The 144179-nt window shown below is 45.9% G+C and overlaps 3 protein-coding genes and 1 long non-coding RNA gene across 6 annotated transcripts in view; 2 read left to right on the plus strand and 2 right to left on the minus strand.

The window, feature by feature from the left end:
- The first annotated feature begins 47404 nt into the window (after nt 1–47404).
- Nucleotides 47405–67025, plus strand: LOC126522505 (procathepsin L-like). Its single transcript, XM_050171260.3, has 8 exons — nt 47405–47511; nt 48379–48492; nt 50419–50561; nt 52716–52913; nt 55239–55430; nt 58430–58595; nt 60876–60981; nt 66837–67025. The coding sequence occupies exons 2-8, from the start codon at nt 48390–48392 to the stop codon at nt 66934–66936; spliced, it is 1008 nt and encodes a 335-aa protein (XP_050027217.1). The 5' UTR covers nt 47405–47511; nt 48379–48389; the 3' UTR covers nt 66937–67025.
- A 3696-nt stretch (nt 67026–70721) lies between these two features.
- Nucleotides 70722–81026, plus strand: LOC140218983 (uncharacterized). Its single transcript, XR_011895214.1, has 2 exons — nt 70722–70990; nt 77707–81026. It is a non-coding gene; the product is annotated as an uncharacterized lncRNA (long non-coding RNA).
- A 14410-nt stretch (nt 81027–95436) lies between these two features.
- LOC126522493 (probable phosphorylase b kinase regulatory subunit alpha) lies at nt 95437–115024 on the minus strand. Of its 2 annotated transcripts, none has more exons than XM_050171246.3 (3): nt 114841–115024; nt 106379–109300; nt 95437–98689 (listed from the first exon to the last, which is right to left on the minus strand). In XM_050171246.3, exons 2-3 carry the CDS (start codon nt 109277–109279, stop codon nt 98126–98128), a joined length of 3465 nt encoding a protein of 1154 aa, XP_050027203.2. In that variant the 5' UTR covers nt 109280–109300; nt 114841–115024; the 3' UTR covers nt 95437–98125. The 2 variants fall into 2 exon arrangements, with proteins under 2 accessions (XP_050027203.2, XP_072144898.1); XM_072288797.1 differs by lacking the exon at nt 95437–98689 and adding an exon at nt 100600–100957.
- Nucleotides 115025–142642: 27618 nt separating this feature from the next.
- LOC126522492 (probable phosphorylase b kinase regulatory subunit alpha) overlaps nt 142643–144179 on the minus strand; it is an 18298-nt gene continuing 16761 nt past the window's right edge. For both annotated transcript variants that reach the window (XM_050171245.3, XM_055066454.2), the window contains one exon: nt 142643–143324. In XM_050171245.3, coding sequence (XP_050027202.2) covers nt 142977–143324 — 348 coding nt within the window. In that variant the 3' untranslated portion in view covers nt 142643–142976. The remainder of the gene's footprint in view (nt 143325–144179) is intronic.

The raw sequence follows: 144179 nt of genomic DNA on the forward strand, positions 1-144179 counted from the left end.
GGTAAGAACTCGAATTAGCCTTGACTTGAGGAGGGAACGGAAGAAAGTGGTACATAAGAAGCCAATCAATGAGTTAGCGGTAAGAGGGAAACTAGAGGAATTCCGGATCAAGCTACAGAACAGGTATTCGGCTTTAACCCAGGAAGAGGAACATAGTGTTGAAGCAATGAAAGACAATCTTATGGGCATCATTAAGGAGTGCGCAATAGAAGTCGGTGGTAACGCCGTTAAACAGGAAACCAGTAAGCTATCGCAGGAGACGAAAGATCTGATCAAGAAACGCCAATGTATGAAAGTCTCTAACCCTACAGCTAGAATAGAACTGGCAGAACTATCTAAGTTAATCAACAAGTGTAAGACAGCGGACATAAGGAACTATAATATGGATAGAATTGAACAGGCTCTCAGTAACGGAGGAAGCCTAAAAGCAGTGAAGAAGAAACTAGGAATAGGCAAGAATCAGATGTGTGCGTTAAGAGACAAAGCCGGCAATATCGTTACTAATATGGATGAGATAGTTCAAGTGGCTGAAGAGTTTTATAGAGATTTATACAGCAGCAGTAACACCCACGACGATAAGGTGAGAGAGAATAGGCTAGAGGAACTTGAAATACCACAAGTAACACCGGAAGAGGTAAAGAACGCCTTGGGAGCTATGCAAAGGGGGAAGGCAGCTGGGGAGGATCAGGTAACAGCAGATTTGTTGAAGGATGGTGGGAACACTGTCCTACAAAGATTGGCCGCCCTATATACACAATGCCTCATGACCTCGAACGTACCGGAATCTTGGAAAAACGCTAACATAATCCTAATCCATAAGAAAGGGGACGCCAAAGATTTGAAAAATTATAGACCGATCAGCTTACTGTCCGTTGCCTACAAAGTATTTACTAAGGTAATCGCAAATAGAATCAGGAATACCTTAGATTTCTGTCAACCAAAGGACCAGGCAGGATTCCGTAAAGGCTACTCAACAATAGACCATATTCACACTATCAATCAGGTGATAGAGAAATGTGCGGAATATAACCAACCCTTATATATAGCCTTCATTGATTACGAAAAAGCATTTGATTCAGTCGAGACCTCAGCAGTCATGGATGTATTAAGGAATCAGGGTGTAGAAGAGCCATATGTAAAAATACTGAAAGATATCTATAGCGGTTCCACAGCCACCGTAATCCTCCACAAAAAAAGCAACAAAATCCCAATAAAGAAAGGCGTCAGACAGGGAGATACGATATCTCCAATGCTATTCACAGCATGCTTACAGGAGGTATTCAGAGACCTGGAGTGGGAAGAATTGGGGATAAAAGTTGATGGAGAATACCTTAGCAACTTGCGATTCGCTGATGATATTGCCTTGCTTAGTAACTCAGGAGACCAATTGCAATGCGTGCTGACTGACCTGGAGAGGCAAAGCAGAAGGGTGGGTCTGAAAATTAATCTGCAGAAAACTATAGTAATGTTTAACAGTCTCGGAAGAGAACAGCAGTTTACGATAGGTAGCGAGGCACTAGAAGTGGTAAGGGAATACATCTACTTAGGGCAGGTAGTGACCACGGATCCGGATCATGAGATTGAAATAACCAGAAGAATAAGAATGGGCTGGGGTGCGTTTGGCAGGCATTCTCAAATCATGAACAGCAGGTTGCCACTATCCCTCAAGAGGAAAGTGTATAACAGCTGTGTCTTACCAGTAGTCACCTACGGGGCAGAAACCTGGAGGCTTACGAAAAGGGTTCTGCTGAAATTGAGGACGACGCAACGAGCTATGGAAAGAAGAATGATAGGTGTAACGTTAAGGGATAAGAAAAGAGCAGATTGGGTGAGGGAACAAACGCGGGTAAATGACATCTTAGTTGAAATCAAGAAAAAAAAATTGGGCATGGGCCGGACATGTAATGAGGAGGGAAGATAACCGATGGTCATTAAGGGTTACGGACTGGATTCCAAGGGAAGGGAAGCGTAGTAGGGGGCGGCAGAAAGTTAAGTGGGCGGATGACATTAAGACGTTTGCAGGGACAACATGGCCACAATTAGTACATGACCGGGATAGTTGGAGAAGTATGGGAGAGGCCTTTGCCCAGCAGTGGGCGTAACTAGGCTGATGATGATGATGATAGAGTATATATCAGCTACAACTGTTTACTATATAACACCTACAGTTATTTTCCCATCTCTTAACGTTACGCTCATCACTTTTCATTCTATCACTCGTCACCTGATTCTTAGCTTATGTCCCACTTTCTTTGATATCCTCCGAATTTCAATTCCTTATACGGGTACTGTCAGTCCTTGAAGTTTTTCAGCCCTTGTCACAGCCCTCGCAGCTGTTCTTGTTGCTGTGTGGTGACGCATTCCGGTCGAAATAGTACTTTTCAACAATGGTCGCCTTCCGATGACTGCCAGCGTAGAATACAGGATCATTCGCTGAGGCGCGGACTCAGAGCAGTACCAAAACAGGTGTTGCAGAGTCTCAGGCACTTGGAAGTGTTCACAGTTACAGGACGGTCACTTGTTGCGGCGAGGGAACTTTTCCTTGACTGCATACAGTACATTCTGACTTGGCTAAAGTTCCGAAGTTCACGCCGCAGGACTTCTTTGCCTCCCGGATTCAATGATAGCGCTGCACAACATGTACCCGCAGGCGAATAATGGGCTAATTAGTGAAACTTGGGTTGTTAACTAAAAGAATCTCGCAACTTGTAGGAAAAATAATGTACCCCTCTCGTAAAAAAAAAAAAATGAACCTACCCGAAGACGCGGGAACTGCTGTTCCGGAGCCGAAATTGCGGTAGCGTGGTAAAGCATCCACCTCGTGTTCGGGAGGTACTGGGTCCGAATCCCGGTGCCGCCAAAATGTCGCCGGTTTTTCTAACAGGTAGACGTCGCCTGGTCTGGTGCTGGGCTACTTGAAGTGGTTAGCACCTCGAAAGAGTTTCAACACTACGGAGATTTCTGAACACGGTTTCTCGCAGTCCCTTGTCCAACCACAGACGGCCTCGTTGCAGAGTCTAAGAGCTGCCACGAGGTACCTATACCGGCGAAATAGGCACCAAGCGTGCTTCCGGGCTGATTCCGGGCCATAACGGTAAATCAACGCTTGGAAAGGAGTCTTTGTTCCCCAACCCGAGGGGGGAACATAATAGATGATTTGGTATCCGCTTCATGGGAAATGGACGCCGTGAGAGCGGCCCAGACTCCATTCCCAGAGCTTCGCTGTGCCCAATGAATTTGATGGGATTTGCACGGTGCGGTCTCTTTTCCGAATTACCGTACAATTTGCCCACAAAGAAAGCCGAGTGTCGGGCCGAAGGACGCCTGCGCTTATTTGCATAAGCGGAGGGTAACCGGCGGCGGCCTGGTTTGGAACCCCTGACCTCCCGCTGCCGAGGCGGGACATTCAACCACGAGGGAACGGCATGGTTGTTATCCCTGTGTACAAAACTGGTGATCCGAACCATCCGAGTAGTTATAGACCTATTTCAATTCTTAGTGTAGTTAACACACTATTCGAAAAGCTCATTGTGCTGCAGTTAAATGCATATATTGTAAGCAATAACGTTATCTGCCCGCAGCAGCATGGCTTTGTTGCAGGTAGATCTACATCAACGGCAGTTTTAACACTTTCGCAATCGCTTAACTCTGCTCTTAACAAGAATAACATTGCTGTGTCAATCTTTCTTAATATGAGAAAGGCGTTAGATACGATGTGTCACTCCATACTGTTAGTAAAACTGGAATCTTATGGTATCGTTGGAAACGCGCTTCAATTCATCCACAGCTACTTTAAGGCACGAAGGCAACAAGTGGTAATTAACAAACATCATTCTGCTTTCACCGATATCGTATGCGGTGTACCGCAAGGCTCGGTTTTAGGCCCTATTCAGTTTTCATTATACATAAATGATTTACCGGGCGCACTTAACCTGTCAAAAGCTTTAATGTACGCTGACGATACCGCCTTAGTTTACTCAGGGGACTCCCTCTCGTCATTACAAGACACTATATCTGGTGAACTGCTAAAAGTAGCTAAATGGTTTTCAGAAAATAGACTAGCCATAAATACTGATAAAACTAAGTATATCATATTTCACTCTAACAGGAAAATACTAGACTACAGTGAGTTAAATTTGACTCTAGCGAACCGAACTCTGGATTGTGTTGATTCATTTAAATAAACAGGTGTTACTTTATACAGTCACTTGCACTGGAGAGAACAAATTAGCGTTGTTTGTAGAAAACTCGCTTTCAGCTGTTACACACTGGCCCGTGCCCGGCAATATTTTCCTCGTGCTTTGCTTTGTTGCATATACTTTTCTTTGTTTCATACCCACATGAGCTATGGTTGTGAAATATGGGGCCTAACATATAAAACTTACTTAACACCTATAGTGCAGTTGCAAAAACGCGCCGTAAGAATAATAACATTTTCCTCTGTTCATCCCCCAAGTAGCGTTCTGTTTACTGACCTTCGTATTCTTTCTTTCACGGCGTTAAGAAATTATAAGATCACTTGTTTAGTTCACAAAATACCTAACACCAACTTTCCCTTACCCAACACCATATTTAACTTCCCACGTGCAAACACCAGGCAAGCAACTAACTTTAACTTAAACCTTCCTTATTGCAGCAATGTATACGGTCAACGATTAATAGAGTTCTTTGGCGCTATAACTTGGAACACTGTGCCTGTGGAAATAAAAGTAACCAGAAATTTTGATCTTGTATCTAAACGCTTCTTCTTGTCTAGCCAAACGTAATAGCTCTTCCTTTAAAAAAAATGTGCTTGTTCATGTAAAAAATGTTCTTACTCATTGAGCAGATATGTATTTGGTTGACCTGTATATGTACTTTTGTGTATTGGACCAGCTACTAGCCACATAGGCTATTGGACCAACTATTTTTGTACACATTACTTGACTTGTTTAAATAAAGCTCACTTCTTTATTTTGATTGATTGATAGTCAATAAATCAGTCAATCACGATGATTTAATAAGCGAACCCAGGCAATTGAAACAACCTCGAAGGTATTCGTATTGGCACCACTCGATGCACCACTCAAAACAAACACAATGAAAACAATGTAATCGCAAGAAAAGACAAGCACAATTATAGCGCATAGACAATTAAGATTAAGACCTTTTAGTTGCGAGCGGTGTTGATGTGAGAATGACGGTATACTTGCGTGACTTTACATTTCGCTATATTTTGCTTCATATGCCACTTTTAACATCCCTTCGATACATGCATAGTGAAGATCCTGTTGGAGCTAACTTTTTTTTTGGGGGGGGGGGGGGAGGGGGGTTGACACCAACTAGCTTCCAGAACTTATGTAAGCTTGTGCGAGTAATTGAGGACAGAGTGACATCGAGAAAATGTTGTTCTCGGCTTAAACATGCCGTAACATATTTTGACCAAGCAGCGGCAGTGTTAATGTAATCGACAGTAACGAGTTCCATTTCGGCAATAATAAAAGTAACGTATGTCTTGTTGTAGTCACGATTAACGTGGATACTTTTTGACAGAGGGATCATGCGCACGCAACGAAAAATTAAGCGCGACTTGATCGCTCGATCCTCTCGGGTAAGTAAGTTGGAAAACTTTATCAGGGTGAGTCGCGGGAATAAAATTCAGGATGTTAGAAGACAAGGCAGACACGCGCATGGGTTCGAGCACAAGTCGGCCTATAATAAAATCAGAATGCGCATTAACAAACCGGGAGAATTCAGAAGGACATCGGCTATAGGAAACCGAATCACTGTATGCTGTATAATATAGAGTGCTTTACAGTTGAGCGTTCATTGTATACGTTGAGCTGAGATGTGCTAGCGATCTAAACGTTTAAAAAGAAGTGTAGGTTTTTACGTGCCAAAACTGCGATCCGATCTTAGGGGACGCCGTAGTATGGAACTTCGGATTAAATTTGACCATCAGGGTTTCTTTTGCTTTTGCCACCCTATGCCACGGGTGTCCTTTGCATTTTCCCCGCATCGAAATGCGGGGCCACGACGGCGGTTTGATCCCACGTCCTCGCGAGCTGTACATAGAACCGGCACGCCACAGTCACTGGGCCACCACGGCGGGTGTTAGCCATTTCGAGGCAACCGCTAGAGGGACCGCTAGAGCGCATGCGCGCGACGCTCATGGCGGCAGTGGAACGAAGACTGCTTCTTTCGCTCAGCTTACGAAACCTATACAGGGGAGCGTGAGTGCGCGTCCAGAGATCTGGCTCCTTGGTCGTTTTTCTTCAGCCGTGCTGATAGCGCGTCGTTCGCGTCTCGGTGAGACTCGCTTATCGAATGCGCAAACTACGCAGTTTCCTGCATTGCCTCAGCGCGCGAAATCTTAGCGCAGCGGAGTGCGGGCGGCGCTTCACCGCAGCTGCCTAATATCGGGAAAGTCGAAGCCCCCAGCGATAAACATCGGAGACTTGGGTAACGAACTACTACTCTTTCAACTTTATTCTTTCTTTGACTCTTCTGTTCCTAGAACAAATGTCGCATGGAACCACCTTCCCTCCACAATCGCCAGCATAACTGATGACCACGAGTTCAAGATCGCTTTACAAGATGCCTTGTAATATATCTTTTTTTGTTATCTGCAAGTCTTGCCATTTTTTCCCACTCCTTTCTGTAGTGCCCTTGGGCCCTGAAAGTATCTTTAATAACTAAATAAGTAAATAAATAAATAAATAAATAAATAAATTCAATTGAAGACAGCGTGCAAATCATTGCAAAGTGAAGCAGGGGCAGTCGGTGGCCAGCAGCATGCGCATTAAATGTGGTCCTGGTTGTCGAACACAACTCGTATACAAAAACACAGTGCATTTACATTCTGTGAAGAAGGATGAGCAGCGAAGCTGCGTATATGGGCCCCTTAAGGCCTGCTTCAGCTCCGCCGCGGGTCGGCACGGCATTGCACTATCTTCGGGATCGGCCCACGTATATATGGGGAGTGTTTAACGCCTGCTTCACCTCCGCCGCGGGTCAGCACGGCATTGCACTATCTTCGGGATCGGCCCACGTATGGGGAGTGCTTAACGCCTGCTCGCGGGTCGGCACAGCATCGCACTATCTTCGGGATTGTGTATCTACAGACGGACACGATCCTGGGTGAACTAGCCCTTAACAGCTTCGCTGTAAAACAGGTTCTAACACCGATACTACGGCAACCGTACTAGTGCTTCACTGGCGCTGACTAAAACACCATCGCCTGATTGGACGTCATGGTCGCATCTGTAGCAGAAATATTGTTTATCGCAGTCGAATATCTCGTCGCTTTTTATCTTAGCGGACTGTCCCAAGCTTCTGTGAGTAATGATGTCTGCGGCACATGAGTCAGCAGGAGAAGATGACACTGCACGTTTATTTAGCACGCTTCGCACGTTAGCAAATAAAGCTGATATGTCGATGGCATTATTTGGCTGGACACGTGTTATCTACGCATTGAAATAGAAGATGCCGTAGCAACAAGGCCCCTATAGCTACCCTTATCTGCCAGTCACGAGCCATTGCCAGTGCTACTGTTGTCACGTGCTCTTGTCTCTGGTGCGCGATCAAGAACACAATCGGAATCAGTGGCTGCGCAGTACACATGAGATTTCTTGTTTACGATAATTTTGTCGAAACGCAGCCAATCTAGTAGCTATAACTCAGCTATTGTCTGCGCAAGGACTTGATGTTTTTTTCCTAAGCTCAGCAAATTTCGACATCAACTTGGCATGACGTGTGTCGATTTTTAAAGAAAGGTTAGCAATTGCAGTGAAAACTTCATTATGCCACGCCGCGATCAAGTTCATGGCGACGTGTCCAGGATGTTGTTCCAAGTCACCACACAGAACCAAATGTTTTCTGGCAAAGACGCATTCGCAAAATGATGTTAGTTAAGGTGAAAGTTACATTTTTAAAGTAAACGCTGTTTTGTACATTGAAGCACAACAGTAACTGGAACACCAATGCATTTCGTAAGACACTTTGAAAAATGCAGCATTTTCGCCCGAAATGTGAAGCATCGATTGCGATAGCAAATTAGTGGACAGCTAGCCATACGAAGTAAGGATAGTAGCTTTCTCGGCCATATAAATTTGTAAACATAGGCTGTGGCGATGCGCGACTCACACGCATTCCCTAATGGTGTTTTCCCCGCATGGTTTCCGTCTTCCGTAATCAGGCTTCGCCGCATGACTTTTTTGCATCGGTCGATGTAGTTTCAGAGTAGTACGAGAGATGGCGCGAGTGTTGCGCTGCTAACGCCACCTAACGGAGGGGTTATTTGGGCGCGAAAGGGCTTTCGGGCTTTCGGGCTTAGCGACGCGGACGCTCTGCGCGTGCGCCGACCCGCTTCACGGGACAGTCCTGCGGAAGCCTAGCAACAGCTGACCAAAATGGACAAACACGATCGTTTGAACGCACCACGGTTCGCATGACCGTACACGCGAACAACCAAGAGTTGGGCTGCAGCAGGGGGAGAACATATTAGCTCCATATTCAGTCGCGGTGAGTCGGACTTCCTAGATTTGTCGCGCGTCCATCGGCGTGTTCTGTGGACAGCAATTCGACTAGCAGGCACTAGTGTACGAAAGGTGCAATAAATGCCCATGTGATTGTTTGCACTACTGTGCTGTCGTTCCTTCGCATAAAGAGTACTGGTGAGACCACCAGAGTGCACACCAGTTAAATTAATAAGCATGATGTCACGCGCGCACAAACAAACATGAACACCTCTCACTCGATGACCGCTCGGGAACTCGCTGTCAAAACGCGGGAGGGAGGAAGCACGGCAGCAGCAGCGAGCGAATTGACCTTCGTGCTCCGTCTCGCATCAACACGAACTAAGCCGCGACAACACAGCGCGCGGCCAGATTCTATCCCCGTCGCAGATGGCTTTCAAGATACAGAAGCCCGGGCGGGCGCGCGCGGCCACCTCCCTCCCCTATCCCGGATCCTTGCGCGCGGCGGAAGACGGCGTGCTTCCTCCCCGCTGAAGCGGGGAGGAAGCTCGCCTGCGTGCGCCTGATTGAGCCGCGATCTCGCCCTTGCGAGCTTTCATCCGCACATACAGCGCGCGGCGATTTTATCGCCCTTGGACTTTATACGGAACCATTTGTACGCATTCAGAAGAAAATTCAGCGTCGCATAAACAAACTAGGTAGTGAACGATGCAAGAGATTCTGTGAGTCACTGGACCCTCGGAAGCCGCTTTCACGTATCTGGAGTACAGTCCGTGGTCTTAGTTAATCCCTGCAACAACGACACCTATTCGCAGGTTTGGCCCTTTATCTTGGCAAAACTGAGCTTGGTGTGGCGGAGGAATTCTGTGCGAGAGTCACTGGCGAGCCTGTCAACACCAACATCGATGCGAGTGACCTACCTGCGGCTCGGGTACCAGAAATGGACGTCTCCTTTACCATGGAAGTACTCGACGCTGCCCTGGCTATTTCGAAACGATCATCCTCTCCAGGCCCTGACGGCGTCACCTATGCTGCCCTGGGACACCTTGGACAAGAGGCAATAAGAGCCCTTCTGAGCCGTTTCAACAACTCATTGCATAGAGGTACAGTTTCCCGGCAATGGAAGTTAAGTCGGCTGGTATACCTCTGCTAAAACCGGGAAAATCCCCATCGGATTTGTTGGCTTATCGCCCTACTGCTCTGGGCATCCGCATCGGAAAGGTGATGGAAAGGATGGTCCTTGCACGTCTAGAATGGTACCTCGAGCGTTACAATATCTACCCAGCTTCCATCGCAGGCTTTAGTCGGGGTCGTTCCTCAATCGATAGCCTCATTGACCTGACAATGTTTGTGCAAGAGGAGAAAAGCCGTAAGCGCATATCAGTTGCGCTCGTTCTCGATATGAAAGGCGCATATGACAATGTTCATGACGCCGTCATCAACTCCCTGGAGACTATTGAAATTGGCGGCCGCATGCTTCGCTGGTTATCCGACTATATATCTCGCCGGTCGTTTTTTGTACAAACAGAAGATGACCGCACAGCTGAATATTACACCTACACTGCGGCACGCCCCAAGGAGGAGTATTGAGTCCCACGTTGTCCAATGTGACACTCATTGGACTCGCTGAAGTTTTACCTAAAACAATCTACCTCTCGATATACGCAGATGAGATCTGCCTTTGGACGTCTGCAGTAACTCGCCTTCAGGTTCGCGCGCGATTGCAGAGGGCTGCAACTTTGACATCAGCATACCTTCAAACACAAGGCTTGACTGTATCGACCGAGAAATGTCCATTGATTGCATTCACACGTAAACTTATGGCACCATACCCAGTCTCCATTAATGGGCACACTATCACCTATGGAAAGACCCATCGATTCTTGGGTGTAATAATCGATCGAAGTCGTTCCTGGAGCCCTCATTGCACGTACCCGAAGAAAAAAACTGTTGTCAATTGCTCAGGTACTGAGATTCATGTGCGGGAAAACATGGGGCACATCTGTACGCTCCATGCTTCAGTTGTACAGAGCTCTATTCCTACGCTATTTACACTACAGCCTTCCAGTGTTGTCCAGTAGCTGCAAGTCAAATATTCGCTCATTGGAGAGCTTACAGGGCCAATCATTGCGCATGTGTTTAGGACTTCCTCGCTGTGCATCGACAGCTGCAACAATCGTGCTTGCCAAATATCATTCCATCCAAACATACGTTGCTGTGGATTGTCTCAGGACGCATATCCGTCATCTTTCCCTCGTCCCCGATCATCACTTGGTGTTCTTGCCATCGTAGAGACGGCGTGCAACGTTTTCTGAAGTTATAATCACCCATAAAGATTGTCTTCCATTAGGATACATACCAGCAGCAAGGCCTTCATTATCCTTGTGGTGTCTCCAACAGCCTCAGGTGCGCCTGAGTATTGCGGGTGTAAAAAAGAAGGCCAAGCACCCAACAACAGCTACAAAAAAGATGACGCTGCCTTCTGCCCTCCTATACTCGTAGCACAAGGTGCTCCAAGCTGGCGTAGCCAGCTTACTTGGTAGAGAAACTTCTCTTCAGCTGCCGTCGTCGTCGCTTTTCCTCTTCCATCAGAGATGGGACGCCATAGACGTTTGCACTTGGAGAATAGGCTTTATGTGCACAATATTTACATAGATAGCTATTTACAATGAGTCTGACGTATGAACTCGACATAGCCGATAGTGCATAACACCGTTCGTACGTCAAGACCCTTCGGTTACACTGGGACCGACGCCTTAACTCGGCAGGGCCGTAAATGCAGAGCACCTTTCCTGCGCCCGCAACCTCCGTGAGAGGTCGGGAGCCAGGTTTTAACCTTTCAGTTGCTCTTCCCGAATCCCCTCACGGCAAATCGCGACACCCGAGTAACCCGATTGGGTCAACTGGGCTAGTACTCACTGGTCACTCTCTCTCACCCTCTCCCTGCGTTCCTTGGAACATTCAGAGAGATAGAGGGAGAGAAAGGAACTGCCAAACAACAAATAAGCAAATAACATCCCAACCGTCCTGCTCTGCGACATGTATGGGAAAGTCTCCCGACATTTTGAAGAACACTTACGGGGACGAACATCTGCGTCGCCCCGTCCTCGTTCCTTAATTAAAACCATCGCGCACTGCGTGCCGCAAAGGGCACCCCTGCCGAAGCGCACCCCCCGATTCACCATGCCGTCTTGTGCGTAGTTCGTCTCCTCCGGCGGGACCATAAAACTGTAAGTGCAGAGATGGATTGTGTCTCCGGTGCCAGCCTGTCTTTCGAGAGACCGCGCATCGGGTCACCGACCCCTCTGGCTTTGAAGTTGCCCCTCTGTCCCCCAGGCATGCCCATTGACGCCCTAATGATGCTTTGCCCGTGGTCCGTCCCAGGCCTCCGTCCGCGCTCCCGGGCCAAAGGGCCCCCAACGTCACACCCTTCCCACGTTTCCAGACCGCACGTGCGACAGGTTATGATGCCCCGAAGTGGCGACGCGGGCTCTCTGCCCCCAAAGAGCGCCTCCTGACTCACTAAACAAGCGCCCAGCTGGTTTTGCTCTCGACAAAGCCCGAAAACGGCGATCTTCCACAGTTTTGTGGCGAAATTACTTCTCAGCCCCCATGCCGTTTGTCAACATCCTTTACAGCTGCTATTAACCAATGAGACATACGGGGACGGAATACACATCTATACTGATGGTTCTGTCTCACCTACCAGCTCTTCAGGTGCCGTTGTCATTCCGGCTACGGAAACCACAATCAAATTCAATGTGTCCCACATGACAACATCAACGGCGGCAGAGCTTGCTGCCATACGTGCTGCTGTCAAATATCTCCTGCAAGAGACACCTCAGAAATGGGTCATTTTTTGCGACTCTAAGGCAGCACTTCTGAGTCTGCATTTTTCCATATATCATATGACTCATGAGCAGCTGACGTATGAAATAAGAGAAGATCACCATCAAGCTATCGCTAAAGGGCATGAAATCATATTCCTGTGGCGACCTGGACATACCGGTATTGCTGGCCTCGCCGACGAAGCCGCCCGGTCTGCCCATCTGGATGCCCGAGCAGTTCCAATCCCCTTATCTAGAATCGACGCTGCAATACAGCTTCATACTGTGGCTAAAGCTATGACCCACAAATACTAGTCTTCTCCCAACATCCCGAAGTGTCATCTTCATAGGCTGAATCCATCCTTAAAGCTACAAGCGCCATCAAGAATTTCCCGCTCTGAGGCGACAGTTTTGTGCCGCCTCTGGCTCGGGGTGGCATTTACGAAGGCCTAGTCGTTCCGCATTGGAATGGGGGATACGTGCAAGTGCGACTCTTGCGGGACCACAGAAACGATTGAACACATCCCATGTGTCTGTCCCCAATACGACGTCGAGCGCGAAGTTTTCCGGACAGCACTGAACCAATTGGACTCTAGACCATTTTCCGTAATGAAGATCCTTGCACCCTGACCATTCGCGTAGATGGCACAGAAGGCCACGAAAGCGCACTTGAAATACCTCAAGTCGACTGGTCTTGGGAACCGTGTGTAGACTCGGTGCGAACCTTCCACTGTGCGCGAAACTGTGCGCTCTCTCTCTCCTCTCTCTCTCTTCATCCCCATATCCCCTTCCCCAAGTGTAGGATAGCAAACCGGACGTGCGTCTGGTTAACCTCAGTGCCTTTCCTGTCTTATATTTCTCTCTCTCACGGCGACGCCGACAGCGACGGCAGAAATGCGCCCGGAATGTCCATATAGTTGCTATCGCAATAAAACATAACTCGAAACACGTGCAGTCCAGAGAATTCGTTCCGAATAGAAACGCCTTGCGAACTCAATAACTGCGATTCATACAACATGTGTACTAACTGATTAATTGAAATGTTAATCAGCGTAATTATGTCAACAGCGTAATTAAGTATTTTTATTTCTCGTAGCGGTAATTGGCTCCTCCTCGATTAACGTAGATCAAAGGGTGGAATTGCGCTGTCTACCACAGGCAATCTTTAAAAATTTGGTGCAGCTTAAAAAAAAGCAAACCCACGTGTGGGGCGAGAAGGTGAGCTTGTAATGAAAGATGATTGCGAGGTCAGTAACTTCGCACTCCGGGAGAGTGTGGCTATAATAATAATAATAATAATAATAATAATAATAATAATAATAATAATAATAATAATAATAATAATAATAATAATAATAATAATAATAATAATAATAATAACCAATCAATCATTTATTTACCGTGCCTAGGAGCACACCTAAAGTCTGAGTGCTGGCACACGTATAAATTAAAGTAATAACAATAATAACTCAAATGTTTATTATAGTGCCTAGGAGCAGCTACGATGCCTTCGTATTGGTGCACTTAGAAGTAATACGCGAGACAAAATGTACAAAGAAGACATATCTGGTAGGCAAAATATTGCGAATGGAGAAACAAATAAGCTAACAGAAAACAAGTAGGCTAGCTAAAAGGGAGGTAATCATACAATCTAATTACCTGCATTGATAGGAAACACAGTAAATCCACTTTGAAATATGTAAATACAGGCAGAATACTTATTACATGTTTGCTTGTTTTTTAGTTAAGCCATAGGACAGTCATTAATGCAGCAAGGCCGTGTAGAATATGTGGAATGTTGCTTGGTATACTTTTGGGGCACAGGAAATTCCACATCATCAAGAAATTTTGGGCAATGTGCAATGTCATGGATCACCCTATAGAAGAAATAAAGGTCTGATTTAATACGTCTTGATATTAGAGGTGTGAGATGAGGTATATATTAGAGGGCTGACCTATGATCGCCAGAACGGCAAGAAAGGTGCTTGAAAATAGATTCATTATTTCAAAACTTTTTGTGCGCAAACAGACAGGGACAAAGAAAAGGGCAACACAAGGACGAGCGCTTGTGTTTCCCTTTTCCTTGTCCCTGTCTGTTTGCGCAGAAAAAGTTTTTAAATAATGAATCTGTTCCAACTAGGCCGACTCACAATTATGCTTGAAAATAGGTATCAATTTATTTTCGACGTGCCCAATGAGGTCAGGATTAGATTTGCACGTTGCGCCCCAAACTACAGAGGTGTACTCCAGTGGTGGAAGGCGCACAGTAGAATACAATTTCCAGAAAGGCAATAGGTGAGTGAAAGTCATGCGACATGCGACACACAATTACAAGAGCGCCAAGTGCACGTTGTTTCGCATATTGAGCGCATAGCGAGAAGCTTAGCGTTTTGTCCAAGTACACACCAAGATCTTTCATTTGATCGACCCTTGGCAGCGGGACATGCCGAGAGGCGTGGGGAAATTGCACATGGTGAGTTTTTCGGGTACAACTTAATAGCATCGTTTCGAAAACATTTAAGAGTAGCTTATTGTTTGCCAGCTCATTGAGAGTGAAAAAAAGATGTTTTTTTAGCTCATTTCAGTCGTGAATACGGTTGACAGTCTTCAATAGCTTTAAGTCGTCACCATATAGAAGGACTGAAGAGTGTCGAATGACTGTACAAATGTCATCTATGAACAGCAGGATGAGAAGAGGCCCAAGAACAGATCGTTGAGGAACTCTGCTATACGGACCCCCTCCAAATAGAGTTCAGTCCATTAATATAACAATAATAATATTCAGCCAATTTTAATCGAAACTATACCAACGGAAAGCTCGCACCCGCTCTGCATCTACTTGACGCAAGACAAGCGAGAGCGCATGGTTAGACGTGCCATTGAGATAGATAGATAGATAGATAGATAGATAGATAGATAGATAGATAGATAGATAGATAGATAGATAGATAGATAGATAGATAGATAGATAGATAGATAGATAGATAGATAGATAGATAGATAGATAGATAGATAGATAGATAGATAGATAGATAGATAGATAGATAGATAGATAGATAGATAGATAGATAGATAGATAGATAGATAGATAGATAGATAGATAGATAGATAGATAGATAGATAGATAGATAGATAGATAGATAGATAGGGAGAGAGAGAGAGAGAGAGACCCCTTTAATGAAAGGCAGAGGTTTTAGAGATAGAGAGAGAAAGCTTTGTCCAATGTTAGCCGGTGTCTCTGCGAAACAGCCACGCGCGCCAGCAAGCTTCAGCCAACACGTGTCGGAGATAAATCTTCTGCTGCCTCGGGCGGTGGTGTGGCGCATTCCACGGTGCCCTGCAGGCCGTATACTGACACACCACAAAAGCCCATTAACTATATGCTCCTCCACCTTCCACACAGAGCAAGGGCGGCGTGGCCTGCCATTCGCGAGACCGAAACCCCATACGCAGCGGGTCGGGGCGTACGTGCGACTGCAAGGTGGCGTTATTCTGAAACGCGAGCCGCTCGCACTCACCGTTTGTTGACAGCATTTTCGTTTATTTATCTGTTGTTGTTTTTTCTTCCTCTTCACTTCGCGAGCCGCTGCGGTCACTGTTCTCGTTGTTGCTTTTGTTTATCTGTGTGCGTCTCTAGGACTCCGCCGTATGCCGTCCCTGCGAAGCTGGCCAAAAGAAGCCGGACAGCTCCCCTTATCGACTGACCTCTGTAACGAGAAGTCGGGCGGCTCGGGATCACCGTCGCGTCTTTGCAAGTCGAGAAAGGGCACTCTCCCTGATAGATCTCACGCGGACGCCGCGGGCTGGGGCGACGATAAAATGAGAGGCTTCTTTTCAGGCATGTCATCACTGAGGCGACGTGGGAGAAGTTGGACGTAAAAACCTAGTGAAACTAGGCACAGTGCTTCTACAGGAAAAATTGAGAAAACATATACCGTATTTGCAAGCGCCAGACTCGAACTTCTTTCTCTCGAAATGTTGAGAGGGCGCGGGCGTTACAGGTTCATCGTATTAACGGCTCTCTGCTCCCACCATGCATTGTGCCGCGGCTGCTACACAGACTACGGATATAGTGTTTAAGCACGATAGGAAAAAATGAAACTGGGAAATTTTCCAACAATTTACGTTTACAACACCACCAAAGACCAAGAGAACGGAAAGAGACAGGTACCGCAAGACCAAGCAGTTCTGTCGTACCTGCTTGAGCACATGCGTTGATGCAATTGTCCTTTTCACTCTATTTCAACATCCTGACTTGAGGGATGTGAGAAACCGTGCAAGAAGCCCGGCCTTACATAAGCAAATAAATGTATGGTCGTGAAGTTTCGCATGCTAGCGGTAACCTATAGCAGCGTTCTGCTGCTAACCACACCTTTACAGAAGAGGACGAGGTACGTGAAATGTTGAAACCGGAAATTTCTGCATGTATAATCGTCTGCATGTATAATCGTCTGGATGTCATTTTTTTCCCCAAATGAAACGAATGCTGGCTGCCCAACGAATACAGAAGCTGCGTATGCAGGGACCGTGTGAGAATTGCTTGCTAAAGCATCGCTCAAAGCTGAAGTTCTGCCGTGTAAGGCACCATCGAAGAATCAACTGGTCGCTCAGTCCATAGTTAGGCACAATTTTGCGACCTTTACTTGTCGTCTCTGAATGCGAGCCGACGAGCCCAAATATTTATCCAAGAGACCAAGCAAACGTAAACATGCGAACTGGCTCACGTCTGCAAAGATCCCGCCGACACCAACACGACTTACAGCCTAAATGTTGAAGGCTAGTGTTACAGGGTTCCTTTGCCAAACGAAGAGCACGTACTTCAGAATAACTTGTTAATGATTTCCAAGATCAAGAAAGGGGTTGACAGATGGAATAGCACACTGTGGTATAAAGGTTATAAAAAGGGATAAGGTGCCTCAGAAAGGCTGGCCAACGTTTCGATCGGAAGACCTATCTTCGTCAAAGACGGCCTCGTCATCCTTGGCATGTTAGTTTTAAAGGGTTACTACAGTGACGTCACGTGCGGTTGTTGCCGGTGGCGGCTGGCTGTAAAGGGAGAGACTTCAAAGCGAATGAGCGCTGCATGCAGCCTGACGTCTGTGTGCGTGGTTCCTAAGACGAAGGGACAAGAGCGGGAGAGTGGGAAGGCGGGGAGAAAAGAAAAGAAATAAAGAGAGAGAGAAAAAGAAGGAAGACACAAAGAGGGAGAAAAAAAGAAAAAGAAAAGAAAAAGAAGGGCATGGGAGGGCGTTGGGGAAGCGAGCGGTTAGGGAGCATTCAGGGGTGTTGTTGGCGGCATGTTTTTGTGGCTTTAGAAGAGCCTGTCAGGCGGTCAGTGCGCGAGTAACAAAAAAAAAACCCATAAAGGCATCAGTTGAAAGAATGACTTTAGTAGCGTAGCAGCAATGCGTCGAGTAATCTTGAAGGAGTTAAGATGGTGACAAGGAGTCTGTGGTGCAATGCATGAGGTAACTGGGAGGCAGCGGTATAGTCTTTTAAGGGACGTTGGCCCCAGTAGCTCAACGTAGGTGTCAACGGCAGTATACAGAAATGGCAATACCCTGCGTGGCTGAGGCGCCGAAAAGGGTATTCTGGCGTCTGGGACTTTGAAATGTGTTGGTAAGGGTGTTTAAAAAAATATATATAATAAGAAAGAGACAAGAAATGGGGGGGGGGGGGGGGGAACCGAAACCTGAATAACAAATAGGAAGGTGACGTGAGCAGAAGCGGGCGGGGGCAGGTGTACTTGGGAAAAAGGGGTCGTACAGTTGATATAAAGGTAAAAACATCTAAGAGTATATTAAATTGATTAGTAGGCAGGAAAAAAATTGTCGAAATGGAGGGATAGGTGAAGTTAAGAATTAAGGTTAGCCAGTGGCATAGTGTGTTTTGTGCCTTGGTTGATGATATGAGAATTTTAGATTTAAATTCCCGCTTTTAAAGATTTTAAGTTGCCACGTGCCAAATTAATTCCCGTCGGGTGTAGGCAATTAAACTTGCGTATGAGGTATAATTCTGTATATTTCCTTTCCGGAGGTGAACGGAAATTTGTTTGTAGTATATAGAGTCTTGCTTTGTCGAATATGTGAGCATGTTCATGATTTGTAGTTGACGTTTACCTAAAGTCACATTTACTGCAGACCTCCACACTAATAGGCACAGATCCAAACAAGACAAACAAGGGTTTCCACGGAGATAAAGACGGAGTGATGACCCGCTGCGGTGTCTATCTCAGTGCCGTTGTGCTACTGATCTCGAGGTTCCGGGTTCGATGCCGGTTGCGGCGGCCGCGTTCCGATCATGGCCGAGTGTAGAGAAGCTCGCATACTTAGACTCAGGAACATGTTAAGGGACCCCAGCTGGTCAAAATTGATTCCGAGTCCCCCACTACGGCGTTCCTCATAATCAGTTCGTTGTTTTGGCAAAGTATAAAACCCCATAATTAATTAATTAACTTGAAGTGATCAAAAGTACGCGAACGAGAGAAGGCTGGATCCATCCAACGTTTCGACTACTGAACTCGTATTCCTCTGACGAAGACAAGCCTCCATGTCGAAACGTTGGCTCCGGAGTGCTAACTTAGACTGGTTCGTACATGCTATAACTGAATATAGTGTGCCAGTGCACAGGGCAGCAATAGCGTTCCTTCTGTTTGTCCTGTAGTATGAACTGTTACTCTGTTAAGTTGGCTCCAGCCTGACGCTTCACTTGTTCGAGATAGTAGAAGTGTACCATCTATTTTACTGTGGTCGTTTAGAATATTGAGCGCTACCAAATACAATCACCGGCACAGCTCAGACTCCGAGCTTCTTAGTTATACAGGAAACGTCCTTGACCCTTCCGTGCTCTCTGTAGATGTCTCAAACAGCTCACAATGCCGCTGATATACCGTTCGCGCTATGGTTGCTTGAGGAAACTTGAAACGATAAAGCAAGTGCGCGTGGTCAGGGCCCGTTTGTCAAAACAAAGATAACGCTGGAGACTTGTGATACGTTCTATCGAGATCTGGCATACCAGCTCGCGAGGTTCCTCATGTGCTCTCCCTGCGTGGTCTATTCCATCAGTCAACGCCAAAATAATGAAATACATGAAACAATGAAACAGCACGAAAATGGTCAGCTTACTTTCACGTTCTCGCATTCGCATACTGCAAATACCAACCTCTTTGTGGCACTGAACAAAAAAAACATATAAAGGCTTACAACCACTGCAGTTTGTCTGAACCCACATCCCTATCAGACGTGCTTGCCAATCACTCGGTTTCAGGCACATGCGTCGACAAGATTGTATATTCAGTGCACCTGAGCAGTGTGATAAGCGCAAAGGGAGGCGTTATGGAGAGGCTTCGGCCACCACGTGTATAACGCGTGATGCACTTAGTTCAGTGAAAGGTGCTCCATCTGAAAGCTTTGAAAATTTCATCAGACAGGTTTCAAACGTAAACGAATCGCAACGGGAGCGCCGCTACATGTTCGCTATAATAAATGTCATGCAGGGCGTCACTTAGTATTTTGTCCGGGCAGCACTACGCCAGCACTTCGTTAGTTTGGAGCTCTAGAATGTCTGCAGATATTAAAATGCTTAGCATATCGGAGATACTAACAATTATTACGCTACCATTGATGACCCCCAACGGACATATAGACGCCATATCGCGGCGCGTTCTCATGCGAAATCACGGAGTCTTGAAAACACGTACACACAATGACACGTTTTTTTTTTGTGCAGATATATACCATGAAATGTTAGGTCTCCACACGGGCTCGCTCTTACCTCGAGAAAGATACTACACAGAGCAGGCAACGCAACGGTCATAATCCTTGTCCTTTCCCACGCTTCTAGTAATCTTTAGTGGCTAAGGCTATGACACACAAATACTGGTCTTATCTCAACCTCCCGAAGTGTCATCTTCATAGGCTTGATCCATCTCTAAATCTACGAGTGTCATCAAAAGTTTCCCGCTCTCAGGCGACAGTATTGTGCCGCCTCTGGCTCGGGCTGGCATTTATACGAAGGCCTATACTCGTCCTGCATTGGAAGTGGGGATGTGCGGCTCTTGTGGAACTGTAGAAACGATTCAACACATCTTACGTCTCTGTCTCCAGTACGACGTCGAACTTGAAGCTCTACGGACAGCATTGAACCGGCTGGACTGTAGGCAATTTTCGGGAATGAAGATCCTTGAACAATGGCCGTATATACGCGTCGATGGCCCAGAAAGCCACGAATGCGTTGTTGCAGTACCTCAAGTCGACAGGTCTTGGCGATCGTGTTTAGACTTGGTGCGAACCCTCAAATACGCGCGAAACTGTGTTCTATCTGATCTCTCTCTTTTTATCTCTATGCCTCTTCCCCCAGCGCAGGGTAGCAAACCAGACGTTCGTCTGGTTAACCTCCCTGTCTTTGCTCTCTTCTTTCTTTTTCTCTCCCTCTCTCTTAGTAGTCATTAAAATGTACAAATACTTCACAGCAAGTACGTCACGTCTCGATGGCTTCATTTTTAGAAGATGAGGTGAAATATTTAATAAATTAAATTAAATTCTATGGTTTTACGTGCCGAAACCACAACCTGATTATGTGGCATGCCGTATAGTGGGGTATTCTGGATTAATTTTGACCACCTGGATTTCATTAACATGGGCGGCTTTGTTTTTTCTTCTTCTTTTTTTTTTTTTGCATACCGCCCTCATCTGAATGTGGCCGCCGCGGCCGTCATTTGAACCCGCGATGTCAACAGCGCGAAGCCATAGTCTCTTGGCTACCGCGGCACCTGACAAAATAGGTATAGAGTCAGACGCGAAGTACACATTTCGGAACGCCTGCCCAACACTGTAGAATTTGCCCAACAACGCGCTTTCTTATACTATGGTTACAAATTAAATTCACCTAAAGCTCACAGAAATCCTACGATGTTTAACAGCAATTCTTACGCGGACATTACAGGGAAACAATAGATCAATCTAAACTGATAAAGTGCTCGTTCAAAACTACTTGTTCTTTTTTTTAATTTTGCGGTAATAGGCTGAACAATTAGAACCGAAAACGAAGGTCAATATTTCATTTTTGTAAAAATAAATTTTGTGTTGGAATCGCAGCTCCGGTATACGTCACCGTGACGTCAAGAATTTCAAAACAATATTTCACGTGTGGGCCCTATAGTGGCTCAGTATGGGTTCATAAAATGTGCTAACTGTTCGGCTCCTTTAGAATGCAAGGTAGTTCATCCTAAACGACAAATATTTAACTACGCCCAAGCAGACGCCGTCTAAATTCGTGACGTCACGGCAATCGGGTGCGGCAACTTCACGGCGGCGTCACCACCATCAATTTTAGTTTCTTTCGTCTTTTTCCAGCCTGCTAAGCCACTTCTTAAGGCAAGAGAAGCTTCCTTTCGCTATTGTAGGAGGCTAATTTATTGAAACTGCTCAAATTATTTTTCAATTTAGTTGTCCCTTTAAAGCATTTACTAGCATAATGCTTGTGCATCACACCAAGCGGAATGCACCAGCGCCCAACTCTACAACTAAAAGGCGCGTGGGTGGTGTGCGTTTTGTAATTTTAGAAATCGTGTGTCTAATCGTATCAGTTCGATATAAATAGTGTGTACTTCTGTTTGACATAAAAATAACTAATCCCTGCGATTTGCGCGATATTACTCGTTTATTATGTTGCATTTTTCTTTCCACGCTTGAAAGACCCATACAGCCAGCTCTGCTATATTGGATGGTATACGGGTGCGCTAACACCTGAAAATTTCCAGTAACAGACCGAATATATGTCTACTCGACTCGATGCTCGAATCGAGTAGGTAATATTCCGAAACATGGAATATTCGAAAGGAAACATATTCGAAAGGAAAAAAGAAAAAAAAAGCTCAGTGCCCTCCCACTCTGTGAAGAAGGATGACCAGCGAAGCTGTGTATGCGGGTCCCTTAATGGCGAACTGCACCTCCGCCGCGGTTCGGCCCGGCATTGCACTATCTTCGGGATCGGCCAACGTATGGGTTGTGCTTAGCGCCTGCTTCACCTCCGCCGCGGGTAGGCCCGGCGTTGCACTATCTTCGGGATTTTTTCCCTACATGCGGACACGATAGTGAGGAAAGTAACCCTTAACAACATCGCTGTAAAAAAAAAAGGAAAAAAAAAGCGACAGACAGACAGACAGACAGACAGACAGACAGACAGACAGACAGACAGACAGACAGACAGACAGACAGACAGACAGACACAGACAGACAGACACAGACAGACAGACAGACACAGACAGACAGACAGACACAGACAGACAGACACAGACAGACAGACACAGACAGACACAGACAGACACAGACAGACAGACAGACAGACAGACAGACAGACAGACAGACAGACAGACAGACAGACAGACAGACAGACAGACAGACAGACAGAAAACGAACTTTATTTGATCCTGAGGAGCTACTGTCAGGACCCCCTAACTGGAGGCCGTTGCAGCAGGGAGAGGTTCATTTTTCTCGTTTCCATTCTTGGAATGCCCGTATCTAACACAAAGCCGTAGCTTTAACACCACTGTGGGCATGGCACTGATTCCGAGGCGATGTTCCTTCTCAGTGCTCGTGTGACACCACTGCTCAGTTGTCACGAGTCTGATATTATCATATCTGTTGGTGCTTCGTTTATCTATCGCATTATAGAGCGGAGCTTTCTATTGGCTATGCTCCCCCCTACCCCTCTCGGCGGTACTCTGATACTCTCGCTTCACTCTTAGAGCTTCCATATTGGTAAACGTGCTTTAACTTTAATGTTTGAATTTTGTTTATGAGATGGTGACAAAACGGCACCTTGAATAGTATTGTAAATGCTATATAGAACGTTATTTTAGTGCATAGTGTTCGTGTGTTCCTTTGTTGTTGCTTGAAATTTATGAATTCCTCATGTAATATTTTGTGGAACTCGAGCAGTGCCTGGAAAGACGCTGTCTTAATATTCGAAAACTATTCCATTCGCATTCGTTTCGGCTTCAATAATTGCCATTCGCACAGCCCTGTTCGATAGAGAAAACAAATTGGTTCTTTCCAACGCCTGCAGCATAAGACCATAATCAGTGTTAGTAGGCACTGTGCTCCGCTGGTTTCTCTTTCTTCGAACGATTATTGTTTTCAACAATTCCTGTCCCCATATACCAAGGGTATTTTTTTTTAACTTAACAAAAGTTTTGAGATTGCATGTGGTGTATAGTGCCATTCTACTGCTGAAGGCAGATGTATAGACGAATTACTAGCTTCTTTCAAAAAAAAATTTTCTTCACAGATCTGTGATTATAACAGCTTTGCATACGATAAAGGGATCATCGCGTTCTCAGACATTATTACGAGAGGATGCGGAGTGATACGAAGAGGTTGGCGTTATTAGCACGAGAAATCAAAACACATATTCAGCTAATTAACAAAGATATCACTGATTAACTTCCTACGTAATTGAATATTTTACAGCATAATTGGAATTTACGAATTGTAGCCGGTGAGCTTGCAAGACGTATCCACTTGAAATGAAATTCCAGCATGACAGCAGTTTCTAGGTATTATTTCCTAAAGTGTGGCAAGAAATGCATGAGCGCTCCTGTTACCTTTGTGCTTCAATGCACAAAAGAGCGTTTTGCCCAAAAATAAAGTGGCCCAACAGTTCATTCTTAAGCCAAGCTTGATGGCGCATATCATCCTGGAAATTCATTTCAAGTGGATACGCCTTGCAAGCTCCCCGGCTACAATTCGTAAATTGCGTTATGTACCGTAAAGTAAGTAACTGAAAAGATCAATAGTGGATTTTTGTTAATTAGCTGAATATGGGTTTCCATTTCTCGAGCAAGTAATATCCGCATATCTGAATAATCAAGCTGGAGGACTAGAATAGTGTTATATGCAACAGGCTATCTTTAAAAATTCCATAAAACTTAAAGATGATCACCCTGCAAAAATTATGATAGCTGCGAAACACTGCAAAATTGAGTCACTGAGACAGCGCGTAGCGCCGCATGACTGACTTGCCGGGAGCGCACTTATTTGGTTCTATCCCGGGAAGAAAATAATGTGGGCAACATTAAAAAATGGGAAGTAAACACAACAAAGAAAGCTTTGCCATGTGGGAATTTAGTTTTTCGACGGCTTCACATGCGAAGACCGCGGCCTCCTGTCACGCAGACTTCGGCAGTGTGCTGAGTCAGCACCACCTAGACTCACCTAGACGAAACTTAGGCTAGAACTCTAGGTGGTGTTGGCGGAGTCCGGCATGGCTGCCGACGTGTTTAGGCGCTGTATCCTATACCGCAGGCGTCGGCTTGCCATCGGACTCTCGCAGTTAACTCCGTCCCCCAGAGGGACAAATACTGTGCTCCGAAATGAGACCCCAACTTCTGTGGAGAGCGACAGAGAGAGAGAGAGAGACAGACAGACAGATAATGTAACGAGTGAAATCAGACACGACAGATGCTGAGAGGTCGTAATCTGCTCTCATTCTCGGCTGGTTGAGAGGATATCTACACATCCGCTGGCCTTGGCAGGAGATGCATCTTCGCATAGTTTCGGATTCGGTCGCCCCACTCCGGCCTCAGTTCCGTGTTGCATCTTAGCAATTTGTGCCGCTAGATTTAGCGACTTTCTTGTCTGTTTAGTGACAACTTTGTTTATTCAGTCACCGGCGGCCTTTTGTGGTGACATGACGGAACAATCGGTGATGTTTTAGCGACTTGAAGTTAGAAATGTTTCGAAAATGGCTTTCTATGACGCATTTTATGGTTCAAAAACTACAAGTAAGCGGCCCAAATTGCCTGTACGGTAAAACAACGGTTGTCTAGACAGCCTACACATTGTGCTCCCAAAATGCTCGTTTTTATTTTTTATTTTTACAAGACCGATTTGACTGGGTCTTAAGGTTAGCAAGTTCTGCCGTTTCACTAAATACGTTGGATTGGTGAACGTTAGCAACCGTAGCGGTAAACAAACTTACTAAAGCTAATTGGAATAAAATGTATGGTGAGATTTAATTAGAACACAGCTGGTGCATGATAAGAGAGGTCTAATGTAGAAGGGCCTACATATTGCAACGGCTGGGCTCGTTTCCGCGAATGTAAACGCACCGCTTGCGCTTTTTGGTGCATGGCTTTCGGACAAATCAATACGCACTAAGTTTTCAGGTGTGTCAAATGGTGGAAGCAAACCTACATAAACATAATGCATTTGTAATCGCCGTGTTAACAACATAGTACCATGCGCGTGTCGAAAAATATTGTTTTCATTTCGTGAGCGCCGAGAACTAGAAAGTTTCGAGTTAGCCGTGTTTCTTTTATTCGTAAGTATCTGGAATGTGCAATACGACGGTAAACGCAAAACTTAATTAGTTTTGTCTCATCCGTTGTTCTGTAGATATATTGTTATATTAAAACCCTGTACACCGTGCTTGTAAACTTACTGTTAACTCGTCACCTGCACAAGCTAGACAAATGTTAAAAGGTTCGGTATATGATTTAGACTCAATTAGCCTAAGTTTTCAAGACGCTTACGTTGTTTAAAATTCGCTAGACAGCTTTCACGACAATTTTAGCAACTTCGGAGCAAAATTTAGCAGAAATTTAGCGATATTTTGGCTCAGTTTAGCGGCATTCGTCAAAGAAATGTGGCAACACTGATGCCAATCTAAGCTCCAAATGGGTGCTTGTGCAAGCAGGTTCCATTACGCCCTTCTCGACCTCCTTGAGCTACTGAAAGTGGAAGGGTTGGAGCTAAAATTGACCTCATACCGCCTAGCCTCTCGCTTTAGACATGCTGGCTGAAAAATGCACGTAATTTCTGGAATTGCAGTGTGTAGCGATACCCCCTGAATACAAGAGTGTATGATAACTGTGCCAGGGGCATATTCAGGGCGCTGAGACTTTGGTGCCGATACACTCAGCCAAGAGAGAGAGAAAGAGGTTTGAGACTAGTGGCTGAGAGGTTCGCCTGAGGTGGACTCCTCTAGCCTTCTTGCTTGCTCCGAGCATGCGCGTGAACGGAAGACGCCGGTTTATTCTTTATTCTAAATCGGCATTAGACCGCTTGCTGGAAATACATCACTAGAACCTTGGCCGGACTGCAGGTCTAACGAAATAACAATGCGTGAATTACTATCTGCATTCCTGCACAGCACGGGGCTTGACTCACGGCTGTGAAAATCCACAAGACAGTCTATTTATTCACGCCCTCAGTCGTCCTAGTCAGCACTCATAATCGTCTTTCTCTCCCCTTCCTGTTCTATACTAGCACTTTCCCGAGATACTGCAAATCATCTATAGGAAAACCTCGTCAACACGCTAGAAACATTTCTAAAATCTATGTCGAGATCGAAAGTGTAACAGGGCGTCTCCTTGGAAGAGAAAATAAAAACGCAGAACAGAAAAGAACAGCGGTTGTCCTAGTCTGTTCTCGGGTTCTGTTCTTGATCAATATGTCGCGCTGTCATAGACCAACTAGCCCAATCTTTGACGTTTTGCGTGAAGACTGAGAACACTACAGAATATGAGTCCCGACTTTACGCTACTGCACCGTACTCTGTCAGTGCAAGCGTACGGTGCGGAAACTTGAAGGTCATCAAAGAAGCTTGAGCGGATATATGGGAAGTCTAGTATACCGCGCAACGACGGATGGAAATTTATGTTATAGGCGTAAGGCTAAGAAATAAAAATATGGCAGCGGTGGACTCGGAGATGAAACGCGCTAAAGGAGACATACGAATTGAGAATAAGCGGAACAGGTGTAGGCATGCAGGTTACGTAATGCATGGAATAGACAAAAGATGTTGTATTAGAGTAACGGAACGGGTGCCAAGGAAAGGAAAACGTAGCCCAAGTGGGGCGAGTAATTAGAGTGACAGCGCCTCGAACCAAACGCATTTAGGCTTGGCCCGGCTTTTGTTTTTACGCTTGCCGCTTAAGGTGCAGCTTTGGAGCGTAGATCGGCGGTTCGAATTACACTGGTAGACAGAACGGTACGTTGCGTAAATATAAAGGTTGTATGAGATTAAACATGCGGCCTTTGCCATGCATAAAGATAAACATTGCCTGCGATTACACATCGCACGGGATGAAAGCAAGCCCGATGGTACGCATCGCCGTTAGTTGTACAGCGTTAATTTTAATAAGGCGCTTATATGACTCGCTTCGTGTAGATTGCAACTTGCGCGTTGAACCAGCACAACGTATTGCGTCTTTTTTTTTTCCGCCTGCTTTGATGGCGGCGACGAAACCGACGTTTTCTGGCTGGAATCGGGGATACGGAAATGTAATAATGAGCGCAATAAATGAAATCATTCGCTCGCAAACTAATATATACGAAATTTACAACCACAGAACGACAGCTCCCCTCGGCGCCTCCATAATTCAAGTTGGCCTGTTGTGAGAACCTCTACGCACTTCGTAAGCTGCAAAACGTGACTTCTGCCTGCTCGAAGCAGTACGAAAAAACCCGTGTTAGCTCTCCGCAATGTAAGCAGTCTGGGAAGATGAATATGTTGTTTACGCTAGCGACGTCTGTCAACGTAAAGTTAGCGAGAGCTGCACGTTCAGCCACTGAAGCAGCCCAACTCTATTATACAGCATGCGCGCGTACTGCGAAAAAAGAAAGAAATGTTTTATCATAGTTGCATCACCAACCTCGTCGCATCTGTCGACGACCCCGTTTAGGTATGCGCTTTTGGAATTTGATATCTACGGCCACTACACTATAGACATCTGCGTGAGAACGTGCTGAATTGGGCTGCACGAGAAACTTCTATCCTTTCTTCAAACTTTCTATCCCCCAAAAGACGCGTGACATTTTGCTCGAGCCAGGAGAGAAGTGGTAGCTGGAAAATGGAGCCTTGTCCAGGAAACATCTGAAAGAGAGGGGGAGAGAGAGAGAGATAATTAACTTTACGCAGAACAGCACGCGATCGAAGCGAACGTGGGTATAGCTCATCCGCTGTGCGGTGGCTGGTCCACGAAGTCCAAGAATCCAGTGGCCTCTGCTGCCCTGCTCGCTCGATTGACCAGTTCGAGCTGGTCCGTCGAGTCGGAGCTGGACAGCGCTGCCTGCCATTGCCGTGTGGTGGGACGTGGTACGGGTGTGAGCTCGGGTGCGCTTGCGCATGCCCGTACCACGTGGTAGAACGTTACGAATTCATCGCGGTAAGTTCAGGGTGTATAGCGTAGTACACGGGCGCAAATGTGGGATATGTGTTTGTTTGTATAGTTCCCGCCGTATATACTACGGCTTCCTTTAGCGTACGAGCGCTGTGCTGCGGTGGGTATAGTGTTCTTCGTTAACATGGGTGTGCAAAAAACGTCTCGGTCCGACGACTAATCGGGCTGAAGCATCGTCTCTCTCCCTCTCTCTCTCTCTCGAGCGCGCGCGCCCTTATCTTCTTGCTTCCTGATATTTTGTTGTCACTTTGTGCAGAGTTGTCAAGAGTCTCAAAGATAATTTGTCGCCACTTGTTGCAATCTGGTTCACTAGTGTCCGCTGCAGAGGATGCACTTCGTACCTTGCAACGATAGCACGGTTGCTACTTCTTATGGCGCGATTCCTCAAATGCTTTTTACGAACAACTTATAAAGTACTCTCAGTCGGGCTGCAAAGGTGATTTAAACGCCTTGGCTTTGGCCCAGGCCGTCCAGAAAAGGGGCCATAATATGTGCACAAATTCCCGCACTATAACGGGAGGGGAAAAGCACGTCGTACTTTCAACAAATCGGCACAGAATTGTTAATTATGCCGTTTCAAATGTAATGCTGCCTGTGAACTGAAAATACAGCGCAACGAAAACACCTGCGATCTGCTTCAACTAAACGTGAAAGTAGGGATGTACCCCAAGATGTACCAACTTTCGGAGCATGGAATGCGACAAAGAAAATAAAAATAAATTTTGTCGCAGTCAGTAATAATAATAATAATAATAATAATAATAATAATAATAAAGAAGCTTCGGGGGTTCTACGTGCTAAAACCCCGATATGATTATGAGCCACGTCATAGTGGGGGACTCCGGAATAGTTATGACCACCCGGGGTTCTTTACCGCGCACTCAACGCACGGTAGACGGGTGTTTCCTTTTCATTTCGTCCCCATCGAAATGCGGCACCAACGGCCAGGATTTGATTTCCCGCCCTCGGACTGAACAGTATGGCGGGAACTGACGCAGCCAATGTAGCGAGCCCTCGAATGGAAATATATATATATATATATATATATATATATATATAATAAGAGATATATAGCCCCCCTACCATACATTCCTGCAATTGCAAATAGGTCAGTGTCATACCATGCGGACGCCTATTATACGCGAGAACCTGCGCAGTGTTACGACTCGCCATTTTGTAAGCGCCGATTAAGTGTGGTGCATGACTCACGCCTTGCATATATGGGAGTGACCTGGCGCTTGCCTACCAATCTAGTTGTGATACGTGTTTCTACAAGGTGAGCGTGCATTATGGTTTATGCGGCGTGGTGCGTGGTTGTAGGCTGAATACAACGCCTCACCCATCTGCGAAACATATGCCGAGTGTCGCGTCGCCCGGAAGAAAGAACTTCCTGTCGACAAGCTTATCTTTGGGGCTAACAATTATTTGACGGTGATAGAGAGCACGCCTTTCGGCCCACACACACACACAAACAAAAATGCACAAATGTTTGGGCTCTGTGGAAGACGGAAGATTGCGCCGCTCCTTGCAGCGGCCACGTGAAGAGCTGCTGACGTCAATTGCATAGTCAACTATACAAAGTAGATACGGTTTTAACCCTTTGAGAGAAAGATAGAAAACACTAAGGCGACGGACAAAAAGCTGGACTGGTAAATATCTCTAGATTACTTGATTAGCTAAAGCAAACAATATAGATGACTATTTGTATAGCCACCCCGTTTCGAAGGGGATGCCAATAAGCCATCATGATCACCAAGTCTGTGCGGAGAAGGGAAGTACTGCGCTGAACAACGCTTTGCCCAGCTGGGGCAAGGGAATGAAATTCTTGCAGGAAAGAGCCCCGTCACGTCCTCGCAGGAAAGAGAAGCGCCTTGCCACATGTCGCTACGGTGCTTCTTTTCGTAAAAACCCATCCGTCCGAGAGTCTATGACCGCTTCTATCGTGCCGTCGAGGCAATTTAAGCAGCATCCCTCTCTCTCTCATCTCAATCCTTCACCATGTTCTAAACAAATTAATCGTTGAGGTTTTTGCAGCGCAACGAAACGTCGTCGTCGTCCCTGCCCGGTCGGCTGGTTTCCTGATGCCCATGGCACCTCGAGCTCAGTCAACTAGCGTTTACAGTCGAACGCCTGTATAACGAAATAACCTGTATGACGAAGGAATTATTATCGCCCGTTTATATATATAGTGGTGCGGGGCGCGACCTTTTCACTGAAATGACCGGCGTAACGAATAACTTCTGAGGCCCCAAACACTTCGTTATAAAGGCGTTCGACTGCAGTAACGCGTATGCAGCAAGCTACGAGTAACGAGAATCCGCCGTTGCAACAACAGGAACGAAAGGTTGCAGAAATCACTATAGCTTAGCTCCCCGTGACGTAACAAATTTCAGCCGTGTGTGTGCCTCCAGATATTGAACTGTTCCCGGACTAAACAAAAATGCACATTCTATGGGAACAAAAACCGCAAAATGTTGTACGTTCTGTGGTCTTCTTTAGCACAACAAATCGACTTAAATACGCAAAAGCACTCCGCGATATTTTGTGAATTACGGTGCCACAGTGACGCCGCGCGTGTGCGGTGGTTTGGATTCACGAAGCGGAAGCATGGGATTCCCTAGTTCACCTTTAATTATACAACAGCGTTTTTTTTTTCCTCCTCTGACGAAGTGCAGAGTTTTGAATGAGTACCGCAAGGTCCGGCATATAATAGTTGACGTTTTCACTAAAAAGGAGACATATATTTGTTGGCCGGACACCGCGTTTATTCTTCAATCAATCATGTCTTTAAGAAGGTCGTAGGCACTTGCGTTTTTATTTTTCTTCCCGATTTCGGCAAGCGAATTTCGCCTCCGGTATTATTGAGTAACAAAAACTTTTAGTGGTTGACGGGCTTCTCGGCCTTGTGTACCAGAAACCGAGTGTTTTTTAGTCGTACTATGCTGCGATAAAGGTTTTTTTTTTTTTCATTATATATATTCCGCTGCCTTGAAATTGCGCCTCTATATGTTCGAGTTTGTATAGTACATGCGAGATTTAATGGTATTCTGCCGCCACTACAGTTTCAGTGACTTCTTCCAGCGTCCCTCTAAATACTACTACTACTACTACTACTACTACTACTACTACTACTACTACTACTACTACTACTACTACTACTACTAATATTAATAATAATAATAATAATAATATTATTATTATTATTATTATTAATAATAAAAGGCGTAAAGAAAGTAAATCACGAATTAAGTGGATCAAATGTGCGTGTGGATGAATAAACATCGAGAAAGCTCAGGCAGGATGTAGATGACACTCGACACAGCGGCCGAACGAGAAGCCAGTGCTTCCGCGAACTGTCTGCGTCATTTCATCACGCTCACTGCGAGGCATCGGCGCAGAGTTTGATAGGCGGAAGGCGCCTAGTACAGTGCTGTAAAGGCAAATTTCATTATATGTTGCATAATGTGCTCTGTATTACTATATATTAAGGATTCTTTACAGGCCAGAGTCTTGGCGCATGGCCTCGCCTATCATCAACACAGAGAGCTAGGCGCACTCCTCATGACTTTTCTAAAATCAAAGGATCTGAGTAGACGCTCATAGTTACCATGCGCCTGCTACTGTGCGCAGGCACGCAGGCAGCAAGCCTTTCGCATTTTAATCTCCCCTTGGCAGCTCTTGTTATGCCCAATTACTTCTCGGATCTCCGTGCTCTACCTCGTCCACTCGGGGCTGAAGGGAACCACAGCCTATCAGAGTATGCACCATTTCAACAGCACCTCTATGGGTAGCGAAGGGAGGGAGGGGAGAGAGAGTCAAAGTAAAGCGCCAGAAAACACAATAACAATGAAAAGAAAGCAACCTGTGGTTATTCAGAGTTGCGCCACAGTCCTCTTTGTTGCAGCTTCACGTTTTCGACTGCAGTGGCAGCAAGGTCTGACGACACGGATGCTCGTCGGGTCCGTAGTCGTGACATAACAACAGGAAGAAGCGCATTTTGGGCTCGTGTCCTTGGCCTCGAGCCACGTTAAGCCCCTGCGGCGAGCTCGGAAAAACAAGAAATTCCGGCCCCACTTGGCGCTAACGATGTGCTCGTGCGCCGAGCGCGTGCTATGGGTGCCGTTTTCTTCTCTTCTCATTTAACGCTAGAAAACGAGAAGACCGACGCCTATTCGTATCCACTTTCCTAGTCTGGCACCAAGGCGACATTGGGTTATTTGCATGCTTTAGCGCGCACGCTCGCAGAGGGCAAAGATTTGTCGAGTCACTGCAGCATATAACTGCGCAAATTATGTTGATAGTTGGCAGTTCGGATAATGAACAGCTTAATGTTACTATAGAAAACAACTCATGGTTGCGCAAGCAACCATGACTCAGGACACTTAAGCGTGAAGCATCTTCCTTTGATTGCATTTATTTATTTATTTATTTATTTATTAGAACGCAGAGCCAATGAAGTAGCCGAGGTAAACTCTATTTCAATCTCGCACCAGCAACCACCACCGAATTTACGTTCATTCACTGTGAACAAGACCCTCCGCGTACATGCGTGGGAACTAAAACGTCTTGTGCTTTTTTTCTTATGTACGCGGGAGGTCTTGTTCACAGTGAATGAACATATTTTCGGCGGCTGATTATGTACAGAGCTAACAGGTACCTCGTGCAATGACCGTGAATCAGCCGTAAAGGAAAACGAGGCTACTGTCGTAGCGGCTTGGAGCAACTTAAGCGAAGCGTCTAATTGACCCTTCACTGACGCTGTTGATTCCTGGTACTATATAAGGCTTGGCACACGACTCGTATCGCGAATGACAGAATTCGCGGTGAGCCCTCCACGGTATAGTGACGGGCTCCGGATTACATATGTAGCTCTCCTCTGTTTATCAAACTGGCACCTACTAAATATCGCACCATCAGAACGTGGCAGCAGCGGCACGAAACCGTGATGTTATGCTGCAGAGGCACCACGCCATAAGCCACCGAAACGCGGGTGCTCAATGTCATGCTTTGTTATCGGATTTCCCGGCTGGTAGTCGATAGTACACAACCTTTCCACGTCACATATAATTGCAACGTGTACTTGTTGCGTCGTGTGCACTATGCGGTATAGTTTCCAGCAGTAGTGGTTTGATCACCTGCGCAAGAGTCGGCGTGCGAGTTTGGTACATCTTTCAAGAGACGTATATACGTGCTCCCGAAATGTCCTCGGAGTTTATTTTCACGAAAGACCGAAGTAATCGGCGATACAATTTACAACGCGTGGCAAACTTCCTATCTGTTCAGGCAACCGCTCCAACAATCGGCCCGTCCGTTAGAAGGAATTTTATTTTCGGTTTCTTATCGAAGTACTAAAGTGCTCTGGCAAAGTGACTGAAAGGCAGAACATCTTATCACCCCACATGTGCCTCTTGCAATTTGCCGCACTGTGCCTCTGTTTACGACGTCGTCAAACAGCTTGTGTCGCGCGAGGCGAAGATAGCAGTACTGTAAATTGGGGCGGTTTCCTGAAATGAGCTTGTATCATGTCGCCACACAAAGAACTCATCGGCGATGTCACTGTTTCCGGTGCGAGATATATGGCACTATGAAAGTTATTGAACACTAAGTTAGCGGGATAATTATAGACAGACACCGTCTTCTTGTATACCGCTGGATCAGCGGTCATGACAATGTGTGGAGGAGATGTAAAGGCAGAAAAGGAAAGAAACCAGGAAAAATATTGAAGAAAAAACAACAACACACTATTCCTTTGTTTATTAATATTGAGAAGGCACAAAAGGGAGAAATACAAATTTTTATGTCTTAGCTTTTCAGTAGTGGAACAGATTATGTGCAATTTTCACCTGCAGATCGAATAATGGAAGCCGGTGGCACATACCTTGTAAATGTCAAAAAGAAAAAACATTTGTGCATGCTTTCAGTTTAGCTTCGGTATTCCAGTCCTGAACCAAATTCACAGCCAATTGGTTTAGGACTGGGATATGGGAATCGGTAAAGAACGTGGATCAATAGGGAAAGGCCTTCGCACCCATTTACTGTTCGCACGACAGAAAAGTCATGGCAATACTACCGTCATGTACCAGCTGTGAACGGAATCGCTGTCAGTGCAATGTGCATGCAAAGCTTCGCAACGGGCTCTGAGGTGAACCTCTGAGGTGCGGTATGTGACGTCAATGCAGAAACAGTTTCGACCAATGCCACGGCACGTACTGCCGCATCCAGCAACAGTGACTCCGACACAGACTTGTTGGTGAAAGATTTCAGATTTATTATTATTAATAATATTTTTTGCACTATACCGACCAGTTCATCCCCCTATTTCGGCACATTGTCCTCAGGCGCAGAAGCGTTATGATTCTTTCTTTGTGCCATAGAAAACAAGTGTACGGATGTGCATGCATTTTCTTATACACCAAGTCATCAACCTTTCTTTTAAATATAAATTTCTTTTTTCGTTTTTCTTTCAACCCACTCAAAATTTCCGGAAGGTTTTGCAGCCCGCTCCTGTACCATCGATTGTGCTTTTGATATCCCGTTCTGCTGTCACGCGACCTTCGAAAGAAGGTCGCGTGACAGCAATTATCTGATAGCAATGATCTGCTACCACGCGACCTTTTTTCGAAGGTGGCGTGATAGCAGATCAACATGAGCAATGTTGAAGACTGCATATTGGCATTGTAATTTAGAACAATATTTAACATTACTTATAAGAGCTGTGACCGACATGTGGCGGTTGCAGACGCAACGAAGGCTGTCTGATACGTGTTCATTTAACATCTCAAAATTGCACCCAGCCCACCTAGGGTTCGATGCGCACCGAAACCTTATCTCACGGGCGTCGTGGGCATGCGTGTCTTTCGTCAGGCAGGAGGCGCGCAGAATCACAACGCGGACGTAAGGAACACCGTTAAGATTGAACACATAGACAAACACATCGTTTGCTTCTTTAATGCTACGTCGGGATCACATAGCATCACGTGTGAAAAATGCGATGGCATCGGCAGTATGAGGAGGGGAGAGAGAAGAAAAGTAAAGCACATAAGGCGAACCACAGATTTTTCTAAAACAAACAAAGGCCAATGGTAGTGACCAGCCACGTTCGCATCTGCAACGCACGCCCACTGGTACACACCTGCACATTCGCACACCTGCGTGGGGTGATCCAATGTCGCACCGACAAGACAAACACGTGCACCTGCGTATCGTCATCGTCGTCGACAGCGCGAAGCCGACGCGCTGGTAAACGTGAGAGCAATACTGGGATGTCCGCAGGGAAGTATCGCCAACTGAGTCAGCGCATTCGCCTGCAGCGAACGCGTTGCCTTTGCGTCAGTCGTTTTCTGCGCTGCACCTAACACGTCTTTTCCCCCGCCGCGGTGTTGCCGGGTCGCGGCGGCCGCATTCCGATGGGGGCGGAATACAGGAACCCTCGTGTACTGTGCACTGTGTGCTCGCGTTCAAGAAACCCAGGCGGTCAAAAATTATTCGTGTCCCCCCGACTACGGCGTGTCTCATAATCGTATCGTGCTTTCTTTATTTTGTATTTTTGACACGTAAGCCCGCAGAGTTGTTTTAACATGTCGTTTGCCGGGGCGAGGCATTCGGCGCGCACCCCCAACACTCTTCTGCCCGCGTTGTCATTGCTGGTTATGTAACAATACAATGGGAAGATGGATATACTTGAGAGTTGTTGAAGCAATCGACGCTGTATGCAAACGAATAAACTTTTCGAAACAAGGAACACGAAAAGTAAATACAAGAGAGAGAGAGAGAGAGCAAGAACAAAGTACGATAGGCTTCTGCTTTAGGAAGCGCGATCGAATACATGCAAATCGAGAGGGGCTTGAAAAAGCAACGCCAAGAAAACAGTTATCAATAACGCAACATTCACTCTCACACAAGACGTATAAGCCTGAAGAAGGACAGAGCAATCGGCACAAGCATAGAACGGCCGGAGCTTAAAGGCTTAAAGATTAAAAAGCATTCCATTTCAGCATGCAGCGTCACCCTTGATGCAGCATGAGCCACGCTGAGTCAGCGTTTATGACGCATTGCTGCCAAGCACTTGATCAAAAGTTTCGTTCCTGACAGCCTCGACGGCTATAACTCGTGCGGGGGCGAATAGGCGTCCAATACGTGCCACTACATGCGTAATACGATCTGGCGCGTTGTTAGTTGGAGTATATGCCGGCTGTCGTCGCCCGGATTGCCCTGGAGTATACTTATCCTCTGCAATACGCCTTCCCTTAGAGCGGATAAGGTTTCACAGTGACACAGAGGCTGAATGATTCAGCGCATCACCGAAACAAACAGAACTGGATCACGTGTAGCTATAGTATAGCTTACCCGCCGCTATGTGAAGGCTATGGGCGTTCCGCTGCTGGTCACGATGTCGAGGGTTGGAGTCCCTGCCGCGGTCAATACGGAAACACTCTGGCATGGATTTAGGCGCACGAAGACGCCCAAGTAGCTGAAGTTGACTTTTCCTAGGCGTTCGAGTCGCAATTTCACGACATATCAGTTCCGAGTTCCTGAATCCAAACCGAGCGGTTAAGCGGAAGCCGCCCTCTGACGTCATGCGCAGGCACCCATCAAAAAGAGTTTCAGACGACGCTCTGCGCAAGGAGTTTCCAGTGAAGATTGTGCACTTGCGTGGCTGCATTCCATCAAACACAGAGGTTTCAGCCGTCGTCTACGCGATAACGAATGTTTTTAAAGGCTGCCGTAAAATGCGAGACGTTAATTGGCCTTTTGACATCTTTGAACAGAACGTGTTCAACGTACTAAAGCAACAAGATGCTATGAAATGCGCCGCAGTGAAGGGCTTTGGACTGATATTTGCCACCTGTTGTTTTTCTCGCGTGCGCTTAATATATATACGAGTGCAGGAGCATTCTTGCATATGCGTTCCCACCGGTCTAGGAATGCGGCCGCCGCGGTCGGGTGTTGAACCGAGGACCTCGTGTGCCCAGAGGCAGAACGCTATATTCATTGAGCTACTGCAAGTTACGATGGTCCCATAGGCGGAGAGTTTTCATTTTTCCGGCGGGGGGTGGGGGGGTGCTGGGGTATATATATATATATATATATATATATATATATATATATATATATATATATATATATATATATATATATATATTGCACTTGAAGAAATCTTGTGTGACCTCGACGGATTGAGCGCTGAAGTGACGGCGCTATATGATTATACGCAAGGCCTCACAGTAGGAGACAGTTCAATTTCACAGCCTGAGTCCTCTCCCACCACCAAGAATCTGGCTTCTCTCGGTGGTGCAATCTACCTTCGTGTAATTGTCCCATGCTTGGCTATCACTGATACTGTTTCACCTTTCCGGCGAAGCTGCAGAATCTCTTTTATTTTTTATTTTTCTCTGAGTCCAAGTGTAAGCGTTGCTGCGCATTGCTGCTGTTGATTCTTATTTCGAATGAATCCGGCGTGGCCTCATTTCGGTTACTGAGTGAACTGTTCCCCAATTACCTTGCGCCAAGACTTAAATTAAGGGCAGTTGCGTCACTCGAAGAAAACCTGGTGCATATTGTTTCCAGTACAGTGGAGTAGCAGCCAGTAATGCTTTCGTTACTGAGAGTCAATGCGGTAATTGCAATTAATTGTATAACTCGAGAAGTGCTGTCCTAATTTTCAAGGTGTCAAGGAGGCATTTGTAGGCACCCCAAAATGACATCTAGCTACGGTGTTTTCAGTGACGTACTAATTGCGTACAACTTTTTCGACTTGCAAAAAAAAAAAAAAAAAACCTCACGGGGTATGAAAGATATCACGTGAGTGCGCTCCCACCCGCATCATACTGATTGAGAGCAAACTCATTGCCTGTCGCAAGCCCGAACAGACAGCGCATCCCATTCATAATGTTACGGAAGGAGCACCAACAGCAGGTCTTGCGGCTTCGCAGCTAATCCTTCCTCTCATTTTCGCGTTATACTTATTATCCGTCTCTCAAGGCCGACTGATCACATTGATAACAAAAGCCCCTTGATAACGTGGCCGAAGTGCCACTCTGACGACGCACAAAATGCGAAAAGCAAAGTAACAGGCACAGAATGTTTCAAAACCCCGGCTTTGTTTGCACCGCATCGAAATAGTGCGCGCGAAGCTATATTTCGCGCCAGAAACCTGCTTCAGACCCAAGCCAAATTAAAGTGACCGTTTTATTTTTCATGAAACTGTATACGCGCTGCAAAAACAGGTTCGTGTCAAAAAATAAAAGCGAAATAAACGGACCGAGAAGCCGCCCACGTATATAGAAAAGGAGAAACCGATGCATTCAAGATAGTAAACATACCTCTTCTAAACCCGCCGTGGTTGCTCAGTGGCTATGGTGTTGGGCTGCTGAGCACGAGGTCGCGGGATTGAATCCAGGTCACGGCGGCCGCAATTCGATGGGGGCGAAAAAACCCGTGTACTTAGATTCATGAGCCCGTTTAAGAACACCAGGTGGTCGAAGTTTCCGGAGTCCTACACTACGGCGTGCCTCATAATCAGAAAGTGGTTTTGGCACGTAAAACCCCATGTTTAATTTTTAATTAAGCTCTTCTAAATGAGCCAAATTGGCAATCAGGATGGCTGCACACACACAAACACACACACACACACACACACACACACACACACACACACACACAAAAAAGAAACATCGGAATTCGTAAGCTCCGTTAAACACCAGCCTATAGGGCATGTTCGAATAGATCTTCAGTGGCTTTCTTGATGACCAACGCCGGAATTCTACGGCAGATATCCATTATCCTTGCCTTGAACTAATTTGACACCCGTCTCAATCATGTAAGCCCGATCTTTCACATAACCCCAAAGAAAGATATCGAGTGGAGAGAGAGAGAGGTCAGGTGACCTAGCCGGCCAATTTACAGACGCGTGCCTTCCAATGAATTGCGCATGAAAAGTCGCATCCAGCCAGTTTTGTACCCGGCTGCTGCTGTGTGCGAGTGCCCCATCTTGCTGATACCACCTAAGTGGAAGACGTGACAGCGGGACTTCGTTGAGAAACTCATCCACCACTCCTTCAAGGATTTCGTTCACGTGGAGTTCAGTGTGCGATCGAAGAAGATTGTACCGATTATAGCACCGGCGTAAATTCCACGCCTCACATCGAACGACCACTGGTGCTAGTGCCGATTGCGCTTTACCCAGTGTGGATTGCAGTCCCTCCAAAAGTGTGCATTATGCAAATTTGCCTAGGCGTTTCTGTAAAAATTGGCTTCATCTGCGCACATGTTGCCCAATTCGAGAAATCTAGACGATTCTACAGGTCCCTATCTTCCAAGCATTGGTGCTGGTTAAAGCGATACGGATGAAAAGCCGTCACTTAGAATTCTCTCAACTAATGACTTGGAAAGTGATACCTGGGCGGCCACATCCCGCACGCTAGCATGAGGGTTTGAGGCCATAAATGCTAGAACATTCGCGCGTAGGCTAGAACTCAAAGATGCAGTCCTCCGCCGCTGCTTCTCGAAGCTGCCGGTTTGTCTCATGTTTTCATAATTTCTGATCATAGTCGATGCGTTTCGTCTGCCGCCACACTTCCATGACTGATACATAAATGCGGCTTTCCTCCTGTTGACATTTGCACATCCCAAGGCAAGGATCATGCTTACCTTCTGCTAATTAGAGAAAGACATGGCGACTGAGACCAGACAAAAGGCACCTTTAAAGCTTTGCACTGACAATGTCAATTCCATTTTGTGGTGATAAGTTTTGTGCCGCAAAAGAACAAACAACATCCGTGCACTTTATCTACGCTAAGGCAACAGCTATCACAGCTCGTTTCCAACTAACACCAAGCGCGACGTATATGCGTATTACTCCGGCCGGGGCGCGGCAGATAAGGCACGACGAGCTCAATTACGATGTTTTTCTTTATCTCCTTTATTTTGTTCTGGATAACTGATAGAGAGCCTGTTCGAGGGCGCTGCTTGATGATCCGGGTGGGAGCGCAGTCACGTGGTATTCTCCATATTTCGCGGGGTTCATCTAACAGTGGGAAAAAAATTAGTACGCAATTAGTACGTCACTGAAAATACCGCAGTTAGATGTCCCTTGGCTGTGCCTTCAAATGCCTTCTGGACACTTTGATAATTAGGATAGCACGCCTCGAGTTAGATAATGAATTACAATCACCTTATTAAATATCAGTAACAAAAAATTACTGGCACCTACTCCACTGTACTGTAAACAATATGCACATAGTTATGCACATAGGGTGATAATATGCACATATGGTACATGATAGTTAATTGGTATACCCTGCATATACTTATGACCTTTGCATGCAACTGACAATGTTTCCATCCATAATAAATGTTGTAAATTATTAGAAATGTTATTTTTTTCTTGAGTCTAGCATGTCTTACTGGAAAGAGAAGTAATACTGAGACACAGAACATCTACGTGCATTTCACACGCCATTGATAAAAGACTCTGCCAAGATATATATATATATATATATATATATATAAACGGGATGGGAAAGCCAGGGAAGGGGTCACTGAAGCCTAGAAGTCTACAGTTTTCTTTTCATGGTCGAAAACGCACGCAATGCAATTTGAAACGTGGTGAACACACAGCAACATATTTATTCTCTAGGCATAGGCTATCCACAACTTCAGAAATCATTGTTTATTGGTTACTTCCATCTCATCGAAAGATATATTCAACTTTGTCCTGTGTATATCTTTAAATATATTGTGTATGTGCATGGTGTTTACAGTGGAAATTTAAAACAATGTTGAAGTGAGAAAACACCGATGAGGCAGCCGCCGCTAGTGCTTCTAATGCGCGTTTCCTCCTATTGTGAGCATTTGTAGAAATAAAGAGAAAGTAGGAATTAAAAGCCGTGCACGTCCGCGCCAACAATGATGCAGTAAGCTATTAGCCCCAGTACCCAGCAAAATTTCAAGTGAAAAGGTTGAGGAAAGTTAAAAGAAACTTCAAATAGTGTGGGTGACAAAGCTCTAGTACTGGCACTTTAAGTATGTGCGGTGGGGGGGGGGGGGGCTCGAGCCCCGTAGCCCCTCCGTAGTCGGCGCCTATGTATGTATGTATGTATGTATGTATGTATGTATGTATGTATGTATGTATGTATGTATGTATGTATGTATGTGTGTGTGTGTGTGTGTGTGTGTGTGTGTGTGTATGTATGTATGTATGTATGTGTGTATGTATGTATGTATGTATGTATGTATGTATGTATGTATGTATGTATGTATGTATGTATGTATGTATGTATGTACACACACTATATATACAACCGCTCGAGTACCATGCATTGGATACATGTTACTTTTAGCCCCAGGTGTAAAAGTTATTGTGGAATCTTCTCTTATAGCGGCGTGCGCGACGGACAGCAGAGGCCAGCGGAGCCCTGGACTGAGGGCGCCGCCGACCATTGCGATAGAGGACGGACGAAGCAGCGGGTGAAGACCTCCGGGAAAGACACAAGGAGGACGACCACCCTGAAGAATCCGCCCCAGCCGCAGAAGAACACAATTACTAGAGCTCAGTAAAGTTTTCACTCACTCACTCACTCACTCACTCACTCACTCACTCACTCACTCACTCACTCACTCACTCACTCACTCACTCACTCACTCACTCACTCACTCACTCACTCACTCACTCACTCACTCACTCACTCACTCACTCACTCCACAATGGCATGCCTCATAACCAGATAGTGGTCTTGCACGCAAAACATCAGAATTTAAATTTATCAGAAACATCATTTGAAGCTCAATGTGTCGCTGTTTTTCTCGTGAGGCTGGTCGATAAATTGTCCAGACGCACTGAATAGGTTAACGTTTAGATATCGAAAATAGTTTCGTGCCCCAACGTGTCTCCATGCAATATTGTCTACAAGCAGGCTGGTGAATACGCGTTCATTTGTTGATCAGAATTATTCAAAAGCCTAAGAATCTAAGAAATGTTCTTCCGTGAAGAATTCCTAAAACATTTGGAAGTCGCGGTTACCACGAAAACTCCATTCGAGCCCGGACCTGCCGTCCACAGACCAATTCAAAGAAGCTCTTTTCAACAGAGGAAGGAGGGTGGCATCCGGCTTCAATGCCTCTAAAGATTTCAGGTCCCTGCCTGCCAGGGAGAGTATGTAGGAAGGAATAAAAATAATTAACGATTAGGACACAGTGGAAATGTATAAAGGAACGAGCACGATGGCATGAATCATCACCTCAGTTTCAAAGGAAATATTCATATAGTCGTCATCGGAAAGGGGGAAGGGAGAAATGAAGTTATAGGAAATTACTGTGCGAACGCAAAGAAAGTGACGCCGGGGAAAAATACATAGAAATAGGTAAGCGCTTACACTATTTCTGTGTGTGTCTTATTGGGTGGCGTCCTTTACGTTCGCGCATGCAGTCATTTCCTATCGTAATTGTGAACCACACATGTGTAGTCGCTCAAGGTGTTGTTCTCAGGAGAGAAGGAAATTTGCATCGAGGACTTGAGGAATATGAAGGACAGCTCTTTCCTTGAAAGACAACTACGAAACAGGTAGGTGGGACCCACTGTTGGAATATTGCTGTGAGAAGAGAAGCGTAGTTCCGCGCAAGACGGGCTTTGCGGCGACGATGGCTACGAGATGGCGCCAGAGTAGCGCGCGTCGTCTGTATGGAAACAAAGTGCTGCATGAGCGGAGCTCTGTCTGCGGTGTCGGCTGTTGAGTCTGTTGAGTAGCATTTTTCGTTACAACGAGACCCTTGGCCGTGCAGCCGACATAATTTTTGCAAATCGTCCATTGATCCGACGCAACACATATATGCTGACATAGTAGTCAAGGCCCCTCAAGGTGCAGATATGCCGGCGGGGAAAATGTCCAGCCTCTACATACAAAATTGCAACTGCCACAACCAGGCCCCTGTCCGCGAAAAACCCTCATACCAGAAATGTAGAAATTACTTAGAAAAAGTAACATAAGTTATTGACTACCTGGTAAAAACTTAACTAAGCAGAGTGCTAAGTACTCTATTTCTGAAAATGCTTGAGTAGGAATATAATACTAATCACTGAAGAGTAACTAGTTACTTTCGAGTTAGTTACTATTCATGTATTTCTACAGGGCAATAACAAAGTACAGCATTATCAAAATTGTATTCTTGTCCTCAAAAACTGTTGTTTATCGAAATATGGCATCTTGCTGCTCTTCACTGAAAACTGCTTGCTGTTGTTCACAAACTGCCGCCGAAAAACTGCGCCAAAAAAAAAAAAAAATGAGCGCTAGCTTTCGGGAATGAAAATTAAATGCTGCTGGGGTTTCGCGCACTAAAACTTTGATCGGATTGGATATTGAGGCACGCCACAGTGGCGGACTCCGGATTAATTTAGAACCCTTAGGTTCTTTGACGTGTGTCCAATGCACGGCGCACAAAAGTTTTTGCAATCCGCCCGTGTCGAAATGCGGCCGCCGCCGCTGGGATCGAACCAGCAACCTCGTGCTCAACGACGCGCTGCGGGTAGCTAGCTTTTCCGAATGCAGGTAATCAAATTACTTTATTTCAAATTACCTTGGTTATTGTTACGGTTGCGCAGAAGTTTATAAGGAGCTCTGAACGTAAGCTTTTAAGAAAAATTTTCGTTCCAGCAAATGTGTTTTCCCGTAGAGAGAGCTATGTAAACTTCAGCGGGATACAGTTAAAATATATTTTAAACACTCTTCAAATGCAGTCTTTTGAATTATCGGCTATTGATAGCACAAAGTTTCACGATTTCTTTGTCTTCTCACGGGCTCTTGGTGATCGACTGATATTACGATGTTACCTCTGAGCTAGAAAGTTATGACGTGGTACTCGTGCACCCTTAATGTTTGCCTTCGTGTTTAATAAACCTTTATCGGTGCTTGTTCATCACAAAGTCTAAGGCAGTGATAATGAGACTTAAGCCCGCTTTGTAGAATTTCAGTATTTGCGACCATTCAGCAGCTTAACAGATTACGTTGTTGTTGGAAGCAATGTGGCCAGCGACACAGTATATATACTGCATTTCACGGTGTGCAGGAGCACGCACACGTATACCTGCAAAATGACTCAAAGAAGGCAGTTGAGTCGTGACCTCAGCCAATCAGATCAATCCAGACGTAAAGCTTCTCTGCATTAAAATTACTTACATCGCGCATTAGAAACACGGACGAAGAAGAGAGACGGAACATGAGCGCTGCATGGTAGCGTTTAGCCGCGCAATACGTGTATATACGTGTATGATACGTGTATAATACGTGTATAATACGTGTATAATACGTGTATATACGTGTATAATACGTGTATATACGTATATACGTATATACTTGTGCGTTAAGGCCGAAATTCGATGGCTAAAGGTGTGAAGCACACGCCGAGTGCAGCAGTTCTACAAAAGAAGCGTGTCTGTAATTGTGGTCCCGTCCAACTTGACAAAAAATAATTTAAAAAGATAGAACTAAATTCTGGAGTTTTACGCACCAGAACCTCGATTTGAATATGAGGGAAGTCGTAGAGGGGGACTGCGGATTAATTTTGACCACCTGGGGTTCTTGAACGTGCACCTAAATCTAAGCCAATCAGCATCTTTTTTTTTTCTTTTAGCCCCCATCGAAATGCGGACGCCGCGGGCGGTGTCGAACCTGCAACATCGAGCTCAGCGGTGGTATACGGCGTAGTAAATGAGCTACCGTGGCAAGTAAAGAAAGAAAACGATAGGAAAAAGAAAGATTTGTGTTTTACTGTAAATTAATTGTATTGTTTGAATCGTATACCTGGAATTTGCGTGTCATTCACAAGGATAAATATTCTAGTGAAGAAATTCAGTTTCTATATATCCTTTTGAATGGCTTGAGCAGCACTCATGCGATCTCGCTTAACATGGCTAGTGGTAATAATAGAGCTTAGAGGTAAAACTGTCAGTGCATGATATCAAAGGGTATCACATTTGGCAAGTGACAATTCAGGCATAACGTACATAAGCACAAAGCATTAGCTATGATTTTGGGATAGCGGGCTCGTCAGTAGCCAAACTTCCCATATTTGCACAGTTACTAAAGAACAAGACAATAGGGAACGAGAAAGATCAGCAACTGTGTGTCATGGTGGTGGTGCTGAAGATTGAGAAAATACAGAATATTTAGATTTATGGGCTTTCTTTTGTTACAATAAGTGTGCTAGTGAAATAACGTACACTTTGTTTATTTCTTGCCACTCTTGTTTTTCTTTTAAATGTAATCTCATCCCAAATATTTATTGGGCATTTGAAGCCCACAACAGTGCACTAGATAGTCCTTAATTCCTTATAATATACATGAAGAGTTCAGGTGGAAGTTCACCATTACTTCTTCCTGGACATCTGATTGAGTATGTGTGCGTTGTTATGACTCCTGATATGTTGTTTTTTATCCGGAGTTACTTTAATGGTAGTCGTCTAAGCTTGACGTGCCTGGACATCCGGAGACCAGGCGACCGGGCACAGACGACGACACATCGTTGTGTAAGAACTTCAACGATTTATTTAGAACATTGTGAAGTATTGATATGAGAAGACAGATTGATACCTGGCGGGGGTAGTTAAATAGCCTCGATGTGACAATGCAAGCAGTCATAAGACTTGGGAGGCTGAGGGATTTTGCGAAAAGGTGTGCTGTCTGCCCTCTTATTGGCCGCCGAGTCACGTGGAATCCGCAACTGTTTTCTGATTGGCCGTCATGTTAATGGCCATGTTCTCGCCTTTTTCGGCCAGGAAGTTATTCCCTTGTCCACAGGTGCGTAGAAATCTTTCTCCGCGGTGATGGTTCCAGGCGGAAATACACTCAAAGTCCTCACGAAGAACTACTGACGTCAGCAGTGCGTCACGTGGCCGCTGCATTTCACGGTGCTTGAAAAAGGGGCGCATTCATACGTCTTCCCGAAGCCGATTCGGGTGCATTCTGTGGGCCGAAAGGTACGACCCCGTCGCCGTCCAGTAATTGTCACGCCAAAAAATAAACTTGTCGACTGTTCCTTTCTTCTCGATGACACGACCCCAGTAGGTGTCTCGCGGAAGGGCGATCCCATCGACTTCAGCATTCAACCACGCCTTACGCTACACAAACACAAAGGTCAAACCAATTCTATATGGCAGGCCAGCAAGTGGCATGCCGTTCCCAAATATGCAAGGCATGATTGAGAGTCGTAACAGTGTCTCCAAGCCTTCCTCGACGGAGAAATCAGATGAAAGCGCTGGTCGTGCTGCAAACACAGCACATTGCATGCACTTGCAAATAACTTACAAATAACCTAAGTAATGAGCACAAGTTACCGTTATGAATGAAGTTATAGTACTATAGTTACTTATTCACAGACCCATAATAAGTTACCAAGTTACAACAGTAATTATAGGTTACAGTAATTTGATTACAGCATTCAAGTTACGCGACTGTAAATCCACTGCTGGATAATCATTGGGTTATTTAAACGCAGCGGTTGTATTTGTCAAGTCCTTTCCCCTGTCTTGCGTCCCATCTGTAGCCCGACGCGACGCGCTGTGCATGTCAGTGCAGCCCCACTGGCCCTGCACGTTGCTGCAAGTGCAGATATGGGGAAGCAGCGCTCGACGACGCTTAACGAGAAAGCCAAGAAGGACGTCGGCCTTCCGCAAGCCCGCGCTTCTGCACGCGTACGCGCTGTGGGAGGAAATGGAGAAAATTATCAACAACGCACCACAACAGCGAGTCAAGACACGGGCGACGACGACAACGAAAACGATCCGATGCGCGTGGAGAGGGTGACTAGAGGAGAAAGAGATTATCCTCACCGCCACCCTCCATCCTCTCTTGACCGCCCTGACTCATAGACCTCCAGGCAGCTCACGTGACGCCACGGAGAGGGGAAAGAGAAGGCGACAGCCGTATCACGTGGTTCTGAACGCCACTGAACAGAAATCGCTGCGGTCGCCTCTCCTGATAAGAAGGGTTCAGCAGCAGTCGCATTAGGAACGTTGTTGGGGTTAGTTCACTTGCTTGTCCGGCATCCACACGTAAGTACACGGCGTGCCTTTCTCTCTCGTTGCCTTTGGCTTAACCCTTCCAGGCGCTTAACGTGGTACACAACTCTAGGACGAGGCTGACATCGCCAGCCCTTTTGTTGCAAACAACACGCGCTGTCAGAAGAAAAGCGCTTTCCAAGCACATTTAATGCGTAGCTTGATTAAAAATGTCTTTTTCATTATTTCATGCTTGGGGGTGACGGCTTTAGAACTAGCTATAGCAACACGCAAACAACGAAGCAAAGCCCTTGTGTAACCCCACTCGAATCCCGGGCGAACATGTTACGTCCACGCTGGCTTGCTCTTGACAATAACTCGTCTCTTTCCGACCTTGGATGCGGCGATGAGAATCAAGGAACACTGAAGCCCAAAACTTGAAATATTTTCAGACTTCAAAGCCTGGCGCTGCAGCAAAGCCGTACGTTACGTCATCCGTCCGCACAGCTGTTTTGTCACATGACATTTCTCTTTGTCTTACGATTCGCACACTCGCACTTGCAGGAAGGGCGGCATTTTTCAAACTCCCTAGATCAATGAGGTCTCTGGAAGAAATGGGCAGAGCGCTTACCCGGGCAGCGGCAGGCCGATAAAAAAATACGTCGCAACACATGGTTGCAACGTTTGCATCAGGGCACTGCATGCGTGCCGATGTATACTAGCTGCTTTGTGTTGTTACATGTGATTACATAATTTACTACTCTATCACTTCAATCAGTAATGACAACTCAGTCTTCTGTCGCAAATTATGCATGAACCCGATTTATGGTGAAATTGCGTTATTATAGTTACGATACATTCGTGCACGCATGTGCCTACGGGCCTCGCGAAGTTCCACTTTTGTGTGCAAATATTTTCCAGGTGCCTTAAAAATGAGGGGGTACATCGTTTTGTGCTCCTTGTTCGTCACTGCTGCCGCACTTTCGCATCAAGAACTTGTTGGCGCAGAATGGTCAGCATTCAAGGCATTGCACGGTAAGAAGGCTGTATGTTTTGCTGCAGGTTAAACGAACTAGTGGCTACGTTCCTTACGCAGTAAAGACCTTAAGGCATAGCCAGACCAGTGAAGCGGACGTGAATGTAAAAGTTGGTGAAAGGGTAAAGTGCCTTTCTATTGCGAGATAGCCGAGTAGAACCAAGAAATGGAGCCTGCGTATGAGACGTCCAGCCATATTTTTTTCTGACAGATATGTGATCTAGCTCTTGTGCAATATGTACTGCCATTGGCGCATTAATGTGATGCTGCTAATCTCAATTCCATGTGGAAATGTAGGTACTTGCACAACGTGGCTGTACTCCAGAGCTTCTGATGCTTGCAAGCTTGAACTGGCTGCAAGATAAGACACGAACTTGAGACTGCCCAAGCTGCAGTTTATCTTATATTCTGGTGTGTTTGCGTGTGGTGTAGGATTTCCTTGACCCTTCTGCCCAGCGCATGCTAAGGGGACCCTTAAGTTGTGTCACTGGAACACACAACTTTTTCTTTCTTTTAATTTTAATTCAAGAGCATGGTGCTATTCATTATGTGCCTTTGACCAACTTTGCAGTATTCTGAAGGGTGAAAGTGTGGCTTGTTTTGTTGAGGAAAATCAAATTTGGGCTCAGTAACAAGCTGCTCCTAGAATTGCACTCCAGCACTTCTGCAAATTTGTAATTCTTCGACTTGCTGAAAATATATAGCACAGTACGCAACTGTTACCCCTACTCCATTTTTGTACACAATCGTTTCAAGTTCAGTGAATAAACAGATGTGAGAAGGTAAGGAATCATGGGGTTTAGATTTTGGCTGGAACTTTATGCTTAGGGCGAAGGCACTTCTGGGAACCACTGAAAATAAAGTGTGCCATCAAAGACATCTTTTATTAACAGCTAGAGTAAACACATCGAGGCTGCCACATGGCGCAGGTGCTGTTTCAGTAGTTTTCGAAGCTGCTGCTTTTGCTGATGCAAACATTCTTGCAGTTTGTGCAAGGTATTCTGTATAGTATGCATAGAAACATTTCCATCTTCAGCCTGTCCAGAATAAAACCTGAATTACAACAATGGCAATCTTCATCTGCACATATAAAGTGCCTAGGTCAGGTGCTAAAACAGACTTAATCTCGCCATTTTGAGCTGTTACTGTTTAGGAATGAGGCTTCTGTATGGAAGCCAACGTGTCTCCATACATATTAGCAACACCTTTTTGGATGCTGTCCCCATTTTCTTTTTCTTCTGACATGAATCGTTAAGGAAGGATTTAATTTCATTCAGCAGAAGCCAAACACTTTATCAAGCAAGCTCCGAGAACTTCTTTCTTTAGATTGATAGTCCAAGTACAGGAAAACAAACAGCGTCATACTGGTGCACATTCATAGTGTTTTGTGCACAACGTTCGAAAAAGAAAAGTTTGGCTTTCAGTTTGGCTGCTAAATGTCAACCTTTCCCCCGAAAATGATTGCAAATAGCACATTGAAAGTACTCCTGCAAGTGTCTTGTGTAGTTAGCTTTGCTCGTTAGCATTCATTCAAAAACATTGTTCATGGTAAATGATCTGCCTGTTCCAGTGCTTCATTTTTTTCCTTACGAGCCACACCGCTTTTGAGGCTTCCTTTGAGGCAACTTCCTGGTCCTTCATTTGCCTTGATATATTGTTATGTTGTAGTGGCAGTGAACAATGGCACAGTGTCAAAACTATCCATACTATTTCTGTATCACACATTGTTGCCATGGTATGTCGCCATTGCCAATGTTTTGACATGGTAATAATGCCACGAGATGGGCATTTAGGGCCTCGGTAAAGCCGAAGCATGGCTTTGAGACCTAGCCCCCTTCTTTCCTGGAAGGGGAGAAAATAAACTTGGATTAAGATTGCATTGAAATCGACATCATTTTGCAAGTGCATACCATGATTCTGTGCAGGGAAGGACTATGATTCTGACACAGAAGAATACTACAGGCTGAAGATCTACATGGAAAACAGGTTGAAGATTGCGCGCCATAATGAGAAGTATGCCAAAAACCAGGTCTCGTACAAGCTTGCGATGAACGAATTCGGAGACTTGGTAAGCTCGCACTGCTGTTTGGATGGGACCTTGGGAACTCAGTGCTGCTGTCTAGGTCTAGTTAGTTGCACAATACAGCCCAACCTTAATGGTAACACCTAAGCAGTATTCAAACCAGTATAGCACGGACGTGTCATCAACTTCACGGGGAAAAAATGCTTGATGAAATGCATTAGGTAGACCTGTATTAGTAAAAATTAATTGCTGATGCCTTCAAAACTCAGCTGCAATCAATTCCAAATGCTAATTTAGTGTGCCGCTTAAAGGGACCCGGAAGCACTTTTTGAATATAGTAAAAAAACATTGCCAATCTGTCGTAGAGGCTGCTTTAAACGTGCAAGCGAAATATTTTTGCATGCAGCAGGGAACTTAAAATCTCCTGTGAAACACATAGAAAAATCGCTTGCTCTTGCTTCCACAATGCTATCATGCGGTGTCATCGAAAGCAGCTCGGCCCGCCAACACTATTGGCTGATTTCATGATCGTGAGAGCATTCTCAGTAATACATAATTGCTATTCTTTAGTTAAATAAGTGGAAGACATATATCTATGTAATATAAGATATACATAGATATATAACAAATATATATATATACAAAGGTATATAACATATGTCTGCGATATCAAAAAGACAGACTTCGAGATGGCAGCGGTGTGCTGTGTAGCATAGTCTACCCCGGCCACCACGGGGGCCACGACAAGCCCTTTCATCGCTGCGACACTAAACTTTTGGCCGCGGCTTTGCCCTCTTGGCTTCTCCGCTGAAAAGCTTCCAGCAAGGTAGTGAAGATGAAAAGAAAGAGAAAGACAGGCATTGGTGTGATTACTGTCGAAGGATTCGAAAAATTCGTGTGGCTTGAAATTCGTAAGAAGACGTTTAACAGTGAGGCCATTCTATGATTAGTTAGAAAACTATTTCAGGGCCCCTTTATCATTGCACCATGATGCTGTATATTTGAAATGTTTAGCTTTATCTCAGGAATTTCTTAGTGAAGTACTTATGAAATACAGAAATGCTCTCTACTGAGGCAACCGCTGAACTGGCTTCAATGAGATTTGTAGCATTTGAAGTGAAGCTTCAGTTTTTTATTAGGCCCTCAAAACTATTTGCAACTGACCTGATGTGTACTCAGTACACTTTAAGGGAATGACTCTGTGGCATTTCTTACTTTTGTATTCCTTGTGCTGAATGAAGGTCCTCGATCTCGAAACCCTAGAATACTGCCAAACTTGAGACCACGCTAAATAATTCACGATTAATATCCTTTCTACGAACCAGTTTCAAGTATGTTTCCCAGAAAGTGACTTGTTTGTGGTGTCACTATTTAGAAGGAGGTTGTCACATGGGAGCAGAGCATTGAAACCTTTTGGAACTCATTCTGGCTCGCTCGATCCTCTGCGCAGCCTGATGTAGCGACTGCACAGACAGCCTCTCAGGCTTATCTGTATTTTTTCTAGGGGTTCAAAGTCTAGAACCTTTATATAACACAAAAAATAAAAAGCAGAAATTGTCACATCAGTACTCTAATGTCTAGAGCTCAGTGTCTCTTCTTCCAGTAGAGACCAACACTGCCTTGTTTCTTCTGCTTATTTCAAATCAAATGTTTCCTGAATGGAATACAAAAGTTGCTTGCATTTTTTTTTGTGTGGAAAATTCTACTGGTTGTTTCGGAGGAGCTAACCGAATCCATGAGCAAGCCCTTGGATCATACTTGGATTTCTGATATTCAAATCTGCCAGAGAAAACATACCTGTCCATGTAGGATCACCGTGCTAGTTATCACACACAGCTTGTGGAATATTCAAGAATCTATGATGCAAAACTAGACACGGAACAGAGAACACATACAAAAGGATGTGCACAGCCTGTCCTGCCATGTGTTCTCTGTTTGCTCCATTGATTTCCTTGAATATGACACACCGGCTAGTTTAAAACAAGATTCTGCTTGAGCTTGCAGAAGCGGTTCTACGAGCTGTGTATCTTCTGGCCAAATCGATGCCTTGATGACAGAGAGAGAGATTTGTTGGCCATGTAGCAAGCGTATCCTCAGTTTGCGTTCTAAAATCGGGACCCACTCTAGATACACAACTGGTATTTACCCTTATGTTTTCAAACTTTGGTTCTCAGCACTCTTGCGCTTGTTTTTTTCCAGCTGCACCATGAGTTTGTCAGCACACGCAACGGCTTCAAGCGCAACTACCGGGACACTCCACGTGAGGGCAGCTTCTATGTTGAGCCCGAGGGGGTTGAGGACGTCCACCTGCCCAAGGCAATTGACTGGAGGAAGAAAGGTGCTGTGACCCCCATCAAGAACCAGGGACAGTGTGGGTCTTGCTGGGCCTTCAGCACTGTGAGTTTCTGCTGTGCGCTGTGCATGGCATACCCCCTTAGATGCGCCGCACTGTAAACTGCATGATGGTACTGGTACTACTTGTCAAACCTCGATATAATGAACACGGGTATAGCAAAGCCAATATTGGTTACAGCAAAGCGAATACAGTTAAACCTCGATAGAAATTTTACCTTTTATGCAAATAAGTACAGTCCCCAATAGATTTTCCATGCACGGAGAGGGGCTGCAGAATTTTCTGAACTATTAGGCAATCGAAAAAGCAAATTTTAATGATAGAACAACTGATTTTGATAAATTTGGTCGTCGGTGATGAATGACAGTTTCATGCCACATACGTCGACGATGTCTTCACATTGGCAGTACGAATTGAGCGAAGCCAGCCACAATTTTGCATGCATTCTGCCACGACGACTAATAGCGTCACTGGCATTGGATTGGACAGTGCTATCGGGAAAAGCGCTGGCAGCAGGGTCTGCCTTTGGTTCCAACCGGTCACTGAAACACGAGATTACGCAACCCCCAATACAAAACACATGGAAGAAAGCTTACGTGGTGCCATGCCATCTGGGCATGCCCGCTCTTTGCATATTACTTCGAAAGCAGGGTGCCCAGCTGTGTATGCACTCAGCCGTGCTTACAGCCATGGGCAGCCACCGCCAGAAACCGAGAGGGGTGCCAACTTAATGCCCCTCCGCCCCCTTGAATGTGCTTGATCACGTTACGGTGAGCTTGCTCCCCTACCTCTCTTTCCCTTTGCTGGGGCGAGTTATGTGGAATATAATGCGGCTCCGCTTCAGTGGTCCCTCTTGTCGCAGGGTGCCCTATATTGAGGTGCGTTTGTAAGCAGCTGCTTGTAGTTCAAGCATTTGACCATAAGCATCCATGGAAGTTTCCATTTATTATTTTGGCATTCCTTTGTGGTGGCAGTGAAATTTTGTTATATTGAATATGTGTACAAGCACACTTCGTTATATTGAGGTTATAAATACATGGTGTTCTATGGAAAAGAGGTTATGAAAGGTGAAATACTTTGTTACATCAAGAATTTCATTATATTGAAGGTCGTTATATCCTGGTTTAACTGTATATCTGTTCACTAGGCAGCTCAAAATATTGTATTTACTCCATTCTAAGATGCCCTCGATTGTAATGCACACCCGTTTTCCGTGACCAATAAGAAAGGAAGAAAAAAAAAAACCACCGTAGATTGTAATGTACACCCGTTTGCCGCGACCTAAAGAAAAAGTACTTTACAGTACTGCACATCTCATTATTTCATACAGGAATACAACTTTCTCTCATTTGGAAAAACAAAGATTTACTCCCAATACACTAAAGTTGACACAAATAACAAAAGTCGCAGTTCGCCCAAAAGGCAAAGCATCGATCATGATAGCAAATTAGTAGATAGCTATACGATAAGTAAGGATAGTAGTTTTATCGGCCGTATAAACTTTGAAACATTCGCTTACTAACTAAATTAACAAGCATGGTGTCACGTGCGCACAAGGAAACGTGAGCATGTCTCACGCAATGACCGCGGAAACTCTTTATCAGCGGTAGCAGAAGCGAGCGAATCATGGAGCGAATTGACCTTTGTGCGGCCTCTCACTTCAACGCAAACTAAGGGATGAGAGCAGATCGCTTTCAAGACGGGTGCTGCACCGTAAGTGGCAGCTGCCATAATAGAACGCATCTCCTGTTTGCGCCAGTCCCAGACGCAAGTTTCGGGAACTCCAAACGCCCGTGATGCAGCTCGAGTTCCGTCCGTCTCCGCACATATGATCGCTTTCCTTTTAATTACGGCATCGTGATTAAGTCTGCATGTCTTTGCAGTTGGCACTTCCATGCTGATAGCACAAATGCGAAAAAAGGGAAGGCGGACAGTGCAACACATACTACAGCACATGGAGGAAGCTATGGCAGCTAGGCTCAAAGCGCGTATGAGGCGGCCATTTTGAAATGCCGATGGCGATATGGTAACGCTGATTTAGGGTCGTAATCGATTCTAACGCGCACGCAACTTTCAGAGTTGTTTTATCGGAAGAAAGTGCGCGTTAGGTTTGAGTAAATACGGTAGTTTCTACCCTGTAGACCCAATTGCTAAAAAATAATAAAGATTCACCAGTATGAATGTATGCTTATAACGAATACCAAATGTGTAGCGGAAGTATCTTTGTATCACATGTGACTTTGTTATGACACGGTTTGGCTGTAATTGTAGATCAGTGGGGAGAAATTTGTTTTGCATTGTGCATAGGCTGATTGATGGTTGTGTCTTGCTCAGTATTGTTCTTCCTCACTTCTTTCATGTTCAACCAGACGGGATCCCTGGAGGGCCAGCACTTCCGCAAGACTGGCAAGCTTGTGTCGCTCAGCGAGCAGAACCTGGTTGACTGCTCCACAAAGTTTGGCAACAATGGCTGCGAGGGTGGTCTCATGGACAATGCGTTCAAATACATCAAGGCCAACAAGGGTATCGACACAGAGCTGGTCTACCCATACAATGGCACGGTAAGCACACGATGGACATGGATGTTTGTGGGCAGGGTGAGACTGCAACTGAGTGGTGACGGTTAAGCCCCAGACCCGACACTTCTCTCTCAACAGTTGTATTCACTTGAAAAGGAAGACTACCATGTACAACATAGAGAGAGCTGGTTTCACAGTAGAAATTCATAAATGCTTTCATACAACTTTTGTCACTGACACAAAAATTGCCGACCAATTTTCAGACCTAAAGGGGGCCGTGATAACACTGAGTAATTGTGCGCTTCCATGGCTGTCAGTGTGAAAAACTCGGTTCAGTATTTTGCTTGTTAAGTTTGCCCTCACCGCAATGTCTACTTCAAATGCCACGACAGTCACGTACTGCGCTCAGCCAACGTGCATACGGATGTGCGACACAGATCATTACGACGCTGTGAAGTGCAGATTATGCATATTACAAATTTAGCTGTGCACTGGAGCCATGAATTCACTCTGGAACTTCCTGCCTGCGCATGAGATTTCACTGTTCCAACGAGTGTTCCAAATTGTGAGTATATTAGTAAATAACTTGACAAATTGCAAGCACTAGTTGCAGTTGCCAGTTGGTTGCCCACTGACCTGCACAGCACTTTCAGTTCAGTTGACGAGCGCAATGTGGCCCAGTTGTCAATAACAACTATTTGTACAAACACAGGTGTGGCAACGCTTTCTACAATGTCTTGCCAGCCAGCAGACAGAGTTATTTTCATTAAATCTTTGACTAGCAGTTCTCCACTGCCTGGTACAAGTGGCTTGGCACAGGTTGTGTTGCTATACACGAAAGGCAAAAATAAGCTAAGCTGTAAGAACTGTTCACGACAAGAAGGCTATAATCTCCACACAGCAGACGACGAATGGACGACTGGAGGAAAAAAATAAAAGTGGGGTCAAGAAGAAAGAATGGCAGAATAGGCATCAATTCATGTTTGTCTTTTTGAAGCTATATTAGTAAATTATGCTTCTACAATAACAAAAGAAGTGATTTTATCCATGAGAAGAAACTTGGTGAGACACAAAAATGAAAGACAGGTGGCCGACACTGCCTTGGAAGTTTTCTTACCAGCTTGCCGAGATGTGAATTTTGACATCGTCTGCTCAGGCCTAGTTAATTTTTTATCGGGAAAGATGGCCTACATTGTATTCTAAAGGAGGCGAAAACTGAGCTTGGCTTGTTTTGGGAATATTTGCTGTTCTCCCATACACAAGAAGATACCTTGAAATCTGTGATGAAACAGCGCTATGGTTCCAGTGCGTAGTTAAAGAAATTCAGGTTTGGCCCCGTTTTTTTTTTTCTTGTAGTCGTCAACCTCTTTATCACTACAAACTGATTTAGCGTTTCTCTTTAATGTTCGTTTAAGTCGCTTCTTCATTGTATGATAAGACTATCTACAAATTTCTTTGTCACTGTGCCAATTCAACCTCACTGCCTTCTTTTAAGAGCAGCTTTATTAGGAAATGAAAGCTGCTACCGTCTAGTGGTAGTACTAGAAGACCAGTTTCATGTGAGTCATTCAAGAGCGCATGTGTTGCAACCCTGTCGGCTTTCCCGCTGTGCTTAGGTTCAAGTAACGGTGAGGGGTACAATGCCTGTGCAAATTTTTTCAGTGAATGTTAGCGGGCAGTGGGGGAGGCTCAACTTCACTACTAATTGTAGAATCTTTTTATTCTTACCTTCTGGCCTTTTCTCCTCTAGGGGTAAGCAGTTTTGTCGTGGCACAAAAACAACACGCTTCTTACCATGGTTGTCCTCTAGCCTGCTAATGACTACTTTTACTGGCATGCTGTCCGGCAGCAATGGCATAGTGAAACTCATTGCAAAAGCAATAAATTGGCAGCCAAGAGTTAGGATTTGATTCGAAGCCAACCAACATATTTATTTCAAAGTTAATAAACTGCATCTGGTAAATAGAAAATACCATCTCAATACAAGCAGTGACATAGGCGATTATATCTGAATGGCAAGCACAATATTGTATCTGTGACATCGTTGACATTGCGGATTGTAGGGGTGTGTGAATATTCAAAACTTTCGAATAATGAATTGAACAGGAAGCTGTTTGATTTGGTCTTTGAATCGAATAGTCAATATTCGTAATTGCGAATCTTTTTCGAGTACTTTTAGAATATTTCATAATGTCAACTGTGCCCAATTAAACATAAAATTGGAGCAAGTGTACGGTAAATTTTCACCCCTGTCGACATAGTATAGATATAAAACATTAAAACTTATGTAGTGGAGCATGCTAAGTCACTTAGGTAGCCATACTTTAAAGGCTATGTATACAGCAATCGTTTGTACTCTCTGAAGAGCCCTGTGCTTGCAAAGAAAGTACTTGTTTGCTCCAATTGCTCCATTTGTGCTTTTAATTAACGCTTTATAACATACTATGTAATGACAGAAAATTGCTAACTTTAAGAAGAGTAGGATGTGACCATCGCTTTGTATCAATTATGAAAACAGCTGTTCATTATTCGAATGCTATTCGAGAACTATTTGATTCACGCCTGGCACTATTTGCACACCCCTAGTGGATTGTCACATTAGTGGCATAGTTGCATACGCTGAGGCAATGTTGGTTGAGCTGCTCTTCAAGAGCCCTTAGTGGAAAAACATTGGAGACTGCCTCGAACAATAATAAATATTTGAATTCGTTCATTTTGCCGCCATTTGTTAATTCGTCCTTTTGCTTAGTTAGAGTGAAACTTCCCACAAGGATCGAATTAATGGGAGTTGATTGTACTAATTTCTGTTTTAGTGAAGTGCTTGAATAGATCTGGGTGTAGCAAAGAAATTTCATTGGCTGCAGTGAACTGTTTGCAAAGTCATGGTTAAATGTGTTTGCAAAGTCATGGTCAGATATTGGGTGGTGGCCAACCAGAGGACTGACTTCTGAAGGATGTATGAACTTGCCTGTACAGCTTTTTGCCATCCTTGATGTGCGAGTTGCTTGGATGTTCACACATGTGCGAATTTGCCCATGCAGGATGGTGTCTGTCACTTTGTAAAGAGTGGTGTGGGCGCCACCGACAGTGGCTTCGTTGACATTCCGGAGGGTAGGGAGGACAAGCTAAAGAAGGCCGTGGCTACTGTTGGGCCCGTCTCGGTTGCCATCGATGCCAGCCACGAGTCGTTCCAGTTCTACTCGGAAGGTGAGATCCGTCTCTCGAGGCCTCATTCGCCGTGTTCTAGGGCTGCTTTCACTGGTGTCCGAGGGAAGGCTGCAGAAATCATGGCCGGAAGTCGTAGCCATCACAACATATTAAAGGGACACTTAAGAGAGAGAGAGAAGGAACTATAATAACAAGGATGGCCTAAGCGGTCTGTCCAGAGCTGAGGGCCAGCGGCGTGGATCATAAAATAAGGTAACAAAGAAGAAAGAAAGACCTAAAAAGGAATGTCAACACTATATGGGTCAACTTTCTTTATCGCAGATTTAAAATATTCAGAACGGCTTGATTTCAAGAAAAGTTTGGAAAACACAGTTGCCAGCCGATAACCTTCACTGCAACGAAGACTGCCTAGATGTTCGCATTATTGAGATTCTGAGACACGCTAACTGGAAATAAAAAAAAAAAATCACTTTCTTATGTAAATAAAGTTGTTAGAAGCGCACAAAATGTATTTTTAAGCAATGCTTCAATGTATCTGAGCAAAATAACTGTCCCTGTGTGGGATTTAGGCCACGCGACAGTACACAGTTTGGTAAATTCTGTTTAACCGTCAAGTGACGCAACATGTCATTTTTGCACCAGTTTAAGATCCAAATTAAAGATACAATTCCCTTATTTTTTTTTATGGAATGTAAGTATGCTTGCTTCTGTGATCCTCAAGTGACCCTACACATGATCTTCTCATTCTCACCACAATGCAAAGACAGATTCTCAGCAGTGGACAGTGCCTGTCACACGTAAGGGAACCAATGCTGGATGTGCAGAACACGCACAACGAACATACAAATGCAGCCTTGACAACTTGGTGGCTTGGCCTGTCCAAAGGCTTGGGCACTCTCGGTAGCATCCTTTGATATCTGTGTTTCAGGGAGTTGCCAGCAATGAATCAAAACAAAAATAATCACTCTTACATCCATGGCTGAATTAGCATGCAGTCTTGCAGGCGGATTCTGAGACACTCAACAGCGTGTTGCAAGGAGCCCGAATTTTCAGTAATCCTTACATACATTAAATGTACTAATATGGAGTGTGCTGTAATGCTGTCCGAATAAATGAACATGTTAAAATTATTGGTTCGCGACTCTAGTAGGTTGAGGCAACATTCGAACAACAAAATTCTTTGTGTGGAGTACACATTGTTTATTTTCAATTGTATGAGTACACTGCAATAAGTATATTATTTTTATTTACAAAGATAGGGAAATTTGTTCAATTTATCTTTATCTCATCTCGGAATTGACTTTGAAAACGGCCAGTGCTTGTGGCCACAGCTAAAGTGAGGCATGCATGTGAGTTTCCACCAGAACGCTGCGCTTAAGCACCTGTCAGAAAAACCAAACAAGTCGGCAAAATGCGGTAATTATTTATCAGATCGCTTGAGATGCAGTCATTGCTCGCACGTCTAGTGGAAAGAGACAAATGTGCAGCAGCGTATTGCCATTTTGTGAGTTACTGGTACAGTAAATAAAGTAAACGTAGACTTGCGAGAGTGTCACCCAAGCAAGGGCATCACATGGCTCCAGTAGTGCCTACTGTAACGAATAGTGCCACCAGTGCCTTGTTCAGGATAAGTGTTTACTACAGCATCAGTAGCTTGGGAGTTATGAACAGCCTTTCTCAAGCATGTTTTTTAAGGAATAAGTGTTTACTTGAGCTTAGAACCCTGAAAAAGGACTCTGGACACTGGGAATGACTTCAAATTATGATGTTCTCCTAGGAAAATCACCAGGTGCTCATTTAACCAACATTATGCATGCGTGCATAAGGCAGTGGCATTAAGAGCGCAGGCACTACTTTTTTTTTAAGCAAGAACTTTTTTATGGAGCAGGATGGCTTTTGAGGCTGTGGTGGTTGGACTGTGAAGGGGAGGAGGGTATGTGTAAGGCATAGCACTGATTGATTGCTTACGTCGCTGATGATTTTATCCTATCCTGCATATGTACACTTGCAGTTGATCACGGCAGAAGGGATGCACCTCAGTAGCATGTGTTTCACGGTGCTCTGTATTCGTGCGCTGTGCAACACCACAAAGACGACTCCAAATGAAGTGGTCCGTTGGCCAGTGAACGATGATGCAGTGCGTGAAAGTGCTTTAGCCATAAGTTAAGAAACTCTACGGTGGAAATGCGCAGCCGAGACAATTGAACAGCGAGAAGCCTCGCTTACTTCGACAATCATCTTTTATGGTTGCTGCACAGTTCTTAGTATCAGATGCGGTGGCTTTCATTACATCTTTCTGTATCTGTTCACCCTGCACAGGTGTCTACGATGAACCAGAGTGCAGCAGTGAGCAGCTTGACCACGGTGTCCTTGTCGTTGGCTATGGTACAAAGGATGGCCAGGACTACTGGCTTGTGAAGAACAGGTGAGTGGCTACACCAGATGTGATGTGTTATGTGTATCTCATGAAGCCTGCAGGAGTGTGGCAGTGCACATTGTGTTGTGAAATATGTATTGGAGCGAAAGCTCTCAAGGGCAGGAATCTGGGTCCGAGATCCAAAAAGCATCAATGAAGTTCCTCAAGGTAGCGAAAAACTACATAGGATACCATGCTCTTTCCTATCTTCCTTTCGACTCTTCTTTGTACAGTAAAACCTTGTTAATATGTACCCACTGAATAACTACAGTAGAACCTTGTTAATACGTTTTGGAAAAAAGGTGCAAGAAAAAACGTACTGTCTGGGAAAACGTACGATCCAAATTAAATAAAAAAATTTGACAGACTCAACTATTGTTGACATCTATGTAATGCGAAGTGTCGCACGGATCGTTGCGACAAGACATGCCAGTGCGTGTCGAGCTGGTGCTGCTCCAGCATTGAGTTTGAGGATGCAGTCGTTATTCCAAGGCTGCCATGGTGGCAAGTGGAAATCGCAGTTTTGGTGCCTGGTCGCAAATAAAACTTGCCTGCATGTGTGCATGTGTGAGAACTGACATGTTTTTTTTTGTTTTGTTAAGTCTATAGTCGCTCATCTGCCATTGTCTGTTAATTAGTACATCGCTTAGTGCATACCTGATACGCATTCCCTGCCAACTACATATTAAAGAGTCTTTACTGTATATTGCATCATACATTACTTCACTAGCCAGCCTGGACCACAGGGGAGAGAAGAAGCCAAGAGTGGCCAAAAAAGAAACCCACACTCTTCACCACTCAATACGGATATGAGAGATGCAAATACCGAGGGCAGTAGAAGCGACAGCAGTAGTCATCAGTGGCAATTTTATTATCATGGCTCTGTATAAAATGCTTGTGCTGTTCAAACACGCCAAGCGTGAAGCAATGGTAGCTGAAAATGTGCATAAAAGCAGATATAAAATGCATGTACTGACCTATCTCCATGTCTGTTTGTAAAAAAGTCTTAAGGTTGCACAATATATACAAATTGAGTGCTCAGACTAGTATGCTATTACAAATGGTACTATTGTATTCCATCGTTGTTTATGGAAGTGTCTTTTGAAACCTGCACGTAAGCTTGAGTGATCGGGTCGTGGTAAACAGTCGGGAATTGGATGCCTCCAAATTCAGCGTATCACACTCGAACTGCACCTGCAATACTCTGCAGAGAAAATGCGTTGGGATCATGCACACGTGCTATACAGTGAAACCTCATTAAACCGTAGTTGGCCAGAGCTCAGAAAAACTACGTACTAAACGGCAGTACTACTTAAGGGGGGACACGGCTCTTCGCGGCGAAAAAAATCGCGAAAAAAAACTATTTTTTTAAAACCAAATTTTCGATATCTACAGCTAATATTCCTTTTATTCACCAAGTTTCGAATCTCAGGGAAGAGTATTTCGTCCGCAATATCAATTTATAACATCACTGTGAGCTGAATTCCGCGCAAAAACAGCCCTTTTTATCGCGGCGCGTAGCTCTCTTTCTATGCGCACGATCGCAGCCATCTTGGTCTCGTTGGAAAGAGGAGCTTTCCTCCTTGAATTTCCCGCCAAAATTGACTCCGTCGGTGCGCCAGTGACGTTGAAATCCGGGGAGGAAAAAAAGCCCGAACGCGCAATTCGATTCGTTGACTAGCGCACGTGACCAAAAGCGCGTGCTGTGGTTGGCTGCGCGAGGTTCCCATCGTCTGCTCCACTCCGCAGGCGACGCGACGGTGCGTCTCGTAGGTTTGTTGGCACATGCCGAACGATGTCCGATCCACCGAGGAAGTTCGCCACGAGGCACAAGTTCGGCAAAACGATGAAGCGATCAGCTTATAACTTTCAAAAGCGCTCCATTCCTTCTGAAAGCATCGAGAGTAGCTCGCCGCCAACCGCAAATGATGCCGAAGCCGCGGATGATGCCGAAGTAGGCCTAGCCAGCTCACAAATTAGTGAAATCGTTACGGACAGCGGCCGCGTTCCGCGTGACACTGCAATGTTGCAGCGTGCGGATTTGTTGCAGAGGGAGATGAATGCTCAAAAAAACTTCAAGTTCTTGCGTCAACGCCAGCAACAAAGCGGGTGTTGGACTTGCTCACTCGCGCCGACGGCGTTGCAGCCGCGCCAGTCGACGCCGAGGCAGGCTTCGCCTTCCTCAGTAGGACTCAGTGAACGCACTGATGTCGTTTGTCAAGTGCAAGGTGTGCGGCGGCAGCGTCGCAGGAGGCAAAAGCGATCGGTAATCTGGCCTTGCCATTAGGATCGTTATCATGTGCGCGTGTTACGGCGATATCGCGTCGGCGTGAAGCTCGACCCGCGTGAACGACAACCTTGCCGCGCGCGCGGTGCAAGCCACCGGGAATCGGCGAAAGGTGCTAAACAATGTTTTTGCCGCATTTGGGTGGCCGTGGTCAAAGCGACTACATTCCTGGTAGCTTTTAGCCACTTTCACTGCAAAATAATGCAAAATTATTTCTGTACTTTTGATTAAAAGTGAATGTATTCCTTTTTTTCTCGTTTTGTCAAAACACCGACTTTTGACTTGTTGCTGATTTGCAGCGGCGATATCTCTGCCTTCAAAGCAGATAGAGCCATAATTTTTGTTGTGGCTTGTAGCTGAGTGTGCAAAGTACACAGTGGTAGGGTCAGATTTTCGAATTTATGCTTTAAAAATTTTCAATTCTGCTTTAGATCAGACAGTAGGGTAGCCACAATTCGAACAGTAAAGATTGAATTGCTATAAAATTAGTAATATTTGATGTATCAAAATAGTATTCCTACCATTGTGTTCCTTATGTTTTCTAGTACCCAGGCATGTGCCAATATGAATTTCGTAGCGCATTTTTTTTCCCTATTTCTGCAAATTATGAACAGTGAATTTCATTTATCTTCAGAACTAAATGGCCTATTGTAAAAATAATTACATATTTGAAATCAGCACAAAAGTCTTAACAAGAATGGAAAGTTTCATGAATATTGATAGAAAACATTATGCACATTATTTGAAAAACAGTGTCCCCCCTTAAGCGAAATAGCATGAGATTGCCCACTTACCTGTCAAAAACGAAACTCGGAGAGAGTGCGATGAAAGGGGGGGAAAACATGCAGTATTTATTCACTTCGTGCGACAAAAGTGTTATTTTCGTTTGATGCTGTGGCGGCTAGCAACGACAACAGCGGCCTGTCGTCGGCTCAGTCATAATTGGCTCATTTGCTTAAGATGCGCGAGGCAGCCAATCGCAGTCGAGAATTCCGATCAAGATCGGGCTTGGTCGTGATCAAAAGTGTTCACTGGTATTACTGAAGCTGCGAGCCAGCTTGCATACTTTTCGAAGTATGCATCTGAAATAAATGAATATAGTGCATATATTTACTGCGCATAAGCCGCGCCGAACCCTGGAAAGAAAAAAAAAAAGATCACCCGTATAACCTGCGGAAATAACTGCATACAATGGACAATTCTTTGTACAGTCAGACGCACTTTTGACACCGGTTTTAACAATATATTGATTATATCAATGAGAAGCTGGTGTACTGTCGACTTTTGTATGTTTTCCATGGTGACATAACCCGCTTACTACAATGCCCCAATGCCGCATTATCGATTATAACGATGAAGTCTGGCTGCTGGGTGCCCGAGCCGAAAGGTAGTGAAATGTGAAATCCTTGGAAAAGAAAAAGAAAATGAGAAATTCGAGCCGCTGCGCAATCATTTTCCAGCTATCCCTGCACAGCTCTCTCTCGTTGCCCTTCCACCCCTTCGAACACCAAGAGGCTTACCCCATAGCTCTACGCCGCCCCACCCTCCTAAACATGAATGGACCGTGCCAACTTCACTGCAAGCAGATTGCTCGCATGTTGCTCGCTGGCTCTTCATTCAGCACTGTTCTGCAAACAGCTTAATTGCTCGTGTTCATCATTGTTGGTCATGTCGAAGTCATGTCAAGTAATGGTGCTACCATTCTGGAGCATGTGCAGATGAGTTTTGTGTCTTCTTTCTTTTCTCGCCTCAGTGCTTCCTTCAGCTGATAGTCGGCGTTTGTGTTGTCCACTGCTTTTGTCTTGTGTCCATGTCTGCGCGCCTTAACCCTTTTTTGCATTATGAGGGTCACGTGCCTTGTCGACCAATTACAGCATGATTGAGTCTTCTTTTTGAAGCGGAATTTCTTCACTGCCAATGTGCAGACGGAGCCGGTGGTGACGGGAAAATGAAGACGAGAGACTGCTCTTTCAAACGATATATAGGTTGGCGCGACCGAACTGGGGGGAGGGGGGGGGCATCACGTGCTATGAAAAAAAACTTTTTTTATGGAAACCTTGGCTCATGTTTAGGTGACACTGGTGCGAAAAATTTATATTACGGCTAAAATATTGATTTAGAATGTGCAAAATTTGCACTGTGGTAGTATAATAGTTGGAAATTCCGAAAATACCATTTTCAAAATGATTTTGTCGCGATTTTTCAGTCTCTAAAACCCGTGTCCCCCTTAAAAAGCCACCTTTTGGGGCCACCAAAGCAATGTCTTGGCGGTGCTCGCATATTGTTTGCCACGCATGACACCTCTTTGCATTTGTTATAGCAGTGCCATTCTTTAACGCCGACAGCCGCGGCTTATTACATGCGATCGGAGCGCCCAGGAAGCACTTCAGTGAGTGAACACAATCAGCAGCCATGCAGAGCAAGGTGGTGGGGAGGGACACTGGCTTCCCCGCCATTATAGTTTTCTCACATCAGCTCTGCCATCCCCCTATTTTGATTTTTTTCATGCCACCCTGTTATAACAAGTATAACAATGGAATTTTCGTGGCACTTGAATATTGTTATAAGTGAGTTCGACTGTACAAAAAGTCTCCCATCACAAATGCACGAATCGTCCATGCTGTTATCTTCGTCCAGCTTTCGGCGACGGAAGGGGTGAATTTTGCCCCCAAGGTGCTTTCATGGCAATGAGGGTCTCACTGCCGTGAAGCCACCACCTCAAGACGAAATTCACGTAAATCTTGCACCCCGGTTTTAGGGTTGCATTTTAAACATTGTCTCATGTGTGGGCTTGCAGAACGGACAGCGTTAAGCTCGTGTGTAGACTGAAAGCATGAATCTGAGTTTGCGAAGCACAGCATAAACTGCCGGTGTCATGCAGTCAAGGTCGCACTTCACAGCATCACGATAATGCCCAACAGGCAAACACTCCTGCAGCCTCGACCACGAGAAAATTTTAAGTAGGCTAAAGTATGAAAGTGAACAAGAGCCTGTAAACAATTCTTTTTGTGTGTTGCCGCAGTTCTAAGAAATGTAGAAATCTCTTTTTTGGATGAAAATACTGAATAACAGCCCTTTAATGATAAGCTGACTCTAGAGATGAACCTGTTTCCTTTTTTGGCAAGTACAAAACCAACTTCTGCTTAGGCTTGTCAACATCTGGCTCTTATGTCAAGGTTTTGCGTAAGTTCCACAGCTACTCACGCTGTTTGCTTCAGAATTATTCAACACTACTTGTTATTCCCTTCGCCTTCACTTCGACCCAAAAATTTATATTCGCACAAGCTTGCTAAAATGTCATAAGCAGCCTGTTTTTCCCTGTCAAAATCTGTTGAATCTTAACACTATGGAAGGTTACTGCTAGAATGAAGGAGTCTGATGGTCCACTGCCAGTGGGAAACCTTTCAACATGTGCGCATGCTCCATACCTGTTTTGTGCACTGAAAGTGTGTAAACTTGTTCGTGACCTTATAAAATATGCGTAAAGTCTTGAGTGCCCTAACGTAGCATTCGTCTCGAGCAGATAGGTTGCAGTTGTTGAAGCGTCCATCGTACTGATGTACACTTTGCTTTCCAGTTGGGGCACAAGCTGGGGAGATGAAGGCTACATCTACATGACCAGGAACAAGGACAACCAGTGTGGCATTGCCAGCAGTGCCAGCTATCCTCTTGTCTAGCTGTGCATAGCTTTATATACATGCTCTTCGTTCCTTCACATTGCATCTCCTCTCACTCCGCACAAATAAACTCTCTTTTGTACAGTGAATGCTAGTTGTGTTCATAATTGCTTTGCCAATGAAAGCAGAATTCTGAATACTGGTGGGTGCAGTGCCGCTGTTGTTAGAACTACAGTATGTGACGGTGGCTGATGTGGCATGCCGTTGGCCCTACTATTAACGGGGAACCCCGAAGCGGCGAGCAGAGCGATGGCTTCCAGCCCGGCCAAGAGCGACATTCATGCCAAGACTCGCAATTTAGGATGAGAACACATTCTCCTTGCCCTCGTGGCTTGCGAGCTGAGCGACTGAGATCCGTGGTGGTGATTATCACTCATAATTGCAGTGATGGCGCTACGTGGTGTCTTGTAGTTCTTTCCAGAAAGTGAGCCACCCTAAATAAATCTGGGCTAAAATAATGCAATTTTACTCAACATCTCGTGCTCAACATGGACCAAAGCAGTGCAGCTCCTAAAATTGCTACCAGGATGGTACAATCCGAGAAAATACGATGCACAGTCATGCGAGCTTGCTGTTCTGTGCGATTAATTTAAACCACTTCCCCACCTTAGTTGTCTTTAGCACTCGGAGGTTATGAATGTCTATTCATGGTACTTTCCAGCAACTAGCAGAGGTTAGATTAAAATTAGGTGTGACTGGGTAGTTGTAGACAAAAAAAGATTCACAATTGTGGATAAGGAAAGCACGACAATAAACTAGGAAACAACACGATTGTGCTGTTATCCATTGATGTGCACTTTTGTGGTCCCCGTGCTTGTGTACTGCATCCTGATTATTTGCTGACAAGACTTCCCTGCTCAACTTGACATACACTATTGAATGTAACTGAAATCGGCTATGGCCTACTGATTGAACACGCTAATCAATGAACTACGTTGCCTTAGTAACTCTCGAAACAAGTGCTTTGGATCAAAATCGGATGGTGCCACATTGTATGAGGAAGTGCGTAGGTCTGCTGATTTCGTCCGCAGTTTCTATGAATACACAAGATGCCTGTTAAGTGGCTGTTTACGGAAATGCCACATTTACTTGATTTTAACCCTTTTGGGGTTGATTTTTTTCGCCATATGCGACCGCCCAGGGTCAATTTCTTTTATTGCAGATTTAGGTTCTTCAGTATTTTGGAAAAAATTTTCTGTAATTTTTCTAAGGTGACCATAAAATGAGAAAAAATATTTTGCCTTGGTATACATGTACTGTTTATTCATGAATAACAACAATAAAGAAAGGAAATAAACTTGTAAAAATTAAAAATTTGATGCATTGTTATACACATAGTTGAAGGCTTAGAAAATGCGCGCACGAGAATATTTCGCAAGCCTCAAATGTTCCTGCTCTTACAGTAATATTTACGTCCATGGCGTAATCGAACTGCGTAGGTGAGCGCACTCAAGAAAACTGGATGTGTGGGGCCCGTCAGAAAAGCAAAACGTGTGACAAACTTCCGCTAATCTTCATCTTATCACCAATCAGAGGCAATTAGTTTTTGCGAGTCTCCAAAAAAAGAAAAGCAAAGGCATGCACGGCGGCATCCTTTGTATGCGCACCCCTGTGAGCAATAAATGAGCGAGTAACAGGTGGTCGCCCGTTCAGCGATTAGTAACAAGATAGCCACCAGTTTTGCGAGCGCAAGAAGCCGAAACCGCCCGTGGAACAAAACTCAAACTAACTGCCGCTCGCCCGCACGCGTGGTAGTTTTAGTTTTGTTCCACGGGTAGACATGCCAGAGCAAACAAACAAGCTCTAAAACAAACCATGCAACGGAAACCGAGGGAGGGAGATGCGAGAAAAAAATTCCGTCTATTTCCACATAGTGGCAGCACATGCCAGGAAAGAAAAAGTTAGGAAATTGGCATGCCTTTTAAACGTACAGATGTCACCGTAAATATACGGTATCGACCATTTGGGACTCGTTCGCGGCGCCGTTTATTTACGTTGTTGACCTGGAAATTGTTAATGCACTTTTTTTCCAGAAAAATTTACTAACAAAATTATGTGCTTTAGATTCGAGTGTAAACACACTGCATTAGCATTAAAGCTTTCTGTGATCCAATACAATCCACATGTCACTGCAGCTCTAAAGGCTGTGCTAGCTCTGTGCCCACCACGTTGTTCTTGTGTGGCCTGTGGGGAGGTTGCTACTTTGCCTCATATGCTCTGGGAGTGCGGGTCGCTGGGCCCGAAGTTCACCAAGGAAGAGTGGGACGTGCTCCTGCGAAGTCCCGTCTTTGAGGACCAAATCCTGGCCGTCCAGCGTGCCCACGATCGGGCCGGCAGACTAGATCTGTCAGTCCCGTCGTGGGATTAGCCGGGTGCGCGTTTTATCGCGTTTTGCTGGACCAAATAAAAGTTTATTCACTCACTCGACTCACTCAGCTCTGTGCCCACTCCCTAAATTCGTTAGGCTACAATGGACTGCAAGGCGTTATAAGAAATGTGGCTCCTGAACTGCCACAGATGGCACAGAGTACGATGTGCTTTGGCTGTTGATTGTGATAAGCACGGCAGTGACATTGAGAGCTACATGGTCCAGTGTAGCCGAGATGCAATAAGCTTCCTTTTTTTTTTTCAAGTCTGAACAAATCGCCATTACTCTCTCTCGCTATGAAAAACTAGTGAGTGAACAATTAAGGGCATTACATTTGTCGTTTCTGGCTGTAAAAATCAGGTGCACCTTACATTTGGGCAAATGCAGTAATTGTGCATGAGCAGAGCTTGTCTGCATTTATCCGAAGGCTACAGGAATGCTAAAGGCAAATGTTCAGTTGATATATGTTGTTAAGCAAGTGTTAACGGCGGCAGAAAGTTAGGTGGGCGGATGAGATTAAGAAGTTGGCAGGGACAACATGGCCACTATTAGCACATGACCGGGGTAGTTGGAGAAGTATGGGAGAGGCCTTTGCCCTGCAGTGGGCGTATCCAGGCTGATGTTGATGATATTAAGCAACTGTTCTAGTAACTATGGCGATGTGAATATTCAACATTTTTAAATATCAAAGTACATATTGTTCGATTGGATCCTGAAATCAAATGGTCATTATTCGCAAATTTGAAATTGTTTTGAATATACTGAAACTGAAAGGAAAATGCGATGCCTTTCATACCGGCTGTATAAACATAAATCATAAGAAGTTTAAACCGCACTATGCAGTTTGGAGAACAAGACATTTTGGGTTAAATCTCACTGATCTGTACTCAAATTTTGCTTAGGAATGGGATTCAGCAGTGGATATTCTTTGGTACTACTAATGGATGTTGCATCTGTATGCTTTTCTTGAAATAAATATAGTTGCACTTCATTGCAACACTATTTGAGATACTGGCACTCAATACACTTAGACCATTCCAACTAGAAAAAAAGGCCAAGTTTCTCATTTCGCAGTCGTTGCAGGTGCCATTCATTAATAATTTAGTTCTGATGTTACACACACATGCTCACTGTTTCGCTCCCAAGACGCTCTTTCTAAATTCAGTTGGTTAAATTTGTTTTTTTGGTACAAAAGGGACTAAGGCTATGCTATGCTAGACACAGGCTGATAAAATTTCCTTTGTAAATACATTAAACAATGCAGTAATTAAAGCTTACTTAAAAAATCAGTTTCATCAAGTGATCATGCCAGTCAGAGGTACCAGTGAATTTTCTCCTAACATCGACATCAGGTGGAGTGTCTGACTTATACAATATGCGGCAGTATTTTTGTCTATGCATTTTGAGATTTGCACATGTGATCAATATGTGTATTACTGTTAACAGTTCATGTTAACAGTTTATCACATGTTGGTTGTCCCTCCTCTATCAATAAGTAATTATAAGTGATGCGTGTGTGGCCTATCCGAAGTCGACAAAGAATTACTTCGATGAGACATGCTTGATGATAGCATGTTTTCCACTCCCCACGGACAGGTTTAGTGAGTTTGTTGTCTTTCAATTTCCATTCGCGTTGCCAGTTAGAGAGTAGTGCTCTGAGAACAGCTTGGATCCCATCCCTAACAGGTATGTTAACTTTTGAAATATTCAGATTTCTTGCCGTTGTTTCATTTTCATCCACCTTTTTCATTACCGGGGATCCAAACCTGGCTTGGAACCCAGCAGAAATGCATGGTCTGCCTTTTACTTAGGTGTGTTAGTATGTTTAGGATGTTGCCTATGATGGTTTCCTACTGTGAATGTAAATCGAGAGTCTTAAGTGCACTTAAAGAATCTGTATAAAGCTTACTGATTACTGATTTTTCATTTTTGGCACTTTTAATTTCTTTGACTACCGTCCACATGACATAACAATTGGCAGTGAAAACTGGTACAAATTGTGGTAGTCTAACTGTGTGTTCCCGCGTACCTTCAACCACGCTGCTTCTGACATAAATGGGCCTCTTTGGGCCTCTTTGAGCCAGTGTAAAATTCCATGTAAGTGTCATACATGTCTTGCATTGTGCGAAATTCTCGTACAGTGAACTCTCACTTGAGTGAACTTCAAGGGACCCAAGGAAATTGTTCACTAAAATGAATATTCACTAGAATATGGAAGAGCATAGGGCACAGCAGTCATTGAGTCAAAAGTGTGAAATGTGATTTATGGAGTTGTGTACATCAATATATACGAAGTGCGCAACAGTTACATTGCTGTCTATCTCATTTTGAAAGAAAAATAATTTTCATTTGCACTGGTACTCTTAAAATGCAAGAAGTAGCAAAGTTGTCCAGAGAGTCTATGTTTTTGGGCACTTCCTCTACAACAGCTTGCTGCTGAGACACAAAGTCTTGCAACTTTCCAAGGCATCCTACAGCCTCGGCTAGAATTACAGGATTTGAATATGCCTCTGCCATTGCATCTTCCTCGTCGCACTCTTCTTCGGGACGAACACTGGAAACAATTTGCAGATCTGATAGTTCAGCACAGGTAACCAGCTCACTGTCACACTGCACACAGCTGCCGCTGGAGGGGCAATTTGGGGGTGGCAGGCATCGGCTATGCCAGCAAAACTTTGTTGAACCTATATTGTAAAAATGAGCCCGGGTCCACTCATCAAGTTCGCTAAACTGAAATGTTCGCTATTCAGAAATTCATTTAACTGACAGAATTTTGCATTGAATGCATAGATAAACTGCCCGAGATTTTCTAAGAGTTCATTATTCTGAAACATTCATTAAACCGACATTCAGTGTGACCTTTGGCTAATGGAACTAAACCCTAACAAATGTAAGACTGTCTCCTCCCACCGCTGCAGAAATCCACTTGTTTTCTCGTACCAAATTGCTGACGCCAACCTTGAATTATTTCCTTCCTACAAATATCTCGGTGCAACCCTTTGTAGTGATTGAACCTGGGAAACGCGCATTATGAACATCATTTCATCTGCTAATAAAACACTCGAGTCTTTAAAACGCCATTTGCGCCACACCCCAAAATATGTAAAATTACCAGCCTATCAGTCTCTCGTCAGGGCAAAATTAGAATATGCATCCCCCATTTGGAACCCTCATCAAGTATATCTCATCAATCAACTCGAATCGCTTCAAAATCGAGCTGCAACATTTATTCATTCTAAGTACTCTTACGACGTCAGTATATCGGCATTGAAAACAGAATCCGGCTTATCATTGCTTGCACCTCGCCGCCGCATTGCTAGTCTTTGTCTTTTTGACAAGTTCTTTTACGGCTCACTTGGCGAGGCACCATACATTCTCCCCCTGGCACACATCTCTAGTCGCACCGGTCACCCACAACAAGTCGCGCGCCCGCGTACTTGCACCGTCACTTTTACATCTTCATTCTTTTTTCGTGCAGCAACAGAATGGAATGGCCTTTCTAACAAAATCACAGTCATAACAGTCAGTGTTCCCCAAGGGTCCAGTATTGGGCCCATTACTATTTTTGATCTTTATTAACGACATTGCTGCTAACATTGAATGTGACATTAAGCTCTTTGCGGATGATTGTATTATTCATAAATAAATTGTCAGTTACGCAGACCACTTATTATTAAACAGAGCACTCGATTTGGTGTCCAATTGGTGTAAAGAATGGCAAATGTCAATTAACACCACTAAATCTGTATGCATGTCCTTTACAACAAAAAAGAAGCCTTCAGAATTTTCTTACGCCCTCGGTGGCACTTGCCTGAATAAAGTAAATAACCACAAATACCTAGGTTTGACATTCTCTTCTGGCCTTTCATCGAACTTGCATATTGATAATATTACCTCAGTCGCATTACGCAAGCTTTTTTTCCTTAGACGATGTTTACGCCTTGCACCGAAACACACCAGACTACTAGCCTATACAACTTTTGTTCGCCCCGTCTTAGAATACGCTAACATCACCTGGTTTCCACACACATCAACTAATATATCAAAACTAGAAAATGTGCAAAGAAAAGCTGTGAGGTTCATTTTTAACAAATACAGTCCCTATGACTCTCCTACAAACCTCTTAGCTGATGCAGGTCTTAAAACACTATCTGTTAGGGCCAGACACGCCCGCTTAAAATTAATCTACCAACTAATGCACGACAGTTATAAGATAGACTGAACTAAGTACGTTACTTTGTCTACATCACGTCTGTCACGAAAAAATCACCCATTTACACTAAACCAGTGCAGTGTTCGCAATGACGCGTTCAAGTTTTCACTTTTCCCACGTGCGATCAGAGAATGGAATCTCCTCTACTCAGACATAGTTTCCTCTCCGTCAGTTTCATCGTTCATCAATCTACTAGAGACATCAAACAGAGAAGACGCCACTTAACACACCCACATATCTTAAACTGTAATACTTATTTCTGTGCGTGGAATTTCTGCATTTCAACCCCCAAACTCGCCGCTTCTGCGCGGTTATCTGTTAGCTGTATAAGTTCTCTACTCTTACAGGGGCCATTCATTCGCTATTTTTTATATAAATTCTAGTAAAACAATATTGTTATATTGTTATACCGACTACATTGTTATACTGTTATTGCCATATTGTTATACCAACCAATAGTATTGTATCATAGGTGATTTCTGCAGTAGTTAAGGAGGCCTTTTCCCTTTTTTCTTTCTTTTAATGTACCATGTAACATGACCTGTTTGTTTCTTTCTGTAAAATCGTGCCCACCTGCTTTGGTCTCAACTGAGACTGGCAGTATTGCAAATAAAATAACCTGTCCTAGTGTATGTTTAAACACTGTAACAAGTTACCTTACCCTGTAATATAAATATGGCCTTCAATTTTTCATATATGTACCCACCCCTTATGTAATACCCCTTCAATGGATTCTTTAAGGAAATTAAATGAAATGAAATTCGTACAACTGAGAGTTTACTGCATATGTTCAGGAGGTGTATCTTGTTCTTTTTAGCTGTGTCAATGAAAAATCGTGAAATATTGTGAAATTGTTCCGAGGAGCTAATCTAGTTGGTCTTTGGATGACAGAAACTGCTTCAGTAGGGACATTGTAGTCATGGCTTTTTTTCTCCATATCTAAGTACGAGTGGTCTTTTAGCATTTGGCTTGTTCGTATAGTGTAGTCTGTTGTCGCAGTGTATGATAATGCTATGGAAAATATGGTCTGGCGATGACTGAACTCTTTAAACGTATGCTAACATGAATAGGGTTTTCCTGTGATCTAAAAATGGCTTGTTAATCTCGGAATACAAACTGGGACTAGGCGAGGTCCTGTAGGCACCATTTGCTAGGTGTAGCCCTTTATTATGCATGGGATCTAACGGCCTAAGGTACGATTGTCTGGTTGAGCCATATGTTATGCAACTGTGATCCTATTTGCTAAGTACCAAAGAACAATAAATATGTAGGAGGCATTTACAGTCAGAACTCCAGCGCTTCCGGGAAAGGACATTTAGGACATTGAGTGCCTTATTTGTTTTAACCTTTAGATAACAATTCATGTAAGAAAATTTAGCGTTTTGATGAATATAACCTTTAAAAACTCCCATTCTTGTTTAACTGGTAGTATTATTTCATTTATTTTCAGGAAAGGTTCTGGTTGTAAGCCCCTCTTCTGAGAAGATATCACGGCAGCAGTTCTTTCCGCGGAAAAATGGAAGCCGTTTTTGCTGCTTTGTGTTTTTGCTGCCATTGTGTCAATTTGTTTAGAATGACTTAAATCTGCTCTTCACACATTGTTGTGTCAGATGCGCGGAAAGCAATTGGGGAGATCATGCTTAAGGGTAGATGGTACGACTTTGTTAAAAGAGTTCATTTTAAAGACAAACAGTGCTGTACTTAAAACACAGCCCTGAGACACATAGTTTTCTGGGGTGAATACATGTGACAGCAGCTTGCCAAGACACACCTGAAATGTTTGATTGGGCATAAAATCAGAGTGGCACTGTAGCATCTTGCCCCAAATCCCTAAGTCTGCGAAGTCCCTCAATATGCTGAATCTCCATGTAGTGCCAAATGCCTTCTCCAAGTAAAAAAATATAGCTAGGCAGCGTTGTTTGGGTAAAAAGGCACTGCATATTTCATGTTCTAATTGGACCAGGTGATCTGTTGTAGAACAACCTTTTTTTATAGCCACATTGATGTATGTTCAAGGACTTTTCTGTTTCAAGGGTAAAAGTTAACCTGGTGTTCACAACACATTCGTATGACTTTGCCAGACAGCTGGTGAGAGCACTGGGGTGGTAACTGCTGGGGGACGTTGGGGGTTTTCCAGATTTTAGAACACGTGTAATTACGAAGTTTTTTTCATGATTTTGGCATTTCATCAGTTTCCCAGATCTTGTTAAAGAATTTTAGTAATGCTTTTATAGAGGCTTCTGACAAGTGGGCAATGGGCGCATGGTGCAGCGAATGTGGTTCATACGAACTGCAGTTTTCTTTCCAGCAGAAAGTACAATAATTCTGGGAGTGTGAGGGGAGCATCGTACAGTTGATCGGGGATGCACCTGTTGTTGGTTATCTTTGCTTTTCAGTAGAGCTTTAGTACATTAAAAATGTGTCCGTGTAGTTGGCTGAACTTGATACTCTTCAGAAGTGTTCCTCCAGAATGTTTGCTCATTCTTCGAGTGTTGTGTAGCAGGACTTGAGACTAAGAGAATTGTGTAGGATGAGTAGTGCCCTTTTAATTTATTTACCTGTTTCCACATGCGTTTGGAGGTGACTGCACTATTAATTGAGGAGACATATTTCTGCCAAGAATGTTTTTTGGCTTGTCTATGGATGTATCGTGCATGGGCGTTTTCCTGTTTAAAGTTGACTAGGCTGTTGTATGCTGGGTTTCTACAAAGATTGCCCCAGGCCTTATTCTGTTATTTTTTTTTCTTTGTTACCTTACATTCCTCTGTCCATTACGGGTTTAGTTTCTTTCGATGTTGCCCAGTAGATTGGGGTATAGCTCTTTCAGCTGCCGTGATTATGCAATAAGTAAATGTTTCAATAATCTCATCGACACCTAGATTGGCTGAAAAATGTTCAAGTTTGGCAGTTTCTGTGAACAGTGGCCAGTCTGCCGGTTGGATTTTCTACTGATGTGGCCTGCAGGTGATGACAGGTAAAGTTATCGACAGTTTGATTAGGGCAGGTAAGTGGTCAATGGTGTATGGATTGCCCATACACCAGGACAGCTCCTAGAACTAGAGGACACAGCACCAGTTCCTGTGCCTCCCTCGCCAGCTCCACCGTGTACAGCCGTACAGCACAAGCGTGAGAGGAAGGACAAGAAGTATAGAAAGTGCTACGATGAAATGAAAGTTGAACACAAGAGGGATCTGTTCTGTCGCACACGCAGTGTGCGTTTGTGCTTTACTACGAGAAACTGTTTCGGTGACTGGCACACCAATCTGCAGAGTGAAAAGTTTGTGGCTCCAAAATTTCTTGGGCTAGGCTTTCATGTTTGCAGTCATATTCTGCTATGTAGTTTTTTTTTCTGTCTGTCATAAGCTTTCTAAAATTTTTTTTCCGAGGACATGTCCATAATTAGGAAAGTTTGTCGTGAATTTAGTTAAAAATTTTTTTGTTAATTTTTATTATGCATTTTGTAATTACTGTTTCTCTTCCAAAATGTTCCTTCGTAATGTGCATTTAGTACTTGCTTTTCGGTGTACAATATTACACTGTAAATGAATATTTTTCTTGAAAAAAAAAAAAGAGTGGAAGTAGGACCAACCAAGAACTTTAATATTTCACTATGCATCATTTAATTTTTCTTAACTCAAAGAGTGCTTGATCTATGGTTAAATTTCTTGAAATAAATGATGCCAAGTCATTATTCAACAGTTCGTATATTTTGCAATTTCTCTTAGATTTTTTTTTTTGCCAGAGATCTTGCTTCTTACTCAAAAATGTTTTGAAATTTGTCTTGTTTAGGAATTTTTCATGCAATTATTTTTGTTCTATTTCTAAAAAAAATATTATTTGAAAGCACATTCATTCACCTTCACTTTTATATACTGCATGACACTGTAAACCTAGTAGATGTATCACAAAGAAATTCTAACTCAAACATACAAAAAATAGCCAATTTCCTAATGGTAACGAAAGAGTTAAGGCCCTGCGAGACCATGGTCTCTGAAGCATTTGACAGCGATGGGGCAGCACTGGCTGCTACCACCTAGTTGCTGTTTCTTGCCTGTGGTTGCAATGCCAGGTACTAGTGAACAATGTTATGTGGCCTTATACTATCAGCGTGGACACTTAATAACATTTAAAAAATGTGTTTTAGATGTGCCAACATATTAAACGTTAAGCATGCCGCACTTTTACGCAGCTGCTACAAGTGCAAGTTATGCACTGCCCTTGAATGCCTCTATTCAGCCACAAAAGCCACAAGCCAGGCATGTGTTGCCACAGAATGGACTCGAACATGGTGGGCACTGAAGCGGATGACGTGTCCGTCGCCACCTTGCATGGAGCAAGGCAGAGGGAGCGCGTCAAGGCACTCAATATCGACTGCTGGTGTTGCTTGCATCTTTTGCTTTCCAACATTACGTATTGTTACAGTAAGCCAGAGAGTTTTTTGAACGATGCTAGAATTTGAGAACTTCTTATGAACTCCAATTTAGAGGACTTCGACATTGAGGTGTCTTCAAGGGACAATAAAAACATTAATTGCCCTAATTAAATTAAGCACTATTAGTCTTAACTTTTGTTAGACTTCAATTAGAAGCTTTGTAAAATGTTTGGAACATATCGTCAATCGCTAAAATTTGAATTGAAAGCCTGCAAATGTATTACTTAGGAAGAAATTGAGTTACCCTTCAGAAGAAAAAAAACACCCAGCACCCAAAGGGTTAATGGGCAGAGCTGGAGGGGGGTTGTTGCAGAAAAGTGCTCGCAACGTTGAGGTCCACATCGTGAGGCATTTGTTAAAGGGCCCATCACCAGGTCCCATAGCAAATTTTGCTTATGCGTTGAAAGTTGTTACGTGTCCTCTAGAGAGCGTTCTGCCGCAAAAAAATTTCAAATCAGCCCATTAATAGGCAAGATGGAAATATTTCAGTGCTCCGAACCCATGATTTCAGGAAGCGAGCTCCACTGCATAGCGATACTCTCTCCACTCACCCCGTCTAGCCTCTGCAAGCAAAATTCCTTCCCTGTGTTCTCCCATACCGAACCTCGAGGATCACTTGACACATACGTCACGGGCCCCGCCTTCATTTTTTTTCTCCTCTTATTTTTTTACGTCGCTGAGCACGAGCTGTTGTGATTGTTTGGTTTCGCGCAGTGCACGATTTTGTGTGCTGTGCACAAGGACACATGACTAGCGGTATAATTCAGTGCTACAGAAATACTGAGGCAGAACAAGTGGATCGTAGAGCATGATCACGTGCTGGAACATGGTAGAAAATGGGATAGTTTCGGTACCTGCGCACGTGACTGCACGATCGTGCGAACAAGCAGACGAAGCAGAAGTGCATTTCTCTTGCTTTGGTGCGAAGTAAAACAAAAAAGACACAGACATTCCGTTTGTGTGTTTTATTATTTTTCTAAACTTCCATTCGTCAATTCAAGCAAAAGATCACACAAATAACAGATGGTGCCTTGAATAATTCTCGAAGTCACGTGCCACCACAAGCGACATCACACTGCGGACCCGAGTACGTAGGCACAGGGACGCGAGTATGTCACCGTCTGGCTTAGAGCTCAGCGGCCGTGAGGAGAAGGGAAAATGGCGTTTCGATTGAAATTTCAGACCTTTCCGCAGCGCGATCATTTGTGCACTGTGTGCTCTGCGCTTGTCAGCTCAAAATGACCAGACCTGGTGAGGGGCCCTTTAAGCATAATTAGTTCTAAACTATGTCAAAGGCTCAGCAGTGCCATTGTGTAAACACCACACTCACTACTTAGCTTCATTTATAATTTGTTTTGCATAGACAAGATGCAGAGACAGCAACAGAGAGGACAAAATACCAGAATAAAGAATTTGCATGAATCTAAATCATTTTTATTGCTACTAGTACAAGTGCAATGTATGAGCTAAATTGATAGTTACCAATGTATTGTAACAGCACAAGCAACATATTTCTGGCAAAACCTCACTGCACTATAATCTTAAACTGCACCAAAAGACACCAATCATGGTAAACGACACAGACGTAGCACGAGACAGGATGTGTCATCCACCGTGATCAGTGTCGCTTGGTGCAGTTTAAAATGAACGAATACCAACTAGCCCAGTTCATTTCCTTACTGCTATGTTGGATTGAAATGGAAATATAAAGTACCAAACTAGATGGCAAGTCTCTTTTTTCCACATTGACAGTGTGTGCGACACTGGCGCGATTTTCACAGATACTTAGTTTTGGGATGACAGCACAGTTAGCACCCAGTTTTGTCGCGCACACACAGCAATTTCAAGTAATTTAGTATAGATGGTGCATTCACATATGGAGACACATGTTTGTCCTTCCTCTTCCCCCTTCATGTCTGGTGTCTAGGTCAAAGCTAAAACTGTATAAAAACCAGGCCAAACCTGACTTCTCCTCCAAATTACGATTTTGCGCAAGGAGATATAGTGAGAACACGAGGATCAACATGACAAAATCACATTGACGAGCACGTTAAAGGGGCGATGCAACACCATTTATGGAAGCTGGACTTTGCCTGTCGAACATCACATGAATCTCTTCTAACAAAATGTTATTGAAATCTTGTGTTTGTTTGAGCTGCACTCGAAGCTGTGGCGCGACTCTCTATTGTGCCTCTGAATACTGGAGGCCATGGTATTGGTGCAGCGATACCACTGTTCACCACTAAATGGTACTGTCACCCTACCAACCTTAACACTTGCTCACTTTTGCAACTGCCAGAGGCAGCGCTTAGACACAATGTCCACAAAAACCCGAACAGTTGGCGCTGTTTTAAAGCAAAGCTTTCTTTGCCTCCCCCCTGGTGTTTGGTGTAAGTATGCAAGTGGGTAAGCTTCTGGCTGAATAGACTACTTAAACTGGGTGTTTCATGTAACTTCAATCAAATTTTAAAAAGTAGAGTGGTACATATTAGACAAATGCGACCAACAGTACATTGTTTTTAGTTGTTCCAAGTTACTACGAATATTTTTGCAGTGCAATTAGCAAGCTACTTGTTAGTTATGCAAAAAATTTTCTATATTCGTCTAAGAGCAGAAGTGATACAGTGAACTCTCACTTGAGTGAACTTCAAGGGACCAAAGGAAATGGTTTATTTAACTGAAAGTTCACTGAACTGAATATTCGCAAGACCAACATAAGACATGGCATACAGAGTCAAAAGTTTGAAGTGCAATTCATGGAGCAAAAGACATGGCATCCATAGTGTTAGAAATGTGTGAAATGGTATTTGTACATTTCAACAAGTACAAGGTTCATAACAGTTACAATGCTGCCTTTCCCACTTAGAAAAAAAAATCTGTAATCTTCTTCTGCACTTGTACTTTTAAAGCACAGGAAGTAACAAAACTGTCCAAAGAGTCAATGTTTTTGTACACTTCTTCTTGCACAGCTTGCTGTTGAGATACAAAGCCTCTCAACTTTCCAATGTACCCTACAACCTCAGCTGGAGTTATAGGGCTTGAAAGTGGCTCGGCAGTTGCCTCTTCGCCTCTTCTTCGCCTCTTCTTCAAAAGAAAGAGACGACGACCATGCCACGACTAGCCGGTCAGGAAAAAACACACACCACGTGGTTTGTGGTGGGACAGATCGCCGCTTTGCTCTGGTGGCGTTTTAAGCGCCAGCGGTGTTACTTTGTACATGGCCTCCGTGATTACATGCTTGCTTGTTTTGTGCGGGCTATATCGGATGCCATCCCTCGTTGCCATTCGTTTTCCGCGCCGCCGCTTTGCCCTAGGGGCGCTGTAGCGCCAGTGACGTTACATTGTCGCTGGAGCGGCAGTTTGATGAGGGCGGGCATCGGTTCTGATCGTAAAAATAAGCCTTGGTCCTCCTAGCGAGTTCGTTAAACTGAAATATTGACTGTTCCGAAATTCGTTTAAGTGAAACATTTTTGCATAGAATCTATAAGAAAACTGCCGGGGATTTTTCAAAAGTTCGTTATTCTGAAATATTCGATAAACCGACGTTCGTACAAATGAGAGTTTACTGTATTTGAAAAGTTGCATGCATACTATGCTAAAAAATTTCCATAATGTTGTTCTCATGACATTTTATTTTAAGTGGTTCCTTTCTCTGTGCAAAATGTAAAAAAAAATGGCATTTCTGCTTGCTTGCACTTGTGGATTGCAGCACTCTCAATTGTGTCTTCAAATAATGAAGCCCGACTGCCTGTCGAAAGCCAACGTTTCTGCACCCGTGTTAGCCACTGGCCTAACTCATCATTTCGGACTGTGGTAGATTTAAACCTAGCTCACGTATGCTGCACATTGTGTATGATTACTTTTCTTTTTTGCGATGGGTCTCATTCGATTAAGCTGTATCATTGTAGTGTTAAAGTATGGTTCAAGTTATGCGAGAGAGAGAGAGAGGGAGGAAATAGGATAAATTAATAGCATGGAGGCTAACCAGGACTGAGCCAGGCTGGCTACCCTGCACTGGGGGAAGGGGGAAAAAGGGAAGAAAAGATTAAGAGAGGAAGAGAAAGTACGCTGTTCATATCGACGATGTAGTGACAGTTCTCTGCTCTGTATCACAGACGGTCGTTCAGTCTTGTGGCCTTCAGAAATCACAGCAGTGCTTTTGCGGCTTTTTGTAGCTGCGATAGACGAGGCCATGGTCCCAAAACCTTTTTCAATGTGAAAGGTTTTCCATCCAGGTGATTTAGATATTAAGTTATGTGAAATGCACAGTAATATTTAGCTTTATATGTTAGTGTTAGTGACTGCACCTCTGATCAACGTAAAAGACAATCACACAAGAACCTGTACATATAACGTCGGCTAAAGCACACAAACCTCTTAATGGTATTGAACAGTTTCTTTGATTTTCTTAAATTTCTTATATTTGGGCTACTTCATTCTTGGAAGCTTCTGTTATGTCTCAAAACGGCGATGAGCATTCCTTAGACGTTTACCACGAGGCAACCCCCCATTCATCAGCGCCTCTTCAGAAGTCAGCGTAGCATTGATGCCAACTGTTTATGGGTCAACAAAAACTCTCTATCTGAACCTGACAACTTGACCTAATTTATGAAAAGGGCCAACGTCGAATGCTACCGTGGGAACAGCATCAACCTCAGATTCCCAGATTGCTATGCGCTTGTGCCATATGCGGGGGCAAAGGTGCAACATAAGAAGCAGAGTTGCAACCGATTTGGGATTGCGATTGTCTGAAATACAGTCATCAGATTCCCTAGTCTAGTCATCTAGGGAAGATGACGGTATTAAAAGCGAGGACCTTAGGTACAGTGAGAAGTGCTGACATGTCCTGATGTGAACTCAGACGTTCTATATGCTCCTACATGAAGTGGGCTTCCATATCTGGAACCATTGTAAATAATGTAAAATAAACCTTTTTTCCTCCATTCCTACTATCAGACGTACTCGTCAATGGGTTTGATGGATTCCTGGCCCGAACGCCACCTCGAGCTGCAACACTTCGGCACGTGACACAAGGCATATAGAAGCCTTAAGTGCATTTATATATGTCTCGTACTTCTCTGTGCAGAAATCTCGCATCAACATTATACTCTCTAAAAGCATTGTACATTGCCTTCATCCTCGTGATACCACTGCGTCAATGTCTCGCAACGTGCATTTGCCCGATATAGTGTTTTCATTTCAGCATAGTTTGTAAATGGGGTTGTGCATAAACGCAAACACTGCATGAGATTACACACTGCATAGGATAAACATAGAGACAACTGTACAAGTCACACCTAATTTTATAGCATTTCTTAAACCACTTCACTAAAGCTTCGCTTTATATGGTTTCCAACCTTGCAAAGGTCCTGGGAATAAAAGACTGATAGCAGGCTCTTGTGCGACATAAAATCTCAACCTAGTGAAGATGATCAATGCACTTGTACATTCCTATGCACTTTAAAAAAATTATGCAGACCCAACATACATGGGGATCTGATTAGCATCGCACGCGCAATGCGAAGACGTGGGATCGTTCCCCACATGTGGCAAATTGTTTTTTCATCCGCTTTCATTGCCATTAATTTATCATTTCTTTAACTCAACTAGTAAGTACAAGTAATTTCCCCTATGTTGTCCCTGGTGTGTTTTTTTTGCTGGCTTCTCATGATAGAAGGTAAAGCACGCTTTACACACAAAATTTTAACATAGAGCGACATTGTAGCAACACTTCCCGTCTGCTACTGTATTTTGCCAGGGGCCTTTCAGCAGGTCACACACTTGTCACGTTCGTCACAGCCACTCATCACACACAGCTAGGAACATTTGACTCCATCTCGTGGACTGCAGTTGCAGAAATTCAAGGTGCAAAAAAATTGCCAAGAACTCTGTGAAAGACTGCAAAAGGGTTGCTAGTTCAAGTGCTATGTACAGCAAAGGCTACAACAGCAAGATACACTACAACACAGACACACATACACAAAAAAGAACTACAGCAAAAATACAGCACAACCAGACTAGTTGAGCACGCATGCCATATACATTAAATTATGCAGTTTAACACAGGCATTACTCAGAGGCACTCTGGAACCCCAAGTGCTCAGTAATCATGGGTGCAGGATGTCTGGCTAATGCTGCACATATGCACAACTTACACACATGTACAAAAGCAAACGTGTTGAATTCAAAATAAAACAATAACTTAAGCTGACAACTTCTGCTGCATAAAAGAAGACAAATTGATAAAATTTAAGTGGCGTCTGTTCCGCTTCGCATAACATTGTTGGTGCCACGGCGTGAATGCAATAATGAAAAAATAAGATGAAAGCTTGATCTCCATCTCTTGCGGCCAATAAGGCAATCTTGTTCTCTCCAAGTAAATGTTATCGAACGTCCAAAACAGCAACCTACTAATACAGCCAGATTGGGCATTTCATTACCTGTGAATTGAAAATATGTCCAGTGTGGAACTAAATGCTGGTCGTTCAGAAATAGTCCTCCACAAAATCTTCACATTACTATGTAGATGACCAGCTTAATCAATGCATTGCTGGCATCTGCATACATTACACATCTGGGAGTCAGACGTAGTGGTCAATCCTTTATATTGTCTCTTATGACAGAGAAACTTGGGACTTTGGAAATGCTTCAAGTTCAGCATAAACACTAGCACACTAAACTGCTAATCTTATCACAGAACTGATACCAACAGAGTTTAGTCTTGAAGTCTGTAGCAATTGTCATGTGCCATATCTGAATGACAGCTTGGAGTCAAGTTTAATGCAGGAAGCCAGTTAGATTAAACCATGTACAGTAAATGTGCAAAGGCCAACATTCCTGTCACTAGGGTACAAGCTCCTGTAATGGCCTTTGATGACAGCAAGTGTGAAGTTCAATGTCTCTGTCAGGGGTGGAACCATGACAGTGCCGGCCTTAAATATTTTGCAACAAACTGCACTCCTTGCAGAACATGCTGTTGTGAAGCAGGTACTGTAATTAAGGAAGCTAGCTAGTCACAAATAACAGACATGCACAAGAAAGTATACAAACCAGACTGACCATGTTCATGTACAAGAATGGACACTTCGGTTCATCTTCTTTCATGTGCATTGTTTGCACTCGAGTTCCACACGTAACAATGTACCCTCTACACCCAGCATACTACAATTTTCCCCATAATAGTTGAACCACAATGTTAAAAGTTCTTGTACATGTTATTACAATTATACTTTTCTCCTGAAGGTAATATCTGCGTGTGAAAGCTTTGTACCATCAGCATAAATTGAAATGTGAAAAGGAATGCCTTTCACATGTACCGTAGTTGCATGGAAGCATGACATGTAATCCCTTTGTATCTGATTTCTAAGCACGGAGTAGTCCCAAGTGTATGTTTTGTAATCTTAATTAAGCAACGTTACAAATGCAGATGAACCTAGAAATGGAAGAACACATTGAAGTAGTTTCGGAATTGTTTGCATTTGAAGTTATCCTGATAGCAGATGCTAGTGAAATTAGACTTTCCTTCTGAAGGCGATATCTGTGTATCTGTGGCGATATGCGGGAAACCTTCAAGCATAGGTGCAAAATGGGCCCCTGATTAACAAAATGTTTCCAGCTTGCAAAGGTAAGCGACGAACTAGCACAACGGTCTTGGACCTGCTAGGCAATATTGTAACTTTCATGCATGAACAGAATGGCATTTCTTACACAAGTGAGTCAAGAAACTCCAGGCAGACTTGCAGCCTGCCTTGAAACAACTCTACCTCTGCTAAAGCACTTGGTGAAGACGAGAATTGTTTTTGTATAAAACTGGACAACACTTCACAATTACACTCGAAATGAAGAACACCAACTGCCATGTGGTTACCGTTATGGTGGTATAGTGGCTAGGGCATTGAGCTGCCAAGTCCAAGGGCATGGGATAAGATCCCGGCCACAGGTGGTCACACTTTGATGGGGGGAAAATGCAAAAACACTATGTGCTGTGCAATGGGTGCATGTTAAAGAACCAAGGCACGTGGCTGAAATTAATTCGGAGTCCTCTAATTAATTCGGCGTGCATCATAATCGTACCGTAGTTTTGGCACGTAAAACCCCACAATTTAATTTTTTTCCCAGGAGCTTATAACAGTGCTTGCTACAGTGATCTTTATTATACCATTCAAACAGTAGTGATCGCGCGACCAGCATTGTGAAAAAGTCTAGGTCTTGATTCCTACAGCCATACCTTATCTTTCCTGGCTCCAGACTCAACTGCAATTAAACTTCACTTCATCCATATCTTTTGCAAATTCAAAGTAAATATCACTGAAACAATCGTGATGAAACCACAAAGCTCGTAATCATGTGGTATTTTGATCAGCAGCGTTTGAACAGCTCTTTAGCAGCTGGCACGATCACCTGATGTGCCAAATCAAAAGCTGAAGTATGTGGTAGGAGGTGTAGTTGACGTAAATCCCAGGGTAAGTGCTTAGGAACATTGCTGATTGCAGTGGTAAGTTGCACAGCACAGAGGACAGCTTTTGAAGAACGACAAGAGAAGCCTGCAGTGATGGTGATAGTCTCCAAACTTCCAGTTCGAAAGAGCTTTCTCAATGTGGAGAGAATAGAAAACTTATGATTCAATGAGTGAAGATGTTTGAGGGAATGTACAGCCTTCTGCTAAAAGTGCCGTTCACAACATACTATAAAGAAAATAGTACACAAACCATGGTCCTTACCACAAGAAAATGCATGGGCTTGCAAGTTAGTGCCCATAACTACTTTAAAAACAATAAATAACCCGTACAAAATAGAAGAATATAATTAGCTTCTCATTTTTTTGTGTATCATGGCATTCAACACTGCACGCACATCACATCAATCTGTCACAATGCCCCAATTCTTTGGAATGTGGTCTGTTTCTGAAAGTGCAAGACATAATAAACATATTGCTACGGTTAATGTTAAACCGGCTTTATTCAAGGGACGAGACTGATGGTAAAGTCAAGATGGCGTCCTGAGGCTGCACCAGCTCACGTCTTCTTCCTCTTCTCCTCGCCCGGCTCATGCCGTAGCAATCCCCGGTTGCCAGACGAAGCCCGCTGGGCAAGTCCAAATCACTCGGAAAGCGTAGGGTGAAACCGCTTAAGACGGGCAACATGTACTAACTGGGTCCGGCTAGACCGACGACCAGCCGACGTCAAGCGTGCCACCACGTACGTCAAGTCGCTCAAGCGATCTACAATGACGAATGGGCCCGTGTACTGGGGTAAAAACTTTTCGCATAAGCCACGTTTACGTTGCGGAGTCCACAACCACACAAAGTCTCCTTTGGCGTACGAGACAGACTGGTGTCGGCTGTCATAGCGCTCTTTCGATCGGTCTTGCGATGCCACAGTACGAAGACGAGCGATACGCCTGGCTTCTTCGGCAAGACAAAGCGTCTTGGCAACAGAGTACTCGCTGTGAAAGTCAAACGGTAGTATAGTGTCAATGCAGCTTAGCGGTGAACGTGCGTAAAGGAGATAAGAAGGACTGTAATCAGTCGTCTCATGCTTTGCACTATTATAAGCATAGGTGATGAAGGGGAGCACGTCATCCCAGTCCTTGTGATCGGAGGATACGTACATGGCCAGCATGTTAGTTAGAGTTCTGTTCGTACGTTCTACAAGCCCATTTGTCTGAGGGTGATAAGGCATTGAATGACGGAACTGCGAACTGCAGAGACGAAGCAGTTCTTCTACGGCGTCCGCAACGAACTGACGACCGCGATCGCTAATGATCACACGGGGAGGACCATGTCGAAGAATAATGAATCGAAGCAGAAACGTTGCAACGGACGCAGCTGTTGAAGATGGTACGGCCGCCGTTTCCGTGTAACGGGTCAGATGGTCGACACATACGATCACCCATCGGTTGTCGTTAGATGATCGGGGAAATGGGCCCAGAAGATCGATACCCACTTGTTCAAATGGCAGGTGAGGCGGCGGCAGAGGTTGGAGAAGACCTGGCGGAGCGGTCGTAGGGTGCTTGTAGCGTTGACATTGTTCGCAACTGGCGACGTAGTGCTTGACTGTGTCCCGCATTCTGGGCCAGTAAAAACGCTCCTGTGTCCGGTTCAAAGTTCTTATGAATCCTAGATGGCCAGAGGTCGCATCGTTGTGCATGGCTCTCAGTATGTCCGTTCGCAGACTCTGCGGCACCACCAGAAGGAAGCGTGCGCCTTTAGCCAAATACTTGGTCTTGTAAAGCAGGCCGTCACGGACACAAAATCGACCGGTGGGTCCAGGACGCGATGCGGCTACAAATAGAGGTTCCAAACTAATATTTTCCTGCTCTGCTTTGAAAGTCATCGAGTCTGGGAATGTAGAAGAAATGAGAGCAAAACAGTCATCAAAATTGTCTTCGTCACACTCCGTCGTCGTCAGAGGAAGATGAGAGAGACAGTCCGCATCAGCGTGGCAACGCCCGGACTTGTAGGAAATAACGAAGTCGTACTCCTGCAGTCGAAGAGCCCAACGTGCCAGTCGTCCACTTGGGTCACGGAGATTCACCAACCAGCACAACGCGTGGTGGTCAGTAATGATAGTGAACGGGCGTCCGTAGATATAGGGTCGAAATTTGTGGACAGTGAAAACAGCTGCCAAGCATTCTTGCTTGGTCACAGTGTAATTGCGTTCCGCCTTAGTCAAAGAGCGACTAGCATAAGCCACAACGTGTTCAGCTCCTTGATGACGTTGCACAAGTACGGCACCGATGCCAATGCCACTGGAATCAGCGTGCACTTCCGTAGGTGCGGATGCATCGAAGTGACGCAATATGGGCCCTGACGCGAGTAGAAATTTTAGCTGACGGAACGCGTCGTCGCAAGCCGATGTCCAGTTGAAAGGGACGGCTTTTTGGAGAAGACATGTTAGGGGGTACACCACGTCGGCGAATCTTGGAACGAAGCGACGAAAATACGAGCACAGGCCCAAGAAACTCCTCAACTCCCGCACTGACTTCGGTGCTTCGAAGGAGCTGACTGCCTCAATCTTTCGTGGATCTGGCCTCACACCGTTTTTGCCGACCAGATGTCCAAGTACTAACGTCTCGGTTTCTCCGAAACGGCATTTCTTGGAATTTAGGATCAAGCCGGCTTGTTTAACACAATCCAGAACAAGATTGAGACTGCTGTTATGTTCACTCAATGTGCTGCCAAAAATCACCACATCATCGAGGTAGCACAAACAAATTTCCCATTTAAGTCCTCGGAGGATAGTATCCATGAATCGTTCGAATGTTGCTGGCGCGTTACAAAGGCCGAACGGCATAATGTTAAATTCATAAAGACCGTCTGGTGTCATGAAGGCCATTTTCTCCTTATCGTCTGGGTGCATGGGTATCTGCCAATACCCTGATCGCCAATCCAGTGATGAAAAGTAGGCAGCGGAATGTAGACAATCGATGACATCATCAATTCTAGGAAGCGGATACACGTCCTTTTTGGTGACCGCATTCAGTTTCCTGTAATCAACGCAAAACCGCCACGATCCATCCTTCTTCATTACCAAGATGACTGGTGCTGCCCACGGACTAGAAGACTCTTGAACAACACTTTTCCGCAACATGTCTTTCACCTGCTCAGCAATAACTGTCCTCTCTGTTGAAGAAACGCGGTAAGGCTTTTGCTGAATGGGGTGCGCAGATCTGGTGTCAATTCTGTGGCGAGCACGAGAACGCGGGAGTGAAGCCTGCGTGTCGCCTTGTGTGAAATCGAACACAGAAAGATGTGCCCACAAAACTTGTGCGAGAGTGCGGCGCTCATGTGAGGGCAGTGCCTTGTTGATCATTCGTAGGATCTGCTCTTCAGAAATGCTTCGTTGGGGATCGCTAGTATGAGACTGCTCCTCCTCGCTTAGAACTGTAATGGCGCTGTAGGTAATCTCGTCAAATTCAGCGAGCTTCATATCACGCGGGAGAACGGCAGGGATGCAAGAACAATTGAAAGCCCACAAATTTGAGGCGCCATTCACTACTCTCACGACAGAGCGTGGTACAAGTACATCTTTCTTTGCGCAGCTCGACGTAAGTGGCTGGACTTGCGCGTCAAACGATGAAAGGTCGGCAGCAGCGAAATTGACAGGGATACGTGACAGCGACCAAGGCGGTAGCAGCAAATCGTTCGAAACAACACAATAGTTTTTCACTGGTAAGGATGTGTCGGCAAGGGTGGCGAGAAGCATGCTATTCAAAGTAATTTCGCCTGTGCCACATTTAACGGATGCACCACAATCCTGAAGAAAGTCAATCCCGAGAATCACATCATGAGTGCATTGCGGTAGTACGAGAAATTCTGTTTTAAGATCTTCTCCTCCGAATAAAACACTTGCAACACAAATACCAAGGGGAACTAGGCAATCTCCACTGACACCACGAAATGTCACACCATCATTCCACGGGAACATAACTTTCCGACCCAGCCTCTCTTTGAAAGTCACACTCATGACGGAAACGGTAGCACCAGTATCCACTAATGCTGTTGCAGGTATACTATCAATTAACACACGCACTTTGTTCTTCACCATCATAATAGGCAGAGGAGTATTTCGCAGAGACGCAGACTGTCCAGCGACCTTACCTCCATCGGCCGCGCCGGCTAGTTTCCCGACGGCAGTGGAGACGTAGCATGTTGCCGTGGTGACGGTGAACGGCGTTGGCGACTGGTTGGGGGCGTCAGGCTGCGGTCTGAAGCTGGCGAGCCACTCCTTTTACTATACTGACGGAAGGTATTCCGAGGTGGCGCGCCTGTGGTGTTTGCAGGGTCTATCGGCCAACGGTCGTCATAACTATCACGTCCAAAATTAGGCCAAGTTGGTGGTGGGCCATATGTTGTTGTCTGTCGGCGCCGGCGACAAAAACGAGCAATGTGTCCTGAGGCGCCACAGCTGTAACATACAGGCGATGCGCGACCGACGTTGTATGCCTCGGAGTCAACCCTGGGACGCTGCGAATAATAAACGGGATCTTCCGAATTCCGATTCGTGGTGGTAGCTCGACGAGTTCGTTGATCATGCGTCATGTCATCGGGAATGGTACGTCGGTGCTGTCGCAGCTGATCGACTCGACAGTCTGCAACGGCTGGCATGGCAGACAACGCTGACACAGCAGATGCATGTTCTTGAGGTTGGTTGGACGCGCAACCAAGCTGTTCGACATCCGCCCCTTTGGTGTGTCATTCAAGTTCTTCGCGGACAATTTGCCTTATAGTTGCTGCAAGGTCAAATTGAAAGCTGTAGTTGTCGTTTTCGTCAACGCTTGCCACCGTTGTGACATTTGCTAGTCTGCCAAACTTTGGCGTGATATGGCGCAGCTTCAAGGCCTCAAATGTGCGGCAATGCTTGATGAAGTCGGCGACCGAGGCGAGACTCTCTTTTCCGATTAAATAATTGTTAACGTCCTCGGCTATGCCTTGGAGAAGGTGTCCAACCTTGTCCTCTTCAGACATACGAGGATTGACAGTCTTGCAAAGCTTCAGGATCGCCCCTATGTACGTAGTACAGGTCTCACCTGGGACTTGAGCGCGCTGAAGCAATGTCTGCTCCGCCCACTTCCTTTTCGTGGTGGAATCGCCAAAGCACTCTGTGAGGTGAGTAACGAAGCTGTCCCACGTTGTGAACGTATCTTCATGGTTCTCGAACCACACTAGTGCCGTGTCTGTGAGGAACAGAACCACATTGTCGAGCTGAGTCGTGGAGTTCCAGCCGTTGTACTTGCTCACACGCTTGTAGTGGGTGAGCCATTCCTCCACATCCTCGCCAAATTTTCCAGAGAAAGGGCGGGGCTCCATCTGATGCATCCAGGCGCCGGTTGTTTGCACTGGAGCAGCCAGAGAAGGCTGTTGGTCGCTGCTGCGGGACATCGGGATCTCAAGTGGTGTTGGAGGCAGTCGAGCGAGGCGTCGGCTCCGGTGTGGCACTTGCTGCAGCAGCTCCGTCGTCTTGGTCGAAGTACCCAGCACCTCCACCACAAAACTGTTACGGTTAATGTTAAACCGGCTTTATTCAAGGGACAAGATTGATGGTAAAGTCAAGATGGCGTCCTGAGGCTGCACCAGCTCACGTCTTCTTCCTCTTCTCCTCGCCCGGCTCATGCCGTAGCAATATAGTTAATTATTGTAATGTTTCCCCAATCAACAGAAATGCACGAGACAATTGTCCTTTAACTGCCACTTTCTGTCAAGAATCCTAGTGCAGCCTTCAACAAATATCTGTAGCAACCCACGTTATCTAGCTGCTCACGTCACCTACTGACTGCAAACAGAATGTCTAAATCTAGCATTTAAAATCGTACTACCACCATGCTTCTAGGAGAGGCAATGCTTAGTTGTGATATCGGCTGAGGAAATCCAGCCAATGGCCACCGTGTTTAATTGAGTACAGGAATATACACGCAAGAAGTGGCAGGGTTTCAGGCAGCTGACAAGTACACAGTCCTTTCACCTATAATGCAGGCTCGAGAGTACAGGAATATTAGGCTTACCGTAATATACTGTGGAACACCCAGTTTTGCACAAGTGGCAAGTATTAACATTTCCAAAACTTCAGAATTCTGAAAATTATACGTTAAGCGCGCTCCCCCTCCAAAGCACCAGCATAAACCGAAATATTCACCCCACTGCAGTCGCTTACTGCAGTCGTCACTGCTGGTGGTGATGACGGGGATATTCGCTTCCTTGAGGTGGAAAGGGAAAGAATGATGAGGGTGAAGGTAATGCAGGGTGACAGTGAGCAGTGCTTGAAAGAAAACCTGGTGGTCAAAGGGCTTTTGTGAGACACATTTTGATGAAGTGTGCACACAGCCTCTGTTCCCACACTTCTTGTGCAATCCGTTAGCCCCATAACACACCTCTACACCGTTGCCAGGAAGATCGAAGTCGTCGAATGGTACTACACGTCGGGAAAGAATCTGAGATGCACCTCTCGGCATTTCAAGGTAGACAGAAAGAAAATCCGCAAGTGGACTCCAAGTATGATGCCCTAAAGCACCTGAACAAGCAGAAGATGAAGCGCAAACTCATGGATGGCGGGCCCATCTTCAATGAGGAGCTGGACGACGCCCTTTTTGATTACCTTCAAATGGAAAGAGATGCTGGCTACACTGTCAGTAACCAGCTCCTAACAGAGGAAGCACTGAGAATTTCTCCCTCCACCTGTCATGGGCTGAGTTCATGAGGAAGGGAGCGAAGACACCTAAAGGAAACCTCCGGAAGCCTTCGTGCCAAGACATGTTGAACTTTGCGTGGACAGCTTAGGCTGCTCCGTCTAAAGAGATGGTCGTGCAATCCTTCCAAGGGGTGTGGGATCAGTGTTGCGTTGGACTGCAGTGAAGACTGAAGACGCCAACTTGCACAACCGTCTTGCAAGCACCGGAGAGCCCGTGGTCCGTTGAAGTCGTGCGAGTGTCAGCGATGAATACATTGACCTCCTATTCTGCACCGACTCCACAGAGTCGTTCGCTGGGCTCACTGACGATGAGTAGGCACTAGTGTACTCCATCATTTACCATTTGAAAATAAGCATGCTTTCTTCAATTCCATACACACTGTAGCCCTGCCTCGAAGTTTCTTGTTGGCTGCCATCTTGGTTTTTACTGCTCCAACCGGACAAGTGCCCATAGATTAACCCATTTTTCATGGAAAGTGGAGTGGGCGCTCCCGCGGTACCTTACGGTAGGTGTTCAGGAGTGTGAGCTGATTTATTAAATTGAAATGTTGCAGAGACTCTTAAAGGGCTTCTTACCAGACAACAGCATTAGTGAAACAGACAAGAGTGACGTGTAGCCCACCTAGTGAAAATGTATTGTTATTATACGTAAACAGGTGTAAGCTGCAAGAACAGCTGAAAATTCAAATGGAAGCCTGTGCACCCTTATAAGAGGAGTGGCTCTTCCTGCCAGCAGGGCACAAATACCTGACAGCAGCATGAGTGCACTACGCATTAACAAAAAAACCTTTGCAGATGTATGTCTATCTGAGAAACTGAGCCAGCAAAGATAGTGAAGCTGCATACAAGCGAGTTCTGACACCCTTCAGAAGTATACTAGGGGGCTGTTTGCTGGCTATACTTGGTGATGATTTATCACCAACGCATCACGTGCCTTCTCACCAACACCCTGGTCATACGGCTGTTTCGGGGCTCCCACTCAAGCTGTGTTGCTGGCTGCTCTTTACCATCGTACCCTTACAGACTTCGAGCTGACCTTCAACATAGAGCTGGTTAAACACAATGCGAGAAACGAAAATTGCAGACTACTGGCTTAAAAACAACAACAACAACAAAAAAACTCCGCAGAGAGGTGTTGTCTACTCGTTTGAGGTGTAAGCAAGGTAACTTTAATTTTATAATCACCGAAATTGTTTCAATGCAAAAATTCGGGACTTTAACACAGGTTGCATTGCCGAGTGTTAACGGGCTCCCATGCGGCCTCATGCTGGCTTTCACCACATGAAAATGGCTGCAAAACTCTTCTGGACAGCTTTGCTGTAGAAGAGAAGGAGAAGAAAAGAAAGCAGGGATTGTGATGCAAAGGTCATGCTGGCCACTTAGCTCTGATATAGTAGAAAGAAGGGGAGGAATGTCGCCAATGTGCACTGTTTGAGGAGTGGGGCAGAGCGTCTGGGTGCGAGGAAGGTCCCATAATGCTTCTATTGCAATAGCAACTATACAGACACTCTGAACGAATTTTTGTGTCGTCATCGCTGTCTGTCGCCGCTGCCACGAAGCTCCGCACATATTTAGGTATATGTATGCTATATGCCATGCCATGCTATATGACATACGGTATACGCGGGTTATATTGCCACACCATTCTATCACTAAGGTTGCCCATATTAGGTCTTACATTCTTGACAAAATTATTCCTCAGAATTTTAAGAATGGCAGCCCACAATTAAATCAGGGTGTGAGACCAGGCTAGTTGGTATACCATGCTGAAGTGACTAGCACAAGAGTGGACACAGGACATCAAAAAGGCGACAAGGGCAAGCGCTTGTTGCCTTCTTAGTGTCCTGTGTCCACTCTTGTGCTAGTCACCACAATTAAATGTCATGAAACAAAACACCGACAGCACATGCTTTTTATCTTAAATCTTCTACAACTTAAATATTAAAAGTGCGAAACAATAACAGAGCTCGAACCTGAAAATTATGTAAATTTAGTGGCGTGGTTGTGCACTACCTTCATGATCGGCCCAGGAAAGAGGTTCACAACATACCCGATACAGAAAAGTGGTCGTAAAGTCTCTAAGAAAGGCATTGGCTTTAATTAATAAACATAAATGAAATTGTCCAATGGCAGGATTCAAACAGAGGACCCCTAGCTAAAGAGCACATTTCTACTTAGTCAGCTTATGCTTACTAGAATTACGTTTACCAGAACACTCGTAGCTGCCACTACAGCTACGAGTCTTACACTTTATGTAATATTCTAACATGTTGCTATTGCACTCATTGCTTCACCCTAATGGGAAAACTATGATTTAATTTCCTTATTTACTATACAGTAGAACCTCGTTCGTACATTTCGGGACAAAACGCGAGAAAAAACGCACGATCCAAAGTCACTAAAAAAATTTCAAAGACTATTACGTAGTTGCTATCTACGTAATGTGCAGTACTGTGCGAATCACTTCAGCTTGGGTCTTCAACACACATCCAGTTTGTGGGGCCTGAGCGACCTGAGACATGCGTCGCAGTTTTCCTATCGCATAGCGTTTTTATGACAACAAGGGGAAACCGAAATGAAAATGAGCTGGCGGGCGACACTAGAATATGACGACTATGACGCTGCCAGAGTAAAAAATGATGTTCACTTCACGCTGTCTGCAGCTGTGAAGAGCGGTGTGTTTGGGTAACCTCCTATTAAAAGCACGCAGCATGCTTCTAACGGCACTATGCCTCACATAGTGTCTAAAAGGTAGGTGAAGATGCCAATTGCAATAGGGTTGGTGAATGTGACGGGTGAGGACCCTTGAGTAGCATGCGTTGGTACCGCAATAAGAAAATGCGTGCATGCTGGCTTTTTGCTGTGAGCTGTGTGGGCAAGTATTGTGGGGAAGTTGCTGCGGCAGGCGGCTACTGTTCTCAATCGTGTCCGCCTCGCATCTTTTCTTATTTACACGGGATCCAGCGCCCAGAAAACATATACGACCGCAGTTTGACGATGTATTGAATGTTGATGCCGAAAGGTTGCATTCTTCAAAAATGTGTGAACTGGTAAAAAAGAAGCACGACTGTACTGGGTCATTTCTTTTATGTCCACGATCATGAACATTGGCCCCACAAAATCGTACCCAACAGGATCGCATCAATGAGGTTATACTGTATTACCTAGAGAAAAATTTAATTCCAGCATTTGAGTTTACCAGCAGGCACTGCACCATCGTGCAAAAGCTCAGGTATCTATGCTTCTGCTTGTTTCAACTGTGGCTTGTCCTGAAATATGGCCTCAGTTGCAAAAGTAAGGCATTATAAATATGAAATTTTCATAGAACGTCTTGGTTTTCATTTGTTACATCCACATTTAATGCTTACTCGCATTTTATGCAACAAGAAAATAGAAACACGACACACCGTATCTGCAGCCTTTGCCTTTCCTCCAACTGCAATGGTCCACCTGTACCATTTACATTTGACTTAACTGTCTTAACTGACTTGACCCCTTAGCACAAGTGATAAAAACATGTTTTTATGCAATAATAGGAGTGTCCAAACATTCTAAATTTAGAATACAAATTGAACAGTCCCTGCTATTCGTTTCGCTATGAGGATTCACTATTTGAAGTTGTTGAATATTCGTTTCTTTCAAACATATAAGGAATAACACTTATTGGAGTTTCGCAAAGGACAGGACGACGGAACTGGAGAGATGTCCCGAAAGGTTGCGCTGCAGAGGAGCTGTGGTCGTTGTGCAGGGGCACACCAGTTTCTGACTGCGCACACAGAGCAAATAACTTCTGCCTAATAATTTGCAGTCTTTCAATATTAATGGCTCGCATTTAGGTAGCCTATATACAAATCGGTTTCGGTTTATTATTTAGCCAGTCTCGCCATGCTTGCCTCCCTTTAAAGCTATGTGTGGTGCCTGTAGTATCACACTTCTAACCTTCTACGAACACAACAATACACATGTATCCGGTGACTTGCTGCTCCTCTGTTCCATTAACATCATTGCTATGGTGCCCCAGGTTAACTGAAAGCAGTTTTCTTTCTCATTTACAAGCTCCTCAGATGCCCCGAGGTGTAGTTGCAAATAGTATCTTACATGCATATGATAAATGATGGATTTAAACCCCATTTTCTTTTCAAACAAATGGACTGTGAGCAAACTTTATGTTTCAAGTCGTCTTGAGAATACGAAACTATTCAATTTCCGATACGATATTCAAAAGTTGTTTTGCTGTCCAATATTCATATTCAGTTTGATTAGGAAACTGTGCTATTTGAACACCCCTAGTAATATTATAACAAACACAGCATTTAGGAGTTGTTTCAGTAGAGACTCGGTCAATGTGATGGACAAACCACTCTACACCAGAAGCATCTTCAAAGTGATCTCGCTGTTCCTGGCTCTTTCAGAAAGATGCTAATCCGAGGCACCACCCCCTCCTCCTCTTTTTACTTCTTGACGATTCCACGTGTACAACGCAGCAGATCCACATTCCTTGCCTAGCGACTGTACGAAGTTCTATGAGTGTCTCTCGAGGCAGCTTAAGATGCATTAGCCAAATGCTGAATGCCACTGATGATTTTATAATTTAGGAGTGTGGCAGTTGGCCTGATGAAAGGGTTAAGGCAGCAGAAATTAAGAAAACCAATGCAAATATACGAGGGTATGCCTGCAATGCTTCAGTTGCAGACTACAGTGATCCGACACTGAAATTTAGCAGTTAATTCATGGACCAAGCAAATACCAATACCACATAGTATATATTATTGTGCAAATCAAAATACCAAACATGATCTCCATACAAGATTTACATGCAAAGGTGCCAAGTAGAAATACATTTTTGGGATTTGTTGACCCACATGTGCATGTCGCGACAATGTAGCAACTACTAAAAGGATAGGTAAGCATTCCCGCAAATACAAACTTAACACTTGCTGTGACCATCTCTACATAAGGCCGTGTCCTTGATTATCAAGCCAAGTGGGATCTCACGAAACCGGACACTCGAGGACCGACTGCGGGAGGTCGTGGAGTGTGTAGGCCACCGAGCGAACCAAGTATGTCATGGTGCCAAAACAGCCGCTGGGTGCACTATCAAGGAAATGTTGGCAGAGCCCCGCTGTCCGACAGCAGGCAACAATGGGCGTGCTCCCCGTACAGCAGAGCGTCGAGTTCCCTCGGCAAAAGCGTTGGTCCTCAAGAAACAGGGCGTGCGCCCTCTGGACAATGGCCTCGACGTCGATGGGCATGCTGAAGCTTGCCACGGCTTCGCTTTTGACAACCAGGCTCAGCACCATGAGGGCTTCCACAAGCAGCTGCCTGTACTCGGGCTCAGGAACCTTGTTCAGCATTTCTTCGACGCGGAGCGCAAACTTGAGTTCCCCGGGAGTCATCTCCCTGGTGAGCGTTTGCTGAAGGCACTGGCCACCGGCCCAGACGCCAGGACAACGCTCCAGCACATGCCAGACGCCAGAGTAGAAGTCGACGGGCACGCGGTTAAGGGCACCGTCGAGGCGCCGGCGGCGTAGCCATTGCCCCTGGCGGCCAGACACCTGCAGCGGTGAGAATTGAAAGAGGCCTAATGTTCTGTGGCAACATAGGAGATGCTGTAGTACAGAACTCTGGATTAATTTCGAACACCTGGGACCCTTTAAATTTCGTGTCACTTTAAGGGAGAGCACTTCGCTGTTACAGAGTAATTTGCAGGTTGTCACATGGAAATAGTTACTGACTCTTGCTGTAGAATCTATTAGCTCATGAGTGCATTCATCGAACTGAATTGAAATGAATTCTGGGGTTTTACGTGCCAAAACCACTATTTGATTATTAGGCGCGCCCTAGTAGGGGGGATGGATTATTTGCTGAACTTGCTCGGCTGAGTTGATGTATTTAGCCTAGATAGCAGAGCTTCAAAAATGAATGGTATCCAACGCTGCTTCGGCACTAATTCTGAAAACACTTCTTCTTTTTCGATTTCAATTGTAGTCAGCGTCTCCATGCCATTTTCACAACAAACCGCCATTTTTTCTCTACCACTCTCAGCACTTCTTCTAAAAGCGCAGCGTGTTGCTCATGTGTTGGATCCAACATGTCTTACTGATCTTGTTAATATGAAAACCTTTCCCAATATATATATTGTGTGGGCAGATGGCTATTAGTGCAATGGTTTAACATTACACTGCCATGAATTCCAGATGACGTATTACTTTCCCAAGCAGAGAGTAACACTCACTCAAGACGTCACAAAATTTGCATGGGTGATCGGGGGTGATCGGGCTGTAAGCAGCATTAGCAAATTACACTTCAACAGTGAAGCAGCTATTCTAACCATGAGATGAGGCTTGGTAAACCAGAAAAGATGCAAGAAGGAAAGACAGGTGACAACACCACTCTAACTTCCTGCACTAGATTGCCATGAAATTGTGGATTTCGATGTTCAAATGGGTCTAGCAAATTGTACATCAGTGAAGAGGGACTACATTGCATACTAAATAAGCCGAAGAATCAATGCAGCAAGTTTTGAGACTACCATGATGCCAAAAAGAGACGTAACACAAGAACATACTTTGATATCCGTGATGTCACACTGACATATGGGTGCTGTTTTAGTGTGAAATTCAAGAAAGAAAAGCTTCACATTAATTTTCTCCAGTAATAATTATCTGGGAAAGTATGACCAATTGGAAAGCATCCGAGACATGAAGAGACTTTAAATGGCAATATTTTACTTTGATATCCGTGATGTCACACTGACATATGGGTACTGTTTTAGTGTGAAATTCAAGAAAGAAAAGCTTCACATTAATTTTCTCCAGTAATAATTATCTGGGAAAGTATGACCAATTGGAAAGCACCCGAGACATGAAGAGACTTTAAATGGCAATATTTAAAAGGGTCCTGAACCACCCCTCTGACTTGGTGCAAAAACACAGGCTGCGGATAGCATACATTGCTGTGAACATCTCGCCCAAATTTTGCAGTTGTGCGTGGAGCATGGTGCTCACAAGCGGATTGCGAATTCACCTATTTCTCCGGTGCTCTTTTTTCAATGGAAGCCTGCTCCTCTCACTATTCTGTGCACTTTATTTTGTAGCATAGCTGATTCCCACACTGCTAGTGGCTGCTATTGGCCAATAGCTGACATCAATCAGGAAGGGTGCGTGGATAAGTACGCTTCTTCCTACTGTTACTGTGTATATTTATTGGCGTAGTTTAATAGACAGGTTGAAGTAAGCAAAACTCTGCTTTCGAATTTCGATGATAATTACATACATCAGGAAAAAGTCTACTACGATCTGCTCATGCTTGGCCGCAGCCGCCTGCATAGGAATTAAACTTTGGCCAGACTGCTTATTGGTGCCATCGCCTTCAAGTCTCGCTCATTTTGACAAGTTTTTAAACACCCAACTAGCATCAAACCATGTGAAACTTAAGGTCAGAGCACATGCACACTTGCCAGCCCGTGCTCACTCCTGGCCACTCCTAGTCGCTTCACTTCACAGAGCTGTTGAAAGTGCTTCAAAATGTGCAAGTTGGTTGTGGTGGCAATTCGTCAGACAAGATGGTGCAGGACAAAGCCGGTCCGCACCACGTAGCATGGCCAGACTGGAGCATATGAGCACACTTTGAAGCCCCGTCATGCGCAAAGCGAATGCTCCACGCACACACTACAGTTGTCTGTAGCTGCAGTCTGCTATGTAGTGCAGATACTGCAGCCACCATGGGGTGCCACAATGAGTCCGCTGGCTGAGCACATTGCAGCTTGCCGAGGACAACCATGCTTGGCGCATTGCAGGTGTCACAATTGGAAGTAGTTCCATCTAAACAAACATACAAAATCAAATCTGAACTGTGCGCCACAGTGGGCATGCCCGCTCCGCCAGAGCCTTCACAGTGCTAGTCCCTGGAGAGACCGAGGATGCACCGCGATGGGAATTGAATTCTGAGGTTTTACGTGCCAGAACAATGATTTGGTTATGAGGCACGCCATAGTGGGCGACTCCGGATTAATTTTCACCACCAGGGGATCTTTAATGTGCCCCCAATGCACGAGACACGAGTTCTTGGGTTTCACCTCCATTGACATGTGGCCGCCGCGGTTGGGATTTCATCCCCCAACCTTGTGCTTAGCAGTGCAACATCATAGCTGCTAAGCCACTATGGCAGGGCAGCATTGCGAAGGGGACGTTTGATTGCCAACAACTTCGCTGCTGCTGAACGCATAGAAGTACTGTTAGCAGCAAAGTATTTCAGAAATATCCTATTCTAACTTCATATGCATTTCTTGACTTCAATAAAAAGTGTGCCTTTAAAGGATTGAATGAGTAATATAAGGCTGAAACTTTTTCACTCAATTAATAACAAAGAAACGACAATGAATGCTTCAGATTATCTTCAGTCAGCACACTATCAGTCCTCTTGTTTGGACCGTGAATTTAAAGTTTGGCCATACAAGCTCAGGACGAATCTTCTTATACATTCATTTTTCCCAAGAACGATTACTGCGTGGAATTTGTTATCAGCAGATCTGGTTGGCCACGAGACTGCAGATTTATTCTATGAAGCTTTGACATAATAGTTCTGCGGAAACCCGCAAGATGGAGAGAGTAATAAATAAAGGGAAAATGAGACACCCAGCCAAATGTAGCAAATTGCTACAAAGGAAACCCATACGGGATCCTCAAAATAAAAAACTTTGCAGCTGAATAAAAATTTTTCGTGGTTTGGGACTTGAACCGAGTACCACCGCCTTTCCGGCACAGCCACTCTACCATCTGAGCTAATCAGGCGGCTAGCAGATGGCAGGGCAAAGTCGAATTCATCAACAACTTGAAGCAAAGGCAAGAGTTTGGAGTAATATTTCTGCGGAAACCCGCAAGTTGGAGACCAAATTTGCTACGTTTGGGTAAATGTCTCCATTTTCCCTTTATTAATTACTCTCTCCACCTTGTGGGTTTCCACTCAACTATTACACCAAACTCTTGCCTTTGCTTCTAGTTGTTGATGAATTCGACTTTGCCCTGCCATGTGCTAGCCACCTGGTTAGCTCAGATGGTAGAGCGGCTGCCTTGGAAAGGCGCGGTGGTCCTGCGTTTGAGTCCCGGACCAGGACGATTTTTCCTTCAACTGCGAGGTTTTTTTCTTTCAAGGAACCCGTATGGGTTTCCTTTGTAGCAATTTGCTACGTTTGGGTCGATGTCTCATTTTCCCTTGATCAACTTGTGAAGCTTTGTGCCCTTCACAGTAAGGCCGACAAAGGCTCTGCGGGTAATGTTATAAAAAAAAATCTCTTTTCCAACAAAACAGTGAATAAAACTTTGCTAGAATACTTCATCAGTCTCATATGATTCAGTCTTATCAGTCTCATATGCTCCAGATTAAGTTTTTCCACCTGGGGTTCTTTAATACGCACCTAAATCTACGTACACAGGCATTTCTGAAGTTCACCTCCATCAAAATGCAACCATGGTGGCCAGTAATCAAAATTATGGTCTCGTGCTCAGCACATACCACCCTTGCAGTAGGTTTCAATATTTTACCAATCCAACTGACCTGCATGTCATAAAAGTTTGCCACATGTTCCAGCACAGGTTTGAAGCCACATTCTTGACCTCATAATGAAAGAGATAAGCATGCAGATCATTTTAATGAGGGTTGCTGAAGCGAGATGACCACATACTGACCACAACAGGGTAATTCTAAAACAAGATGAAGATGGTCCCTCCAAAGCAAGCCAAAATAAAAGGCAACAGTTTGTATAAAAGCCAGCCTAACATAAGCAAAATGTTTCATCCAAGTAGTCAAACAAAAATTTTGGCTGATTACAATTATATATGCACATTCTAAAATTATGCTGCCAACCTGTGAACTTCAAAATTTATAAAATTCTCACAATAACTTTGCCCTAAGCACACACATTTAATGGCATACATGTGCTTTTACTAATGATGGTTTAACTCTAAGTGCAGTACACATAAACAGCAGCACACAGCACACAGCACTGGGAAACAAGGCACTTACAAGCAATACATTACGACTTTACAGTAACTTTGCTAACACCAACTTCACCTGCTCAGGAACCACACCGAATAAAACTTTCCTGAAGCATGTACTCCTCTGGTTTACAATGTCTTGCAATGCCACACGGAAGTAGAACAAGTACCATGATGTGCATTTTTTGCAGGTGTTTTTGCAACCTCCGACCACCCCATCTTTGAATACCCTTGGAACTTTTTCACGAATTTGGTTTTTGTAAAACATGTTGCGTCATTCATGAAGTTGTAAATCGAGCTTGAATTTCTAAGGTTTGCGAAAAATTCGGGAGATCTAGCAGGTACGATTATGCGACCAATCCACACAAGCCTTTGAAAACACCTCAAGTTTCACAACACTCAGGATAACAACTGAAAACTTGTCAGCATCTTTGCCTGCAGCATTGATACTATGGCAGACACCAGAATAATTGATCACAATGATGGTTTTTGTACTACCAGTATTGTTTCAACGAGTTACATGCACACGCTCACCTACCCACACCCAGCTTTCCCCCCCCCCCCCCCCCCCAATTGCATGCACACAACCACAAGTACTTGAAAGTACTTTTCAAGTACTTTCACAAGTACTTGAAACATTTAACAAGCAATCTGCAATAAGGAAGACTGGCCATGTCTGTTTACACTAGTAGGAATCAGGAAATCTGCAACCCAGGAGGGATAATATACATTCAAATGTATGCTTACTATAGATATGCACTGAACAACAAGAAATGTGGCTGCAAACCTGAGCTGGAGGTAATATCAATCCTTGCACTCAATATAAGCATTAAGGACCAACCAGACACAGCTAATCATACACGCCTGGCTATGCACCTGCGAGGGCGTGCACGTTTGTGCTTTGCAGCTAGAAAGGGGAGACGCGCAGACCATGCGTGAGTCGGGCAGTGCTTGACTTTGAGCGTCATTTCGAGCATATGTGACTGAAGTGGCCGTTTGCGTGCTGTCATCACATGGCTGGCATGTAAACTTATCGCACAGATTTGGAAAAACATTGTTTTTTCAGAATGGCACTTAGATGCCGGGAGTCACTGCTGGTTCCAGTTCACACAAAGATGATGGACACTATCAATAATGGAACGCTGGTCACTTGCATTAAGCTTGCAATTTGGCCTGAGAAGCACAAGCACCATAAGCATAAGCATGTGACGAGGTACTTGTATGCCGAGGTGGCAAGAAACATGATACCCAATGCTGCTGTAACAGGCAAGTGCTCGAAATTTTATACAGGTGTCATATCTGGGGCACTTTCAATTGCGATCGAACCCGATTGGGATCAGGTTTCCCAATTGTCTCTTTTGCGCAAGTTAAGAATAAATTTTGGTCTAACCCAGACACGAACGTTTCCCCCAAAGATGATCTTGCAGCATTGCACTAGGTACAATGACACGCTCACTTGCGCACGTATCGTGTGGCTGCTCGTCCTTCCCTTTGTCACACGCGTATAGACTTGGAGACGGTAACATTTATGCATACGCTTAGTGAGGCACGTATCACGTGCTCCATGTGGTTGAGCCTTTAGTCATTTCGGGAGAGAGTTCAGCCAGTGAGACAGAGAGATGGAGCTCTACGTGGCGTTAGGCCAGACATCAGTAAGCTTACCAGAGATATAGCGTATGAAAAGAAGTGATGAGTTGTTACACTCCATCGGTTTTCTATTAAAGGAGTAGCAACATTGATGTGACACTTTCGAGTTTTTGTTTTTTGCATTATCGGAAGATTCACATCCTTTAAACCCTAGGTAAAATACTGGTAGTAATCAAAGCACCTCAAATAATTTAGTACGACACTTATTTATGCAAAAGAGTAACAGCACACAGGAGGCAGATGTGTCACGATACATTGATCCACTCTGTTTATGCAATTATTGTGACTGTCAAATGTGGGTCCAGCAGGACGAAAGGCACACAGCATTAAATAGAGGGAGTGCAGATGCTTCAGCCTCTAAATGAACCGCCAATAGCCTGTTGCATTAGACAACAAAGCATGCAGAGAGAAACAAGCATGTTGAAGCTGAAATGACACGTCAAGCACAATAAAATAAATGCGGAATTTTAGGCCCATACCAGGAGCAGTGCAAAAGATTTTCAGTGTTTAATAATCACAGAAACAGTGATCCTTGTGTACTTGTGCCTTATATTAAAGAGCATTAGAATAGGGGCCCCAGACGTTTGAGGCCCTAAAGAGCTTTGTGGGTGTTAGCGTTGGCGCACACAGGAGTGAAGCTTTAGAATAGGGCTTTACTATGGCTTTGCATTTGCGAATAGCGTCTTATATTTGCAGTGCTACTATGGTGTCAAAGGAAAGCTATTATAAAAATTAAAATAAAATGTATTATTTTATGATAAGAGTAATTTTGAATTACCCATTTTTGCATTTGATAACAATTTAGAGGTTATTCTATTAGCAGCGAGCAATTCGTTGTGCTTAGTTTTGAGCAACCAACTTTACGTGCCTTCACAAGCCAAAGCCGTGTTAGGCCTACGAGCCATGAAATGGACAATCGAATTCAGAATCAGCGGTGTCTAATGAATCAATCTTCATTACAGATGTTAGTTCAGAGAAAGCGATAATCGCAGTCACTTCTCCTAGTTTACGAACTCTACGTGTTACTATGAATGAAGTCCAGCTTGGTGCTAGGTTAGAGCCAGAGCTTCAATGTGTGCAACCATGCCTGTTGGTGTAAAGCTTTTGGGGCAGCTTCTGGGGCTCTCACTAAATCAGTGAAATAGCTTGCCCGATGCAAATCCCAAACATAGTTTGCAGCTTGTGCACGCATAGTGGCTTCAACACTATTTTTTTAGGTACCTATTCTAAAACTCTCTATCAACTACTCTTTGCTTGGGCTGTGCATGCCATATACTGATGTCATGGGGACTCGGCACAAACTCCAGCAAGTGGGGATGGCCACAGAGGTTCTGTGGGAGCGCACAAAGATGAGGAATACTCAAGACACGGCAGGAGCCTGCTGGCCATTGCTTTGAGGCCCTGACTGTTCAGCAACATCAAGGTGCAATAAAAGTGGCTGTTAGCACTGCGTTTTTCTACTTTTAGTCTGTCCTGTATTTAGCACTATGTTCTTTTACGTTGCCGTAATGTGCCAACCAGCTCAATTCAGTAGCGCACTTCTACACTTACCTCATGAAAACAACAAGTTACCATATATATAATAGTTATCTCTATCATTACCCGTGAGTCATCTTCTACGTCTCCATGGACAAAGGTATCCACGATACTGCACTTGGCAGCGAAGCTTCCTGGGCTAACTGCCGATATGCTCTTGACAGCAGCTAGCTCTTGGCCACTCAAGATGTTCCGCAGCAGCGACTTCATCTCGAAGGGACTGAGGTTGAGGAGGAGGTCGGCTGTGTCATGCGGCGAACACTTTGTTGCACGTGCCAGCTCAGCAGCCATGACCTGAATGATGAGGCCGACACGCAAGCGCAGCATCTCACGGAACAGGTGGGGTTCTGTTCGTATGAACATGGCCAGGTAGGCAAGCAGCTCCTGTGTCAGCATGGCCGTGCTCTGGTCATTCTTGTGAGCACGCGCGATGATGATTCGTAGCTCCTTGGTTGACAATGGCCGAGTGATGACCTCCTCTTGGTGTGCAGGCATGCCAACCGTCACCTGCTTCTGGCGCACCAGGAGATCTGTCACCGACTTGGCCAGGTCCTCAACCCGCTTCCCGAGGCAGCTTGCGAAGTGCCGCACCAGCCCCCACTTGTGCTCTTGGCAGGTGCGTTCGTAGAAGTCCTGAAAGAGGTCCTTAACTGTGACCACCGAGTGTGGCTGGCCCAGTCCTGTGTCCCAGTTGAGGCCCTTGTGAACAGAAAGGTAGTGAAGAATGTCCCCTTGCTCCTCGAGAGAATCAGTCTCACGTAGTGTGTTCAACAACTCCCACTCAGCAACGTGGTCAAGGTGCAACTCCGACATTGCCCGGAGTGGCAGCTCTTCTTCGAGGGACCTGCGACGGGGTGTGATGGAAGTGGTGGTTGGATATGACGACATGAACGTGTTGAACTCGGGGTCAATACCATCTCGACTGGTGATCGAGCGTGAGCGTTTCACGAGACCAGCGACGCCAGATTTTCGAGAGCGAGCGCCTGGGATGCCCATTCGCAAAGGGTCATGCATGATGGCCCCGGGACGATTCAGCCATGTGCGCCGCATTTCCCGGTCTAGGTAGTCCCGCACTTGTGTCGGCAGGCTTTCTGGATTCCCATATTCATAATCTCTCAAGAAGTCTAGACTGGCAATGCAGGAAGTGCTGACAAAATCGCCAAGCCTGCCTAAGCAAACTCTCGTGCCATTGACGTAGCCGCTGGACAACTTCTTAACTGTCTGGCGCAAGCTAAGTGGAACCTTCCCATTCACCAGCTGTCTTTGCTGAAGTGTCACAACCATCGTTGGTCGCCCGAGAATGTTCCAGTGTGACTGCAGTACAGAAATGTTCGAGCACAGCGTGTCTGCAAAGAGGTCTCCATCATTCACCAAGTGAAACTCTTCGCTGTCCAAGTTCTGTGGTGAGAAGACAAATAGTCGGTCCTGGAGCAGATAGAGCTTGCTTGTTGCCAACAGGCCCACATCTTTGGTTGGACGGCCCTTAAGACCAAGCTTGCAGTTTCGGCCTAGGTAGGAATAAAGCTCCCCCAACACTCGAGCTGGCTGCACTTCAAAAGGGCACACCTCACTGACTGTCTGAATGTCTGCATAGATAGCTGAGAGCCTTTCCTGGAGGTACGCATCTTCAGCCAACAATACCACCTGGACTACTACTTCGGGCCGCTTCAGGGAGCACAGGCGACGATTCAGTGGGTCCAACTCACCAGGCGCAAGGAAGCCTTCCTGCAAAAGACGGCCCAGTATGAACAGAGACTGCGACCACATGTAAGGAACCTGCCCAATCGGCACCCTGGCCTGACTGTGGGGCATCTCAGATTCCAGATGCACTTTGTCTGCAGGTACACCATACATTTCGGGTACATGCCTGAGACCTTCCTCTGTCCTTATCATAACTCGTTCCAATTTTTCAGAATACTCGTCCACCATGCCCTTATCACCCCTAAAGCAAGCATCTATGATCATGTAGCAGAAGAAGAGAGGCCATTCGCACTCGATGTTGTCAAATGCCTTCAGTTCCCAAGGTTCATAGTGCAACCTTCGAGAATCCTCTCTTGCAGTCTTGTAGCCGTCCCGCAGGAACCTCTTACAGCCGTAATGGCCCTGAAGCTTTTCAATGACAGCTGTTCGTGTTGTTTCAATCAGTTCCGGGTCTGTGACTGAGAATGCTGGGAAACCAATCACTGTTAGCAATGCCGCACCCACTTCCTTTGAGCTAGACTCCCGTGGCAACATCGAGTTGAGCACTGCATCACACTTCTGGGCTTCGTCTGGAAGCACGTGGATGACTGAAGGTGGTCCGCCTCTGCCGCCGAACAAGTCCAGCTCATTCATGGCCTCCAATGCAGCCTTGGCAGCACCCACAGAGCTGGCATTGAGCTCTGGAAGTCCGTGGTTGGTCTTGTCGCCGCGTTCCCATATGCCATAATCTGGAATGCAGTAAGCGTTCTCTATGTAAAACACGAGGTTCTGCACAAATGCCACCTCGTCGAGGCTGAACACAACCTGGAGGCCCGATGCAGTCATCTGCGCTAGCACCAGAAGGTACACAGAAGTAGCGTCAAGCTGCAGATGACCCCACTCAGCATCACTGACACAGGTGCTCCCCGTCACGGAGCTGTACTTGGCATGGAGGCAGTCCGCAGGGCTCTGGCTCTCCTTGAAGCGCTCGACTTTGTCCTTTTGCTTCATCATGGCCATGAGCAGACCGCGCATAAGCTTGACGCAGCTTTGCTCCAGCTCGTACGTCTTGGCACGATCTTCGTCAAGCTCTGCATTCTTCTTGTAGGCCATGGACAGTGCCCAGACCGACAGCACACAGTAGACGTTGTCACGCACCCATGCATGGTTCTCATACTTCTGGGATGGGATCAGGCCAGTGACCGGATCCTGGTGGTTCAGGATGGTGCGGTACAGCAGGCGCTGATAGTAGTCCAGCCGGACGCCAGAGTTGCTCCTGCTCCTCATGCTTCCTCGTTTTGTGCAGGCCTGAGAATGTAAAGTAGGTTAGTGACCAAGTGTTGCAAAGCTAACGCAATAACAAGAAGCATTTGGCACCTAGTTCTAAAAGAAACAATGTGTGCTTTGCGTCTACCACACTAGACTTGAGAATGGAACTAGAGTTTCTATGTGGGCTTGTAGACATGCCACCTGGGAGCACTCATCATCATCCTATGTGCATTGAAGGACAAAGGCCTCTCCCATCGATCTCGAAGTGCTAGCTGACCCCATACTATGCCAGCAAATTTCCCAATTTCATCACACCACCTAATTCTTTTGTCATCATCAACTGTGCTTTCCTTTCCTCTGTTGTGAGTCTAACAGAGCATCGGATATCTGCTCTATGCATAACATGGCCTGCCCAACTCTACTCCTCCCTCTTAATGTCAACTAGAATATTGGATACCGTCATTTGCTCTCTAATCTACACCGCTGTCTTCCTATCTCTAAACATTATTCCTAACATTTTTCATTTCATTGTTCATTGAACGGTTCAACTTTTCTCAAGCTTCTTGCAAAGCTTCTGCCCCATATGTCAGTACTGGTAGAATGCAATGATTGTACACTTTTCTTTTCAAGGATAGTGGTAGGCTGCTGGTGATGACCTGGCAATGCTTGCCGTAATGCTTGAAATGCTATCATGGTGCAAACAAGACAAAGATATAAGAACAGGGCATAGTACAGCCTGCTTCGATGTCAGCGTCCTGTGCCCCTGCTACATCTGCATTTCATTTTGAAGCGAAAGCGTCAAATGGCCCCTTGAGTGGAAAAACTGGTGCCTGTAGTCTGTAAAAACAAAACAACACCTCAAGTCCCATTGGCTGCAACGCCATGTCATGAGTGCGCCTTACTGGAGTGGAATGGGCAAAAGGGCGCACCTGCTGCTGTCGTAGCATGCGAGGTGTTGCGTGAGGAGAGATGCCATCGTCACAATGCCGCACCAGCCTCGCCCTCACTCCTGGAAGCCGGTGTGCGGTGCCCGAGCCAGCGCCACAGGCTGCTGCTTGATGGCTTGGGCAATACGTGCCACTATCACCTGCCGGCCTTAGTGGCCACTGCTGCTTCCTCGGCCTCTCGTCATGCAGGATGTTAATGGCATGCGGCGTTGCACTGTAGGCTGCTACTGCTTGCTGGCTCGGGCAGCACATACTGCTATGGTACATTACTTGCAGTGCAAAACTTGAAGGACTGCTCAGCCGCGTTCATTTAGGCATTAATGCTTCCGCATTTCTAACTCATAAGGAGTGCTTAGGTATCCTCGGATATTTTTGAGAATGCGGGTGCTGTACTTGACACTTGGCCCCTATCATTTATAGAAACAGTTGGGTTGAGATGGTTGACTTCAGTGTTACTTGCATGTTTTGCTGCAGCAGTTGATCAGGCATGTGTTGTGATAAGAGTGTGTGACAATATGGCAAAAGGAAGGTATTTTTCCCGATTTCCTGGTGCTTAGAGTGAAGGTGTCAATCAACACGGACCATGCAAGGAAGTGTGCGGCGAGGGACACCAGTAGTGGTGCCATGCCTACATGGCAGTATGTGCCAGGGAAGCCTCTAGAGCTAGTGTCATCTGGAAGGCAGCACAAAACCAGGCCTCAGTGTCCTACTTCCACAACCTAGGCGGTGAAACCAAGGCTATACTCAATTCTTCACACCCACTACATGCACCTTGACAAGACTAATTTTGAATATCATGCAGATTCCATGCATTGTGGGAATCGATGTAAGTGAAGCTTTAGTATGCGAGCAAGATGAAATGATGCAGTAGATTTTGGCAATGAATGTGTCCGACTACTGTTCTCAGGCATAGCTGCAGAAATGCACCACACCCTCGCCATCAACCAAGCAATCTAAACCTTTGGATGCTGCAAAGAAAGCTTCACTATAAACACAGCTTCTTAAAAAACAATAGCATTGGAGTTTAGCAAGTACGCTTATGAATGAACGATGGCACAGTTGGATGGGTGTCTTTTTGGGCTCTAAACTTCTGCCTTCAATGTCAGCTAGCAGAGCGCACACACTCACTTTTATAAATAAATTATTGCTATGAGACATGACTTGCACACCAACTGTCTCAATGCAGTAGCTTGCATGAGGGAAGCTGGCAAGGGCAGTATTCTATCCATGCCCACATCTTTGCCTATCAGAAAAGCATCGAGCTGCTGCGGCTGGGGAATCGGGTTTGTAATCTATCATCGAACAAATAATTTTCATTCATTGAGAATTTTTACTCGGCACTATAGTAGGCAAAAAAAAAGAAAGCTTCACTTTAAAAAGTTAAGACTTGAAACTTTACTGTGTTGAAGTTATGTGAAGAAATTCTTCCGAAGTAGCTAGGCTGAGCACTACTTCTGCAAAAATGTATTTAGCAGCACATAGTTCAGAGCACCAAGATCTACTCTTACGTGTCATATGCCCTTCTAACTGTAATCAGCTGGTATGACATCAATTCAGTAAGCCTACATTGTACTGATAGAGCAAACTCTTCAAAGACCTCACATAGCAAAAGATAGCACGAAAGTCACCACCATATCAGCACACAAATCAGGACGGCTGACAAGCCCTTAGTCTTTACAGTAACATTTAATTTTGCTAGCAACTAGGCGAGTTGGTATGGATCTATTAGGATAAGAGCGTCGAATAAACTAGAAAAGTCACTAGACATGTGTTGACTACCAAGAGATTCTTTAGCAACTTAACAGAATCGATATGTATCCTGACACATAACCCCTTGAGCTAATGCATGTGCAAATTCAGTCTCCATCATACTTAACACAAGCCCACCTCAAGAGCCTTTCTGTTTCTTCTGTGGATGGCGCTGGCGATTTCCGGTTGAGTCCCTTGTAACTGATAGCATATGCGTCTCATTTACAAAGCTTTACAGGTTTGTTTCTTAGATCCTACATTTGCCAGATTCTACATTGAGCCACTGGATATTTGTCTTGATTGGTCACATTATGTCTGATGGCCAAGGTACAGCAACACTTGTGGCTGAACTGATGAGTGGCACTGGCACGGTGGTGCATGCAAGTAGGTTGCAGTGCTGCTAATAAACTTGGTAGTAACTACATGCCCTGTTGTCCTTCTTCCAAACTTTGCAATCTATGGTGCCACTAATTTCTAAACAATCTTTCCGGCGGTGAAATGAACACTAAGGAGAACATGAAGGAAGAAATAGTTGCTTGTTTGTTGAAGAATTCCACATCAGAAGAGTGCTGGATGTATCATGATGGCCTTTCAGGAGTTAAACAGTGAGAAAATCGCTCTATTAGAGAATTATACCCAGTCCACACATGGTGTCCTATGGATGTTGTCACATAGTGTGAATGTTTTCTAGCCTATGTTCTAGCTTATGTTCACATAACAGCATACATACTGTGCGTTAGCTTCCAAAACCTTTGCACAGGTATCAGTAGTAAAGTAATATGACTGAAATCACACAACGTTTTAAGTATCATACAATGAATTCTTATGCCATCAGGTACTCTTGTGTGCATAAAAATAGCACCATGAACACTTTGCATCCCTGATGTCTTTTTGGTATAGAAACAGCCCTTTGAACTAATATTTGGCACTTTCTAGGAAGGTGACGGTTTAGCAATGAAACAAAATTTCATGTAGAATGCAGCCCAAATGCATAAAAAACAAGAAAATGACTAATCAGTCAGATGAAAAACTTCTTACTCAAAACCACTTTATAGTCTATGTTGATCAAGTTTATGTTTATTCATTTTTGAAAAGTTCTCATTACTAGTCTGTCGCAAGCAAAGGTGCCACCCATAATCCAACCCTGATGTTGCTCATAACCTTCCTCGGTACTGCTCCAAACGTCCCAAATGAACCTTACCCGAACATTTTATTTTATTGTTATTGTTTTGATGTCCAGGGCATGCTAAGTCTGCTTGAATGTCCCCTTGTGCGGTTATCCCAGAGACTTCAACATCTATTCGTGTTATCTTCGCAACTACTAAAATTATGAGTTGTGATTTCTCCGGTATTATCAGTAAAATGACACCCACCTTTTTAATACCAGAGAGTACCACCAAAGCAAATTATCGTCTAGTGCACACAAACAAGGACAAAGTGAGGAGCAGACAACACAAGTGCTTACTTCCAACTGATCGTGTGCTTACAATATTCCATCATTTGAACACTTTCCTTCATGACGTCACAAGACCGAAATGCCGACATCAGGTGGCCACGCTCAGAAACTTATAGTTTCTTTGGATGACAGAAAAACAGGTGCACTGACACACGACACACAGGCCTTTCTAATGCAATCTGCTTCAATTATCTCCATAACATCCCGATTCTTATTTTTGGCTACTATCCTACACATGTTGAACAAGGGTTTACATGGCTTCTTGTTCTGTATTCCACAGTCATGACAATGTAGAGAAAGATTCCCATCGCGGTAATTTCCCACTTTTCTCCTGTGTTCTAGAAGTCTTTCAATCAGACACCTTCCAATCTGACCGATATAGCTGGAACCACATGATAAGGGAACTTCATATAGACACACACGTTACAAAAGGATCACGATGTTTAACAGTAGACAGCTCTTTTTTTTTTCTGGAAAGGATTAGACATTTGGTGAAGTTTCCCTAGCTTCTCAGGTGGCCATGCTCTCAGCATGGCCATGGCCACCTGGTGTCGGCATTTCGGTCTTGTGACATCATAAAGGAAAGTATTCAAATGATGCAATTTTGTAAGCACGCGATCAATTAGAAGTAAGTGCTTGTGTTGTCTGCTCCTCACTTTGCCCTTGTCTGTGCGCGCTTGACCGTGGTCTGCTGTGCGTAACCAACTAGTCAAAAAGTCGGTGCTCTTGAGTACTACCAAGCTCTCTAGAAAGAAAACTGCTGGGATTTCAAAGGACATATATTTATTAAGCGCATTTACTTGCGAAACACAAATATTTCACGCGATGTTAGTTTCGATGGAAATAAGCGGGCACTTACAGGAAAAAAAAAGAAAAAGAGAGAGAGAGAGAAGCAGGATCATGGTTTGAATTTCGACGCAGGATCAAATGTCAGATACGCGTGAGAAAAGGGTGGAATACGTTGCAGGCCTTTCGAATCGACACTTGCACAGCTATTTGTAGGTTTACCAAAGATGCCAGTAACAAAAGGAACACAAACGCACAGAGATGAAAAACAAAGTTTTCGGTCGAACAACTTCACATGCATAAATCGCATACCAACGCTCAGCTTCACGCTCAGCTATCTGCGGAAATAGCCACTCTGATTGCTCAACCTTAGCCGCCTGGCGACGCGTAATCTACTGTAGTGTCAGCTGCGGCATCCTATGCCGTGCACAAAACAACATGACATTTTGGTGACGGTCTGGCCTATTCCAGCCACCCTAGTCTAGCCAACATGTGTGTGGCGTAACCACAGACGCTGACAATGTTTCTAATTTATACGCTGCTATTTCCTTGGCACTCTCCGACGAGACACTTAAGCAGAGAGCAGCTTGAAAAGGCTACAATTAATACAAAGCGCTCGCTAACAGCTAAGGCCTACTTACCTTTGGTTACTTATAACAATAGCAAAAGTTATACACTTGGTAGATACTGCAGCTCGAGAAGGTGTCACGCATCATGCGGCGCGGGCCAGAAACAAACATGAAACTTCACTGTCACGTTTACATTATCACCTCCACGAAACGCGCGGACTGACAAAGCGGATCGGCTCGGCCGGCTCCGCCTGCTCACTCGGCCAGCTGACTTGAGTGGCCGGGCTAGGCTTGGCTATAACAGCTGTATTAGGGATCCATTATAATTTATTTAAGATCAAGAAAGGGGCTGACAGATGGAATAGCACACTGGGGTTTAAAGGTTATAAACAGGGATAAAGTGCCTAAGAAGGGCTGGCCAACGTTTTGATAGGAGGACCTATCTTCGTCAAAGGCGGCCTCGTCATCATTGGCATGTTAGTTTTAAAGGGTTAGTACAGTGACGTCACGTGTGGTTGTCGGTGGCGGCTGGTTGTAAAGGGAGAGACTTCAAAGAGAATGAGCCTGGTCGCCTGGCGTCTGTCCAGCCGAAAGCCATAAGCCATATGTCCAGCCGAAACACATGGCCGTCTCTTCCGCTCCCTCACTGACCCCACACAAACCCGCACTGAAACGCAGAAACACTTGCAGCGCGCCATCCACGGCTTTGCTGGTAACACAACTCAGCTAGCGCACAGGCTCAGGGTCCAATACCTCTGCATTACCCAGGATGCCGGAGGGCCGGCATACTCACATGCAGGCTTTGAGACTGCCGAGCTGGATCAACATTTCCAACTCCATGACCTGAAGTAGCCCTGGCCAAAATGAAACGTGGCACTGCACCCGGACGAGACAAAATTACAATCAAGCTCCTGGCAAACCTGCCGGACTCGACTTACAATTCACTATTGGCATACTTCAATTCTATCTGGCTGGCAAAAGTGCCCCCCCCCCCCCCCCCTATCGACTGGAAGACAGCACTTGTCACCTTTATTCCTAAACCTGGCAAAGCCGTGAAGACGGAAAACCTCCGCCCCATCTCTCTCACCTTTTGTGTGGGCGAGTTAATGGAGACGATGGTGCAAGACCGGTTGTCTACTTTCATGGAAGACCACAACACATATTTGCCGACACCATGTTCGGGTTTCGCCCACACAAATCCGCACAAGCTGTCCTCCTCCAACTTAACTGGGAAGTCCTAGACCCCACTGAATGTCCCCATAACGACAAGGTGGTCCTGAGCTTGGACCTTAAGGGAGCATTCGACAACGTCACTCATGAAATCATCTTAACTCATCTCTTTCAAACCAACTGCGGGCGTAACGCTTTTCAGTACGTCTTACAATGTCGAACACAGAGATACGCATACTTGCGCATACAGGACACTGAACACGGCCCATACACTCTAGCAGGCACGTACCCAAGGGGGGGCCCGGACCCCATCCCCTCACCCCCCCCCCCGCCCACCACTTCTCACACACATTCCTAAAGCGCCGCCAAATCAATGTTGAGACTTGACAGCTATTCGGCGGTCAACATTTTGCTGCCTTTTTCACTCCTTTTGGATGGCGGTAATTATCGGCGTCTCCTGGGATGTGAAGACCAGTTTCCTCATCAATTCGGTGCCCGCGTGGATAACTCCAGGTGTATTCAGTTGTGACCGTTTATTCAACGGTCACGCGCATCGTTGTTGCTTCGTTAGTTCAACCTTCTACATTTAGACTGATCCAGGGCCCAGGAAAGGGACTCGTTTCGTGGTCAGCTGGTCTGCATATACATGGAACGAGTTGGGGCCAGAGAAAATGCCAGTTGCGTTTAACCTTTCTTTTTGTTTCATTATTTCCTCGAGTGACGGCTCGCCGTGACGCTGACAGATCCTCGGAACCTTATACCCATGATATGGGTTAGATGAGGTGGAAAATAAGATAATGCGAGACAGCGTCCATCATCAAACCCTGCAATAACCCTTACACTCATAGGCAATATGACTGTCACCCGTTAACTCGTCTGGTTTTTCCCTAATTGTACAGCTCTTTTCGTGCAAAATTGCCAACTGGAAACAAGAGTCGCAAGGATTTGAGAAATTAAGCGATCTACTAAAAGAGAGTGCCAAGGCAACAGCCAAACAGGAAGGAAAAACTAAAATTAACTAATTTACCCGTTTTTTATGAAAATATTCATGGATCAACATCTTTTTATTTAAAAAGGAAGTAGAGAAAACGCCGCCAGAAGTGGAGGGCAGTTCCGTGTGTTCTGAATGACGCCGCTACAGTTATCATTCGAGCCGCCTAACGTATAGCCACTTCTCTGCTGTGCTTATGTAGGTGTTTTTCTAACCTTCCGTGGTGGGCGCAGTACGTGTAGAATCGCAGCTTCCTGCGACATAGGCGGTTGTACGCGACTGGCGGCGACGCACCGTTACGTAGCTTCCCAAATAACAATACGAGTCGGTTGTGGCAATTAACTTGTTAGAGCAGTAAACGAGGGACCTAAAGGAACTGTGATTGTTCCGCAAATATAGATTTCTGTATAATTCTTCCAGAGCTAATTGAAAAAAAAAAAAAAAAAACGGTACTATAGTCGGATACAACTTAAGCCTGCAGTGAAGCTCCGCCCACGCCCTTACAACCGCCAGCCACTGTTCCTCCGCGAGGCTGCAAGTAATTCGTACTCCAAACTTTTTCTGTAACCCAAATAAGGCGGTAAGTACAAAAATAAAATTATTAGCGCGTAATTTTTCCTCGCCTATTATAGTGGAAGGGCGAATGCATAATTCTTTATTGAACTGAAATAACATGCTTGCTTCGCTACAACTATTTGTTGTGAAGTTTCACTTCAGTTGGCGGTGAAGTTTCCTGCGAAATGCGCAGACTCCAAACATTTTGTCCATGTCTGTTGCACGCCTCATTGCTTCCGCCGATGAAAAGACTCTTCAAGAACAGCAGACGCTCCAGGGGTATCAAGTACGATGCCATGTTGAAAAGGCCGCATGATCACGATTTTGTTTGCTTTTGAGATTGACTGGCGGAGTAACACAACTCCGCGCGGTCCGTGTGCTTTTGTTGCCAACTGCAATTTTTTAAGTTCTATTCTACTAAAGTAATCTTTATTTTACACTTTCGGGGGGTTTATTTACTTGTTCTTGGCAGTGTTCTTCCTGCGCGAGTCCATTTGACGTGGTTCTTTGTTTGCCAAGTAAAGGAGAGGTGTATCGCACAGGCGTACCTGTAAAATACACCTTATTTCATTTCTATTTTGCGGGTTTACGCGTTTCTTTGGCGAATGGTAGGCGTAATTCACATTCGTACTAGTAAAGGTACCCCCCCCCCCCCCTCATTTACATAGAAAAGTTACCTTGGGTTGCCCCCCCCCCCCCCCGAAAAAAATCCTTGGTCCCCTCCCCCGTATTGTTCAATCTGGCCATGAAGAACTTGCCTGCCCAGATGGAGGCCATCACTGGGGTGCAACACGCACTCTACGCGGACATCACCATATCGACCACGCAAGGCTCTTTGGGAGGCATGCAGGCCAACCTGCAGCAAGCGGGGACAATAGTGGACCGATATGCTCACGCTTGCGGCCTCCAATGCTCTCCCCAGAAGTCTGAATTCGTGCATCTCCGCTCCTCGCCCAAATGCACCTCCAAAATTGCTCTTTCTCTCTCTAGAGTATGGTCCAATCTTTGAACAACCTGAGATTAGAGTCCTCGGACTTTTCATCAACCAACACCGCCGAGTTGAGTTGAGTTGAGTGGTTGTAGGCTACTGGTGGGATTAACCTTGCAGTTGCTGCCGGCAATTTCTCCACCGTAGCGACACTTAAAATACATAAATAATATAAATCAGACACAGACCTCACAACTACACATAGTCACTCCTAAGGTCACCATATGGAGGCCAAATCCGTGCCCTGCAGGTAATTTAAAAGAAGGCGAGAAACCTCCTTCCTATCTAACTGGTTCCCGCGCGGGAAAACAATGTCCTGAAGAACGGCGAGGAATTCCTGTCTTCTTGAGGGACCCGAATAACACTCCTTTCCGCGTTATACAGAGTACAGCACATAAGGTAATGTTCTATGTCACCACACACACCACACATTGAACATAATGGAGACAACGCCAGGCCAGTCTTGTACATTCACGCAGGGGTACGAGCAGAGCCCGTGCGAATGCGGAGCAGTAAAGTGGCTTGGTTTCTTTGAGACCCTTGGTCACACATGGCTTGTGAGGTGCGCTCCACAAAGAACTGAAGTGGCACGACACCACTTTTCTGAAGAGTCTCTTGTCGTCTTGAGGCACTTTTCTCAATGGCTTCCCAGACAGCGCTCTATGGGCGAGGCTGTCCGCCATATCGTTGCCTATGATACCTATGTGCGAGGGCACCCATTGAAATCGTATGGAGAAGCCTTTGATATGAAGATTGTGCACCGAGCATAGGGAGCTTAGACATAAGGCATCAGTAGGGAACCCGTGCTCTAACCTTTGAAGGGCGGATTTCTAATCTGTAAGAATGACAAAAGGTTGAGGCGTACTAAACCGTAGCTTCTTTAGAGCTGCCTCAATGGCAACGCTTTAGGCCGTTGTGGAGGACACGACTGCAGTGAAGCGAACCGACCAATCATACTTCAAAGAGGGAATGTGAAAAGCAGCTGCACTAGATCCTCTGACCTTGTCCACAGAGCCATCAGTAAAAATTTGAAGATGACGTGCATATTCAGTCTCAAGATGTTCCAGTACGAGCGAACGTGTTGCCGCTGTTACGTTTCGCCTACAACGCGCGGTAATGCCGGCGCGGATGCAACGGACGCCGGGGCTTCGTTCAAAGCGGCGGACATTTTGGCCCGTGCGACGCCGCCGCAACGCCTCCCCGCCAAGCGTGTCCAGGCGTGTTTCAGTGCCACGTGTCTTCGTGTGTGCGTGTGTGTGTGTGTGCCCTCGCTTGTCAAAGCGCGGCAGCCGGGGAGCGGAGTTCCCCAAATGAGGAGCCAGGAGGTCTCTCGGCTCAACCGTGCGCGCCGTCGTGTGGGCGGGTTGGCGATGCGTCACTGCACTCGGTTCGCCATGTCTCTCGGCTCGACCGTGCGCGCCGTCGTGGGCTCATGCTCCGCCGTCGCGTGGGCTCTTCCCGTGACCTTCCCTTTTGGACCGCGACGCCGAGAGTATAAGAGCAGCTGCCCCCGGACGCCAGGAGAGAGGCTCCGATTTGTTCTGTTGAGTTACGTGCTCTCCCGTCTCTCCACTTCGGTCGAACTGACCGGCCGCTCTTTTGCTATGTTAGAATAAACAAGTTGTTCTGTTACCAGTCTTCTCTTGCTTTGCCGGGACCTTCGGATGCTTCCAGTGCCCCAGGCCGCCAGGCCAACGCTACCCTTGGGGCTTGCGACCCATTCGCCATAACGGGCGTCAGCATCGAGACCCCAACAACTCGTGCCAGCGGTGCGATTCCTACAACTGGTTGCCAGCGGTGAGATCGCGACAACGGAGGCCAGCAGCGAAGAGATGCGGTTGACTGTATGCTGAGCAGCACAACGACCACCCGGGAGCAGTGCAACGAGCCCTGTGTGACGACTGGTTGCCTGCAGCGGAACGACTGCGCTGAATTCTTGGCTGCGAGGTTTGGTGAGTGCGGGACTTTCTTCTTCTGAGTTTTGCCAGGCTTTTGTTAGTGTTAGAAACAGAGCTGGTAATTGGGGTTGTCGTTGCTGCCGGGTTAGTTTGCGGCAAGACAATAGTAGGCAGTAGAGAAAGCAGCATTCAGAGCAGCCATGGATTTGAAGTCGTTGCGCAAACCGAAATTGCTGGAGCTTGCGAGAGAGTTGGGTCTGGATGTCTCAGACAAACTCAGAAAACCAGAACTGCTAAGGGCTATTCTTGAGTTAGAAGCTGAGGATGACGAGCTGTCGGAATGCCTTGAGACCATTGAGGAGAGGGAGGAGCAAAAACAGAAACAGGAGCGCGAACTTAAAGAACAGAAAGAGAAAGATGAGCGCGAACGTAAAGAACAGAAAGAGAAAGATGAGCGCGAACTTAAAGAACAAAAAGAGAAAGAAAAAGAAGAGCGCGACCGTCAACACGCTTTGGAAATGAAGCGTCTCGAGTTAGAGATGGAACGCGCTCGTAATGGAAGTCAGGCACACGGTGCAGGAGAACGAGTATTGTTCAAAATGACTGACCTGATGCGGCCGTTTAAGCTTGGAGAGGACATTGGTTTGTTCCTGGTTAACTTTGAGCGAACGTGCGAGAAGCAGGGGTTCTCTCGGGAAACGTGGCCACAGCGCTTGCTCACTTTGTTACCCGGCGAGGCGGCCGACGTAGTCGCTCGCTTGGAGAGAGAGGAGGCAGAGGATTTCGACAAAGTGAAATCGAGTCTGCTAAAAAAGTACCGGCTGTCAGCGGAGGCGTTCCGTCGGAAGTTTCGGGAAAACGAGAAAGGCAGAAGTGAGCCATATACAGAGTTTGCCTACAGGCTTATGTCAAACATGCAGGAGTGGCTCAAAGAAGAGAAAGCGTTTGGTGACCACGAGAAAGTTCTGCAGTATTTCGGGCTAGAACAGTTTTATAGTCGGTTAGCTGAGAACGTGCGGTACTGGGTCTTGGATAGGCCAGACGTTAGTACGGTGGCTAGAGCCGCTGAGTTAGCCGAGGAGTTTGTGACGCGTCGGGCTCGCGGAGCTAAGGACGGTCAAAAGGGTGAATTTGGCTCCAAGTTTGAGAGGCCGAAGTTCACACCCATGAGAGCAAAGGGGGATACACGTAGTGCGGATGCGAGTGAAAGCAGTCCGACCGAACGTAAGGAGACGGCGGCAACCGAAGCCGAACGCAGAAAGCGGTTCGAGACGAGGCAAGCGCGCGTTTGTTATACGTGCCAGAAGCCGGGTCACTTTTCGGCGCAGTGTCCAGAAACAAAAACACAAGTCGTGTTTTTGTCTATATGCAGCACTGACGAGAACATGAAGCTTCTCGAGCCTTACATGCGAGACCTCCTCGTGAACGGGAAAGAGTGCCGAGTGCTTCGCGATTCCGCAGCTACAATGGATGTAGTTCACCCCTCTTACGTAGAACCCGATATGTTCACGGGCGAGTGCGCATGGATCAAGCAAGCAGTGGAAGCTCATAGCGTGTGTCTGCCGGTAGCAAAAGTGCTTATTGAAGGACCTTTCGGAGCACTTGAGACGGAGGCCGCAGTGTCATCTATGCTGCCCCCCCAGTACCCGTACCTATTTTCGAACAGGTCCGATCACCTCCTGCGCGAGAAGGGGCTTTTGTTTGGTGAGGCTAGCGTTCAGGCCTTAACCAGATCGAAGGTTCGGGAGCTCGCTGCAAAGGCGGTAGTTGCGGGGCCGACGTTGTTGAACGATGAAAAAGGGTCAGAGGCGCAGCAAGCTGGTATTCAGAGCACGCCCGAGCGGGATAAAATTGAGCCTGTAGCGTTAAAGGCACCAGATACTGGAGAGGAAATTCCCGATGCGGGAAAGTTAGAAGAGCTTCCGGTCGAGCTTCCGGGACTAGGCTCAGTGACGAACAGGAAAGACACCGATCAAGTCATTAGTGACTTAATAAGTAAAGCATCGCTGTCGCCTGAGCAGAAAACCGAACTACACCAGCTCTTACAAGAGTTTCAAGGTCTGTTCTCTGAGAGGCCTGGTAGGACTTCTGTCCTTACTCATGACATAGAACTTACCTCCCCAGAGCCAGTACGATCCAAGGCGTACCGGGTGTCACCCCGCCAGAGCGATATTATGGAGGCTGAGGTAACGAAAATGCTACAGCTCGGTGTTATTGAAGCGGGTGAGAGTGATTATACCTCCCCTTTGATTTTAGTTGAGGTACCGGGCAAGGAACCTCGTCCTTGCGTCGACTACCGCAGGCTTAATTCCATCACTAAGGATCAAATTTATCCGATCCCTAACATCGAGGAGCGCCTTGAGAGAGTGAGTAGCGCTCAGTTTATTTCCACCCTAGATCTTGTCAGGGGTTATTGGCAGGTTCCACTTACAGAAGAGGCTAGTAGGTATGCGGCGTTCATTTCACCAATGGGGACATTCCGTCCTAAAGTTTTGAGTTTTGGTTTGAAGAACGCGCCATACTGCTTTTCAAGCCTCATGGATAAAGTGTTGCGGGGACAGCAAGAATTCGCTTTACCGTATCTAGACGACGTAGCGATATTCTCCGCATCCTGGCCTGAGCATATGGCGCACTTGCGGGCAGTGCTAACCCGCCTGCGCGATGCGGGCTTGACAGTCAAGGCTCCCAAGTGCCAGTTAGCACAGGCCGAGGTTGTCTACCTCGGACACGTGATTGGTCGGGGTCGACGCCGCCCCTCTGAAATAAAGGTGGCCGCTGTGCGAGACTTCCCGCAACCGCGCACGAAGACCGATATTCGGTCGTTCTTAGGTGTCGCCGGCTACTATCAGAGGTACATCCCCAGGTACTCTGATATCGCGGCTCCCTTGACGGATGCTCTAAGAAAGACAGAGCCGCAAACAGTCGTCTGGGATGAGACGAAGGAAAGAGCTTTTAGCGCCCTAAAGAGCGCCCTAACAAGCCAGCCTGTGCTACGATCGCCCGACTACACAAAAGGGTTCGTTGTTCAGTGTGATGCTAGTGAGCGAGGCATGGGCGTTGTACTGTGCCAACGGGAAAATGGAGAAGTAGAACACCCCGTCCTGTATGCTAGTCGTAAGCTGACCAGTCGTGAGCAGGCGTATAGCGCCACCGAGAAAGAGTGTGCGTGTATCGTGTGGGCCGTTCAGAAATTGTCATGTTACCTAGCCGGCTCGAGGTTTATCATTGAAACGGATCACTGCCCTCTCCAATGGCTGCAGACCATCTCTCCCAAAAATGGCCGCCTCCTGCGCTGGAGCCTCGCTTTGCAACAATATTCCTTTGAGGTGCGTTACAAAAAGGGGAGTCTCAACGGTAACGCCGATGGCTTAAGTCGAAGCCCCTAACGTGGGAATCAGCCTCAAAATTGCTTGTTACTGATGTTTTTCTTCCTGAGGCAGGATTTTTTTTAACTTATTGCTTTTGTGTAGTGTTTCAAAGTGATGATGTGCTTTTTAGTGCAATTTTTCCGATTTGTGGACGCGTTCTGAGTGCTGCTAAACTACTGTAAGGAACTAGGCAGCAGTATAAAAGGGGAAAGAGCCTGGCAGGGCTTAGTGAGGGTTGTGCCGTGCTTGCTGACTGAGCGGTTGACTTTCGGCGTAGTTCTAACGCTTGCCGGAAACGAGAACAAAAATGTCAACTCTCCCGAAGTCACTTTGCAGTGTCCTGTGTGCACCTGAACGTGAGAACGAGGCCTTCTCTGTGCGCTGCGCTCAAGAAACGCCAAAGGACGCCCGACTTCGGTTATGAGCATCATCGAGCGACATCCCTCCGGACAGCGGATGCAGTCCCCTGACCATCGGGATCTCCTTCCCCCGGCGGGGCGGTCTGTTACGTTTCGCCTACAACGCGCGGTAATGCCGGCGCGGATGCAACGGACGCCGGGGCTTCGTTCAAAGCGGCGGACATTTTGGCCCGTGCGACGCCGCCGCAACGCCTCCCCGCCAAGCGTGTCCAGGCGTGTTTCAGTGCCACGTGTCTTCGTGTGTGCGTGTGTGTGTGTGTGCCCTCGCTTGTCAAAGCGCGGCAGCCGGGGAGCGGAGTTCCCCAAATGAGGAGCCAGGAGGTCTCTCGGCTCAACCGTGCGCGCCGTCGTGTGGGCGGGTTGGCGATGCGTCACTGCACTCGGTTCGCCATGTCTCTCGGCTCGACCGTGCGCGCCGTCGTGGGCTCATGCTCCGCCGTCGCGTGGGTTCTTCCCGTGACCTTCCCTTTTGGACCGCGACGCCGAGAGTATAAGAGCAGCTGCCCCCGGACGCCAGGAGAGAGGCTCCGATTTGTTCTGTTGAGTTACGTGCTCTCCCGTCTCTCCACTTCGGTCGAACTGACCGGCCGCTCTTTTGCTATGTTAGAATAAACAAGTTGTTCTGTTACCAGTCTTCTCTTGCTTTGCCGGGACCTTCGGATGCTTCCAGTGCCCCAGGCCGCCAGGCCAACGCTACCCTTGGGGCTTGCGACCCATTCGCCATAACGGGCGTCAGCATCGAGACCCCAACAACTCGTGCCAGCGGTGCGATTCCTACACCGCCAAAGGAGAACTCCGCTTAGCACGGACGTGAGGAATTGTCAACGAGCAATCGAGGCTCGCGAAAGACCAAGGTAGTTTCAACCTCTTTGTTCGACCTCTAGCGTCAAGACCCGGTAACCAAGAGTATTAAGGGCCAAGTACGCTGTACCAGCTCCCTTTAATTTACCCCTCACTATCACAGCTGGAACGGCTTGAGGTTTTGCACAGAAAGGGCCTAAGGAGGGCTCTTGGCGTTCCGCAGACTGCTCCAAACAATGCAGTACTTTATAAGTCTCTACCGAGACCTCTTATCCTAGTCGCTTCACAAAAGTTATTGATGCAAATTGGCCGCCTCAAACAGACGATAGCCGGGCGAGCCCTTCTACAGAGCCTTCGAAATAGATCTGAGTCCAACACTGCCGGTCCGACACAATACTAGGGAAGCTGCGGAAGGTGGGGGACCAGGTGGGCCGCACGGTCCGCCGGGTTTCCAACAAGCGGAGGGGTCTCAGATGCAAAGATGCCTTGCGGCTGGCCAATGCATTTGTGCCTAGTCGAATTTTGTATTCGGCGCCAAACCTCTATCTCCGCAAGCAGGAGGAGAACGCCCTTGAGGTCATCCTCCGAAATATAGTTAAGCGGTCCCTCGATCTCCCAATCAGCACCCCTAAACAGCGCCTTCTGGGCCTGGGGATGGTGAACCCTTATCGGGAGTTCAAGGAAGCTCATCTTACCAGCCAAATCACACGTGTTTCTTAGACACTGTCGGGTCGCCGCCTCCTTGCCCGACTATGCCTCCAATCTCTCAGACAGATACAAGAGCGCGCACCTACGCCACAAGAATGACGCTATGCCCTGCCCGTGCGCCCTCTTCTCCAGAACGTGGCACGCAAATATCGTGGTGGCAGACGCCTGGCTCGGGCGGAGGTCCTGGCACGCCATTATGACTCCAAACCCGGCGTTTTCTACGTGGACGCCTCTGGACCTTTCACCACCACCTCGCTTTCGGAGATGCAATCACTCTTACGCGCGATTTCGCATCTTGCCATCGGATGCGTCAGAGGCCCTCTGTTGCACTGTGCAAGGTGAGGTTTGCGCAGTGCGCGTCCTGTGCCGAGTCGCGCGAAATCTCGCGAAAGTGATCGTATTCCTGAGTGCAAATATATATCTTTTCAAGCTGGCAACGCATAAATGGGCCGACTATACGCAGGGCACTCCCATGATGGTAGCATCTTTACATTTGTCCCGCGGCCAGCTGTCCCCACCCCGGCGTTCGATTTTGTAAACTTCGGGCAGCTTCGGGTTGTACTGGGATCCCAGCCCACGTGACTTCCTGTCAGGACCTGAACTAGCCGGCTGCCGTCTGACTGCCAGCGAGCTGCCAGAACTCTGAAAATCGAAGATGCCCAATCAGGGCCGGATTAAGAAAAATGAGGGCCCTGGGCTAATGCGCATGCAGGCCCCCTTTCCCTATACTGACCCCCCCCCCCCCCCCGCTACGGGAAATATGCCATGTTTCATTTTAATTCCACCAAATTAAAAAGAAGTGAAGTGCGTTTAATGGGATTATTATTATTGTTATTATTATAAGGAAAACAAAAAAACTTGCTTGAAACGCGTGCTGTTGTAAACACCAACAGATATGTTCACTTAGTGATTAATCTGCATTCTGCTTTCAGCAAAAGTTAGGCTTTAAGGGAAACTTTAGTGCACTCAAGACGAACAAGAACGTGGAAAAGACAACACAGCTCAGATGTCGATCCTTCTGAAGCTAGGCTTTGTTTACATCACTAAGTTTATTCCCGTGAGGAGACGCATGGTTGTATCCAAAACATTCTTTATTAAAATTCAAGCATCAGACTGCAGTAATCGTTATACACGTTACTCTATAAATATGCAATAGATATATAAAATACTTAAGGCAATACAAACACCATAAAATACACTAGAATACAGATGAAAATTACCAACTGTAATTACAAAACATTATTTGAAAATTTTTTCGTTAAAGTAAGACAAGCAAGGACGACACCAAATAAACGTGGCACTATCAAAAACAAGAAAAATACAGTTCTTTATAAGCACGCTAAATATCACAAGAAGAACAAACAAGAGACGAACAACGGAGATTTACATATCTTGAATTACATTGCTCAGCGTTTCATTGGCAACGTGGAGGCTGGGAGGCGACACAACGAACTTATTGGAACTATTCATTTTTAAGCGCAAAACAGTCCTCTCTTAAAATGGCATCTTTCGCGCCTTCGCTTCGGCGAAATCAGATATAGTCTGTGCGAAGGATAGATCGCGGAGGAGGTCACTTTCAATGGACATGATAGCAAGCGAGTTCACCTTGTCGTCAAGGGGGCTCGAACGAAGGCGATTTTTTATCAGCGACAACTTGGATAACGATCGTTCGGTCTCACAGTTTGCCACGGGTATGCTTAAGTACATTCGGAAAGAAATAGAAAGGTTCTGAAACACATCAATAAGCTTTCTTTCGTGCAGCAACTACATTATACCCAGAGGACTCGTGTCCTGACACACAGAGTTGTGCAGAAAGTTCGCAAACTTAACGATTTCAGAGGGAAATGCTGGCTCCAAATCATTTTTGTAGGTTTTCACCAACTTCTCAGCCTGCTGTTCCAGAGAGGCCTCCCTCCCAACTTCTGTCAACAATTTTAAGAATGCGAACCTTTCGCAGAGTTCAGTGTAGGCAGCCTTTCGCACTCGCAAAGCAGAGCCTAGACTATCAAGTACAACATTGTAGGTCTCCACGATAAACTTTTTTCTACCTTGTAGCGTACTATCGCTTTTTCTGTCCGGGTGCTTACTCAAAACGATGCGTTTGCCCTCATCCTGAAAGCATTGTTGGGTACTTAGCGTGCGTGCTCTCTCTTCGAAGGTATCAAAGAGAGGTCGCAAATAATTAACAAAGTCTTCTAGAGAGCTCAGCAGGTCTACAGCAGTTGAAATGTCTAGGCCTGGTTTCTGAAGTGCTACGCTCGTTTTGTCAAAGCGCTCCAAGGTTTCACTCCAGAAAATCGCTATGAATACAGTCTCTAGTTTTGTCATTTTCTTTAAAAGAGAGTGCGCTTCGTTCTTAGATCCACCATTTTCTTCCTCTTTCTTTGATATAGCTTCAAGGCAACACAAGACTGCATTGAAATTTTTCAGAATGGCCTTACATGATTCAGCGTGTCTTGACCACCTGTTCTCAGAGAGACTTTTCAAAACAAGCTGCTGGCCAGTTATGCCCATGCTGTCCAAAAGATAGCTCCATCGCTTAGGTGAGGCAGCAAAGAACACCTTAAGTTATGGGGTTTTACGTGCCAAAAGCGCTTTCTGATTATGAGGCACGCCGTAGTGGAGGACTCCGGAAATTTCGACCCCCTGGGGTTCTTTAACGTGCACCTAAATCTAAGTACACGGGTGTTTTCGCATTTCGCCCCCATCGAAATGCGGCCGCCGTGGCCGGGATTCGATCCCGCGACCTCGTGCTCAGCAGCGCAACACCATAGCCACTGGGCAACCACGGCGGGTAGCAAATAACACATACAGTCTCTGAATTATAGTGAAAAATTTGACTGCCTCAAGGCAACTGTCAACGCTACACGCGCCAACTAAGTTCAGTGAATGACCAGCACACGGGACGTAGACTGCCAATTCGTTCAGGTGTTTGATTTGAGCTTGCAGTCCTTTGTATTTTCCTGACATATTACTGGCATTATCATAAGCTTGGCCCCTACAATAATCAATTGAGGTGCCATTGGTCGTCAAGAGGGACATCACGGTATCGAAAAGATACAAGCCGGTATGCGATTCAATTGGAACAAATCCAAGAAAGCGTTCGTACACTTTTCGATTTAAGTAGTATCGTAAAACAACTGACAGCTTATCAACATCAGTAAGGTCTGGAGTCGAATCAACAATTAAAGAGAAGTATTTAGCGCGTTTCACTTCGTCAACGAGACGTTCCTTGACAGTCTTTGCCGTATGCTCGATAAATTCATCACAAATGGTGTTTGACAGATACGATGGTGACCTTTTCCTTCGTTCCCGTAGGCCTTGATGTGCTCCTACAGGAAGGGATCAAAATTGGCAATGGACTCAAGCACTCCCATATAATTGCCATTTCTCGGTGAACCGAAAATCTCCTCACTGCCCCTAAACGCTAGGTTGCGCTCAGCTAGAAGCTTAACTACAACGACTACGCGCTTCAATACCTGTCCAGTAAGCGGTCTCAGTGACAAGATGCTTAACCAGCTCCTTGTCAATTGTGCTGCTGGATTTAGAACGGGCGAGCCATGCTGCCACGTAGTTCCGGTGCTCGACGTTATTTTCATGTGCGCAAACCTTTTCTTCTGCTCTTTTCCAATAAGAAAAGCTGTGCGTGGTGAAAGCACTGGGGTTGCTTGAAATCGAAAATAGTTTGCACATGAAACAGTAAACGGAACCTTGGACTCCGAGTACATTAACCAGTGTCGCTAGTACGCCTCCCCATTTACAGCCTTTAGCACGAAAAGATGAGGTGACATATAGCGTTTCTGAGTTTTTTATCGCCTTTCGGAAGAAGGAAAATTTTCTGCCCGATTTTGAATATACAATGGCCCTTTCTCAAGGCATATACTCCGAATGCTGTCAGTAATAACGTCCGGCCACTTAGCAGGGTCACTTCTGAGAATCTCGCAACGTACCTCTTGATGCGGGGGTGTCTGTACTTCTCTGTTGCCGCAACGAGAAGCCGTCTCATTCGTCCTCTCGAGGCACACTGTGGGTGGGAACATGATTATTTGAAGCCAAACTAACAGAAAACAAGTGAGTCGGTTCTTGGAGTGTTGTTTCCTGGTTCTCGTCTGTAGAAGGAGGCTCATCGGGGAGCTTTGGCACTAGTTGATCAGCAGTAGTAGAAATCGGGCGTGGCGGATCGGACACCTGGAGCTCTGTGGCAGGGGCCCGGCCGAGTAGCATAGACGTTGCTGACTCAGGAACAGGACAGGGCTCGGTTGGCGTCGGTTGCTCAGAAATATGGACGACCGAGGTTGGCACCGTTTTCACAGGATCCAGACAACCAAGATGAGTCAAACCTTGCTTCTTGCCAGGAAACCGTGGTGATGGAGTTGGCAAGTCCTCTACAAAAGCACAGTCGGTACTATTGGGAGTTTGACACGGACTCTGGGTAGAGCGATCATACTGCTCCGCGGAAGCTGCATTCAGTAGGTACTGCCCATAGTTCCATATACTAAGCAGGTTAGAATAAATGGGCCCCCTTCTCCTACTGTCCGAGGTGAGGCCCTGGGCTGCAGCCCCTTTAGCCCCCCCCCCCCCCCCCTTAATCCAGCGCTGGGCCCAATGCTTCAAACTAGCGCCATCCTTTGAACTTTCCCGCCGCCCGCCGCGCGGGCTCTCCGCATTTCTCCCTTACCCACACCCTCCGCCGCCCGTCTCCCCTTCCTGATTGGACTACCGCTGTCAAGTGGCAGCGCGCGCTTTTCCATTTTTTTTTTCATCCAAGAAGAAAGCGCGTGCTTTCAGAAGTCTCTTCGGCGCCATTTTCGATGAAATGAATGAGTACGCGCCGTAGTGTACGTAGTACATGGTGAAGGTAGCTTCCGTCGTGAGCGCGTCGTAAAGAACAGCGCTCTTCCTTGGCGCCGTTTCTACTGTTCGTCGTGAGTTGCTGCGCCTATGGTTGCTGTAGTCGCTTCAGTGAAGGAAGAAAGCTTTTTACGCTGCCGTCCGGCAAGCATGATGTGGAGCGAAGATATGGATGCTCCGGATTGGTCGCGTAAACTACCAACGGGCTGCCGTCCGCGAGCCTTCGTGACGTAAGTATATAGGAGGTTTCTAAGTAACACAGTTTATCAGAAGGTATTTACTCCGAAGTTTCCACACCGAACGTTGTTACGGTGGATATCGTGCGCTCCTTCGTTGTGCATGATGACGCAGTTTTCCTTCCTTGAGCAGTAGTGCGCACTTTTTTAATGCGTAAGCATTCTTTGGTGAATACCACAGAAAAATGTGTCCGTCACGCGAAAAGTTTAATGCCTTGTATGTGCACAAAAATGCGCAATTTGCGAAGTTAAGACATTTAATCGTTACAATAGTGTAAGTATAGATTATTGATAGCTTTATAAGCGATAAGGAACAATTGAATAATAATAATAAAAAAGAAAATAATCAGAGAGAATACCCATAGGATGCATAGGGCTCCATAGAAAATGCATGCGGAAGCAAGAGTAGGGGTGGGCTAACTTGATGTTTGGGGTTGGGCCGACTTAAATTTGGGGTTGGGGCTACTCGAAATTTGGGAGTGGGCAAACTTAAATTGGGGGGGGGGGGGGCAATTGGAATTTGAGGGTGGCCCAACTTGAATGTGGGAGTGGGCCAATAGAAATTTGGGCTTAGGCTAACTGAAATTTTGGGGTATGCTTACGCATACTTGGCTCCAGTGTAGTTTCTGCATGCTTACTGACATAAGAAAAACGGAGGGATACTCGAATACTAAAACTTGCGTTTTTTAAGCACGTTTTTTGGAGCCGTGAAAGAAATACAGCGTCAATTAAACTATCAGAGTACTCTAGAAACAAATCAGACTTGCACGTGTTAATACTTTAGCAAAAAACTTTCAGCTTGGAAATTTTGTGGGAAACGCTGCTCATTCGATCAATATTTACAATTTCCTTAGTGAGTTTTTTTTTCATTAATGTTTGTCCGCGACGAATCGTGTTCTGGGCATATGAAGTTTAATTCTTGTAGGACGTTTTTCGTCCTTCGTTTAATATTTAGGATCATTTTTCAGATAAACAATTTGAGCCTTTGATTATGCGCGATTTCGGCAAAAAGAGGCTGGGGCCGGGCGATGTACCCAGCATGCTCTATGGCCATCAGCCAGAGCGCATAGTCAATGCCTACGTAATAAACTTTAATGTTCATATTTGTACAGCTCTAGGCGAAGCCATCATGCCCGAATGAATGATGTGGCTTCAGTCACCACTTCCGTTCGCCTTAACGAAATAGTTGCATAACTGAGCAGTTACAGTCGGCGGTACTGAAAACAGATTTGTAGCTTCCATTTCTGATGAACAGTTTGAGGCAGCCATATTTCACAGCTACTTGCGACCATTCACGAACCGTACTCAGCGCAAACCCGTAAAGAAACGCGAACGTGTGCGTCCACGCCATCCCTGTAGCGACTCCAAAGCGGACATTCATTTGCATGTCCCCCCCCCCCCCCCTCTCCCCCTAAAATTTCGTTCGTACTCCTTTTTCTTCTTCCCAGAGCTGAAATAAGGCTCTCGGATGTAATTTGAGCGCGTCAAGAAATAAATATGAGCTAAAACAAAAGCACCAAACTAAAAATTTGTCATCCCGCTCACATTAACGCGTGGCGTCGTCTGCTACGCTGGCTCGAGGGGGGAGAGCGAGCGAGGAGAAACGAGCCCGAAGCGGGGGAGGGCGGCGAAGATGTGCGAAGAGGCGCTACTTCTACAGCCGCCGGAGAAGAACGCACGCGATCCCTCGCCTCATCCCTGTGTCTCGCGCGTGAGAGAAGAGGGCGCACTTCCGCCCCGTCGACGGAGGCGTGCCAAAGCGAAGTTCACAATAGGGGTTCAGAAAGTTTGGCTATGGGAATTAATTCATCGTGCTTTTTTTCACTTTCTTTTTAACATAAGACACTAGGCAACATAATAACAAGAGCTTGGTGGGGCAACCCACCGCCTCGTTCCAAAGGGGACGCTCGTAGCATCCATCCATCCATCCTTCCTCGCTCGCGCACGCGAGATTGAGCCGCGTTCGTCAGCTCACCCTCGCACGCTTTCACTCGCACATACAGCATACGGCGCGCGGCGACGATTTTACGGAACCTCACGGCGACGCCTTCGGCAGAAATGCATCTGGAGTGTCCATATAATTGCTATCCTAGTAAAAAAAAAATACAATAGAAAGAAAAAAAAAGTTTGCTCTTCTTGTCCACAAACCCGTGCCCCTTGCTACTGAGAGGTTCGCTTTTTCGCAAAGTGTAAACATTAGTGGCTAAGTGTGCTTTACAGGCAAAATTTCGCTAGGAGCACGAAATTGTTAAAAAATTCAGCACAAAATCGCCCCAATATTCTTAGATTAGATAGAACCAAATTCCAAGAGCTGTGTCTGCTCCCGCACAGCCAGCGATATATTCAATTTGATTCGAATATTCGTATCACGAATATCTATTTTTTGAATCGCATACGCATATTAAAAATCCAATATTCGACGATATTCGAACATTTCGAATATTCGCACACCCCTAGTTCAATAAAAACAATTTATGGAGTTTTACGTGCCAAAACAACGATCTGATTATGAGGCACGCCGTAGTGGGGGACTCTGGAATAAGTTTGACCGCCTGGTGTTCTTTAACGTCCATCTAAGCACAGATGTGTTTTCACATTTCGCATCCCATAGTTAAACAGTGTTCTGTAGTTGCACAAGAGGCACACATGGGCGTTGTTACGTTTCGCCTACGACGCGCGGCATAGCCGGCGCGGATGCAACGGAGCCGGGGCTTCGTTCAAAGCGGCGGACATTTTGGCCCGTTCAGCGCCGCCGATACGCCTCCCCGCCAAGCGCGTCCAGGCATGTTTCAATGCCACGTGTCTTCAAGTGTGCGTGTGTGTGTGTGTGCATGTTGGTGCCCACGCTTGTCAAAGCGCGGCAGCCGGGGAGAGGAGCTCCCCAAGTGTGAAGCGAGGAGGTCTGACCGGCGCCGGCCAGGCGGATGCGTCACTACACTCGTCCCAACGTGTCTCTCAGCCTGTCCGTGCCGCGCGTCACGTGCGCCTCTATCAGGCGTTCCCTCTTGCCCTCGACTCCGAGACTATAAAAGCAGCTGCCCCCGGACGCCGAGAGAGGCTCCGATTTCTTCCGTTGAGTTACGTGCTCTCCCGTCTCTCCACTTCGGTCGACCTGACCGGCCGCTCTTTTGCGATGCTAGAATAAACAAGTTGTTCTGTTAGCAGTCGACTCATGCTTTGCCAGGACCTTCGGATGCTTCCAGTTGTGCCCCAGGCCGCCAGGCCAACGCTACCCTTGGGGCTTGCGACCCATTTGCAACAACGGGTGTCAGCGCTGAGATTACCAACAACTGGCCAGCGGTGAGATCGCGACAACGGAGGCCAGCAGCGAAGATATGCAGTTGACTGTATGCTGAGCAGCAGAACGACCATCCGGGAGCAGTGCAACGAGCCCTGTGTGATGACTGGTTGCCTGCAGCGGAACGACTGCGCTGAATTCTTGGCTGCGAGGTTTGGTGAGTGCGGGACTTTCTTCTTCTGAGCTTTGCCAGGCTTTTGTTAGTGTCAGAAACAGAGCTGGTAATTGTGGTTGTCGTTGCTGCCGGGTTAGTTTGCGGCAAGACAATAGTAGGCAGTAGAGAAAGCAGCATTCAGAGCAGCCATGGATTGGAAGTCGTTGCGCAAACCGAAATTGCTGGAGCTTGCAAGAGAGTTGGGTCTGGATGTCTCAGACAAACTCAGAAAACCAGAACTGCTAAGGGCTATTCTTGAGTTAGAAGCTGAGGATGACGAGCTGTCGGAATGCCTTGAGACCATTGAGGAGAGGAAGACTCAAAAAGAGCAAAAAGAGAAACAGAAGCGCGAACTTAAAGAGCAGAAAGATGAGCGGGAACGAAAAGAACAAAAAGAAAAAGAAGAGCGCGACCGTCAACACGCTTTGGAAATGAAGCGTCTCGAGGTAGAGATGGAACGCGCTCGTAATGGAAGTCAGGCACACGGAGCAGGAGAACGAGTATCGTTCAAAATGACTGACCTGATGCGGCCGTTTAAGTTTGGAGAGGACATTGGTTTGTTCCTGGTTAACTTTGAGCGAACGTGCGAGAAGCAGGGGTTCTCTCGGGAAACGTGGCCACAGCGCTTGCTCACTTTGTTACCCGGCGAGGCGGCCGACGTAGTCGCTCGCTTGAAGAGAGAGGAGGCAGAGGATTTCGACAAAGTGAAATCGAGTCTGCTAAAAAAGTACAGGCTGTCAGCGGAGGCGTTCCGTCGGAAGTTTCGGGAAAATGAGAAAGGCAGAAGTGAGTCATATACAGAGTTTGCCTACAGGCTAATGTCAAACATGCAGGAGTGGCTCAAAGAAGAGAAAGCGTTTGGTGACCACGAGAAAGTTCTGCAGTGTTTCGGGCTAGAACAGTTTTATAGTCGGTTACCTGAGAACGTGCGGTACTGGGTCTTGGATAGGCCAGACGTTAGTACAGTGGCTAAAGCCGCTGAACTAGCCGAGGAGCTTGTGACGCGTCGGGCTCGCGGAGCTAAGGACGGTCAAAAGGGTGAATTTGACTCGAAGGTTGAGAGGCCCAAGTTCACACCCATGACAGCAAGGGGGAACACACGTAGTGCGGATGCGAGTGAAAGCAGTCCGACCGAACCTAAGGAGACGGCGGCAGCCGAAGCCGAATGCAGAAAACGGTTCGAGATGAGGCAAGCGCGCGTGTGTTATACGTGTCAGAAGCCGGGTCACTTTTCGGCGCAGTGTCCAGAAACAAAAACAAAAGTCGTGTTTTTGTCATTATGCAGCACTGACGAGAACATGAAGCTTCTCGAGCCTTACATGCGAGACCTCCTCGTGAACGGGAAAGAGTGCCGAGTGCTTCGCGATTCCGCAGCTATGATGGATGTAGTTCACCCTTCTTACGTAGAACCCGATATGTTCACGGGCGAGTGCGCATGGATCAAGCAAGCCGTGGAAGCTCATAGCGTGTGTCTGCCCGTAGCAAAAGTGCTTATTGAAGGACCTTTCGGAGCGCTTGAGACGGAGGCCGCAGTGTCATCTACGCTGCCCCCCCAGTACCCGTACCTATTTTCGAACAGGTCCGATCACCTCCTGCGCGAGAAGGGGCTTATGTTTGGTGAGGCTAGCGTTCAGGCCTTAACCAGATCGAAGGTTCGGGAGCTCGCTGCAAAGGCGGTAGTTGCGGGGCCGACGTTGTCGAACAATGAGAAAGGGTCAGAGGCGCAGCAAGCTGATATTCAGAGCACGCCCGAACTGAATAAAATTGAGCCTGTAGCGTTAAAGGCACCAGATACTGGAGAGGAAATGCCCGACACGGGAAAGTTAGAAGAGATATCTGCAGATTTGCTCATCGCGCCTACGTCAGACGGACTTGATAGGTTGCTAAAAGTCAGCCGGTCGGCTTTGATAGCCGAGCAAAAAAAGGATGGCAGCCTAGAAAACATACGCTGCATTGTCAAGGAAGGTATCGCCAAGAAAAATGCTCGTTTTGTGGAAAGAGGTGGGGTCCTGTACCGGAAGTATTTAGACCGCAGGGGAGTGGAGTACGATCAGCTGATCGTGCCTCAGTGCTACCGTCAGGATCTGTTGCGCTTGTCGCATGGGGGTTCGTGGTCCGGACACCTAGGAGTTAAGAAAACTAAGGACCGTCTCTTGCAAGAGTACTATTGGCCAGGGTGTTTTCTGGACGCAGACCACTTTGTGAAGACATGCGACACCTGTCAGCGGGTGGGCAAACCAGGGGACAAATCGAGGGCGCCGTTGAAGTTGGTACCTATCATTACGGAGCCTTTCAGACGGCTCGTTATTGATACAGTGGGACCTCTGCCGATAACAGCCACGGGGTACAGACACATTTTGACTGTGATCTGCCCAGCGACAAAGTTCCCTGAAGCAGTGCCGCTTAAAGAACTCAGCTCAGTTGAGATAGTCAATGCACTACTGTCCGTATTTGCGCGAGTTGGTTTTCCTGCGGAAATCCAGTCAGATCAGGGCACGGTGTTTACGAGCGCTTTGACGACAGCCTTTCTCGAAAGGTGCGGGGTAAAGCTGTTACACAGCTCAGTGTACCACCCACAGTCGAATTCCGTTGAGAAGCTCCACTCCGTCATGAAGCGCGTGTTGAGAGCATTGTGTTTTGAACAACAAACTGACTGGGAGCTGTGTCTGCCTGGGGTGATGTTTGCATTAAGGACCGCGCCGCATGCGGCTACAGGGTTTTCGCCAGCTGAGCTGGTGTACGGTCGCTCGCTGCGATCTCCGCTTCGCATGCTTCGAGAATCGTGGGAAGGCAGGGGCGACGACCCAGTCGTGGTGGAGTACGTGCTTAGGCTCCTCGAACGCTTAAGAAGGGCACAGGAGTTGTCAGGTGAAGCAATGGCAAAGGCCCAGCAGAGGGCCAAGGTTTATTATGATCGGACAGCCAGGGCCCGTCGTTTTGAGGTGGGCGATGAGGTCATGATATTGCGCACGTCGCTAAAGAACAAACTCGACGTGCAGTGGGAGGGCCCAGCACGGATTGTTCAAAAACTGTCGGACGTTAACTACGTGGTGAGTCTGCCAGGAAAGCGGAAAGCACAGCAAGTTTACCACTGTAATCTGCTCAAACCCTATAAACAACGGGAAGCAGTGGTGTGCATGATGGTAAACGTTCCCGAAGAGCTTCCGGTCGAGCTTCCGGGACTAGGCTCAGTGACGAACAGGAAAGACACCGATCAAGTCATTAGTGACTTACTCAGTAAAGCATCGCTGTCGCCTGAGCAGAAAACCGAACTACACCAGCTCTTACAAGAGTTTCAAGGTCTGTTCTCTGAGAGGCCTGGTAGGACTTCTGTCCTTACTCATGACATAGAACTTACCTCCCCAGAGCCAGTACGATCCAAGGCGTACCGGGTGTCACCCCGCCAGAGCGATATTATGGAGGCTGAGGTAAAAAAAAATGCTACAGCTCGGAGTTATTGAGGCGGGTGAGAGTGATTATACCTCCCCTTTGATTTTAGTTGAGGTACCGGGCAAGGAACCTCGTCCTTGCGTCGACTACCGCAGGCTTAATTCCATCACTAAGGATCAAACTTATCCGATCCCTAACATCGAGGAGCGCCTTGAGAAAGTTAGTAGCGCTCAGTTTATTTCCACCCTAGATCTTGTCAGGGGTTACTGGCAGGTTCCACTTACAGAAGAGGCTAGTAGGTATGCGGCGTTCATTTCACCAATGGGAACGTTCCGTCCTAAAGTTTTGAGTTTTGGTTTGAAGAACGCGCCATACTGCTTTTCAAGCCTCATGGATAAAGTGTTGCGGGGACAGCAAGAATTCGCTTTACCGTATCTAGACGACGTAGCGATATTCTCCGCATCCTGGCCTGAGCATATGGCCCACTTGCGGGCAGTGCTAACCCGCCTGCGCGATGCGGGCTTGACAGTCAAGGCTCCCAAGTGCCAGTTAGCACAGGCCGAGGTTGTCTACCTCGGTCACGTGATTGGACGGGGTCGTCGCCGCCCCTCTGAAATAAAGGTGGCCGCTGTGCGAGATTTCCCGCAACCGCGCACGAAGACCGATATTCGGTCGTTCTTAGGTGTCGCCGGCTACTATCAGAGGTACATCCCCAGGTACTCTGATATCGCGGCTCCCCTGACGGATGCTCTAAGAAAAACAGAGCCCCAAACAGTCGTATGGGACGAGACAAAGGAAAGAGCTTTTAGCGCCCTAAAGAGCGCCCTAACAAGCCAGCCTGTGCTACGATCGCCAGACTACACAAAATGGTTCGTTGTTCAGTGCGATGCTAGTGAGCGAGGCATGGGCGTTGTACTGTGCCAACGGGAAAATGGAGAAGTGGAACACCCCGTCCTGTATGCTAGTCGTAAGCTGACCAGTCGTGAGCAGGCGTACAGCGCCACCGAGAAAGAGTGTGCGTGTCTCGTGTGGGCCGTTCAGAAATTGTCATGCTACCTAGCCGGCTCGAGGTTTATCATTGAGACGGATCACTGCCCTCTCCAATGGCTGCAGACCATCTCTCCCAAAAATGGCCGCCTCCTGCGCTGGAGCCTCGCTTTGCAACAACATTCCTTTGAGGTGCGTTACAAAAAGGGGAGTTTCAACGGTAACGCCGATGGCTTAAGTCGAAGCCCCTAACGTAAGAATCAGCCTCAAAGTTATTTGTTACTGTTTTTTTTCTTCCTGAGGCAGGATATTTAACATATTGCTTTTGTGTAGTGTTTCAAAGTTATGACGTGCTTTCTAGTGCAATTTTCCAATTTGTGGGCGCGTTCTGAGTGCTGCTAGACTACTGTAAGGAACTAGGCAGTGGTATAAAAGGGGAAAGAGCCTGGCAGGACTTGGTGAGGGTTGTTTCGTGCTTGCTGACTGAGCGGTTGAGTTTCGGCGTAGTTCTAACGCTTGCCGGGAACGAGAACAAAAATGTCAACTCTCCCGAAGTCACTTTGCAGTGTCCTGGGTGAACCTGAACGTGAGAACGAGGCCTTCTCTGTGCGCTGCGCTCAAGAAACGCCGAGGGACCACCGACTTCGGTTATGAGCATCATCGAGCGACATCCCTCCGGACAGCGGATGCAGTCCCCTGACCATCGGAATCTCCTTCCCCCGGCGGGGCGGTCTGTTACGTTTCGCCTACGACGCGCGGTATAGCCGGCGCGGATGCAACGGAGCCGGGGCTTCGTTCAAAGCGGCGGACATTTTGGCCCGTTCAGCGCCGCCGATACGCCTCCCCGCCAAGCGCGTCCAGGCATGTTTCAATGCCACGTGTCTTCAAGTGTGCGTGTGTGTGTGTGTGCATGTTGGTGCCCACGCTTGTCAAAGCGCGGCAGCCGGGGAGAGGAGCTCCCCAAGTGTGAAGCGAGGAGGTCTGACCGGCGCCGGCCAGGCGGATGCGTCACTACACTCGTCCCAACGTGTCTCTCAGCCTGTCCGTGCCGCGCGTCACGTGCGCCTCTATCAGGCGTTCCCTCTTGCCCTCGACTCCGAGACTATAAAAGCAGCTGCCCCCGGACGCCGAGAGAGGCTCCGATTTCTTCCGTTGAGTTACGTGCTCTCCCGTCTCTCCACTTCGGTCGACCTGACCGGCCGCTCTTTTGCGATGCTAGAATAAACAAGTTGTTCTGTTAGCAGTCGACTCATGCTTTGCCAGGACCTTCGGATGCTTCCAGTTGTGCCCCAGGCCGCCAGGCCAACGCTACCCTTGGGGCTTGCGACCCATTTGCAACAACGGGTGTCAGCGCTGAGATTACAACAGCGTAAATACAATTCCCATGCGGGACGAGCAGGCCTTTGTAATTGCAACCACGAGCCAGAGGCCGGACAACACTGTCGCCTCAGAGCAGGAAACTTTTGATGGCACTTGTAGCTTCAGGAATGGATCAAATGTATGAAGATGGCACTTCGGGATGTTGGGAGAAGACCAATATTCGTGGGTCATAGTTTTAGCCACGAAATCAAGCTTTCTTTCTGTTCTGAGTAAGAGGATCGGAACTGGTCAGGCTTCTGCATGGGCAGACCGGGCGGCTTCGTTGGCGATGTCATTACCAGCAATGCTGGTATGTCCAGGCAGCCACTGAAATATAATTTCAAGCCCTTTAGTGATAGCTTGACGGTGGTCCTCTATCTCATATACCTGCTGCTCATGAATCCTGTGATATAGGGCAAGATGCAGACTCCGAAGTTCTGTTTTAGAGTCGCAAAAGATGGTTAATTTCTGAGGTGTCACTTACGGGAGGTATTTTACAGCAGCAGGAAGGGCAGCAAGCTCTGCCACCATTGGTTTTGTCATGTGTGCCAGTTTGAATTTGATTTATTTTTCATAGCCGGAATGACAGCGGCCCTTGAAGAGCTGGTAGATGAGGCCGAATCATTGGTATATATGTGTATTCAATCCCTGCACGTCTCATTTATTATTAGCAGCGTCATCTGTTTCAGTGCTTTTTTTTGGGTGATTGGCCATCTTCTTTACACCTGGAATACCTAGGCGCATCTGAGGCTGTTGGAGACACCACAAGATGAACGAAGTCCTTGTTACTGCTGTGTATCCTGATAGATGATGATCTGGATGGGTGATAACTTCAGAGAACGTGGCATGAGGTCTCTATGAAGGCAAGAATACCAAGTGGCGATCGAGGAAGCGCTTGTTAGATGTTCGTTAAAGAGCACAAGGTGGTTAAAATGAATCTGGAGTCCCACACCACAGCGTGCCTCATAATCAGATCGTGGTTTTGGCAAGTAAGATCCGAGAATTTAACTAAATTCATGATCCTGAGGTGGTGTCGAATGTTGCAAGATACACATAAAAGAATGCTTGCAGTGCACCATGGTGCACCAGCACTGACATGAGAGATCTGGCACACAACGTGGCGATCATGTTATCTTTAAGTGCAAGCCTGCTGCAGTATATAAAAATAAGCTATACACTTTGGGACCAGACTTTTTATATTGATTTCCGTTAAATTTGAATTACTGGCTTCTTCGTGCATAGGGCCACCTGATGTTTTTACTATAGGATCAGCCGCTCATGCGCGATTATCAACAGTTGTATCCCCGCCGTGATGAGTGAAATGTTAACGCCTGGTTAGTTTCAATATACGCGGTAGGTCACAGAAATTGTTAGACAATAAATTAAAATAAATTCTGCAAATTTACGCACCAAAATCACTATATGATTATGAGGAACGCTGTAGGAGGGGACTCCAGATTAATTTTGACCCCCTGGGATTCTTTATCGTGCAACCAATGCACGGTACGCCGGTGGTGTTTGTATTCATCCCCGTCGATATGTAGCCGCCGCGGTGGGGATTCGATTCCACGCCTTTGCGTTTAGCAGCTGTTACTTCTCAACACGACCAAAGGCGTTAATTAGACTTTTGCCACGAGGCAACCCAACCCCCAACCATCCATCAGTGCCTACCAAGAAGTCAACACAGCGTTGGCACCGACTTCTGACGAGTCCACAGGTGGAGGTGCTGAGGAACGTTGCGATAGCATGGGCGTGGTATCGCAATCGATTCGACGATTGTGACTGGCTGCGACACAGTTATCAGATTTCCTAGTCCAGTCGCCCAGGGAAGACGACGGTATTAAACGCGGAGACACTTCGTGCGGTGGGGCCGACTTGTCCTGATGTGAACTAGGACGTTTAACATGCTCCTGTATGGAGTGGGCTTCTGCTACTGCGGCGGGGTAACTAATGTCGAATAAACCCTTTTTCCTTCACTCCTACGACTGGACGTATTCATCGATGAGATACCGCCTCTTCGAGTTCGGAACTCCTGGTTCGAAACACGCGAGAACGCCTGGTCAGATACATAGACATCACCAAGCACTACCAGCTGGGGAGGCGGTTATTGTCCTCACCTCACCCCAAACTGAAATGTCACCAGGCAGTACCGTTTGGCGACAAGTGCAGACACAAACCTTCCCCAGTCCGGTGCGATTGCGGCACATTTTCCCCGCGCAATACCCGGGTGCTCTTTGCAAGTTATGTCAGGCAACTAGAGAGACGCTCTGACACATGTTGTGGGAGTGTCGTATTATATCAGCTACCATGGCAGTAGCTCCGGAGGCTCTTGCGTGGAAGTGGGCCGCGGCTCTGCGCAGCTCCAACCTCAGGACGCAAGAGTGGCCTGTCCAGCAGGCCCGAGAAGTGGCGACGAGGCAAGGCCTCGAAGTCCCCTCATGGGAGACCTGAGCTCGGGTCGTTAAACTTTGCCGGATTTAAAATAAAGTTGTTTCCATCCATCCATCGATGGGCTTGGTGCATATCTTGCGCTAATGCCACCTCGAGCCGCAACACAGAGCAACGCCAAAGCCACTACGCCATCCCGGCGGGTGTTAGACAGTATCACTACATAGGAACAGGATGTGGTTCTATCATTAGTGAACGAGGCATAAACTTGTAGCGAGGGACGATATGAACGGGCAAATGCACCATCATAGAATTAGCTGATTATTACACCATTGCTCACAAAAGGGGCACAGCAAACAACTTACACAAAGCATACACGTCAAATGAAAAGAAAAAAGAGCAACTAAAGGCAGCCACGCGGTCACCCTATTCGCATTACTCGTCCAGGTTTTCAGTTGAAATGAAACCTGATCGTGCAGTCCTCACGTGAGCGAGGACGTGATCCTTGGGCGCTGCCAGTGGAGGACCGCACACTGCTGGACGCTCCGGCGCTTTCGCTTTGGGTCGAGTTTGTAAATTCATAAGAAAAGGGCGCGAATGCGAAAGGCAGGAGACACGGGAGACGGGAACAATCTGTAGAGGCAAAGTCACGAGGGCGTGCAGTCCAGGGAGATGTCGACATCGGGCAGCGCGTAGGCAACCGAGCGCATCAGGTACGTCATGGTGCCGAACGTGCCGCTGGGCGCCGAGTCGTAGAAGTGCTCGCAGATGCCCACCGAACTTTGGCAGGCCATCCCGCCGCGCTGAGACGTGCAGCAGAGCGTCGCGTTCCCCTGGCAGGCGCGTTGGTCGTCTAGGAAGAGCCCGTTGGCGCGCTGCACGATGGACTCGACGTCAATGGGCATCCTGAAGTTGGCCATCGTGTCATTCTCCACGGTCAGGCTGATCACCATGAGAGCCTCGACAAGCAACTGCCGGTACTCGGGCTCCGCCACCTGAAAGAGTTGTGGCGCAAGCCATTGGGTTGAGGGCCGGGAGCTGCATGCCTGGCGGTTAATTCAGCCAGCGCGGTAGCGATGGGTACATAGTCACGGAGGAAGGAAATAAACTGTAGTCATAGAGCACTACGTCACACAGGCAGTCTTGGCAAGGAGCCATTCCTTTCGCTTTATGCCTCTAGGTACCGGCCCAACACGTGACCTCTGACAAGACTGAGCGTATTGGCCGGAAATTCTTGGTTCCCGGTAGTTTCCAATTCATGCGCCCTTTTCCGGCCGACCTGCCGTAGCTCTGTCTGCAGAGCGGTAGCACTAAAACCTACCGTGCGCTCTGAAGTGACCGTCATGTGTTGGGTCAATACGTTTAACTTCAATCGTGCTGCGCAACGCTCTCTCCTTATTCTTCCCTTCCTCCATGAGTATAATACATACATTTCTCTAATTTCGTCTTTCTGGCTTAAAACCGTAAATTTGGACTTTGCAAATGGTTATTTAATAGAATAATACTGCTCTAGAAATGTTATAAATGCAACAATTCGCAATGATTGTTCGTGTGGGCAGAAACTTATTGCATACGTATGTTTAGACAAATATGGTTTCCTGGAAATATAGAAAATGTAAAACCTAATTTATAACGCCAAAAGAACATCTAAAGCCACAGGCACAAAGATTACCCGAATTCAAGTACCATCAATCAATCTCTTGATAACTACTAAACGATGACAATGATGACGATGATGATGATGATTTTATAGCATCCCCTTTGAAATGGGGCGGTGACAAATGATCACTTAGTCTGCTTAAATTAATCAGGTATGCTATACATGCTTTTCATTCTAGGATTTTTGTATA

Source organism: Dermacentor andersoni, chromosome 6 (assembly GCF_023375885.2).
Source record: "Dermacentor andersoni chromosome 6, qqDerAnde1_hic_scaffold, whole genome shotgun sequence".
NCBI lineage: Eukaryota > Metazoa > Arthropoda > Arachnida > Ixodida > Ixodidae > Dermacentor > Dermacentor andersoni.

What these genes read in the sequence shown, in the direction of transcription:
- LOC126522505 (XM_050171260.3), top strand. Translation starts at nt 48,390, where the DNA reads ATGAGGGGGTACATCGTTTTGTGCTCCTTGTTCGTCACTGCTGCCGCA. An exon ending in TGAACGAATTCGGAGACTTG is followed by an intron (nt 50,562 to 52,715) that starts GTAAGCTCGCAC and finishes GTTTTTTTCCAG; the next exon opens with CTGCACCATGAGTTTGTCAG. An exon ending in TCTACCCATACAATGGCACG is followed by an intron (nt 55,431 to 58,429) that starts GTAAGCACACGA and finishes TTGCCCATGCAG; the next exon opens with GATGGTGTCTGTCACTTTGT.
- LOC126522493 (XM_050171246.3), bottom strand. Translation starts at nt 109,279, where the DNA reads ATGAGGAGCAGGAGCAACTCTGGCGTCCGGCTGGACTACTATCAGCGC. An exon ending in ACGTAGAAGATGACTCACGG is followed by an intron (nt 98,690 to 106,378) that starts GTAATGATAGAG and finishes TCACCGCTGCAG; the next exon opens with GTGTCTGGCCGCCAGGGGCA.